This window comes from Syngnathus leptorhynchus, chromosome 4, assembly GCF_054491065.1.
Source record: "Syngnathus leptorhynchus isolate UIUO chromosome 4, UIUO_Slep, whole genome shotgun sequence".
Lineage (NCBI taxonomy): Eukaryota > Metazoa > Chordata > Actinopteri > Syngnathiformes > Syngnathidae > Syngnathus > Syngnathus leptorhynchus.
Window position 1 is genome coordinate 1,290,792 of NC_141198.1, and position 144,179 is coordinate 1,434,970.

Sequence of the window (144,179 nt, forward strand, 5' to 3'; positions counted from 1 at the left end):
TTTCTGAACCGCTTTGTCCCCACGGGGGTTGCGGGCGTGCTGGAGCCTATCCCACCCGTCATCGGGCAGCAGGCGGGGGACAACCTGAACTGGTTGCCAGCCAATCGCAGGGCACACAGAGATAAACAACCATCCGCAGTCGCGCTCACACCTAGGGACAATTTGGAGTGCTCAATCGGCCTACCAAGCATGTTTTTGGGATGTGGGAGGAAACCGGAGTGCCCGGAGAAAACCCACGGGGGTTCGGGGAGAACATGCAAACTCCACACAGGGAGGGCCGGAGGTGGAATCGAACCCGCACCCTCCTAACTGTTAGGCGGACGTGCTACCCAGTGCGCCACTGAGCCGCCTCAACTAAAATTAATTGCGAACAAAAAAGAAAGTCAGTAAAAAAATCACCCCTAGATCACTGACGGACATGAATGTGACGTGACAATGGCGACCGCATGGTTTTCAGCAGCTGCAGGGGGGCTGTGCACAAACGGTGAGCCCCCCCACCCACGAGGCTTACTCTGAGGGGGTCCTCGGTGGCACTTGAGACTATCCAGGCAAGGAACCCCTGTGTCCAACGCCCGGACAGGGTTTCAGGTGTTTGGCTTGACTATTTTCTCCTCTCCCGGTGGATCGCCGCTGGGGAAATGTCGCTCTCTGGCCGACGCCCAAAGTATCGTATCGGCACAAATATAAGACGGTGTTTTTAGCATTAAAATAAGACTGAAAAAGTGGGGGTCGTCTTACATTCGGGGTCTAGACATTATACCCATTCACAACGCTAGATGACGCCAGATATCTTCAAACTGAATGCTGAACTTAACTCCCTAGGCCAAAGCGAACCCCTGTCACGAAGAAGAAAAATAAAAATAGCAGTAGCAGTTTGCATTATTTTATTGCAATGTTTTTCCTTATTCAGATTTGTTTCAAGACTACAGTTACAGTTAGACTTCACTTTGATGGTTAATGCAGTCATTGCAATTTTGTTGTTTTATCACAGTAGATTGGTTTATTTACATTTCAAAAACCAGAAGCCATTCATTTACAAATGTGATTGCATTTTAGTTTACATATTTAAATGTTCAGATATTAAGATGTGATAGACAGTTTTTGCATGATTTGAATGTGGCAAAATAACATGCTTTTTCTCTCGAATATATTGTTACAATCGTTTGTTTCAGATGTACTGTGATTATTTTCTGTCTAAAAATTACATTTGCTGTTCAAAAAGTCTTTTTTCAAACTTTAGTCTTGAAAAAAAGCGGGTCGTTTTATAATCTGAGTCGTTTTATATTCAGGCCAATACTGTAAATGAATGGGCCTTCGGACTTGAGTAAAATTGAACGGAGTGGCAATTTTATTGACAATGTACTGTACATGTATTATGTTTGAGGCAGTCCAACAAAATCCCGGACGATTTTTGAAATTCCCTCCAGACATTTTGTTAGGGCTCAAAAGTAGGACAAGAGGAGGTCTGGTCACCCTAACGTATGGCATTCGGAAACTGCAAGCCTAGTTTGAACTCTGATATAACCTGAGTATGCAACAGCGGGGACATTACGCTTTTCTTTGGGAAATCTTTATTTTATAATACATACAGTAGTTTTTAAATAATATGTGTATGCATTTATACACATAAATATTGTTATCCAATCTATCTACTGCAATTTCACATTAGATTAGTGGTTTGAAATGTACTTTTATTATTATTTTCATAAACTCTTATTTTAAAACTTGTCTGGTGTTTGTATGTTTTATTCCTTGTTTTTATTTTTGCATATAAAAACAGAAAAATCTGACATTTGGTTAACAGCTTTATATGACAATATGTATATGTGTTATACGTTAGGTGTTATGTGTTGGTGTCCCCCAAAATTAAAAAAAGTAGGTATATTGTGTAATGAGGTCACCTAATGGCCCAATGTCTTTGTTTCATTATCTTTTTATTTATTTTTGTATTTTATTATTGTTTATATTTGTGTGCATTGTTCAATAAACCTATATAAACAGCAAATAGTCAAATATACATTCTTGACAAGCGATTATACAAAAAATGCATAATCTTTTCTGAGGTAATTTTAGCTCACAAACGTGCTACCTCAGTAGAAGCATTTAAGACACGTTTAAAGACATATTTCTATGATATGGCCTTTAATTAAACTGTAGTGGCCGATTCGGCTGGAGTTTGTTTTTGCCCCGTCTCCCCGACCCCACTCCCCCCACCCCTCCCCGGCTGGGAAGGTGGTTAGGTTGTTAGGTGACACCCAAGCTGACAGCGGCTGTCTAGATTCTCGTGGACCAATTCAGAATGAGGGAACTGCAGTGGATTACCCTCCTTGAAGACACTGCCAGGACGATCGAGGGCTCCTCCGACAGCTCTTCGCTTTGGCCTGGACATTCACTTTTTGATTTCCATATTATGTATTTTATGTGCCCTCTTTGCATCCATTGCAGCCTGGTGATCCTGAAAGGGGGAATCCTTCCATCTGTGGTCCCTTCTCAAGGTTTCTCATTTTTCCCCCGACAGGTTTTTTTTTAGTTTTCCCTTGCCCTTTTGGGAGTTCAAGATCAGGGGATGCTTTGAGAATAATTGTCAATTGTTTGTCTATGTGAAGCCCTTTGAAACTGCTTGTGATTTAGGGCTATACAAATAAACTTGACTTGACACTGACTGACGGCTGGGATAACAGCAAAGCTGTCTGTCACTCACTTGTAAATCTTCACGAACGACCAATCAGCAGCGAGCGTTAGATAGAGGAGGGACTTTACCGAATATACTTGCCATTTAAGTCGGATTCAGTGTAGTGATGGGAATTCTAGTTCTTTTAGGTAAACTGAATCTTTAGAATCAGTTCACTCAAAAGATTCATTCAAACGAATCATTCAATGAATCGTCTTCACCCGGGGACTGATCCAATTTCTCTTTTTTTTATACATTGAAACAATCCTTACACATCAAACAAAACAAAGACTTTTACCAAATGTCAGATTTTTATGTTTTGATTGGCGAATATAAAAACAAGGAATAAAACACCAGACAAGTTATAATATAAATGTTTAATAATAATAATAATAATAATAAAAGTACATCTCGAACCAGCAATCTAATGTGAAACTGCGGTCGATATATTGAATAACAATATTTAGGCATATATATATACAAGTTATACATACAAGTTATTTGAAGCCTATTCTTTGTAAATCGTAAATCTACACTCTGAGTGTTGCCAACGGATCAGTGTGTAGGTGTTGTATTATAGAAAGATAGAAATAAATGTATTAATTACCCGAGCCAATTATTATTATATATAATAAATATGGTCGTGTAGTTGTATTGTTTGATGAGTATGGCTTGTTTCCACGGGATGTTTTAAAAATAAATAAAGGATTCGTTGAAAGATTCGTTGAATGAATCTTTTGAGTGAACTGATTCTAAAGATTCAGTTCACCTAAAAGAACTGGAATTCCCATCAATAGAGCGACCCGACCGCACGTTGTTACTAAATTCTCGGAAGACAGTTGGCAGGCCGGGTCTTATCAGAGGTTCCACCTCACGTCGCTTCCGCGAACCACATAAACTATGGCGAATTTGGACCGTCTAATCCGAATTTAGACCCGCGTGCGGACATGTCGCAACGGAAGTGACGTTTTGCGGCGTTTAGAGGACACCAGCCCGGGAATTTGGATACAGCCAATCAGAAGTGAATCGGGTGCAAAGTCAGCTGACAACACACTCCCAACCAGGAAGAATTGTCAGAAGTTACATCTAAAAACTGATTAATTGTTACAGCACGTCTTATAAAACGTATGTATTAACTATTGAAATGTTCGGTGGAGACGACGAAGATGGAGATTTCTTGTCACCGGCAGGCGGGTAAGTTATGCTTCTTGACGATGATTACTATGTTAGCATACGGTAAATAGCATAACATCAGCGAGTGTCAGTCATCGGTAGGTCCATAATTTAATGTCACTGATAGTTGCTTGCTGCGAAGTCAAGTAAGGTTAATCTAGTTTTACGAATATTTTTTAAAATATGACCCCCCCCCTAAAAAAAGGGAGAAGGGACATGAAAGGACCGTTTACCAAGTAACAAGACAGAACATGTTCATTTATATATCATCAATACGATTTGCTTTGGCCTCGCAACTTGGTTCCCGAAATAAGATTACAAGCAATGTGTAAAACGTGCGTGGTGTGCAACACGTACATGTACAGTCTCAATGGGTTTGAAGTACCACTGGGGTTTGTGATGAATACATTATTGACAACTTAACACATTATTTTGCTGAACACATGAATTTGTTATTCCCATTATTATTATTATCTTTACATGTTTTTGTTGCCAACAATAAAACAACAACAACAAAAGACAATTAATCAAAGTGTACATTAACCCTCATGGAGTATAAAATAAGTAATACTTAAACGCAAACTTTATCCCAATTTAGGCAGTGCTTTTGAGGTATGATAACTTTGTCATTGTGTGAAGGCGAAGGCCTTCACACTAATGTTATTCTACTCCATTCTCGATTCTTCTTCTTCTTCAATTTTATTCTCCTCACTTTTCTGTCCTTCTTCTTCCACACAATTCAACCCATTCACTCCATTCCACTTTTCACCTATTCCAAATATTCACGAGATGAGCGCTTCCATTTTTCTGATACTGAAAATTCTCAGATTCCGCAAAATTCTCAAATTTCCGCAAGATTTTTCCCCATTCATTCTTAATGGCACATTAAACATTTCACATTTACGTCATTCCAGTTTGAAATTCACATCATTCAGCACATTCACATCACATTGGGAAAGATTCTCAACATTCCCCAACTTCCCACTTCCCATAATTTCCACATTTTCAAATTTGAAATTCCACCAAATTCTCAGAAATTCCATTTTTCACCTCTAATTTCCACATTTTCAACCAATTTAACCCATTCCAACTTTCAACTCTTCATCTTCTTCCTCCCTATTTCCCAAATTCCGACTTACCATAAATTCCACCAAATTATCAAAAATTCCGAAATTTGACCAAATTATCAAAAAGTCCGTTTTTCACTTCTAATTTCTACATTTCTCAAGTAATTCAACTCGTTTCAACATCGGCAGCATTCCCCAAAAGGTTATTCAACCATTTCCCCTTCACACGCAATTTCTCCAGAAATTTCAAATTCCAGTTCTTCTATTTTATTCTCCTTACTTTTCTGTCTTTCTTCCACACAATTCAACCCATTCACTCCATTCCACCTTTCACGTATTACAAATATTCACGAGATGAGCGCTTCCATTTTTCTGATACGGAAAATTCTCAGATTCCGCAAAATTTCCCAAATTTCCGCAAAATGTTTCCCCATTCATTCTTAATGGCACATGCAACATTTCACATTTACGTTGTTCCAGTTTGAAATTCACATCATTCAACACATTCACATTACATTGGGAAAGATTCTCAACATTTCCCAACTTCCCACTTGCCATAAATTACACATTTTCAAATGTGAAATTCCACCAAATTCTCCAAAATTCCGTTTTTCACTTCTCATTTCCACATTTTTCAACCGATTGATCCCATTCCAACTTTCAACTCTTCATCTTTTTCCTCCCTATTCCCCAACTTCCCACTTTGCATAAATTCCACATTTTCAAATTTGAAATTCCACCAAATTCTCCCAAATTCCATTTTTTGCCTCTAATTTCCACATTCTACAACCGATTCAACCCATTCCAACTTTCAACTCTTCATCTCTTTCCTCCCTATTCCCCAATTCCCTCTTACCATCAATTCCACATTTCTAAATTTGAAATTCGACCAAATTCTCCAAAATTCAAGTTTTCACCTCTAATTTCTACATTTTTCAACCGATTTAATTTTCGCCTTCACACGCAATTTCTCCAGAAATTGAAAATTCTAGTTTCTAAATATTATTTTACTTTCAACCACTCAAAATGTTCAGTGGCATCAGTCCTATCCATAGATGTATAATTTTTCAATTATGTTTATATTTTTGATGCCATCTATGGACAATATTAGCATTTTATGCTTGTGTCAAAAATAACAAAGGTGTGTGTGTGTGTGTGTGTGTGTGTGTGTGTGTGTGTGTGTGTGTGTGTGTGTGTGTGTGTGTGTGTGTGTGTGTGTGTGTGTGTGTGTGTGTGTGTGTGTGTGTGTGTGTGTGTGTGTGTGTGTGTGTGTGTGTGTGTGTGTGTGTGTGTGTGTGTGTGTGTGTGTGTGTGTGTGTGTGTGTGTGTGTGTGTGTGTGTGTGTGTGTGTGTGTGTGTGTGTGTGTGTGTGTGTGTGTGTGTGTGTGTGTGTGTGTGTGTGTGTGTGTGTGTGTGTGTGTGTGTGTGTGTGTGTAGTGGAGATTTTAGTAAAACAAAAGCATTGATTAAGTCAATATGTCATGGCAATAGAATTTTTTAGAATTCCCTTTGAGGAAGAAAAAACCTATACGCAAAAATTGTCCCAAGTTTGGCAGTGGTTTTTAGGTGTATTGAGAATAATGGTTTACAGCAAATCTGAGTACTGGATAATATACTACAGAGAAAAAAAAAAGTTTTTAAAAAGAATCTTTGGGGCATGTTAGAGTCGTTACTGAGAATGGCGTATTATTCACAGGTGCGGATTATACATAGAATTTTACGATATTTATGTTGTGATAATCTTTTCTTTCATATTGCCCAGCCCTACTTGTAGGAATAATGAAACAACCTTAAACCAATACAGTGGAGGCTCGGTTTTCGACCACAACCCGTTCCAGAAGACTGTTTGAGAAGTGAATCTTTCGAATTCCAAATCATGTTTTCTCATTACAAATAATAGAAATCCGTTCCAAGGCAAAAAAACAGCCATTTTTAAGCATTTTTTCATTTGCGCATTTATGTCCGATCGCGCAACTGCAGCGCACTGCCAAACACGCAACCGTAGCGTGACGCCGACCGCGCAACTGCACCGTGCTGGTCGGATTATTGTCAAAGTCAAAGTCCGCTTTATTGTCAATTTCTTCACATGTCAAGGCACACAAAGAGATCGAAATTACGTTTCCCACCGTCCCACGATGACTAGACACAGTACACAACACTCACATCAAATAGCACCAAAAGTAAAAACGAACAGACAAGAGCAACGAATAAGCAATAAGCAAATAACCCAAATAAATAAACAATAAATAAATAAATAGACAAATAAGAGCAGCGAAATGGAGCAAGCGCGCTAATAGCAGGCAGCCAGATCATAGCGCAAAAGAACAGGACGTCATGTAGCAGAGGGTGGAGGGGGTAGGGAATTCAGGATCCGGACAACTTGGAGCACGAAGCTGTCTCTGAGTCTGGTGGTGCGGGAGCGCAGGCATCTGTATCTCTTCCTAGAGGGCAGAAGTACAAACAAAGAGTGAGCGGGGTGACTCTCATCACACACAATCGGAGCCGCTTTGCGGGTGAGACGGGAGGCGTAAACTTCCTTCAGGGAGGGGAGTGGAGCCCCGATGATTTTACTCGCAGTGGTCACTATGCGCTGCAGGGCCTTCATGTTGTACTCAGAGCAGCCACCACCCCACACAGCGATGCAGCTGGAGAGGACGCTCTCAATGGTGCCACGGTAGAATGTGGTCATGACGGCGGGAGGAGCACTTGCTCGCCTGAGTTTCCGCAGAAAGTACAGGCGGCGCTGAGCCTTCTTCGCCAGCGACGCAGTGTTGGTGGTCCAGGAGAGGTCCTCACTGATGTGCACCCCCAGGAATCTGGTGCTACCCACTCTCTCCACCACAGCACCGTCGACGGTCAGCGGCAGGTGGTGGACGTGACCCTTCCGGAAGTCAATGATAATCTCCTTGGTCTTGTTGACGTTCAGCAGAAGGTTGTTGTCCCTGCACCAAGCGGCCAAAAGGTCGACCTCCGATCTGTAGTGAGTCTCGTCGCCACCGGTGATCAGACCCACCACAGTCGTGTCGTCGGCATATTTCAGCATGCGGTTGCTGCTGTAGGTCGCAGTGCAGTCATGCGTCAGCAGGGTGAAGAGCAGCGGACTGAGCACGCAGCCTTGAGGGGCCCCCGTGCTCAGCGTGATGCTGCCGGAGACATTGTCGCCCACACGCACTACTTGAGGCCTCTGACAGAGGAAGTCCAGTTGCAAAGGGAGGTACTGAGGCCCAGCTTATCAAGTTTGCAAATGAGACGCTGTGGAACAATGGTGTTGAATGCAGAACTGAAGTCCACAAACAGCAATCTCACATACGAGTCCCTGTTCTCCAGGTGGGTGAGGGCAGAGTGGAGGGCAGAGCAGATAGAATCCTCAGAGGACCGATTGGGTCGGAAGGCAAACTGGAAGGGGTCCACGGTGGGGGGAAGAACAGATCTGACGTGCGCCAAGACAAGCCTCTCAAAGCACTTCATGACGATGGGGGTCAGTGCCGCAGGGCGGTAGTCATTGAAGCAGGAGGGAGCAGGATTTTTCGGCACAGGTATGATGGTGGCAGCCTTGAAGCAAGACGGGACGACGGCCTGCCGCAGGGAAATGTTAAAGATGTCCGTGAAGACATCCATCAGCTCCTCAGCGCAGTCCTTCAGCGCCCGTCCCGGGATGTTGTCCGGGCCTGCCGCCTTACGGGTGTTGATAGCAGCAAGCGTCCTCCTCACGCTAACGGCAGAGAGGCACAGGGGCTGCTCGTCCTGATGGGGAGGGGTCTTCAGCGGGCAAGTGTCGTTCTGTGCGTCGACGCGAGCAAAGAAGCGGTTCAGTTCGTTGAGCAGAGGGACGTCGCCCTCACATCTCTGCGGCGCGGGCTTGTAGTCCGTGATGGTCTGAAAGGCTCGCCACAGGCCCCGAGCATCCCCGCTGTCTTTGAAGTGAGCATTAATCTTGGAAAAGAACGCCTTTTTCGCATCTTTGATGCCCCGGGACAGATTCGCCCTAGCTGATCTCACGCCCGCTTCATCCCCAGCCCTGTAGGCTTTGTCCCTGGCCCTCAGCAACCTGAGGACAGCCCCTGTCAGCCATGGCTTCCAGTTAGCCTGAGTGACGACGTACTTTGTGAGGGTCACATCATCAATGCACTTAGCGTTGTAAGAGGTCACAGAGTCAGCATACTCCTCAATGTCCGTCCGATTGTCGCAAGTGGCTGCCTGCTCAAACATTTCCCAGTCTGTAGTGCCAAAGCAGTACCGAAGAGCATCAGAGGCCCCCTCAGGCCACACCCTAACACGTTTGCGAACCGGCCTGGAAGTTCTCACTCTCTGTCTGTACGCGGGGGTAAGCAGTACGGTGACGTGGTCAGAAAGTCCGATGTTGGGGAGGGGGGTGGCCTTGAAAGCTCCTATATGTGCAGTGTAGACCAAGTCCAGGAAGCTGCCACCACGCGTTGGAAAAGTAACATGCTGGTGAAGCTTTGGAAAGACAGACTTCAGGTCAGCATGATTAAAATCACCAGCGAAGATGATGAGACCGTCAGGGTGCGCCGTCTGCTGATCACTGACAGCCCGATACAGTTCATTAAGGGCCGTGATCCTGTCACTTCCAACGTTGGAAGGCGGGATGTAGACCGCGACAAGCAGAATCGCAGCAAACTCCCTTGGTAGGTAAAAAGGACGGCACTTAACGATCACAAACTCCGCCAGTGGCGAGCAGTGCCTGCATACCACTACAGAGTCCCGGCACCATTCGTCGCGGATGTAGACACATATACCTCCTCCACGCGATTTCCCTCCTTCTTCAATTGCCCGGTTCGCTCGAAAGCACGCCAGCCGCTCCAGTTGCACAGCAGAGTCCGGAATGTTGACATTCAGCCAAGTTTCAGTGAACACGAACACGCAGCAGTTGCTCACTGCCCGGTTCGTGGATCTCAGCAGACGAATGTAATCCATCTTGTTGTCCAGCGACCGGACATTCGCCAGAAGAATGGAAGGCACGGCCGGGCGAGTTGGGTTCGCCACTAGCCTGGCCCGGACGCCTCCGCGCTTTCCCCTCTTCTGCCTCCTCGCACACCGCTTCCGACGCTGCTTGTCCGGGGAAGCAGTAGCAGATGAGTCCGGCGATGATTCAGGCCGGAGTAGTCCCAGTGACTTTAATGTCCCCGCATCAAAGTCCGAAACGCCGCAAAACTCGCTTTCGCCGATGTCGAGCAGAATCTGCCAGCTGTACTTGTAGCGCAACGTGGTACGATCAGACAAACACATAAAACTGTCTGACAAACACTTATTAAATGAACAAAACACCGATCGGTTGGGACGGAGAGAGGCCGCTGCGTGTGCACGCGCCGCCATCTTGTGACAAAGCGGTCGCTAAAATTTTGAGAATATTTTTAAAGTCCTGATGTACTTTCCAAAATTTAAGTGGACCTCAGTGCGCAGGGAGTTTAATTTCGTCCGATCATGCAACCGCAACGCGCCGGGCGCTCACTGTCTCATTGCTTTAGGAGCGTCTTTGTGTTTTAGGATGGCTTTACTGCTCCCACTTGCTTACTTTGGAGGCATGATTAGAGTTGATGCAATCCTCAGTGTAACGAGAATGTAATCACGAATGGAGTCAGGTGGCATGTGGGTCCTCTCGGCTCAGTGGCCTAGTAGTAGAGTGTCCGCCCTGAGACTGGAAGGTTGTGGGTTCAAACCCCGGCCGGGTCATACCAAAGACTATAAAAATGGAACCCATTGCCTCCCTGCTTGGTACTCAGCATTAAGGGTTGGAATTGGGGGGTTAGATCAAGTCAAGTCAAGTCAAGTCAAGTTTATTTGTATAGCCCTAAATCACAAGCAGTCTCAAAGGGCTTCACATAGACAATCAATTGACAATAATTCTCAAAGCATCCCCTGATCTTAGGCTCCCAAAAGGGCAAGGAACAACTCAAAACACCCCTACAAGGGGAAAAATGAGAAACCTTGAGAAGGGACCACAGATGGAAGGATCCCCCTTTCAGGATCACCAGGCTGCAATGGATGCAAAGAGGGCACATAAAATACATCATATGGAAACCAAAAAGTGGATGCCCAGGCCAAAGCCAAGAGCTGTCGGAGGTGCCTTCGATTGTCCTGGCAGTGTCCTCCAGGAGGGTATTCCACTGCAGTTCCCTCATGGTGAATTGGTCCACGAGAATCTAGATAGCCATCGTCAGCATGGGTGTCACCTAACCACCTCCCCAGCCGGGGAGCGGTGGGGGAGTGGGGTCGGGGAGAGGTTAAAGGCCACATCATAGAAATACGTCTTTAAACGTGTCTTAAATGTTTCTACTGAGGTAGCAGTTCTAATATCCATTGGCAGGGCATTCCAGAGCTCTGGAGCCCGAATGGAAAATGCTCTAGCCCCTGCAGACATTTTCTTGGCCCTCTGTGTCACTAAAAAACTAGCGTTTTGCGAACGAAGGTTACGAGACGGAACATAAGGAACAACTAAGTCGACGAGATATGAAGATCATCAAATGATTCCCGAGCGCGGCACCGCTGCTGCTCACTGCTCCCCTCTCCCCTAGGGATGGACCAAAATCACATGGGGATGGGTTAAATGCAGAGGTTAAATTTCACCACACCCAGATGTGTGTGTGACGATGATCATTGGGACTTTAACTCATCTCGCGAGGTTCGACAACCGAATTTTGTCCGACATCCGAAACAAAAAAATCTTGAATTTTTTTGTTCGACTACAGATTTGTTCGAGAACTGGGACGTTCGAAAACAGAGGCTCCACTGTATTCCAAAAAAATATCTGTTTTAAGTGAAACATACATTTTTCCTCAACATTTGCTCTGCATGTAGAGCCAAGTTGGCTTCTCTGTTTGGGCCGGACGAAGAAACCAGTCGAAGGAACGAGTCCTTTCATTATACAGCCCCTAAACAGCCAAGGAAAAGTTCAAATCCAGGTCAGAACTTTGAATGATTATTGAATCCAATTTTATGTGACTGCTTAATGTTTTGGATCATGTTTTGCAGTAGCAGTCATCCAGACAGCAGCACTGTCGCCTGGTACCCTGGAAGTGTTGTTTGCTGCTGCAGTTCATGCCTTTCAATAGTAAATATCAGATTTCATTTCACTTGTATCGTACACACTGTTCTACCATATGTTCTTTGTCTAAACGCTCATATAATGTCTGCGTTGATTATCATAAGAAAACATTTTAAAATAATTGCATGCCCCTTACAGTGTAAATGGACAATACGTGAAGCAGGGAAAGCTGGGGGCAGCCATTCTGGGAAACCACACAAGTAAAGAGGTAGGGACTGCACATTGTATTATTATAGTACGTACAGTATTAGAATTATTGTATTATTGGATAGGCATTGATGTAGATGATGTAACATTTTTCTTAATCATGTCTCTCTTTCTGTGTAGTACAAGCTGCTTCTGTACGTTAGCCAGCAGAAACAAATTACTTCTGGAAAGATCCATGTTGACTTCATTTTCACGGTGAGCTTTGGAAACTGTTTACAAACTTAATTTGGAGTTGAATAGGCCTTTCATGATATCGACTTCTCGCCCAATGAGGAAAAAATGGACATTATAGTCCCCCCCCCCTCCCCATTTGATAAATGGTCACGGGGGTCGCGGGCGTGCTGGAGCCTAACAATCATCTGCACCCGTACTCACACATCGGGGCAATTTGGAGTACTCAATCGGCCTACCATGCATATGTTTGGGATGTGGGAGGAAACCGGAGTGCCTGGAAAAAACCCACGCGGGCACGGGGAGAACATGCAAATTCCACTCAGGGAGGGCCAGAGGTGGAATCTAACCCGCATCCTCCTAACTGTGAGGCGGACGTGCTAACCAGTGCCCTACCGAGGTGGCCCCATTTACAGGAATGGGTTGTTTTATTTATTTTTTATTTTATTTTTCCATAAGTCATCAACATTAAGTTGCACTGTTCAAGCTCTCCTGTCAGTCATCTTGATGATGATGATGATGATGATGATAGAACTTTATTTATCCCACAGCGGGGAACTTTACTTGTCACAGCAGCGTACAGGAGTGCAAGAATAGAGACAAGTGCCAAATTGCTCACCAATGTGAGAGTGTGGGCACTCACACGCCTACGTTCACATTAGGGGTTGAGGTTGGAATGGCATTTGAAAAAACGATTTAAACAGTTTGGTTTGCTTCCATTTATTTATGAGACAAAGCAATCAGTAGCACTAAGAGTCAAGTAGTGCAAATGCTAGCCGATTTGTTCAGCTAACAGCTATCTTCTATGGCAATAGTCCCCAACCACTGGGTTTTGAGCCACGGTGGACAAAAAAAACCCCCTATCACTACTTCATGTTTATTTATTATTCGTGGATGAAAAATATTTTGTTTGAAAATATGACCACATTCTCGCCGTTACACCCTACTATGACTGCTTCTTGACGCTTGTCAACTTTTCTCAGTCACGTAATGCAAATATTAAATGCACAAGGTAGCAAAATGTGTAAAATGACCAGTTGTATTTGGAAGGTTTCTATGCAATGAGGAAAAAGCCCAGTAAGGATTCAACACACGAGCCTATGTCCAACAGGAAAACGAAAGATGAATTAATTTCACAAACAATACGAGTCGACTTGCGGTATTTAAACATAGCTCTCCGGTGACAGGTGATTCGGTTTTTCAGTTTCTGTTTATGCAGTGGTCCATCCAGCCGACTTGATGGGTCGGTTTTGGGCGCCCTATGCTGTTGAACCTTTCCCTCTTACTCCCTGTGAGCTTTTATGATTTAGGTGTCTTTTGCTGCCACATTGGGTGTTAGACTTTGAACAGAATATGGACGTTGAACATGCATACCTGCAGCCACAAACCGTTTTGGCATCTCTGCATCAAGGGGTAGTTTGCAGTGTTTTGGTCAAGTTTGTCCACCCCAATCGTGCGCGTTGTACACAATCACGGATTCAAGCCTGAGCACACAGACAATATTTCTCTCTCGTTTTTCCCTGAACATCAACTTGATGCATTGTCATGTAAGGAGACAATTACAGCGAGTCAAAAGTTTTTTATTTTTTTTATTTTTGTGTATTTCGGCAAGTACAACACACTTATTACAACTTCATTTCACATTTTGTTTTACATGACTTGTCGTCAAAGGAAGAGGGTTGAAGCAATTCTGCTTATCTACTCCTGTCCCGATTACAGCCAAAGGTTTCACTGCCAGACACATGATCGACATTACTACAGTACTACCTATAATACTATCATAATCATGACAAGAGAGAATCAAAAGAAAACAGAAATTTGATCAGGATAACATAATTTGAATACAGCAATAACAAATAAAGGTGGAAGTTTGAATATGATCTGAATACAGCAATAACAAGTAAACTGGAAGTTTGGATATGATTTGAATACAGCAATAACAAGTAAACTGGAAGTTTGAAGATGATTTGAATACAGCAACAACAAATAAACTGGAAGTTTGCATAACAGTTGATATCAATTTGTTTTGAATACAGCAGTATTATAAACAGTTCAGAGATACAGATACAGAGATACTCGATCTTAGTGCTGCCTTCGACACTGTAGACTTTGATATTTTATTAGAGCGTCTTAAAGGTTGTGTTGGTATTTCAGGGTCAGCACTATGCTGGTATCACTCATATCTATCAGACAGGACACACCAAGTGGTCCATGGCAATACGTCCTCTAGGCTCTATAAGGTTACGTGTGGTGTCCCACAGGGATCTGTACTAGGACCAATTCTATTTAATATTTATATGATTCCGCTTGAGGACATAATACGTAAATATAATATTAGTTTTCTATGTTACGCGGATGACATCCAATTATATATGCCGTTATCAATGACAGATCCGCGGGACTGTTGTAATCCTGAGGCGTGCCTCGCGGAGATCAAGCTATGGATGTCTCAACTTCCTTTGTCTTAACCCAGATAAAACTGATGTTTATAATTGGTCCAGCTCGTTATCAACATTTATTTAAGGAAACCACTATAACTATAGATAACCGTACTATCACTCAGAGTGATACTGTAACTAATCTCGAGGTAATATTTGACTCCTTTCAAAAGCACATTAAGAATATAACCAGAATTGCGTTTTTTCACCTTCGTAATATTGCTAAGATTCGCCCAATCCTCTTGACTGGTGATGCGGAAATTATTATGCATGCGTTTATCATGTTGCGCCTGGAGTAACTACTGTAATGCATTATTCTCTGGTCTTCCCAAGTCCAGCATCAAAAGTCTACAGTTAGTACAAAATGCTGCTGCAAGGCTGCTCTCACGGACAAGAAAATTTGATCACATGACCCCAATATTAGCCAACTTACACTGGCTCCCGGTCCATTTAAGATGTGACTTCAAGGTTCTTCTATTAACCTATAAATCATTGCATGGCTTAGCGCCTTCATATCTTGTCGACCTAGTTGTTCCTTGTGTTCCGTCTCGTAACCTTCATTCGCAAAACGCTAGTCTTTTCGTGACACAGAGGGCCAAGAAAAAGTCTGCAGGGTCTAGAGCATTTTCTATTCGGGCTCCAAAGCTCTGGAATGCCCTACCAATGGATATTAGAACTGCTACCTCAGTAGAAACATTTAAGACACGTTTAAAGACATTTCTATGATATGGCCTTTAATTAACCTATAGTGGCCGTTTCGACTGGAGTTTGTTTTTGCTGACAGCGGCTTTCTAGATTCTCGTGGACCAATTCAGCTCTTCGCTTTGGCCTGGACATCCACTTTTTGATTTCCATATTATGTATTTGATGTGCCCTCTTTGCATCCATTGCAGCCTGGTGATCCTGAAAGGGGGATCCTTCCATCTGTGGTCCCCTCTCAAGGTTTCTCATTTTTCCCTTGGTAGGGTTTTTTTGAGTTTTTCCTTGCCCTTTTGGAAGCTCAAGATCAGGGGATGCTTTGAGAATAATTGTCAATTGTTTGTCTATGTGAAGCCCTTTGAGACTGCTTGTGATTTAGGGCTATACAATAAACTTGACTCTCTCTCTCTCTCTCTCTCTCTCTCTCTATATATATATATATATATATATATATCCATTTTCTGAACCGCTTAGTCCCCACGGGGGTCGCGGGCGTGCTCGATGTGTATATGTGTATGTAAACACACACACATATATATATGTATATATATATATATATATATATATATATGTATATGTGTGTGTGTGTGTGAACCCCCCACATTAGCAGAGGTCCAAGTTGCCATCAGGAGCCTGAAGAACAACAAGGCGTCTGGGCCAGATAAGATCCCAGCCGAGGTCCTAAAGGAAGGTGGACCAGAGCTCCAGCGCCACCTCCATTCCCTCTTTCTGAAGGTCTGGGGAAAAGAAGTACTCCCCTCGGAGCACAGGGACGCTCTGATAGTGCCCATTTTCAAGAAAGGGGACAAAGCGGATTGTGGGAACTATAGGGGCATCTCGCTCCTTTCAACAAAGTAAGTAAGTTGGCAAAGTACTTGCTCGTGTTCTTGCCAATCGCCTACTGCCACTGTCTGAGGAAGTTCTCCCAGAATCGCAGTGCAGTTTTCGCCCATCTAGAGGCACTGCAGACATGATTTTTACAGCACGCCAACTCCAGGAGAAATGCCGTGAGCATAAACAGCCTTTGTTCATGGCTTTTATAGACCTGACAAAGGCCTTTGACACGGTGGATCGCCAGGCCCTCTGGAGCATCCTTCTGAGGTATGGTTGCCCAGATAAATACGTCAGAATACTGCGATTATTACATGACGGAATGACAGCCACAGTGCTCAACAACAGCTCCTTGACTGAGCCTTTCACTGTAGAGACAGGGGTCAAACAGGGATGCATCATTGCACCCACCCTGTTCTTTATCTTCATTGCCACCATACTCCATCTCATTGACGAAGAACTACCACACGGAATCCCAATTTGGTACAGAACTGATGGCAGGCTCTTCAACCTTAACAGGTTCAAAGCCAAAACCAAGATCAGAACCACCACGGTTGTGGAGCTCCAGTATGCAGACGATAATGCCATTGCAGCACACTCTGCAGGAGACTTCCAGGGCATCCTGAACTCCTTTGCTAAGGCATACAGAGCCCTGGGTCTGACCGTGCACATCAAGAAGACCCAGTTGCTACATCAACCCCCACCCAACCAGCCATCTACTCCGCCCATCATAAATGTGGACAACACTGCACTTGAATATGTCCCCTACCTCGGCAGCCTTCTCTCCTCCAAAGCGTACATTGACTCTGAGGTCAACCATCGCCTGAGCTATGCCAGTGGAGCGTATGCCAGACTCCGGAAAAGAGTCTTTGAAGACAGAGACCTCTGGGTTGACACCAAGCTCTTGGTTTACAAAGATGTGGTTCTCCCCACCTTACTTTATGGGGCAGAATCATGGACAACCTACAGCAGGCACCTAAGAGCTCTTGAACAACACCACCAGAGAACCTTGAGGAAAATACTCAGGATCAAATGGGAGGACAGACGCAGAAACATCAGCATTCTGGAGGAAGCCAGGATACCGAGCATCACCACAATAATGCAGCACCAACTCCGATGGACAGGACATCTCATTTGCATGGCTGACACCCGCCTCCCCAAACAGATGTTATACACCCAGCTGGAGAGAGGTCCGCGAGCCCCGGTGGGCAAAAGAAACGTTTCAAGGACAACCTGAAGACCAATCTCAAGAAATTCCAAATAACATCTCAGGACTGGGAGCGCATCGCCTTGAACAGGAACCTCTGGAGGGCAGCGGTGCAAGAAGGTACAGCACATCACGAAAAGAAACTCCGCCGTGTCGCAGAAACCAAACGACAACTCCGTAAGGAAAGACAAAAACAGGCTCCAGCACACCCACAACCCATCACCACTTTCCCCTGCCCATACTGCTCAAAAATATGTGGATCCCGGATCAGCCTCTACGCTCACCTGCGGACCCACAAGTAGACAACCCTGAGAAGAAGACAGTCATACTCGTCCCGAGTGACCGCCGATGATGATGATATATGTATATATGTATATATATATATGTATATATGTGTATATATATTTATTTATATATGTATATCTATGTGTGTGTATATATATGTATATATATTTATATGTGTATATTTTGATGCCCTAATATCTTTGCTTTTCACTCTAAAATAAAGCACCTCACATCACAACATTATGCATTGTATGAAAACTTACTGCACACAAAACTTAACAAATATTTCACCTTTTTGGTATTTTTTCTCCAGGTACAGCCCAACAATTATTGCACATTTTATGATGACCAAAGACAAAATTGGTCCCTAATGTTTGAATCTGCAAAATCATCATCCGACTTCTGTAAAGAGGTAAGTAGCATAAAAATGGATGGATGGGCGGATTGATGGGCGGATTGATGGGCAGATGGATGGGCAGATGGATGGGCAGATGGGCGACCGGCCGGATGGATACTTTATTGATCACGGGGGAAATTCAGTGTCCAGCAGTAGCCATACCCAAAAGCAGGTACATAAAAGAGAAGATAACAGATATGAAGCAGATTCTTATGAAGTGTCAGGCATCAGTAGTATATAATAATTTAGAAAGTGCAATTTCTGGAGAAATTCCGTGTGAAGGCGAAGAAACTGAATAACTTCTGGGTGAATGCTGCAGAATGATGTTGGAATGAGTTGAATTACTTGAGAAATGTAGAAATGAGAAGTGTAAAACGAAATTTTGGAGAATTTTAGGTCCATCCATCCATCCATCTTCTTCCGCTTATCCAGCATCGGGTTGCGGGGGCAGCAGCTTCAGGAGGGACTCCCAGACTTCCCTCTCTCCAGCCACTTCTTTCAGCTCATCCCGGGGGATCCCAAGGCGTTCCCAGGCCAGCCGAGAGACATAGTCTCTCCAGCGCGTCCTGGGTCGTTCCCGGGGTCTCCTACCCGTGGAACATGCCCGGATACCTCCCCAGGGAGGCGTCCAGGAGGCATCCTGATGAGATGCCCGAGCCACCTCATCTGGCTCCTCTCAATGTGGAGGAGCAGCGGCTCTACTCAGAGTCTCTCCCTGATGACCGAGCTTCTCACCCTATCTCTAAGGGAGAGCTCGGACACCCTGCAGAGGAAACTCATTTCGGTCGCTTGTATCCTGGATCTCATTCTTTCGGTCACGATCCATACCTCGTGACCATAGGTGAAGGTAGGAGCGTAGATCGACCGGTAAATCGAGAGCTTTGCCATTTGGCTCAGCTCTCTCTTCACCACGACGGACCGGTACAGAGTCCGCATTACTGCCGACGCTGCACCGATCCGCTTGTCAATCTCGCGCTCCATCCTGCCCTCACTCATTAACAAGACCCCAAGATACTTGAACTCCTCCACTTGGGGCAGGATCTCATCCCCGATCCGGAGAGGGCATTCCACCCTTTTCCGACCGAGGACCATAGACTCGGATTTGGAGGTGCTGACCCTCATCCCGACCGCTTCACACTCTGCTGCGAACCGCTCCAGTGAGAGCTGGAGGTCACGGTCTGAAGAAGCCAACAGCACCACGTCATCTGCTAAAAGCAGAGACGCGATGCTGAGGTCCCCAAACCGGACCCCCTCAATGCCTCGGCTGCGCCTAGAAATTCTGTCCATAAGAATTATGAACAGAATCGGTGACAAAGGGCAGCCTTGGCGGAGTCCAACCCTCACTGGGAATGAATCCGACTTACTGCCGGAAATGCGGACCAAACTCTGGCATCGGTGATACAGGGACCAAACCGCCCTTATCAGTTGGCTCGGCACCCCGTGCTCCCAAAGCACTCTTCACAGAACCTTCCGAGGGACACGGTCGAACGCCTTCGCCAAGTCCACAAAACACGTGGACTGGTTGGGCGAACTCCCATGCACCCTTGAGGATCCTGTAAAGGGTGTAGAGCTGGTCCACTGTTCCACGGCCAGGACGAAAGCCACACTGCTCCTCCTGAATCTGAGGCTCGACCTCCCGACGGATCCTCCTCTCCAGCACCCCTGAATAGACCTTACCAGGAAGGCTGAGTAGTGTGATTCTCCTGTAATTGGAACACACCCTCCGAGCCCCCTTCTTAAAGAGGGGAACCACCACCCCAGTTTGCCTATCCAGAGGCACCGTCCCCAATGTCCACGCAATGCTGTAGAGGCGTGTCAGCCATGACAGCCCCACAACATCCTGAGAACTTTAAGAACTCCGGGCGGATCTCATCCAGCCCTGGGGCCTTGCCACCTAGGAGTTTTTTAACTACCTCAGTGACTTCGACCCCAGAGATTGGAGAGTCCACCTCAGAGTCTCCTGGTCCTGCTTCCACAATGGAAGGCGTGTCTGTGGAATTGAGGAGGTCTTCGAAGTATTCTCCCCACCGACTCACGACGTCCCGAGTCGAAGTCAGTGTTGACTGTGCACTGCTTCCTCCTCCTGAGACGCTGGATGGTGGACCAGAATTTCCTCGAAGCCGACTAGAAGTCATTCTCCATGGCCTCGCCAAACTCCTCCCACGCCCGGGTTTTTGCCTCAGCAACCGCCGTGGCCTTGTTCTGCTTGGCCATCCGGTACCGGTCAGCTGCCTCCGGAGTCCCGCAGGCCAAAATGGCCAGATAGGACTCCTTCTTCAGCTTGACAGCATCCCTTACCGCCGGTGTCCACCAGCGGGTCCAGAGACTGCCGCCACGACAGGCACCAACCACCTTACGGCCACAGTTCCGGTCGACTGCCTCATCAATGGGAACGGAACATGGTCCACTCGGACTCAATGTCCCCCGCCTCCCCCTGGACGTTGGCAAAGCTCTGCCGGAGGTGGGAGTTGAAGCTCTTCCTGACAGGGGATTCTGCCAGACGTTCCCAGCAGACCCTCACAGAGCGTTTGGGTCTGCCAGGTCAGACCGGCATCTTCCCCCACCATCGGAGCAAACCCACCACCAGGTGGTAATCAGTTGACAGCTCCGCCCGTTTCTTCACCCGAGTGTCCAAAACATGCGGCTGCAAATCCGATGACACGACTACAAAGTCGATCATCAAACCACGGCCTAGGGTGTCCTGGTGCCAAGTGCACACATGGACACCCTTATGTTTGAACATGGTGTTCATCATAGAAAATCCGTGTCTAGCACATAAGTCCAATGTGCAGGCTCCCAGCCGGGGGACAATAAGTATGCCCACACCTGCTCGACGCCTCTCACCGTTGGCAACTCCAGAGTGGAAGAGAGTCCAGCCCCTCTTGAGAGGGCTTGTACCAGAGCAAAAACTATGTGTGGAGGCAAGTCCGACTATGTCTCGTCGGAACTTTTCTGCCTCACACACCAGCTCGGGCTCCTTTCCAGCCAGACATTCCATGTCCCTAGAGCCAGCCTCTGCAGCCGGGGATCGGACCGCCAAGGTCCCCGCCTTTGGCCGCCGCCCAGCTCACTTTGCACCCGACCCTTTTGGCCCCTCCTACAGGTGGTGAGCCCATGGGAAGGGGGACCCACGTTTTCTTTTCGGGCTATGCCCGGACGGAATGTTTTAAATTAATTGAATTCTAAATTTAGGTGTGTTTGATGTACCGTAATTTTCGGACTATTAGTCGCTCCGGAGTATAAGTCGCACCACCCATAAAAAGCACAATAACGTGAAAAAAAACATATATAAGTCGCTCCGGAGTATAAGTCGCACTTTTGGGGCAAATGTATTTGTCAAAATCCAACACCAAAAACAGACACGAACCAGCAACAACAGGCTAAACAATACGGTATGCTAACGTGACATACACAAACGAGAGGCTGAGAATGGGCCTAACGTAACATTCAGAGTTATTCAAATGATTATTACTTAACACGTTTATCAAACCATCTGTGTCACTCCAAATCATAAAATACATCGATCATTGATCGTGTAAACAATCTCGCGTACGCGCGCCATCGGACTCGTGATTTTCATGTCTAATTATTCCACAGACCCATATAACGATATATAAAGTATATTTCAAATAACTATCATATAGCAACAATATTACCAAACCACCTGTCACTCCAAATCATAAAATTCATTGATCGTGTAAACAATGCCGCGTATGCGTGCCGTCGGACACGTGATTTGCATGTCTAATTATTCCACAGACCCATATAACGATATACAAAGTATATTTCAAATAACTATCATATAGCAACAATATTACCAAACCATCTGTCACTCCAAATCATAAAATCCATCGATCATTGATCGTGTAAACAATGCCGCGTACGCGCGCCGTCGGACTCGTGATTTGCATGTCTAATTATTCCACAGACCCATATAACGATATATAAAGTATATTTCAAATAACTATCATATACCAACAATATTACCAAACCATCTGTCACTCAAAATCATTAAATACATCGATCATTGATCGTGTAAACAATGCCGCGTACGCGCGCCGTCGGACTCGTGATTTGCATGTCTGGCGTGATGTGTGCTCGCATGCTGTCCATCACAAGCAGAGCTTGCATCCTAAATTGCATTGCTGCCCCTACTGTTTTTTTATTTTTTTTTTATTTACATCACCACACTAAATTCTCTTCACCAGACCTGTGCTTTTTAAAAACTCAAAAAAACAGCTCTTTCCCCTCCCAGTTGTTGCGTCACGGCCAATGGTGAAATTTAAATCACCCTCCTTCAGTTTAGTTTGAAAATAACTAATTTCTTTTTCAGTTGTTTTTTTTTTGTTTTGTTTATTTGTTTCATGAACTTGAATATTTTGCTTTAAAGTGTGAATTGTTTTATTCGTTTTTTCAGTGTATTAAAAATAATATGAGGTGATCAACTGTACTAGTAAGTAATGTGTTAATGATCAAGTAAATCTTTTTGAAACAAAAACACATATAAGTCGCTCCTGAGTATAAGTCGCCCCCCCACCCAAACTATGAAAAAAAACGCGACTTATAGTTCGAAAATTACGGTATTTTAACATGCAGGGCAGTGTTTTTAAGTTCCACAAAAGTATTCTATCAAATGAGACAATATATTTTTCACAAAACACAAAATTTGTAGAAAATTGTCAAGATAAACAATTACATCATTTTTAGGATGAAACTTAAGGTAAAAGTTCCTGGCTATTTTTGTCTTTGTGTTTTTTATTTTGCTAATTTTATGTACTTTTTTCCCATTAGATATGTTTGGCAAAGGTAAACAGCTGCAATGTTTTAGATATGGTACTGACTCAAGACCTCAGTCTCGGGGAAGGCCATGCAGTTCAATATGGAGACTCCTTGGAGGTGGCCTACAGAGGCTGGCTCTTGCAAAACCATACTATTGGACAGGTAATGTATTAAAGTGAAACAGACATTTCTCTTCATTACTGGTGGGGTTGCATGAGCAAATATAAGCAAATACTCCAGTTTAATTTTTTTTTTCAGATGTTTGACTCCAATCAAAATAAAGACAAGTTGTTACGGCTGAAAATTGGAGCAGGAAAAGTAATTCAAGTAAGATGAAAAGATGTTTTGCATCTGTGATTGACTGATAGTCTATTTTAGAGTTGATACATTTGAATTTGTTTCTTTTAGCAATGCCATAATGATCATACAGGGTCCGACATTATAGTGGCCCGATGGCCCGGGGCCACCGTGTGACTGTTGAGCCATCCAAAATATACTGATGCTGGCTCGACTGGGCTACCAGTACGAATAAATGCAATGAAATATGTATATATTTTTTATGTCTAATGTTATTTATATTGAGTTTTATCAATTTAAAGGAAAGGTTTTGCAAAAGAATGAAAGATTGGAGATGGAACGGTAGCTGGAGAGATTGACTGGGTCCAGGGTGGGCTTTTTGAGGATAAGGGTGATAGCAGCAAGCTTAAAAACAGTGGGAAAGTGATCAAGGGATAGAGACTGATTAAAAAGAGTGGTGAGGTGAGGGAGGAGGACAGGGAGGCAGGCCTTAATTAGGGTCGCTGGAAGGGGATCAAGAGAGCAGGTGGTTGTCTGAGATGTGGTGATGATGTCCAGGATGTGGGAGGAGTCGACAGGTGAGAAGACACTGAGAAAGGAAGGGAGGTCGGGAAGGAGGAGGCATAAGAGCAGGGGAGGAGGAGTTATTGATGGTGGCAGTCAGAGAACTGTTGATTTGGGCGATTTTGTTGTTAAAGCTGAAAAGGAAAAAGTTACAGAGGGCGGGTGAGGAGGGGGGGTTGATGGCCGGTGGCTGGAGCAATTTGTTGACTGTGGATAACAGGATGCGGGGGTTCCGGTTGGTGCTGTGAATGAGGGATGAGAAGTAAGCGGATTTGGCAGCAAGATGAGCTTCACGATAGGAGGAGATGTGTTGTTTGATGGCTTCAGCGTGGACAGTGAGGTGGGTTCTTTTGTAGAGGCGTTCAAGTTGACGGCCAGTTTGTTTCACGGAGCGGAGTTCCAGGGTGTACCAGGGGGCAGAGTTGGTGAATGAGACAAGAAGTTTTCCAGGAGGCTAGGGAGCCTAGGGAGTCAGAGAGGATGTTGTTGAGCATGATGGCGAGGTCATCAGGGGAAGAGGCGGTGCGGTCAGAGGGAAGGGCAGAAAATAAGAGCTGACAAAGTGTGAGTGGGTTTACTGTCTTTATGTTGCGGTAGGAAATGGTGCGTTTTGTGGGATTATGAGGCGAGGGAAGCGGGGCAGAGAAAAGGATGTAGAGATGATCTGACAGTGGAAAGGCGAGAGGACAGGGTTTGGATACTAGTGGAAAGAAGGAGCAGACTATATCCAGGTTGTGGGCTTTGATGTGATTAGGGAAGTTGATATGCTGGGTAAGATGGAAGCAGTCCAAAAGAGAGACTAAGTCGGACGCCAGTGGGGCAGTTGGCTGGTCGATGTGGATGTTGAAGTCACCGGTAAGTAGGAGGCGAGAGGAGACAGAGGATACAATGGTGAGGAGTTCAGAGACTTCAGAAAGAAAAGATGGGTGTGACTTTGGGGGACGGTAGATGAGAACAGCAGTAGTAGAATTGGCGAGGGAGAAAGCGAGATATTCAAAGGATGAAATAGATGGCAGGTTGAGGTTCAGTTCAGTGATGGGTAGGGACTGTTTATGGAGGACACCAATACCACCCCCTCGCCGGTTTGGCGATGTAGCTGTAGTTGGACGCAGGGCCTTGATTGAGAGGAAAGAAATCCAAGGGCTGTTGCCATCTTTCACAGAGAGATCTAAGTCATTGTCCAGTAACAATTAAAAAATAACTGGTGATTTGTTGGAGAGGGAGCGACAGTTCAGCAGTGCGAAGGAGATAGATGGAGGAGCAGAGTGGGGGGAGCGGAGGTTGTTGAAGTTGGCAGTATGGTAGGTGGGGGTGTAGTTCAGAAAGAGGGGATGGTTGAGCCGTCGGGGAAGTGTCGGTTCCAAGAGCCACGGTGGATGTAGCGGCGACGGCGAAGGATCCCAGCTTTGCTGGCAGCAGAAGCAGCAGCAGGTAGAAGGTGGTAGTTGTTGAGACGGTGAAGGTCAGCAGCAATGTAGATGAGTGAGCGAGAAGTTGGTGGAGTAGACCACGGAAGAGATGAGACGTGACAGTAGCTGAGAGTAGTCCAGATAATGTTAGCAGTGGCTAGTAGCTGGGTAGCCAAAAGCTGGTGGGCAGTGAGATGTGTGGAAGCAGCAATGGATCGGGTGGTGATGTTGGTCCAGTGAGTGGTGTTGGTCGATCCCAACCGTACCCGCAGGGATGGCAGGACCCAGTGTGCCATGGTGGCCCACAGCTGCCGAGCTCGGTGGGAGTGGAGGCTCTCCCCGAGGACGCCGGCCGGATTGCCAGAGAGCTAGGTCAAAGCCGCTGCTGTGCGGAGGGATATAAGCCGCACCGGACTATAAGACGCACCAGGGCACGAGTTATTTACAAAGAAAAACCGTACACAGAAAGCCTTTTTAAAGTTTTAATCACATTAACATTTTGTTGTGAACACGGAAGTAACAGCACTAGCTGGGATAAAGTTTTAATAGCATTAACATTTCATTGTAAACACGGAAGTAACAGCACTAGCTGGGCTAAAGTTTTAAGAACATTAACATTTTGTTGTAAACATGGAAGTAACAGCACTGACTAGGCGGGTAAAAAAAACAACTTACCAGTCAACAAAGTCACTGAGAGCTGTCTTCCTCCTGTCCACTGAAAACAGCTAAATCTTCCTCCTCAGTGTCCGATTGGAATATGCATGTAAAGTCGCCGCATGATCGCATAAGGTTTTTAATGTTTAATTCGCATATGTAAGAGAATATACACAAAGGTGATTGTCAGGAAAGAGATGATTATTTAGGGACGGATAACTTTTATTAACATAACAGCACAATAGTGGTCCACAGCCTTTTTATGAGTGTATAAGTGTATTAGTCATGTGAAAAATCACGGAAGAAAAACTATATAAGCCGCACCGGACTATAAGCCGCAGGGTTCAAAATTTGAGAATCTAGTAGCGTCTTATAGTTCCGAATTTATGGTAGTTTATATATCGTTATATGGGCCTGTGGAATAATTTGAACTGCAACGGATGACGAGTCACTCCCTGCCTTCTGCTGACGAGTGAGCAACAGTCGTGCTTCAATTCCTCAATTTAAAAGTTTTATTTTGAATTTGAATTTTTTGAATTTGTGAAAAAAAAATCCGCTATGTAGTGAAACCGCAATAAATGGACAGCGATGTAGCAAGGGATTACTGTAATTTGAACTGCAACTGACAACTAGTCCGATGTCAGGGGCGCGGCGCACAGGCGGCGTTGTTTACATAAAGGACGAAGAATTCGATCGATGGATTTAATGACTTGGAGTGACAGAGATAGTTAGATAAAATTGTTGTTTATAATTATATGAGTCTGTGGAATAATTTGAACTCCAACTGATGACGAGTCCGACGTCAGTGGCGCAGCGCACACGTTGCGTCGTTTAATTAAGGACGAAGAATTTGATTGACAGATTTAATGATTTGGAGTGACACAGATGGTTTGATAATATTGTTGTTTATATAATAGTTATTTGATATATACTTTACATATCATTTATATGGGCCTGTGAAATAATTTGAACTGCAACTGATGACGAGTCCGACGTCAGCGGTGCGGCGCACACGCGGCGTTGTGTACAGAAAGGACAAAGAATACGGTCGATGGATTTAACGATTTGGAGTGATACAAATGGTTTGATAAACGTGTTATTCATGTTATAGTTATTTGAATAACTGTTCATTTACGTCAGCTCCTCGTTTGTGTTTGTCACGTTGGCATACCGTATCGTTTAGCCTGTTGTTGCTGTTTCATGTCTGTTCTTGGTGTTTGATTTTGTCAAATAAATTCCCCCCAAAATGCGACTTAAACTCCGGTGCGACTTATATATGTTTTTGTCCCCTTTATGGTGCATTTTAAGGCTGATGCAACTTTTAGTCCGAAAAATACGGTACTCGTATTCAGGCGGTCCTTACAATGTATGCTGTATTTTCTCGACTGTAAATCAGTTTTTTTCATAGTTCGTCGGGTGTGCGACTTATACTCTGGAACGACTTATGTGAGAAATAATTAAGACATTATGATATCATTTCACATTATTTTCACACTGAACCGCAAGAGGGCGCTCTAGGCCTGTGTTGATGGTGTTGATGAGTCTGACGTAATCGATGTAGAAGAGGAAGCGCCGCATCTTCTTCCTCTGGTGTTAGCAAAGTTGTTTAAAAGTGACACTGAGGATGAAGATTTCATGGATTTAGTGATTTAGAGTGACATGGGTGGTTTGGTAAACTTGTTAGCATGTTATTTATGCTATAGGTATCTGAATAATAATGATAATAATAATAATACATTTTATTTATAAGGCACCTTTCAAGGCACTCAAGGTTGCCGCACAAACGTAAAATAGCATACACAGTTAAAAGAAAAAAGAGAATAAAAGCCAAGAAACATCTGCAGAAAATCAAAGCAAAAACATAAAAAAATGACCGGAGAGCGGCGGCAGCAAGTTGCGCCAGCATTCAGTCACATCCGGTAGACAAGTGAAAGCAATTAGCCCAATAACCAGCTGGTTCTGCTTTTCCTCATATTGTTAACAGACCAAAAAACATAGCATTTTAGCAAAAACTTTTGAATACTAAATTGCAATTGCAGTACAGTCCCAAAGGTCCTCCAGTCCAATGATAAGACAGGTCCGATGTTGCTGGGGTGGGGCCTGATGGCGACCTCAAGTCTAATGGCACTGGGATGAGCTCCGACGGCAGCCACGGGTCCGACGTCGCTGGGACGAGGTCCGGCGACGGCTGCGGGTCCGGCGGCGCTGCGACGAGGTCCGGTGACGCAGCAGGTCTGGTGACTCAGCAGGTCCGGCGACACGGCAGGTGCGCCGGACCGGTCCGATGCCGCTGCAGGTCCGGCGACGCCGCAGGTCCGGCGACGCCGCAGGATCGGCGACGCCGCAGGTCCGGCGACGCTGGTGTGGATCCCGATGGCGCACATGGGTCCGCCATCCCGGATACGGAAGCTCCTTTTCTCTACTCGTGTTGCAAAAATCGCCATGACTTCCTCCTACTTCCTTCCTTGCCTTCCGTCAAGGCCAGACAGGAGCTTGGCCACAGTATTTTTGTAAGGGCTGTTAAATGTTCAAACCCAAAATACATTGGGTTGAACTGCCCACTCATGTCTGACAAGGTAATCAAACCACTCAAAATAGTTGCGAGAACAAACTGGTCAAAAACCTTCCTAGCCCATCACAACCGGGGGCGGAAATCCTCTTAGGGACTCATAATCACACTTGCAAAAAAAAAAAAAAGTCAACTTGATAGTGTTTGTATTACCGCCGAGATTTGGCTGCCGAGCATTTCCAGATGACAAATCCCGGTAGCGCTCGTTTGACTGGCGGCGTGTACAGAGACAGAGACGTTGAATAACTCTTATGTTAACATACCAGGCATGTTCTCAGTTTGTTGTTTGTGTCATGTAACATTAGCATACCGCAATTATTCAGCCTGTTGTTGCATCTATTTTTTTTTTTAAATTGCCATTCAAGATGCCATGTCTGTTCTTGGGGTTTATCAAATATTTTTCACTCCAAAATGCGACTTGTACTCCAGTGCGACATACATATATATACACAGTAATCCCTCGCTACATCGCGGTTCGTTTATCACAGTTTCACTACATCATGAATTTTTCCCCCCAAATTATTATTATTTTTTTAAGTCAAAAAAAATCTTCTAAATTGAGGAATTCTGGGACAAAACTTGCCCACACGCCAGCAGAAGGCAAGGAGTGCCCACACAATTGCAGTGCGTACACTTTTACCTTTTTATAAAAAAAGTTGTTATAATAATGAGTTCTAAAAACATATTTACAGTGTTGTACCTTGTTATAGAAAAGTTGTTATAATAAAGTTCTAAAAACATTTACAGTATGTACACTTGTACCTTATTAAAATTTTTATAAAAGCTGTTCTAAAAACGTATTTACAGTATGTGTTAAGAATTCTCCATGTTATTTATGTTATTCAGCCGTGCTTAGATTTGAGGTAGGGTAGGGTGATTTATTTTGAAGGCCGTTTTCAGGTGATACCACTTCCTGTTTTACGTTCGTGTACATATGTTGGTTACAGTGGTACAGGAGTCATTGACGATGTAAGTGGGTCTCCTAAGAGAAATGAACGATCACATGTGTCTAACCTTTAGGACAATGTAGTATTGCTCCAAATGTTTGTTTACATTACTTTAGAGGTCCGTTTTCGCGTGTTAGTACGATCGCAAAATAGCATCTTTCCGCTAACTCGTTATCCTGCCCAGTACTTCTTGTTAACATGTTACACGCTCACACGTAAACTATTTGTATTTTCAATATTTATATAAAATTATCTATGTTATTTATACTATTAATGTATTATTTACATGTTTGAAAAAATTATTTAATGTTCTAATAATAAAATATGCACTTACCTTAATTTTCGGACTATAAGTCGCTCGGAGTATAAGTCGCACCAGCCATAAAATGCACAATAAAGTGGAAAAAAATACATATTTAAGTCACACCGGAGTATAAGTTGCACTTTTGGGGCAAATTTATTTGTCAAAATCCAACATCAAGTACAGACATAAACCAGCAACAACAGGCTAAATGAAACGGTGTGGTAACGTGACATATACACAAACAAGGAGCTGAGAACGGGCCTGACGTAACATTCAAAGTTATTCAAATAACTATTACATAAATAACACGTTTATCAAACCATCTGGGTCACTCGAATTCACTAAATCCATCGATCGTCCTTTATGTAAACAATGCCGCATATGCGCCGCGCCGCTGAGGTCAGACTCGTTGTAGGTTGCATTTCTAATTATTCCACAGACCCATATAACGACATATAAAGTATATTTCAAATACCGTATTTTCTGGACTATAAGGCGCACCTAAAAACCCAAAATTTTCTCAAAAGCCGACAGTGCGCCTTATAGTCCGGTGCGCCTTATATATTGATCATTTTATGAATTTGTTGATCCATACTGGTTGTACACAGTGCTCTGCCAAAATTTTCAGTACGTTTTAGTACAACTAGTAAATTACAAGGTCACATCGTTTACCAGCATTACAACAACCGTGGTCCGGGGGCGTCACTGAATAGCTGTTGTACCCGTGAGGCTATTTTATGTCAAAATAGGCTGCTCTGTTAATGTTTCGAGTAAATTTACGGATTGCTATGGAAGGGAAACATAGATAAGCAGTACCAAGGTGTTAGATCGAACTTTAGTCAGTTCTGATCATTTTATAGGATAGTTTGAGAAACGCTATTGTTTACAGAGGGCCCATTGGTTATTGGCTAGTGGATGCATATCGCAACCCTAGTCAACCGCAGTTTGTTGCAGTATAACTTCTATTTTATGCGCCCATAATCCGGTTTTAAAATTGGGCCATTCATTGAAGGTGCGATATTGCTGTAGTGATGAGACGATTAAACAGAGCACGCAGACATGGAATACAACAACATTCACACAAGGTGAGTATAGCAGCAAATACTGCAATTAACACTATAATTGAGGACACAAGGGATTTATACTTCCCAAAGGCATCCATCCAGTTGTCCCACATTGATGTGTCCACACCAGAGTGCTCTTTCATCCTCATGTTGAGGGACCGCAGGCCTGCAATGGCCTTCGTCAGGCTCCCATCAGGGGCAGTGTTGTTGGGGATGAAGGTACAGCATTGTTCTCCGAACATGGCGCAGAACCCCCCTTTCTCAGACAACAACACATCAAGAGCAATGCGATTCTGGAAGGCCATTAGGGAAGGCTAGCTGTTCATGCCCTGCCTCAAGTCCCGCTTGTGTCCGTTTGCCCAATTTCAGCTTGTTGCAATGGATGTAATTTATCCTGTCAACGTTCTTGTTCATCGTTCACCAGCAGCAAATGGAGGACTCCCATCCTGCTGCAATTTGATCAATTAATTCTTATTAATCAGGAACTCCTCTTGGGACTCCAATTGCGTCAATTTCAGTCAGATCATCGTCGTCACTCAAATTTAAAGGCATTTTAGTTTTTACCAGCTTTTCCCCAGATCTTGACATGTCGATACATATACAGTAATCCCTCCTACTCCGCGGGGGTTACGTTCCAGACCCACCCGCGAAATGGGAATTTCCGCGAAATAGAAACTAGATTTTTTTGAGCTATTCTTGGAAGATATTCTATTTTTATCGCTGACATCAACCAGCTCGCTGCTAGGGGACTTTCATATCAATGGACTGTGCGCTCCGCATTCATGCCTTAGCGACGAGACTAACAGTGTATTGCTATGTCCAGATGAAGGCCACCGCCGGTGGAGAGTGTAATATCTTTACTATTTTCCAGGTTCTGATGTAGCAAGCATGGTTCGGACAACGACGTGATGGATACTGCTTTATTCCTTTCATCACAGTCAGTTCACTGGCCGTACATCACAACACTGAACGTCCCCGAAGCTCCCCCTCCCACATCCGGGGGTTTTCCCACTACGGAACATGAGTTAGTCCAAAATATACAACATCTAAATATACAACAGAGAGAACGCCCTGAAGTCACATGTGACGATAAAGTATACTGTACTGACTCTTTAATTTATTCATTTCAAAACAAGAAAACGACTTTTAAACATAAGCTATCATTATTAAAGGAAAATGAAGAAACTCAAGTGGCCGCGAAACCTCGTGAAATGATGAAATTTGTGCGATAAAATCACTATTTTATTTTTGAAAACCCGCGATACAGCGAAGCCGCGATAGTTGAAGCCGCGAAGTAGGAGGGATGACTGTACAATTTCGCTTGACTACATTCTCTGAAAGCAATGTTTTTGTGTTTTTTTTCCTCAACAGATATTATATCTCTGTCGCACATTTCACAATCAGTAGACGTGACAGATTTCACACAATCTTTGGTCAATGGCAACGGTACAACATAAAGTATCGGTCGCAAACCCATACATGACATTTTTTCTGTATATTTATATATATATATATATTTTTTTTTTTTCTCTGGTTTGGAGCTTATTTTGCCATTGTCAACCAATTGTTTCTTTTACCAGTTACTCTTATAGTTACCTGAAACCAATTATCCACATTCATTTTAGAGATATTAATTTCATTCTTTAACATCTACATCGGTTGTTGACAAAGTACACGGATCACACTGCAAAGGCCAAATTGATCTTCTTTAAATCAACACAATGCAGCATAATTTTGGGAGTGTTCTTTATAAGTTGCCAACACATCTCTCCCCTATTCATTATGATTCTTAGTTCCCACAAATACCATATTGTTAAAGTTAACAAAACGGCAACCAAGATGGCCACCCAACATGCAATAACGTCATTGTTTCTTTACATAACGTTTTTGCCCTTGTTAAGGCATTCAGTGTTCATTTTGAAGTCAATTCAATCCATTTTGAGAATGCATCTATTATGGTCAGGCATTATAACCCTATGGATTGTCTTTAGCACATGTCAAACAATCTCTACAAATTTCTATTTATTTTTTTTGTTTGGTTTTTATAAATGTTTTGAATATGAATCAAATCCATATGTTGTATAAAGCTGACTGACCTGCCCCACTATCCCTCCTCTTGAGCCATGTGACACACACCATGGCTCAATATTACTGCCCATTTTATCATGTTTTTTTTATTTTGGTAGGATAGGTCAGTCTTCTGGTCATCTATAGATGCCATTCTCTACTCTTGCCCCTCTTTTCGTCCATAATTGAATTTCAGTCTATGAACTTTGTCGCTGCACATCTTTAAAAATGTTTCAGTAATTTAATCTGCTTCCTGTGTGTATAAAAGTTTGGAGTGACTTTTGCGTTGCAGCTATGCGGTTCTGTCAGCAAGCCTTGACACCTTATCAGTCTCGTACGTGTGCCCTGCACACGTGCATATAGCTACTTTTTGAGGCAATTGGATTGCTTTCACAACTAGCTTAGCAAATAAATGGATGGCTTCCCCGCATGGGGAGCGATCCATCTATCAAATGATGAGACATTTTCACTTTCTTGTACCTTCTTTAGTTACTTTACAATCATCTTTTCATCCTTTATCACAAGAATCTTAGAAATTTGAATAAAAATCAAAATGTATGTTTTTATAACTTAGAGAACCCATATGTTGTAAGGTGTTGTATTACTACATACAATTCCATTATCATTTAATTTGACACATCTTTCAAAATTGTTTTTGTTTTGTGGTGCAAATCAGATAGACTACAGTCTAACAAATAAATTTGTGCACCTATTTTAGCCAATTTCATCCTTTTAACACATAACACTGACAGCACACAAACAACACAAAAAACTGCAGAGACACAGCTAACAAACAATACCAACAAACAACGCTGCGCAAACGTCATAGAGGATGACGTTTTGGTTATACTTTTTTTCTCATCAGTGCCTTTTATCCTTCATGCAGATGTTGTCACCACTTCCTTAAGCATCACTCTTCTTCAAACATTCTCTGAAAAACTCACACTTTCTCTGCCTCACCCGCAGCCATAGCACCCCCCGTGCGAGGGGGGACGCGGCATCAATGTCGATTGCTCACAGGCTGGCCATTTCCTGCAACAATCATGATGCCGGCCCACCACCCACACGAGCATAGCACAGGCCCACGTGCACAGCCCAGACCCGCGACTACGCGCAAGCGCAGGCACGCTCCTTAATCTCACCCTCTCAAAGGGCAGGCCTACTTTACTGTTCCCCCTTCATCATGTTCACATTCAACATCTTTCACTGTCTTCTACACAACATTTGTTGTCTCTTATTCTCATCCTATCAAGCCACCTTTCTAGTCACTTTCTGTCACACACTTTATATTCTCTACTGCCACACACCTTATTTTCTCTACTGCCACACCTCGATCATCTTAGTTTCTCCAACCAACTTAAACATACCATCGTCTACTTCTCAACTTCCCTATTATCGCTCAACAGGCTCCTGAACATTCTCCATGACTAATTTCTTCCATAGGACACACATCTCACTCACACATACATCCAATCACGCACTCATTCATGAGAATCCTCTGCGCGCACACGCACGCACACACACACACGCTAGCACACACGTTTGGCGCACAACATAAAAGACCACAAAGAGCACACTAAAAATACCTTTTTGCTCATCTTACTTGTCTGATTTATTCTCTTTTTTACTTTTAGAAGCTATTTGTAATTCTTTTCCTTTTATTTTGCAAAATGTAACTTCAGTGTTTCTCTTACTTTTCCTTTTAACGCGAATATCTCCTGTACATTTAAGCTAATTTCCGTTTCTTTTTTGGCAGCCAGGTTCCCACTTTGTTACATGGGTTTGATCCGTTTATCTAGATTTTTAATTCGATCAGGATCCTGCCTTTCAATTATTTTCCAATCTTTACATTTTAGACTATCTCGGATATTAATTTTGCTCTTTCCGTTCCCCATTTTAATCAATTTGGTCCCAACTGTGAAACCATAGGGGTTTCTAAAGTCGGGTGTTTCCAGTGGGATAACGAAAAGATCCTGTGGTGATTCTCACTTCTACCAGCGTACTGGTGGAGAATCCTTGCCTATTGCGTCCACAGAACCACGTTATGTGTTCCCCACTGCTTTAATATGGAATACTATATCTAGTGATACGTATTCCCATTCACACTCTCAATCATTCAGTATTACGGTTCCCCGGGCACTCCGCCAACCCTTTTTGACGGACTTCTCCGTCGGACACGTCTGCCCTTCTATTTAAACGGACCTTTCCGTTTTGTTACATCTCCGTTGTGTAAGTTTTCTTGGACCTCTCTGTCCTTTCTGGTACCTTTAGACGGACCTCTCCATTCTAACCTAGGACTTTTATAGAGCATGACAAACCCTCGGCCGCACCATTCTTTAAAAAAAAACAAAAAAAAAACTCACCCCCTGGTTCTCCTCACCTCTGCACCTCGGACTGCCTTCAACCTTCAGATCCCAGCTGACGAGCAGACAGCCAGCCTTTGAAAAGGATTCTAGGATCTCACCTATGGAGTTCCTCCCGCGCGCGGTCTTCCTGGATCTCTGTTGTCGTCAGCTGGAATATATTTTAGTATATTGGCATCCGGCTCGAAGGACCAAATAAATGTTGGGTCTAAATATGATCAGACATTAAATCACATGCTGGAACGAAGAGGAGAAGACAACCAGGATGAGTTTACTCGCGAGGAGAACGATAGAGAAAGGAAGCTCAGTTACAATCTCCACCAGTTCTGAGTTCCTCCTCCACGTGCTCCTCTTTTTAATGTCTTGGTTGCCCTGGTTACAGAGGCGTTGCCACACTAAAGGGAGGGGAGATAGTGGTTGTAGCAACGCTGATTAGCTAAGGAATGTAGTGTAGTGTGACCTAGCACTTGTCGGTCCTCGACCCCCGCATTGGGACTGCAGAGTCTGCTCTCTTCCCTCAACCAGTTGTCTTCTCCATGGGTGGCCGACTCCTCCTCGACTGTGATCAGATAACTTGAAGCCAGTTGAATGCCCGCTTACCTGTGGAACAATGCAACTAAACCCTTGCTAAGTTTATCTTCTTAGTAAACTAACACAACACATAATAATAATAATAATATCTAGTCCTACCTAAACATTTCAACACATATTAAGTAAATGTCAGGTAACTGGTATACAGTTCCTTAAACGAACATTGAGTAAATATGGGATAACTTATATGTGACTACTCCAAACTGTATATAACATTTAACAAAGAAAAACAGTTCCGATTAACTACAATCTATGAATCAAGGCTACAGTTAACTAAAAGGAATGAAGTCCCTTTAAACTAAACAAAGAACATTTCGCCTATGCAAAGAAGCTCTGCTCATTGTTAGTGAAGGCCTCTTACAAAACAAACACAAAAGTAACATACGGACAGGAAGGAAACATAAGGCTGACGGGGATCAAAAGACATTCCTTGAACTAAAGACAAAGCATTTAGTTTAAAGGAGAGTCGTAAACTCGTAAAAGATAAGGCCTCCTGGTCTGGCAGGCCAAGGCTTCCCCCCAGATTATTCCAACAGAGGGTGACCGTACTTCGCGGATTTCACTTATCACTTTTCGACCCAATTATCCGTGATAAACGAGGGACTACTGTATACTTCTTTTCCTTTTTTATTTTGCATCGTATGGCTGGTGTGACTTCTACTCTGGAGCGATTTATAATCCAGAAAATACGGTAGTTTTGCCTACTCTTAGTACAATTGTAAGAAGGCGGGTGCTGTTGGTCTTCTTTTGCTGCTTATCTTCTGGACAGCTTTGATTCCTGCAACCATCCCTCGACCCACCTCTTTCAGCTTTGGTGATTACAATAATTATTTTTGTCAGTCCCTGGACGGTTAATGCTTTCTCCTCTCCTGATTATGAACTCGATGCTGATGCCTAATAAGGTTCGCTCCCAAAATGATCAGCGCTACGGTTGCTTGCTGCCCATTCACCACTCTTCTTATGCAAATTGTCCTATGTCTAACAATGTTTAAGAATCTCCATCCATCCATCTTCTTCCGCTTGTCCAGGGTCAGGTCAAGGGGACAACAGCTTTAGGAGGGACTCCCAGACTTCCCCAGCCACTTCATTCAGCTCATCCAAGGGGATCCCAAGGCTTTCCCAGGCCAGCTGAGAGACATATTCTCTCCAGCGCGTCCTAGGTCGTCCACGGTGGAACATGCCCGGAACACCTCCCCAAGCGAAATCTTACAAATGCTAAATAGAATTGGTGCGAGTACTGATCCCTGCGGGACAACACACATAACGTTACAGAGGTCAGATGTCGCAATGCCATGGACCACTTGGTGAGTCCTTCTTCAAGTCCACAAAACACATATGGACTGCTTGAGCAAACTCCCATGCCCACTCGAGGATCCTGCCAAGGGTATAGAGCTGATCCACTGTTCCTTGGCCAGGACGGAAGCAACACTGCTAATCCTCAATCCAAGGTTCGACCTCCCGACGGACCCTCCTCTCCAGCACCCGTGACTAGACCTTACCAGGGAGGCTGAGGAATGTGATTCCTCTGTAGTTGGAACACACCTTCTGGTCCCCTTTCGTAAAGAGGGGAACCGCCGCCCCAGTCTGCCAATCCAGGGGCACCGTTCCCAATGTCCACACAATGTTGCAGAGGCATGTCAGCCAGGACAGCCCCACCACATTCAGAGTCTTTAAGAACTCCGGACAGATCTCATCCACCCCTGGGGCCTTGTCCCCGAGGAGTTTTTCAACTGCCTCAGTGACTTCGACCCCAGAGATTGGAGAGTCCACCTCAGAGTCTCCAGTCCCTGCTTCCACATTGGAAGGCGTGTCGGTGGAAGTGAGGAGGTCTTTGAATTATTCTCCCCACCAACTCACGACATCCTGAGTCGAGTTCAGCAGCACGCCATCTCCACTGTAAACAGTGATGACGGTGCACTGGATGGATGGATTTTTAAAGTCCTGATTTACTTTCCAAAATTTAAGTGGACCTCAGTGCGCAGGGAGCTAAATTCTGTCCGATCGCGCAACTGCAGCGCATCGCCGAACGTGCAACCGTAGCGCGCCGCCGACTGCGCAACTGCACCGCGCTGGTCGCATTATTGTGACTGAGCGGTCGCTAAAATTTAGAAAATATTTTTAAAGTCCTGATGTGCTTTCCTAAATTCAAGTGGACCTCAGTGCGCAGGGAGCTGAATTTGGTCCGATCGCGCAACCACAGCGCGCCAGGCGGTCACCGTCGCATTGCTTTAGGAGCGTCTTTGTGTTTTAGGATGGCTTTTCTGCTCCCACTTGGTTCCTTTGGAGGCATGATTAGAGTTGATGCAATCCTCAGAGTAATGAGAATGTAATAACGAACGGAGTCAGTTCGCATTCGGGTCCTCTCGGCTCATCTCGCGAGGTTCAACATCCGAATTTCGTCCGACATCCGAAGCAAAACAATCTCGAACCTTTGAACCAGGACGTTTGAAAACTGAGGCTCCACTATATATGTGTGTGTGTTTTTATGTATACATATATATGTGTATATACCGTAATTTTCGGACTATAAGTCGCGGTTTTTGTCATAGTTTGGGGGGGGGCGACTTATACTCAGGAGCGACTTATATGTGAATTTTTTTTCACAAATTTTCAAAATTCAAAAATCTGCGATGTAATGAAACCGCGATAAACGAACCGCGATGTAGCAAGGGATTACTGTCATTTGAACTGCAAGTGACGTCACCCGTGCCGCGCAGCGGTTGTTTACAAAGGATTCGATCATGGGATGACAAAGATGACGAAAGGCCCTACGTACTACCGGCATCATTAGCGGCTTTGTTTGTAAGTGATACGGAGGACGAAGAGTTTGAAAGATTTAATGATTTGGAGTAACACAGAAGGTTTGAAAAACTATTATGGTTTTTACGCACGCCCGGTCCTTCTCGATGGGAGCTCTCTTTCACCTCCGTGGATGAAAGTCGGGGGCCGACGCTCGGCCGGGTGGCTGTCCGGGGACGGTGGATGGGGCTCGGACATGGCTTTTACGCACGCCCGCTCATACTCTACGGAGCTCTCTTCCACCTCCGTGGCTGGATGTTCTGTAGTTGTTGGCTCGTTGAACTCTTGTTTTGTTAAATAAAGAGCCGTTTACCAAACCCACGTCTTTGCTTGTACTTTGTTAACGCTACAATATAGTTATGTACTAGATCTGTAGAATAACGACGAGGCTGACGTCAGGGCGCACGCGCGGCTTTGTTGACAAAGGACGAGGAATTTGATCGATGGATTTAATGATTTGGAGTGACACAGATGGTTTGATAATATTGTTGTAATAGGATAGTTATTTGAAATATACTTCATATATCGTTATATGGGTCTGTGGAATAATTAGAAATGCAACTTACAACAGGTCCGACGTCAGCATAGGCGGCGCATACGCGGCATTGTTTACATAAAGGACGATTGATGGATTTAATGAATTGGAGTGACACAGATGGTTTTATAAACGTGTTATTTATGTAATACTTATTTGAATATCTCTGAATGTTACGTCAGGCCCGTTCTCAGCTCTTCGTTTGTGTATGTCATGTTAGCATACCGTCTCGTTTAGCCTGTTGTTGCTGGTTCATGTCTGTTCTTGGTGTTGGATTTTGACAAATGAATTTGCCCCAGACTTTATTGTGCATTTTATGCCTGGTGCGACTTATACTCCGGAGCGACTTATAGTCCGAAAAATACGGTACTTGGTGTTAAGAAATGGCCAATAAGTGCAGCATGCACATAGAATTTCTGTTGTCTTACTTGAAACCATTTGTTTGTGTTGTTGTGTGAGTAGGGATGGGAGAAGGGGGTGCTTGGGATGAAGATGGCTGGCTGTCGTCTAATTGTTGTTCCTCCGAGCCTTGCTTATGGTTCACAAGGTGTCCCTGATTGTGTCCCATCCAACAGCACTCTAATTTTTGAAGCAGCAATAAGACGGGTGAGCACCTACGCATTTTGCTGCTAATCCATATATATTTGCTCTTACGGTATTCTGCCATAAAATACTTTTTTTTTTCTACAAAGCAGTAACTCTGTTTAGAAATACATATTTTACCCTGATTATTTTAAGCACACCAGTAGCACTGATCTGTTGTTAGTTTTTCTTGTCATCAGGGCATTTGTATTCATGTATTTTTTATGTGCCCTAGGTGAAAGTCTCCAAGGACTGTGGCTCAGATCAGACCAGTGCAAATTTAAGAGATTCTAGTACTCTCTCACCTATCCCTAGTGTTGATCATCTGATATCAGAGCCACCAGTACAAACAGCTGCATTGGACTCCGGCAAACGAGGGTGAGCCTCTTTAAAATATAGGTGATACGATTATCTATCAGTGTTTTTTTCATTGGGAATTTTCCCCTAGGGAGACACCTTTGTGTGCAAAGTCAGATTCCCTGAGTGAACAGCTCACTGTAAGTAATGACTGAATGATATTTTCTGAAGCAACACGACATTATACCTGTCAACACATCAGCTTTGTTTTTGTAGTCATTTCAAGATGTGAATTTTTTTTCCAAATTCAGACTACAGATGCCATGAAGGCCAAGCTGATCTCACGAATGGCAAAGATGGGCCAGCCCATGTTACCCTTTCTAACATGTCAGCCTGAATCGAGCGACTCTGAATTGGAGGTGAGCGTCAATATATATGTTGTGCACATTGTTTTGTAACTAGAGCCACATACAGTGGGGTGCGAAGGTTTGTGCAGCCTTATTTTTTATAATTGTCCTTTATAAATCATTGATACTTTCAATTGAAAAAACAGTTAAATATATCATATAGGTGACAAACACAGTGATGTTTGAGAAGTGAAATGAAGTTTGTGTGATTCACACAAGTTGTGCAATAATGGGTTGAACAGAATTAGGCATGTGCATAAACTTGTGTACCAAAAAGAAAGAAGCACAACTCAATATTTTGTAGAGCCTTCTTTGGCAGAAATAACAACCTCTAAAGGCTTCCTATAGGCTCTAACTAGATTCTGGATTGTGGCTGAATGTATTTTAGACCATTCTTCTTTACGAAACATCTCCAGTTCATTAAGGTTTGATGGTTTTCAAGCAAGGACAGGTCTCTTTAAGTTACACCAAGTTTCAATAATATTCAAGTCTGGGGACTGAGATGGCAATTCCAGAACATTGTACTTGTTCTTCTACCTTAGTAGATTTTGAGCAGTGTTTAGGGTCATTGTCTTGTTGAAAGATCCAGCCCCGATGTCACTGATTCCTGGACATTGATCTCCAGAATCTGCTGATATTAGTTGTACTATGTGCATCTTGTTTTCAATTGTCCATTATTTTACTGGTTCTTTTATCGCAAACACACTGATGAAGGCGGAAGTGATAGCCGAAACATGTCAGGTAATGAAACCTAAATAATTTGTTTGTGATAAAAGAACCAGTAAAATAATCTGCTGATATTGGTTGGAATCCATACATCCCTCAACTTTTAAAGATTCTCAGTCCCTGTACTGGCCCCACACTGGAACCACTACCAAACTTTACTGTAAATTGCAGGTGTTTTTCTTAGAGTGCTGTGTTCTTTTTCCTTTTATTAAAGCCCCTTGTTATGCCCAAATAACTCATTTTGGTTTCACCAGTCCACAGCACCTTATTCCAAAATGAAGCTGCTTTGTCCAAATTTGCTTTAGCATACCTCAAGTGGCTCTGTTTGTCAAGTCAAGTCAAGTCAAGTTTATTTGTATAGCCCTAAATCACAAGCAGTCTCAAAGGGCTTCACATAGACAATCAATTGACAATAATTCTCAAAGCATCCCCTGATCTTAGGCTCCCAAAAGGGCAAGGAAAAACTCAAAAAACCCCTACAAGGGGAAAAATGAGAAACCTTGAGAAGGGACCACAGATGGAAGGATCCCCCTTTCAGGATCACCAGGCTGCAATGGATGCAAAGAGGGCACATAAAATACATCATATGGAAACCAAAAAGTGGATGCCCAGGCCAAAGCCAAGAGCTGTCGGAGGTGCCTTCGATTGTCCTGGCAGTGTCCTCCAGGAGGGTATTCCACTGCAGTTCCCTCATGGTTTGTGATTGTAGGGGGAGAAAAGGCTTCCTCTGCATCACTCTCCCTTACAGCCTCTCCTTGTGCGCTAAACAGTTGAACGATGCACAATGACTCAGCAGTAAGATGATGTTGTCGGTCTTTGGTGCTGGTCTGTGGGTTTACTCTGACTTTTCTCAACATCCTTTGCTTCTGTTTATTTGAGGTTTTTGTCTGCCACTTGGAGCCATGACTTGAACTGTGCCTGTGGTCTTCGATCTGCTCACACTGTTTCTCACAGTGGAGAATGAAAGCTGAAATCTATGAGATAGCTTTCTTTATCCCTATCCTAAACCAGTGGTTCTTAACCTTGTTGGAGGTACCGAACCCCAGCAGTTTCATAGGTGGATTCCCTCTTTAACCCCTCTTTAATGAATAATGAAATTGTTTTTTTCAAATTCAAGACAGATGTTTTTTACTGGTGCACAAAATGAGCCGTGCATGCACAATGCATGAACTCACAACAAATTACATCCCTTCAAATCAGTGTGACTTCTACTGTTGCATTTACAAGACTAGTTCAGAAGAATTTATAAATCAGGTGTGTTCGAACCTCTGCGGTGGAGACTGCAAACCTCAAGATTACAACAGTCCCGCGCATCTGTCATTGATAATGGCATATATAATTGGGTGTCATCCGCGTAACATTGAAAACTAATATTATATTTACGTTCCCAAGCGGAGTCATATAAATATTAAATAGAATTGGTCCTACTACCGATCCCTGTGGGACACCACACGTAACTTTATAGAGCTCAGAGTGTCACGGTTGGAATGGCGCAGGGCGACCAAGTGCAGCTTGGACCAGGGTTTAATGGAGGAACAAAAGACAGACTCTGCAAACTGACATGACTTAACAAAACGATAACATGACTGACTAACCGAAAACAGACTTGAAAACGACAGGGACCAAAAAAGACATGAAGACGACACGACAACAAAACAACAGCAACCGCAACAAAAAGACAATGATCCGACCGGGCATGAGGGGCAGACAGGACTTATATACATGACAGGTAACAAGAGGCAGGTGAGAATAATCAAACTAATCAGGGGCACACAGGAGGGGAGGGGCGAGCACACAGACCGAAACCATGACAACAGACACATGGTGGAACGGCTGGGTACGAGACGTGACACAGAGGACGCATTGCCATGGACCACTCGGTGCGTCCTGTCTGATAGATACGAATGAAACCAGCCTAGTGCTGACCCCGAAATACCAACACAACTTTTAAGACGCTCTAATAAAATATTGAAGTCAACAGTGTCGAAGGCAGCACTAAGATCGAGTATCTCTGTATCTGTATCTCTGAACTGTTTATAATACTGCTGTATTCAAAACAAATTGATATCAACTGTTATGCAAACTTCCAGTTTATTTGTTGTTGCTGTATTCAAATCATCTTCAAACTTCCAGTTTACTTGTTATTGCTGTATTCAAATCAGTAACAATACCGATGAAGTATTTGAATCCATAGCTAAGAGGAGATCATTAGTCACTTTAGCAAGTGCTGTCTCAGTGGAATGATTAGCTCTAAAACCAGACTGAAAAGATTCATATCGATTATTAGCGACCATGTAATCAATAAGATGCTGTGCTACTACCTTTTCAAGCAGTTTTGCTATGAATGGGAGATTTGAAACTGGCCTATAGTTGCTGAGACAGTCCGGGTCAAGATTTGGTCGCGTAAAAGTAGGGGTTTCCACTATCCCAGAGGAGACAGACAGATTAATTATATTTAAAACGGACGGTCCTAAGATTTGAAATAATTCTTTAAATAGTTTGGCTGGAAGCGGGTCAAGTAAACATGTTGTTTGTTTAGCCGCACTAACTAATTGTGTAAGCCTTTCGAGGGACACGCTTTTAAAATTTGAAAGGGTATTGCATGATCGTCAGCGCCGGTAATCGGCGGTCCTGACTAAGCGATCGGAATGGTCATCTTGATCTCATCCCTAATGGATTAAATCTTTCGAGCAAAGAATTTCATGAACTCGTCAGCCGAGTGAAAGGAGCTATCGGGGGTCGGCTAGCTTTGCCACGGTATCAAATAGGTATTTAGGATTGCTCTTATTGAGATTAATGACCTGTGAAAAATAACGAGTTTTTGCTAAGATAAGCGCATCTTTATATTTCAGGAGGCTGTCGCGCCATGCCTGATGGAAAACCTCAAGTTTGGTTAAACGCCATTTGCGCTCATGCTTTCTACTTAATTGTTTAAGCGAACGTGTTTCATCTGTGAACCACGGAGTAGGCAATCTACGGCGAGTTTTCAGACGTGGCGGCGCCACAGAGTCAATGGCATTTAACAATGTCGCATTGAATTCATTTGTAAGATTATCAATAGAGCCGGTATATGAGGGAAATACAGCAGTAGCCCAGATAGCGCAGTCGCAGTCATGGAGTTAATATTACGGCTGCTATAATTCTGATTGCTCTCTTGTCTTTGACTAAGAACTAAAATTTCAAATTTTATTAAGTAGTGATCAGACAAAACAGTAGTGTATGGCAGTACTGTTATATTAGAGGTTGCCAGTCCTCGTGATAATACCAAATCTAAGGTATTACCATTCTTATGCGTTGCTACCTGTACGGCTTGCGGAAAACCAAACGTATCAATTAGAGTCTGAAACGCCGAAGTAAGTGGCTTTGACGGTAAATTCATGTGGACGTTAAAATCGCCCATGATTATTATATTATCCGCATTTGTCACTAGATCAGCCATGAATTCTGAAAATTCATCCAGGAAGCCAGAGTAAACCCCAGGTGGACGGTAAATAACAGCAAGATAAAATGACGGTAAAGCGGTGGATCGGACAGTGAGAACTTCAAATGTTTTAAATATGTTAATCGAACGAGGCGTAAATCTAAGATCGGAATTTGAGATGAGGGCAACACCCCCACCCTTTTTTCGAGGACGCGCCACATGCAAGCTCACAAAATTTGGAGGCGAGGCCTCATTAAGCGGTAGCAGTTCATTAGGTTTTAACCAGGTCTCGCAAAGACCAAATATATTTAGATTATGTTCCGTGATGAGGTCATTAACGAGAACTGCTTTCGTATGAAGCGATCTAATATTCATAAAACCAAGTGTAAGTGTAATCGGTTGAACAGGGTTTGTATTTATCAAAGGATTTTTAAACGAAATGAAAGTAAGATTGTGTTCTCTAGGCCTGACATCACCTCTCAATTGTTTATTAGCGCAGTGGGACGATACGACCGTAGGAATTTGATAGTAAATATTTGGTACACACGTAATATTATCTGAAACAGGCACCATATCATCAGCTATACCGGTCGGGGTGGAGCGATTGGATTTGTCTGCCACCTCAGTAGAAAGTGTGTTCATGTGTACTGTAGCACTATTCAAACTGTGACGCTCTAGTCTACACAAGGAGCTATGTGCATGCTGGAAGTCTAGCCTAGCGCTAGTTAACTTTAACTTAACTGACTCCAAACCCATCCTGACAGGTGGTCTAGTCACCTGTGCTCCGGCCTGCTCTAAGGTGACCTGTCATGAGTGGCTCAAACAGTAATCTAAATTCCTAGAAAGAGTGAAGGCGCCTTCACGGTTAGGATGAAGGCCGTCCTTCCTCAGCAGGTCTTGGCGGAAGGAGAACCAGTTATCTATGAAATACAGTCCCTGCTTTTTACAGATCCCAGCCATCCATCGATTAAGGGAGACTAATCTACTAAACCTCTCATCAGAGCCTCTCCCAGGCATTCCAACTTTATTATCCTTATGCTTGCCATATTCACCCATTTCACCCCCACTTCCACTATGCTTACACAACTCAACCCTTGACCCACACTTCCAGTGTGGTGGCCATCTTAGATTGACCCAATGAACCCTGAATGAACTGGAAGTGCTTCGAATCAAACCGGAAGTTACCCCAAATAACTGAAAGCAACCTCAGGTAAACAAGAAGTGACCCCAAATAAACCGGAAGTGACCTCAGGTAAACCGGAAGTGAGCTCAGCTAAACCGAAAGTGGCTTAAATTGAACCGGAAGTGACCCAAGTAAACCAGAAGTAACCTCAGCTAAACCGGAAGTGGCCTAAATTGAACCGGAAGTGACCCAAATTAACCGGAATTGACCTCAGCTAAACCGGAAGTGGAACTAAATTGAACCGGAAGTGACCCAAATAAACCGGAATTGACCTCAGCTAAACCGGAAGTGGCCTAAATTGAACCAGAAGTGACCCTCATAAACCAGAAGTGACCTCAGCTAGACCGTAAGTGGCCTAAAATGAACCGGAAGTTACCCAAATAAACCGGAAGTTACCTCAGCTAGACCGGAAGTGGCCTAAATTGAACCGGAAGTGACCCAAATAAACCGGAAGTGACCTTTTTAAATTGGAAGTGACCCCAAATAAACCGGAAGTGACCCAAATCAAACCGGGATATTTATTTGAAATTCTCCAAAATTCAGTTTTTCACATCTAATTTCCACATTTTTCAACCGATTCAACCTATTTCAACTTTCAACTGTTCATCTTTTTCTTATCTATTCCCCAACTTCCCACTTACCATAAATTCCGCATTTTCAAATTTGAAATTTAACCAAATTCTCCAAAATTTCGTTTTTCTACTCTAATTTCTACATTTTTCAACCGATACAACTAGTTTCAACATCATACGGCAGCATTCCCCAAGAAGTTATTCAAAGTCTTCACCTTCACACGCAATTTCTCCAGAAATTGCATTTTCTAGTTACAATATCTGTTGAGAATTCTCCATGTTATCTATGTTATTCAGCCGTGTTTTGATTTGAGTTAAAGTGCTTTATTTTTGAGGCCGTTTTCAGATAACATTTCAAATCCTAACTCTCCTGATTCTGGAAGTCAATGAATGGAACTCATTGTCAGTGAGGCTCGAATTCTTCCACAGCCATCGTGCGGTTTAAAGTAAAAATAACGTGAAGTGATCAACAATACTAACAAGTAATGTGTTAATGATCAAGGAAACATTTGTGAATAATTTCACGTATAAGTCACTCCTGATCATAAAATAAATCCCCCACACCCAAACTAAAAAGAAAAAACGCGATTTATACGCTGAAAAATACAGTGTGTGTGACACACACACACACACACACATCAGCCCCCAGACCCCCGGTTGGCCCTCCAGACCTCTGGCTACTTTTCAGTGTTTTTTCACATTTGCCGTTCTCATCCCTGAGAATCACTTTTGGTAGGAGTAAATTTATCAAAATTTAGAGCAGTGTCCTTTAATAGGTGCCGATGATGACCAAGGCCAATTATCAAACTATCGGTTTAATCCAGGTTGAGAAATAAGAGTGACTGAGTGAATTGACTGTTTAATCTCAGCAAAACACGCCTCAAGATGACAGCAATTACGCGGCTATGTGATTTCATTGATGTGGAATTTTCTCAAGGCTGCTCTATTACCATGAGCCACCGTGTAACTGATGGCCCATACCTTGAATTGTTCCACGTAATCGTATTTCTTCGTCAATTTTAGTTCTGGGGGTCTTTGGGCAAACTGATGCTGTTTGTTTTGCTCAAACGAGTAGTATTTATATTTGCTGGAGGTGAGTACGTACTCCATTCACTAATGCTCTCTGGATGATTTACCGCTCCAGCGTACATATTTTACCTATTTGATGGTCTCTGATTGGTTCATCGCTGTCATTTTATGTATTTGGCGTATTACGTAGTGTTCTATGATTGCTGTCATCTTGCATATTATGCACGTGTCTGTAGCCGCACGACAACACGAATTCGTCACATACAAAAGGTGCACCGGCGATTTTTGATCAAATCAAAGGCTTTTAAGTAAGTACTATGGATCCTGGAAAATACGTTCTATTTTTGTTGAAGGTCCTAATGGGTTCAACCTCTCTTTCACCCAATCTTTATCGCAAATGTGTACACACGCATGTACCCTTTGAGTGCACGTGTGCGAATGTGTCATCTTATTGAGTAAGTCTTAGTGAGGCAACATCTTTGCCACCCCACAGAAAAATTCCAAGCTCCGCCTCTGAACTCGACTGACCTATGACCCAATTAACTATGCAATGGAGCCACGCCAAATCGCAGTCTGGCATCTATTTTTTAAACGTCTTTGGGTGGGTTAGAAGGTTTATCATTATTTTTTGAATAATTTTGGGGGGTTAAAATAAAGTTTTACCAAATTCAAATTCCTATCAATAAGCTTCAATTTATGCATTGTAGTTGGTTCAGGTCCCGTCCCCCTTGAATGGTGAGGCTATATTGTGTAGCCTTTTGGGTTTACAACATTATCTGAAAATGAACCTCACAGAGGCAAGAGCTGTTTTCAATGGCAAACGACCCCTGCAGAAGGGAGTAAACCAGACACACAGCAAGTGTGGCTGAAATTCGCGCCCTTCCTCCAGTTTGGTCATGCCTTTTAATGAGGAAAAACAATGGGTGGAGTTGACACAAATGCATAGCTTCTCAAACAGCAAGTGCATCTCATGGTTACATCTCATGACTTCAGAAAAACAGGGATGTTATTGTTGAAAAGAGCAGTATGGCCGTCTCATGACTTACGTTTAACAAAGACGTAGTCTTGGTGCGCATGGGATGCATACGCCTCGGGGCGCACTCATGACTTTACCTAAATAAGATGTTTGTCTGCTTCAGTCATCTCATGATATACTCATGATCTGCCCATAACGAGCTAACCAAGGAGTTTATTGTTTGACACGACTCATGACTCCAGTCATGTGCTCCTTAGCCAGCCACATGCTCCCAAGTAATGAGCACAAGCTCGAACTGTCACATACTGTGGAAGGTCTTAATCTTACAGATTAGACACACAGATACATAAAATCTAATGATAATATTTGACATATTTCCTAACATAGCCCTTGTTAATATACAGTAATATTTTCAGTCAATGACACTATCTCATTTTGTGCAGGATACCACCACTGTTAGAGTCAAGAATCTGCCTGTTGCGTCATCTCCTGTGCAGATCTCTTCTGCTGCCCCGGTTCAAGCACATGGTAAATTTTTTTTTTTTTCTTTGCTCAATCAAATTCATTCACCGTGCTTTGGGGCCATCTTAAAAATGCAATTATATTCCTATTTCAAAATTGTATTCATCAGAAAAATCATACCAACTGTTTTAAAGATGTGACCCAAAGAGTGATAAAATCAAACTGATATCACATATTCTTTGTCAGTGACTTGCCAGGTTCAGTTTTCAATTCTATGCCTATAGCGGTTGAGTGATTTCAGAGAAAGCCCAAATGAGAAATTACTTGTATCTTTAATAATATGACCACCGTAGCTCAAGTCAGTAATTTCTCATTGAGAACTTTATACTACTGCAAGAAAATTCACATTGGGATCTGGTTTTGAAAGCCCCAGACCAGGCCAGTATCAAGGATCTGGTGCAGTCCAGTCTTTCAATTGTTCTAATTAGTAAAGTTGTTACATTAATCAATGTTTCATTTGTCTGGCAAGCAACACCCACTTATAGAGTGGGTCTCAAGAGTACGCCTTTGACCGCGGCTGGGCCTTGGTTCCAAACTAGTCATACAGTTAAGATTTGTTTATTTGCTGTGACATATCTTTCTCGCGCATTCAAAATGGTGCGGGAGAGATGATAGTTTAAAATTATTTAGCATTCTTTGGTGAATGTTCACACTGTCTTCACTTGATAAAATATTTTTCAAGATACTTTCTTACGTTCTTTAAGTAAGACAGGCATGTTGCCTTCTAAGGAAGGCTACAGGAAGTTGCTGAAACATGTTAAGCAGGTAAATAACTCACCTCTGTCTTACTAAAAGAAAGTATCTTTACATAATCATTGAGCATTAATTAAGATTCAAGATTCAAGAAGTTTATTGGCCATGTTTGGGAATGCCAAACAAGGAATTTTACTCCAGTTCATCTCAGCCTCTGTTCCACATTTAAGTGACTAACAACATTCAGGACATGTGCAAAAATTGACAATTATTCTCAAACATCCCCTGATCTTAAACTCCCAGGAGGGCAAGGAAAAACTCAAAACTCCTACTAGGGAAAATGAGAAACCTTGATTGTCCGTTGCAGTCTATGCTTGTCTTGTTTGGTGGCCGATCCAAACCAGACAGTAATGGAGGTGCAGAGGATAGACTGGATGATGGGAAGGTCTTCAGCAGCTCCCGTGGCAAGTTGAACCTCCTGAGCTGTCTCAGAAAGTATAGCCTCTGCTGGGCCTTCTTCCGGGCAGAGTCTATGTGGCCGGTCCATTTCAGGTCCTGAGAGATTGTGGATCCCAGGCACTTGAAGGTGTCTGCGGAGGGAATAGCATTAGTGAGGATAGTGAGAGGTGGAAGTGGTGAAGGGTCTCTCCTGAGGTCCACTGTCATCTCCACGGTCTTGAGTGGGTTCAGCTCCAGGTGGTTTTGGCTGCACCAGTGGACCAGCCGCTCCACCTCTTGTCTGTACGCAGTCTCGTTACCGTCCCGGATCAGTCCGATGAGAGTGGTGTCGTCCGCATACTTCAGCTTCACAGAAGAGTCCCCTGAGGAGCAATCATTGGTATAGAGCACAGGTGTCAAACTCAAGGCCCGGGGGCCAGATATGGCCCACCACATCATTTTATGTGGCCCGTGAAGACAAATTGTGCATCAAATTCATGTCATTACAAGAATTGCAAATTGTCTTCACATTTAATTGTATCTTTTTTCTTTTATATTTGACCAGTTTTTACTTGTCTGACCTAAAAATGAGTTATTTGTCAGTTTGTTTTGTAGCTTTTACTGTATATAATATGAGGTGCTCATACATTTATTTGGGTTGACAGTCATAATGCCCCTCCGAAAGAAGCTATGACTACAATGCGGCCCGTGAAAAAAATGAGTTTGACTCCCCTGGTATAGAGAGAGAAGAGCAGTGGGGAGAGGACGCACCTCTGGGGGGCGCCATTGTTGGTGATCCGGGTGTCTGATGTGATGGTCCCCAGCCTCACATGCTGTCTCCTGTTGGTCAGGAAGCTGGTGATCCACTGACAGGTGGAGGCAGGCACCGGGAGCTGGATGAGCTTCTGGTGGAGGATGTCAGGAGCGATGGTGTTGAATGCCGAGCTGATGTCCACAAACAGGATCCTGGCATACGTCCCTGGGGTGTCTAGGTGTTGCAGAATGTAGTGCATTCCCACGTTGACCGCATCATCCACCGACCTGTTTGCCCAGTAGGCAAACTGCAGGGGGTCGAACAGGGGGCCCGTAATGTCCTTTAGGTGGTTCAACACCAACCTCTCAAAGAATCTCATGACCACAGATGTCAGGGCGACAGGTCTGTAATCATTCAAACCTGTGATGGCGGGCTTCTTGGCCACCGGTACAATGGTGGAGCTCTTGAAGCATGAGGGAACCACACACAGCTCCAGGGAACGGTTGAAGATCCGTGCAAAGGTCGGTGCCAGTTGTTCAGCACAGACTTTCAGGCAGGAGGGGGACACGTTTCTTGAAGCCCATGATGCTCTGCAGGCCTTTCCACACTGTTGAGGGATCAGGATTGGCAGAGAGGTGTCTCCCCAGGCTCTCCCCATAACACCTCTTGGCTTTCCTGATCGCTCAGTTCAGTGTGTTCCCGGTCTGCCTGAACAGGTCCCGGTCCCCACTCCTGTAGGTCTCCTCCTTGGCTTTGCGCAGTATCCTGAGGTTTGGTGTCAACCAAGGTTTGTTGTTGTTGTACGCGCAGAAGGTCATAGTCTGCACACACAAGTCCTCACAAAAGCTCATGTATGATATCGCAGTATTGGTGAGTTCATGCAGGTTTGAAGCTGCAGCTTAAAAAAACAAAACAATCAGTGCAGTCAAAGCAGTACTCCAGGCCTGCTTTGACTCCACTGTCTATTTCCTCACAGTCCTCACCGCAGGCTTAGAAGTTTTTAATTTCTGCATGTAGGTTGGGATCAGATGAACTAGACAGTGGTCCTACAGTCCTATAGCTGCACCGGGCACAGAGCAGTACGCATCCTCTATTACGGTGAAGCAGTGGTCTAGTGTTAAGCGTTAAGTTTTAAATAACTAGAAATGCATAGTCTCATTGAAACCCCAGCAGCTCATGGCACTGTAAGCATTTAGAACAGGGGTGTCAAACTCAAATTCACAGTGGGCCAAAATTTTTAATTGAACAAAGCCGCGGGGCAAGGTTGAACAAATGAACTTTTTAATATGGAATCAAACAAGTTTTGATTTCACAATGAATATTGAACAAGCAAGGCTTATATAACTTAAAAGTGCAGGCGTGCAAAATTAAGTTGATAACACTAATAATAGTAATAATAATAATAATAATAATAATAATAAAACATATCAATGGCATATTAAATAAAATTTAAATAAAAATTGAATGCCTCCTTTCTGTTTGCAGCCTTCTGAGGTAAATGTCAAAATTAGCTTCTTACACAGGCTAATAAATTTGAAAATAAAATAACATAACTATGAATAAAAGCAAGAAAAAGTGCATAGAAAATTCCAGAAAAGACTTAAACTGGCGGTGATTGAGACCTTTGTGTTACTGTGGACATAACATCCTCCATCTTCAGCGCTTTACCACACAGGGATTCTTGATGTAAGATGCAGTGATAAACAGATAATTCACCTGCACAGTTCTCTTCGCACATCTTTTCACAGATCCTGCCCACCAGTCCATTCCTTTTACCACTCATGGTTGGCGCACCATCAGTGGTTAATCCCACAAGTTTATTCCACGGAAGGTTTATTTCAGTTACACATTTTCAAACCTCCTCAAAGATTTCTTTCCCTGTGGTTGTGCCATGCATTGGTTTAAATCCCAAAAGCTCCTCCGTAACATACAGATTTGTGTCCACGCCGCGGACGAAGACAGTCAGCTGCGCAGTATCAGACGCGTCAGTGCTCTCATCCACAACAAGGGAAAAAGACTGGACAACTGGACATGCAGATTGGTGGCAAGCTCACATGTGCGGTCAGCTATTGTGTTTCTGCTCAGGCTTACGTTTGCAAAGGCTTGGTTTTTTTCGGGGCACATTTGGTCACAAACCTTCATCATGCACTTTTTTACAAACTCTCCCTCATTAAAGGGTCGGGCTGATTTGGCGATTTCTTGTGCCACTTTGTGTTGTGGCTTTTGTGAACATTTTCTGTTGTGAAATCAAACCTCTTTTCATCTCCTTAACTTTCTGGCTCCTTTGAACCGTGTCCAGGTCCTTATATTTGTCCTGGTGTTTGGTTTCATAGTGTCGTCTAATATTGTGCTCCTTAGTTACTGACACGTTGGCTCCACAAACAAGGTCTGTCTTGTATACATATAAACAGATATTCTGTCTCCCACCTGTCCAGAAAGGTTCTAATTTCTGACTTTGTTTTCGCCATTTGTTGGTAGGGTAACACAGTGACAGCTGTCGTTTGAGGTCACAGTGTGGGGGAGAGGCACGGAGATGCGGGGTGTGCACATAGACTGTATATAAGAAATGGACGTAACATCCGTGACGTCAAGCATTAGTTTGTGGACGGCTGCTCGGAAGCCAATCGTATCAAATCTAGGCAGCGCCATTGTGAACGTTTCAGGTGCATTTTGGGAAAAAATGAACACGGATTCTACTTGATGAGGCGGAGTCATGAACGGACGTATGGGTGCCAAAGCAACAGCAGACCATTATGGGATTTGTAGTACAAGCGATGAATGCGGTGTTACAGCGCTGCCGCCGTATAATACCGGCGGGCCAGCTCTAATGGTAATTTGAAATTGCCTCGCGGGCCAAATATAATTACACTGCGGGCCAAATTTGGCCCGCGGGCCAGAGTTTGATACCTATGATTTAGAAGATGTGTTTGGATGTTGTAGTTTTATTCCCAAATTCTGAACGAGCTTCGTGATGGAGAGGCCGAATTTTCGTCATTCGGATCCGACCAGGGAACCAGCGCATCTCAGACTGTTTGTGTGAAAGCCCTTGGTGACACTTAGAAAATATTCGATACATTCGACCAGACTTCCAGGATAGCATTTTCGCCGTTAATGTCCGACCGGAGAACCATCGTGTGTCAGACAGTTTGTGTGACAGCTCCCCCTGACACAATTTTCAAAACTAAAAAAAACAAACATCTTTTCATATACGTGCCGATTATATTTTGCGTTTCAGGGGTAAAGGGAATGAGTACACTGACGAGGAGGACCAACTCGGTGTATCATGTACCCCTGGTACCTAAACGCTTCCCCCTGGTACCTAAACACATCCTCCTGGTACTTAAACGCATCCCCCTGGTACCTAAACGCATCCCCCCTGGTACCTAAACGCTTTCCCCTGGTACCTAAACGTTTACCCCTGGTACCTAAACTCCCCAGCTGCCGCGAGCGATGCCCAAGCGCAGCTGGGGAGTTTCCAGGAGCTCGGCTAGACATTTTCAAGGGCCAGTGGAGCTTCCAGCAGACCTCCAGCTGGAGCTCACAAGATTCAAGAATTTTTATTCTATTTTATTTTATTGAGTGTGCCAAACAAGGAATTTGACTTCGGTACATCACAAGCGGCAGCCATCGCATTATCACGCCGGGTGAGAGTTCCAGGAGCTCCCTTTCTGGTCGGACATATTTGTAGTTTGTCAGCAAAAATACAGTTCACTTGTGGCGCACACTTTTTGATTGATTAAAAGATATCAACAGCACTTGTCCATCCAACCATACATAACACATAAGAAAATAAATCCCCTCACAATACAGTGATCCCTCGTTTATCGCGGGAGATGCGTTCCAGAACCACCCGCGAAAAATGAAAATCCGCGAAGTAGAAACAGTCTTTATATTACAAAATTTTAACACATTGTATTGACATTTTCAACACGTAGTGTTTCTAGTTGGCCCTTAGGGGCATAGGTGTAATGCAAGTCAATTAGAGGAGTGATTTTCCTTTCCAAGCAATGGAAAGTGTCCATCTTCAGAAATACCACATTATGCTAACCCGGGGGACATCATGCATAGCAAAAATAAAGTGAGTCAACACATTTGTCGTTTTTCATGTGGCAGGGTTCTTGCCACCCTCCTCCTCGTTCTTTTGTGGCAGTAAAAGCGATAGACGCCATCAGGCCATCACAACAGTACCATTCAACAAGTTGTCAGTCGATGTTTCATCAGAAGAGTTATGAAAACCTTTTATAATGATCTAGATGTCATTATTTCCTTTAATTCATCACACTAATAAGTCAGAATTAATCTAACGCATTAAATTGTATTAAACTATACTCTATTTTCTTCTTTTCAGCACTTCCACATCCCTACCCTGTTTTTCCGACGAATGTGCTTCCCAACCTTTCCAATGTTGCTACAGAGCCTGGTTTGCTAGGTAGCTCACACACTTTTCAGGTGAGCTTTCCTCCTATTTTGTCCAGATTTATTGGGATTTCTTAAGGCTGTAAAAGGAATTAAAAGTGGTTCTTGTTCATTATTATTATTATTATTATTATGTTGTTGCTGCTGTTTTAAAGTTTTACTCCAACACGCAGACTTCTGTTCCTACAAATCAGCTCCAGTCTTTGAGCCAAATTTATCCTTCACGTGTCCCTTACATTGGTAAGGTAAGAAAACTAGAAAAATATAAGAACATATATCAATGTTTATTTGTACATTTCAAACTATGTCCTCCAGGCTCCAGTGACGTGACTTCCTTCTTGATGATTGAGACTCGACAACAAAATACAGAGATCCGGTTAGCTGTTGGAAAAGTAGCAGAAAAAATTGATCAACTTGTATCAAAGGTACAAAATCCAAGGAAATGCAGAACATGGCTTCAACACAATCTGACCCTGCTCTCCACTTCCATATTTTTATTTATTAGATAGATGACCTTCAAAGGCAGGGAACTGTCTCTTTGGGCCTGTCTGGTATATCGATGGAATCCTCGATCATCATACAAAATGTCCAAAGAATCATACAGGTATATAAAATATTTTTTTTCTAGTGTGACTGTGGCACCCATTATAGTTCCTGTGACTGAAACATTTGGGATGTTTGCTGCGTTAATAATGTCTTTGGTCTTGATCAGGGCTGTCAAAATAATTTCAATTGTAAGCCGCATCTACATCCACCCATCCATCCATCTTCTACCGCTAATGTGGTGTTGGTTCGCGGGGGCAGCAGCTTTAGGAGGGACATCTAGACTTCCCTCTCCCCAGCCACTTCGCCCAGCTCATCCCGGGGGATCCCAAAGCGTTCCAGGCCAGCCGAGAGACATTGTCTCTCCTGTGCGTTCTGGGTCGTCCCCCTGGGTCTCCTGCTGGTGGGACATGCCCGGAACACCTCCCCGAGGAGGCATTCCGGGCATGTCGCATCCTAATGAGATGCCCGAGCCACCTCATCTGGCTCCTCTCCAATGTGGAGGAGCAGCGGCTCGACTCACAGTCCCTCATGGATGACCGAACTTCCCACCCTATCTCTAAGGGAGAAGCCGGATACCCTGGAGAGTAAACTCATTTCGGCCGCTTCTATCCGGGATCTTTTTCTTTCGATCACGACCCAAAGCTCGTGACCATAGGTGAGGGTAGGAGTGTAGATCGACCGGTAAATCGAGAGCTTCGCCTTTCGGCTCACCTCCCTCTTCACCACAACGGACTGGTGCAGAGTCCGCATCACAGCAGACCAATCCGCCTGCCGATCTCACGCTCCATCTTGCCCTCGCTCATGACTAAGAACCCAAGATACTTGAACTCCTCCACTTGGGGCAGGTTCTCATCCTTAACCTGAAGAAGGCACTCCACCCTTTTCCAAATGAGGACCATGGTCTCAGATTTGGAGGTGCTGGCTTTTATCCCGATTGCTTCACACTCAGCTGCAAACCACTCCAGTGAGAGCTGAATATCACGGCTTGAAAGTCCCCCCAAAGATCATCGTCACACACATCTGGGTGTGGGGAAATTTGACATCTGCATTTAACCCATCCCCATGTGATTTTGATCCATCCCCTGAGGGAGAGGAGAGCAGTAAGCAGCAGCGATGCCGCGCTCGGGAACCATTTTGGTGATCTAACCCCCCAATTCCAACCCTTAATGCTGAGTGCCAAGCAGTCCCATTTTTATAGTCTTTGGTATGACCCGGCCGGGGTTTGAACCGCAACCTTCCAGTCTCAGGGCGGACACTCTACTACTAGGCCACTGAGCTGAAAGAAGCCAACAGCACCCCATCTTCTGCAAAACGCAGAGATGCAATGCTGAGGTCACCAATCCGGACACCCTCAACGCCTCGGCTGCGCCTATAAATTCTGTCCATAAAATGTATGAACAGAATCAGTGACAAAGGGCAGCTTTGGTAGAATCCAACCCTCACTGGAAACAAATCCAACTTACTGCCGGAAATGCAGACCAAACTCTGGCATCGGTAATACAGGGACCGAGCCGCACTTATGAGTGGGTTCGGCACCCTGTGCTCCCGCGGCACCCCCCACAGAATTTCCCGAGGGACACAGTCGAACGCCTTCTCCAAGTCCACAAAACACATGTGGACTGGTTGAGCGAACTCCCATGCACCCTCGAGGATCCTGCCAAGGGTATAGAGTTGGTCCACTGTTCCACGGCCAGGACAAAAACCACAATGCTCCTCCTAAATCCGAGATTTGACCTCTAGCAGTTCTGGAGATCTGAATCAACCTTACCAGGGAGTCCACCCCAGACTGCCAATCCAGAGGCACCGTCCCCCGATGTCCACTCAATGTTGTAGAGGCGTGTCAGCCAGGACAGCCCCACAACATCCAGAGCCTATAAAGAACTCCGGGCGGATCTCAGAGTTTTTTAACTACCTCTGTGACTTCGTCCCCAGAGATCGGAGAGTCCACCTCAGAGTTTCCAAACCCTGCTTCCATAATGGAAGGCCTATCGATGAAATTGGTGAGGTTTTCGAAGTATTCTTCTAATCTGAATTGAGGTCAGCACACTGTCTCCACTGTACACAGCGTAAACGTTGCACTGCTTCACCCTCCTGAGACGCCAGATGGTGAACCAGAATTTCCTCGAAGAAGTCATTCTCCATTGCCAACCGCCAAAGTCGCGTTCCGCTTGCCCATCTGGTACCTGTCAGCTTCCTCCTGAGTCACTCAAGCCAATACTGCCCGATAGGACTCCTTCTTCAGCTTGTCGGCATCCCTTACCGCCAGTGTCAACCAGCGGGTTCGGGGGTTGCCACCACAATAGTCACCTTACGGCCACAGCTCCGGTCGGCCGCCTCAACAATGGAGGCACAAAACACGGTCCACTCAAACTCAATGTCCCCATCCTCCCTCGGGATGTGGGAGAAACTCTTCCGGAGGTGGGAGTTGAAGCTCTTTCTGACAGGGGATTCTGCCAGACGTTCTCAGCAGACCCTCACAGTACGTTTGGGTCTGCCAGGTCAGACCGGCATCTACCCCCACCATCAGAGCCAACCTACCATTAGGTGATGATCAGTTGATAGCTCTGCCCCTCTCTTCACCCGAGTGTCCAAAACATGTAGCCAGAAATCTGATGACACAACTACAAAGTCAATCATTGAACTGCATCCAACGGTGTCCTGGTGCCAAGTGCACACATGGACACCCTTATACTTGAACATGGTGTTCATTATGAATAATTCATTTTAAGCACAGAACTCCAGTAATAGAGCACTACTCGGGTTCTGATCGGGGGGACGTTGCTCCCAATCCTCCAGGTCTCACTGTCATTGCCCCTGCGAGCATTGAAGTCACCCAGCAGAACGATGGAGTTCTCAGAAGGAGCGCTTTCCAGCACTTCTTCTAAGGACTCCAAAAAGGGTGGGTACTCTGAGCTACCATTTGGTGCATAGACACAAACAACAGTCAGGACCCGTCCCCACACTCGAAGGTGGAGGGAGGCTCCCCTTTCGTTCACCAGTGGTGAACCCCATTTTGCAGGCGCCCAGCCGGGGGGTAATACGTATGCCCATACCTGCTCGCGTCTCTCACCGTTGGCAACTCCAGAGTGAAAGAGACTCCAGCCCCTCTCAAGAGGACTTGTACCAGAACCCAAACTGTGTGTGGAGGCAAGTCCAACTATGTCTAGTATGAACGTTTCTGCCTCGCACACAAGCTCGGGCTCCTTTCCTGTCAGAAAGGTGACATAGCCACATACATCTACAGTAAATGATAATTGTCATTGAGGGCCAGTTATAGCACCATAACCATTGACTTAAACAATGTAATCCTGCAAAATTGGACAGGCAAATATCTAGAACAGTGCTAATTCTCGTATCAGGAATATGGGGTTGTTGACATTTTCTGCAACAGAGCAGCTCAGTGAGTGGTATACGGGAGCCGGGTAACCACTTTTTACGACTCCCCCGAAAATGTGCATTTACTCACACGTGCAATATAAAGCCTTATAAAAAAGGTGAGTAGTGTACGTACACGCACACACACACACACACGCACTTACATGTACACATGAGCACGGATACAAAGAGTTTCACTGATAATGGCCATCCAGTTATTTAGCTAGTCAGTAGCACTTTGGCTTTAATATCAAAACGCAGATGATTAAAGCTTCTGTAATTCAAATTAAAAAGGGCAGTAGTACTGTCTGACCATCTGTAAGGTTCTGGTGAGAAAAAAACATACACTATGTCCTTGGTTTGAACTTATTGAATATAAAATTATTGAATGTTGAGTTATAGAAAAATATTACCGTATTTTCCGGACTAAAAGTCGCTCCGGAATACAAGTCGCATCAGCCCTAAAATGCACAATAAAGAGGAAAAAAACATATATAAATCGCACCGGAATTTAAGTCGCATTTTGGGGAAATTATTCGACAAAATCCAACACCAAGATCAGACATGAACCAGCAACAACAGGCTAAACGATATGGTATGCTAACGTAACAAACACAAACAAGGAGCTGAGAACGGGCCTGATGTAACATTAACAGTTATTCAAATAACTATAAGATAAATAACATGTTTATCAAACCATCTGTGTCACTCCAAATCATTAAATCCATTGATCGAATTCGTCGACCTTTCTGTAAACAACGTCGCGTGTGCGGCGCGCTGCTGACGTCGGACTCGTCGTCAGTTGCAGTTCAAATTACACAGGCCCATATAACAACATATAAACTATATATCAAATAACAATAATATAAACAACAATTTTATCGAACCATCCGTGTCACTCCGAATCATTAAATTGATCGAAATCTGTTGGGTCTAAATATCATCAGACACCACATCACATGCTGGAACGAAGAGGAGAAGACAACCAGGATGAGTTTACTCGCAAGGAGAACGATAGAGAAAGGAAGCTCAGTTACAATCTCCACCAGTTCTGAATTCCTCCTCCACGTGCTCCTCTTTTTAATGTCTTGGTTGCCCTGGTTACAGAGGCGTTGCTGCACTAAAGGGAGGGGAGATCGTGGCTGTAGCAACGCTGATTAGCTAAGGAATATAGTGTAGTGTGACCTAGCACTTGTCGGCCCTCGACCCCCGCATTGGGACTGCAGAGTCTGCTCTCTTCCCTCAACCAGTTGTCCTCTCCATGGGTGGCCGACTCCTCCTCGACTGTGATCAGATAACTTGAAGCACGTTGAATGCCGCTTACCTGTGGAACAATGCAACTAAACCCTTGCTAAGTTTATCTTCTTAGTAAACTAACACAACACATAATAATAATATCTAGCCCTACCTAAACATTTCAACACATATTAAGTAAATGTAAGGTAACTGGGATACAGTTCCTTAAACGAACATTGAGTAAATATGGGATAACTTTAATGTGACTACTTCAAAGTGTATATAACCAGTTTCGATCATCTACAATCTATGAATCAAAGCTACAGTTAACTAAAAGGAATGAAGTCCCTTTGAACTGAACAAAGAACATTTCGCCTATGCAAAGACGCTCTGCTCTTTGTTAGTGAAGGCCTCTTACAAAACAAACACAAAAGTAACATAAGGACAGGAAGGAACCATAAGGCTGACGGAGATCAAAAGACATTCCTTAAACTAAATACAAAGCATTTAGTTTGAAGGAGAGTCGTAAACTCGTAAAAGATAAGGCCTCCTGGTCTGGCAGGCAAAGGCTTCTCCCGAGATTATTCCAACAAAATCTTTCTTGTGTCACTTTAAAAAGAAAAAAAAAACAGCTTTGACTCCGAAACAAGGTGCGCCGCTGACATCAGACTAGATATATCAAATAAATGTAATATAAACAATTTTATCGAACCATCTGTGTCACTCCAAATCATTAAATTCATCTGAATATTTGTCGTGTCAATTAAAGAAACAAAACAAAACACAGCTGTTGACGCCGGAACTACGTGCGCCGCTGACGTCAGACTAGCTATATCAAATAAATGTAATATAAACAACAATTTTAACGAACCATCCGTGTCACTCCAAATCAATAAATCCATCGGAATATTCATCCTCTTTTTCAATTAAAAAAGAAAAACAAAACCAGCTGTTGACTCCGGACCTACGTGTGCCACTGACATAAGCCTCGTCGTCAGTTGCGGCTCCAATTTCGCCACAGATCTATGTATATAACTATATTGTAGCATTACCAAAATACCAGGCAAGATGTGGGTTTTGTAACCGGCTCTTTATTTCACAAAACAAGAGCTCAACATGTGTGTGCTCCATGCAAGCGCCCTGGATCGCTCTTCCTGTTACCCCTCTCCCCCCGCCTCCCCCCTGCTGCCTTCACGGCCTCGCTAGACAATCTGAAACAACTGAAGTCTAACAACATACACGTTGCTACTCTTAATAAACTATATGTCAAAAACTATAACATAAATAACAAGTTTATCAAACCATTTGTGTCACTCCAAATCATTAAATCTCCTGACTCCGGAGGTCAGTGAATGGAACTCATTGTCAGTGAGGTTCCATTTAATCCACAGCCGTAGTGCGCCCTCATGCGGTTTAAAGTGAAGATAACGTATGAAGTAATCAACTGTACTAGTAAGTATGTAATGTGTTAATGATCAAATAAATTTTTTTGAATAATTTCACAAATAAGTCGCTCCTGAGTATGTCACCCCCCCCCCCCCCAAACTATGAAAATAAAAAATACGGTACATTGGAAGATTTCTGACAGAAATTGCATTATTTTGATTCTAGAGATTTCGATTCACAATATTTTTTTCCAAAAACAAGCTTCGGGTTTAGGGCAATTTTAAGGCTTCCATCCATTATCTACCACTCATCCGGTCGAGTGGAAAAGGCAGAAGCTTCAGCAGAGAATCCCAAATTTTCTTCTTCTGAGTCACTTCATCCAGCTCTTCCGGAGGAATCTCAAGATGTTCCCAGGCCAACTTGGAGACGTTTTTCCAGCATGTCCTGGGTCATCTCCGTGGTCTCCTGCCGGTGGGACATGCCCGCAACACCTCCAGGAGCCATCCTAATCAGATGCCACCTCATCTGGCTCCTCTTAATGCGGAGGAGCAGTGGCTCAACTGAGAGTCCCTTCCGGATGACTGAGTTTCTCATCGTCCACCCCAACACCAGGTCAATAAGCAAACTGCAGGGGGTCCAGCTGCGCTCCCACCAGTGAACGCAGGTGACCAGGGATGATTCTCTCCATAGTCTTCATCAGGTGGGAAGTCAAGGCAATAGGCCTGAAGTGGTTAGGCTCCTTGGGGCATGGCACCTTCGGTACGGGGATCACGCAGGAGGTCTTCCACAGGGCTGGAACTTTACTCAGGCTCAGGTTGAACAGGTACATGACCACGCCACTTAGCTGATCCGCACAGTCCCTGAGCAGTCTCGGACAAATGCCGTCTGGGCCCGGGGCCTTCCCTGCCTTGATCTTGCTGAGTTGACTCCTCACCTGAAGATCTATAAAGGAGAGGGGTGTGTGGGAAGACTGGGGTGGGGAGCAGGGCGGGAAAGGTGAGTGGGAGCTGGGTGGGTAAAGAAGTGGGGGGAGGCAGAATCAAATATGTTGAAGAACAGATTGAGTTCATCCGCTCACTCCATGTCCCCACAAGTTGGTTTTCTATCAACCCCTTTACCATGGCCTGAGATGGATTGCAGACCCCTCCAGATGTTTCCGGCATTGTTAAGCTCCATTTGCTTCTCCAGCCTCCTCCCGTAGTTCTCCTTGCCCTTCCTGATCTTCAGCTGGAGTTCCTTCAGGACTCTCCTCAGCTCCTCCAGGTCCCCCGAACTAAAGACTCATCTTCTCATTAAGCAGAGCCTTTATCTCGGAGGACACCCAGGGTTGTTGGAAAAACAGTGGACCAACTTAGAGGGCACAGTGTTCTCCACACAGAAATTAATGTAGTCTGTAATGCAGTGGGTCATGCTGTCAATGTCACTGCCGTGGGGGCTACAGAGTGCTTCCCAGTTTGTATTCTCAAAGCAGTCTCTGAGCCTGGCAGTAGTCTCTTCAGACCACAACATCACAGACCTCTTCTCAGGTGGTCGTTGTTTCACCACCGGGGTCTAGTCTGTGAGCAGATGGACGAGGTTGTGATCTGAGCGACCAAGTGGGGGGAGGGGGGATGAGGTGTATGCATCCTTGACATTAGCATACGACAGGTCCAAAGTTTTATTGTCTCTGATGTGGCAATTTACATATTGCGTAAAGGTGGGGAGAAAAGAGGACCGGGAAGCATGATTGAAGTCCCGGGAGATGAAGAGGAGGGATTGGGGATGCTGAGTTTGAAGCTGAGAAACGATCGATAACCAAATTCTGTACCCCAAAGTCTGCATAAAATTGAGTTTTAGCTGTATAAGTATTACCGTTTTTTTCTGCACTATAAGGCACACTTAAAAACTTTAAATTTACTCAAAAAACCACAGTGCACCTTATAATGCAGAGCGCTTTATTCAAGATTCAAGAGTTTTATTTTGCCATGTTTGAGCGTGCCAAACACGGAATTTGATTTCAGTACATCATAGACTCTGTTCAACATTTAGGTGACTGACAACACTCAGGACATGTGAAAAATGACATGATTCTCAAACATCCCCTGATCTTAAACTCCCAGAAGGGCAAGGAAAAACTCCGACTAGGGGAAATGAGTAACCTTGAGAAGAGACCACAGATGGGAGGGTCCCTCTTAGAGGATGACCAGGCTGCAATGGATGCAGATAGGACACATAGTACATAAAGTGTAGACAATTCACAAAAGGTGTGGAGAGCAGGGTGTTATTGCACAGCAATGACTCTGAGACTCTAAGAGTGGTGTGAGTTCATCAGAGCAACAGCCTGGGGGAAGAAGCTGTCTCTGTGTCTGCTGGTTTTGGCGTACAGAGCTCTATAACGCCGTCCGGAGGGGAGTAGTTCAAACAGACTGCAACCCGGGTGAGAAGGGTCTGTAGAGATGTTACTTCCACATTTCCTGGTCCTGGACAGATACAAGTCTTGGATAGATGAGAGGTTGATTTCAATTATCTTTTTCGCAGTCCTGATTGTCTGTTGCAGTCTGTGCTTGTCTTGTTTGAAGGCCGATCCAAACCAGACAGTGATGGAGGTGCAGAGGACTGACTGGATGATGGCAGTGTAGAAGGTCTTCAGCAGCTCCCGCAGCAGGTTGAAATTCTTGAGCTGTCTCGGGAAGTACAGCCTCTGCTGGGCCTTCTTCCGGACAGAGTCTCTGTGGCCGGTCCATTTCAGGTCCCGAGAGATTGTGGTTCCCAGGAAGGTGTCTGTGGAGAGAATAGCATTACTGCGGATAATGAGGGGTGAAAGTGGTGAAGGGTCTCACCTGAAGTCCACTGTCATCTCCACGGTCTTGAGCAGGTTCAGATCCAGGTGGTTTTGGCTGCACCAGTGGACCAGCCGCTCCACCTCCTGTCTGTACGCTGTCATCTGCATACTTCAGGAGCTTCACAGGAGAGTCACCTGAGGAGAAATCTTTGGTGGAGAGAGAGAAGAGCAGTGGGGAGAGGACACACCCCTGAGGGGTGCCAGTATTGGTGGTCCGTGTGTCAGATGTGATGCTCCCCAGCCTCACACGCTGTCTCCTTTTGGTCAGGAAGCTGGTGATCCACTGACAGGTGGAGGCAGGCACTGCGAGCTGGATGAGCTTCTGTTGGAGGATTATATATGGATCAATTGATGAATTTGTTGATCCATACTGATTGTACACAGCGCTCTGCCAAAATGTTACAGTCTGTTTCAGTACGATTAGTAAATTATAAGGTCACATCGCTTTCAGCATTTCGCCAACCGTGGTCAGGGGCGTCACTGAAGTAAGCGACACACATGACGTAAAAAAATAAATAATAATAATAAAAAAATAAAGTTCTATAGGCTAGAATCCATTCCGTGGCATGATTGACATACAGGTAAGCCTGTCAGGAGGCAATCACAGTGAACCCCCCCCCCTTACCGCAGCACGTTTGGCTGCGCATAGACAAGCCCGGCACCAAAGCTAACAAGCTAATTAATGCTTACGCATAACAATAAACTCAACTCCAGCGTATGGTTTAAGCAGCCTTTCTCATCGGCATGGCATGGGAGTTTGACCTAGTGCCAATGAACAAGTCAGTTAGTGCTGAATGACTTAGATTTTCACATTGTAGATATGTCTCTAAGATTATTAAAATACAACATACTGTACAGTGTGTAAAATAAAATTAACAAAATACTTATTTAACAGAAGATAGTTTTCTTCACTTTTTTGATTGTTACTAGAACTGCTGAAACTTATTTTGTAAATCAGAGATGCTTCAAATAGTGGCAGTTGTGTTATGACTTCCATTTAAGATGAGTTTGAATGTGATTGTTAATAATGTTTCAGCGACCTGGATGTGGGATATGTATAGAACAATCCGTGGGATTTGTATCACCACCTGGCTACTTGCCCGGTCATGTTACGCTGTTAGAAAAAACTGAGTTCCTGGAAATATAAATACTGCCCAACATTTTAGAATGCAGTCTTATCTCCAAACTCAGCATGCACTGAAAGGTGCAAAGGAATTATTCAGGGTTAACTCTGAATGCAACACCGATAAGAGTGTGTGCCCAATTGTGCAACATTATCTAAGTTGCTTATGTCTGTTTCTTTCTCAAAAACATTTGTTTTCATTTGAGTACAAGTTATATGTCACATGAAAGCTGTACAAAAAAAACTAACAAAATTGTTGCTGGTTTTTTTTTTCCCCTCATTTTTCACCAACTGGGATTTGAATAGTGGTGTCTGTATGTTTTATGTCCACTGTAGAATGTTAAATTTTTGTTTCTAGGAAAATGAATGCTTAAAGCAAGGAATATTCGAGAAAGGCTCTCGCATTGAGGAGCAAAACCGCAAGATAAGTGAAGTATTCAACCAAAGCCAAAGGTGAGTTAGAATATATATAATTATCTCGTCTTTTCCTGTCTGTAGACCAAGTGTTACGCCTAGTCATATCTCATGTAGGTATATGGACCACAGCAACACGCATTTGGAAAAGAGAAATGACTCCCTCAAGTCTTCAGGTGAACACAATCAAGCTAAACTACTGCAGGCTGAAAGAGACAAGGTCAGTGTTGCTAATCGCTACCAAAGTGTAATGGACCCCAGAGTTTCACCAAGAAAACGGAAGTAGAGAAGTTTACCTGGCTTCTTAAAAGATATTTAGGGTGCGTTAGGAAATTCACTCTGAGGCCCGTGTACTTCTCTCAGAGTGGATGTGTTATCCATACACAGCCAGCGTTGGTGCATTGTGTCCCTTGTCAGAGCGTCTAGTGTGCATACTGGCACTCCACTCTGTCGTTGGTCCGCGCTTCTTCTCTTTCGTGTAACATCAGAGCTCCAACTTAGTGTCGTGGAGCCACGCCAGCATCTCTTGTCCCAGGTCAAAGAGGCCGGCCTCCGACGGTGGTCTATATAGGGGGCAGGTGTTGATGATGTGATCGGCCGTCTGCTCGGGGTCTCCGCACTTGCAAGCTGCACTATCCGCCAGTCCCCACTGTCGCATGGATGCGTTGAAGCGCCCAACACCCGATCTTAAACGGTTAAGTGTGGTCCACTGCTGGCGAGGTAGTTCGTCTCCTCCCATGGCGCCGTCTCCTGGATCCCAGATGTAACGGTGCATGAGGGAAGGACCAGCTGCCTCCCACTCCTGCTTCCAAGCTGCTGCCAGCCAGGCATCTCTGGAGATGTCGTCGGGGATGGATTTGAGCATCTCTTGTGCTACAATGTTGTAGGCGTGGCGCCTCTTGAGTCTGCTTGGTGGAGCTGGAGTTGTTGTGGTGCTATGCAGGATGTGCCAGTTGTTATTTTTTGCCTTTCTGGCGAGAACGAGGGTGGCAGCCTCGCGGCAAAGGTTTGCTGGCGCTAGTCCCGCAAGGACAGGCAAGAGAGACACGGGGGTGGGCTTCAGGCATCCTGTTATTATTCGGAGGGCGTTGTTGATTGCCGCATCCACCTTTTTGGCGTGGGGGCTTCTGTTCCAAACTGGGGCACAGTACTCGGCTGCAGAGAAGACCAGCGCTTGAGTAGAAATCCGCAAGGTCTTAGCAGAGGCTCCCCACGTTGTTCCAACAAGGCGGCGGATCAGTGCAACCCTGGATGTCACCTTTGCCTTCAGATCGTCAAGGTGTTGTTTGAAGGATAGGGTCCGATCCAGACGCACGCCGAGGTACTTTGGGGCTCGTTGAACCTCCAGGCGTTTGCCCTCAATGCTCACTGCAAGTTCTCTCCTTGCTTCCCTGGTGCAAAGATGGTATGACGCAGCAACAGTCTTTTCAAGGCTGAGCTGGAGACGCCACTTTCGAAGGTATGCTACCATGGTGCGCATATCTTCATTCAGGCCGTCTTCCGTCGCCTTCCATGTTGGTCGGCTCAGCATGATGGCAAGGTCGTCTGCATAGCCATACTTTCTGGACGCTGTGTCCGGTAGATCGTATATATAGATGTTAAATAGGATTGGTGAGAGAACTGACCCTTGCGGTACCCCGCTCCTCAGTCTTCGGAGCCTACTGCACTGCCCACTGCTGGTTTGGAGAGTAAAGCTACGGTTGGAAAGCGTCTCCATGATGAACTGCACCATGTGCCGGTCCGGTACGGTCCTCAGCAGTTTCAGATGGAGTCCCCGGTGCCAAACTGTGTCGTATGCGGCAGTTAGGTCCAGGTATACCACTCCAGCTTTCTCCTTATCCTGGAAGCTGTTCTCTATGTCCTGAGAGAGTAGGGTAACCTGGTCTGCTGTTGACCTTCCTCGTCGGAAACCAGCTTGTTCCGGTGGGAGCTGTGGGTCCACCACTGGCTCTATACGCCTTTCTATCAATATTTCCAGGATCTTAAATGGGGCGCACAGCAGTGAGATGGGCCTGTATGACTTGGGGTCCTTCGCATCTTTATTTGGCTTCAACAGAGCTATCACAGAGGCCCTACGCCAGATCTTTGGGAGCTTTAGTCTCCGGTAGCATGATGTGAAGAAGGCTCTAAGCCAACTAGATGTTGTTGGGCCCTGGTGGATGACAAACTCCGGGTGGATATTGTCACGGCCCGGGGATTTGCCCGGCTTTAGCTTACTCATGGCCTCACTGAATTCCTCTGCTGTAAAGGGTCCCGAGAGATTGGAATCGACGCTGGCCGCTCTTAAGGTACAAGACACCTCACGCGATATCAGTCGTGCAAGGTCTTTGTCTGCTTCCGGGAAGCGGCCATTCTTCAGGAGCTGGGAGGCGATTGCATTTGCAGTGACTGGGCATCTGTGGGCTGATGTATTTCTGCCTGTGAGCTGGTTGATGGTCTGCCACGCCTTCCGGCTGGAATGGGTGAAGTTAATTGATTCAACGACTTCTGTCCATCTCGCCTTGCGGGAGAAGTCCAGCTTTTCGAGCAGTGCTGCTGCCGTTGCGTCCTCCTCTTCTCTAGAGCTAGCTCTCTGATGTTCCCTCAGGAGACGGCTACACTCCTCATCCCAGCCTGGGATGTAGTTCCTGTTATATCCACGTGGGATACTCTTCTTTGCCGCATGCAGGAGGATATGGCAGTAGGTTGCATAGGCTGCATCCACATCTGTGGACTCAGGGTCTGGCAAGCCGGCTGACCTACTTTCCGTCTCCTCAGCATACGTCTCCCAGTTGGCTTTTCGGAAGTTCCATCTCTTCACTGGCTTCCCTGGAACCGGTTCCACCAGTGATGGAACTTTGATGATGGAGGGTCGGTGGTGTGAGCGGGGGAACCTGTCAAGGACACGCCTCTCCGGTCTAGGGTCGTTGCTGCGGCAAATGACGAAGGCCAGGTCCGGGTTGGTGGCGGTGTTCCAGCGTGCAGAGAAGAAGGTTGGCGGTTCCTTGGGGTCGTACAGCAGCTGGGCATCAGTGTTGGAAGCCCATTCGCACAGCGCCACTCCGCTAGGTGTTGAGTTGTTGTACCCCCAGTCTGTGTGCTGACAGTTGAAGTCACCTGCGTAGATTGCGGGTGCAGTTGCAGGTGGGATTGACGTTGTGGTTAGCTCCGATGTTGGGGGCTTGTAAACGTTGATGACTAAGGTTTCCTGGATTTTGGTCCACTCGATGTTGGAGCCTGGTGGGATTGGCTACAGGCTGCCCAGCTTATTCCATTGCGTACAAAGGTTGCCACTCCGTGCTGCTTGGTGTTGATGGACCCAGCGAGATGAAACCCAGGGATCTTGAGGATGTTGTTGGTTGTGCAGTGCGTCTCCTGTATGAGCAGGACCGTGGCCCCGTTGGAGTCGGCCAGGTGCCGTAGGACTTCGAGTTTGGCGATGGTAAGTCCCTCGACATTAAGTTGAAGCACCGACAGACCTCGGTATTCGACGGTCGGGATGGCTGCCCGTCCGCCATTCCTCAGTCTGCCGGCTCTGCGTGCTCTGCGTTTGTTTGTCGACATTAGTTTCACAAGCGGGTTTTGCTCCCTGACCTTGCTACTCACAGGGAAGACCGCGTGAAGGTTGTCGCATGTTTTCAAACGCGACCTTCATTTTAGTCGTAGTTATTTGGAGAATTAATTGGTCTTCTCCGTCAATCACCATACCATTGTGGACGGCTTAGCATGTCCCAGTGATCCTAGGAGCTCAATCAATCAATCAATCAATCAATCAATCAATCAATCAAGTCAAGTTTATATAGCCCTAAATCACAAGCAGTCTCAAAGGGCTCTGTCCTCTGCATTAACCCATCCCCATGTGATTTTGATCCATCCCCTGGGGGAGAGGGGAGCAGTGAGCAGCAGCGGCGCCGCGCTCGGGAATCATTTTTGGTGATCTAACCCCCCAATTCCAACCCTTAAATGCTGAGTGCCAAGCAGGGAGGCAATGGGTTCCATTTTTATAGTCTTTGGTATGACCCGGCCGGGGTTTGAACCCACAACCTTCCAGTCTCAGGGCGGACACTCTACTACTAGGCCACTGAGCTGGTAAAGGAGCTAAATTGTCTGGCTTTATGCCCTGGCAAGGTCACCTGGCAAGGTCACCCATGGGAAACAGGTCTTAGCTGAGAGACCAGACAAAGCACGGCTCATAGAATCCCTTAAAATATCTATACATTTTCCCAAGAGTTCGCTCGCCCCCCCTTGAGCCAGGCCTGGAGGTGAGGCTCGAAGGTGAGCGTCTGGTGGCCTTTACTCATGGGGCCTGGCCTGGTACAGCCCGAAAAGTTAACATGGTTCCCCTTTCTCATAAACTCACCCCCTGTGAGAGGGGCCAAAGGGGTCAGGTGCGTAGTGAGTTGTGCACCGCTCAAAGGCCATCATGGTGGTCCAATCCGCAGCTACAGAAATAGTTCTAGGGATATGGAATGTCACCTTTCTGACAGAGGTAAGTTTGAACTTCCTGCTGAAGTTGCTGCCCCCGCGACCCTATAAGCCGTGGATAATAGGGGATATGCACATGACGTCACAGACCGGCTGACGATTTGTTTGGGTGGCAAAAAGCGGCGGACGCTAATAGGGCCAAGGCTGAATTGAGCTTTAGAGATACGTGTACTGGGCCATTGTTTTAGCATTTTATCGGTGGCAGATCGTGGCAGAGTTGTCACGGTGCAACTTTGACCATGGTGAAGAGTTGTTGTTCCATAAGCTGTGCCTATCGCTTCCAAAAAGGCGATACCAAGAAGCTGTATCGGTTCCCTGCGGGCCAGACCAGAAAGGATAGCTGGGTGGTGGCGCTTCGTAGGGGCGGAACATTGCCACAACAGCTCCAAGCTTTGCAAGCCAACTATCCATTCTTACATCTGCTCAGATCACTTTGTGGGAAGTACGTAATTGTGTGTTATTGACGTCAACATTCATCTGTGAGGTATACTGGATGTAGTGCTCTAAGGTACACATCCACAATCAGAGGATGCTGGCATGAGTGCCTCTAATTTAAAATTTACTTTTTATTTATTTTAATACATGTGATGTTTGTTTTTTACCCTGTGGGCCAAGAGCCTGTAATAAAGTTTATTATTATTGCTTGGATATTCCCTTTCTCTTGTTGCTACTCGGCCATGACCTAAGGAATGCATAATTACACCGCTTCATTCTCCGGTCTATAAGGCGCACCTTCAATGAATGGCCCATTTTTAAACGTTGTCCTTATATAAGGCGCACCGGACTATAAGGCATACTATTAATGCATCATGTCAGATCAGATTTTTAATCCAAATGAAATCATTCTCCATTTTATCTTTATTATTTCGACTTCAGACGCAACAAATTACTTTATAATCACAAAATAATGATCCAGTCTTTTTGATTCGTGATTCATAGTCTTCAGCGGGCCACTTATGATTGATTTCATGACACAATGCTTTGGGCCAGTTTAAATTTAGGAATTTGGTCCATATATAAGGCGCACTGGACTATAAGGCGCACTGTCGGTTTTTGAGAAAATTTTTGGTTTTTAGATGCGGCTTATAGTCCGGAAAATAGGGTAATTAGATTGTTCACATATTTACAATTATAATATTTTATTATTATATTATGTTATGTACTGCCATGGCTAGCATCTTCTCCGTTTGGCTCCACTGACTGTGACTCAACAGAGTGGACATAACCAGCAGTCAGGTGGCGATATCGTTGCAAACTCTTGTAGGCTCTGAGGTCTTCCTTGGTACATGGACTTGAACAATCTATCAAATAGTTGTAAATGTCTGGATATATTACTGGCGGAAAAGTCGCCTTATCAGAGGACCAAACGCTTGCTGTCCCAGCTCCTGCTACGCTTGAGCTGGTGGCGTTCTTACTTGGTTTCCACAGCAGATCAACACGAATGTTATAATTTTTCACCCAGGCCGCCATCCTCACGAGTCTAGTGGCAGCGGACAAGGCTTTTTGCCACCCAAACAATAATGGCCGCCCCGATCTGTGACATCAGTGCATATCCTCTATAGTTAGATGGATGGTTTGAATTCCCAGTTGTCATTTGTACTTTTATAAATGGTTCAGTCATTATTGTGAAGTTTCATTTTGAGTTGAGGTCTCTATCTCGCATACTGTCACTGCATCTTCTTGATTGCCCTCCAGATTAAATTAAAGGAAGAACTGGCATCAACCACAGCTCATCTTTCTCAAGTGCAACTAGAGGGTTTGACACATCAGCAGAAGGTTTTAGAGCTGCAAACTAAACTGAGCACAAGTCTGCTTGAATGTGAACGCCACTCTAAACGCATCAGTGATCTGGAATCACAACTCGAAGGTTAGTGTTAATACCTATATATACATATTGCTGCCAGAATTACGTATTGACTGTACAGTTCTGTGATTTTAGACTGTATCTCACTGTTATGATGTATTAATTTAATTGCTGACCCAGCCAATGGTATCTCAACTACCTAAATTCAAGTGGAAATACAAGCTTGATTAAAACATTTCAGATCCAAACCGTCCTATGGAAAATGTATTTTACTTTGTCCAGCTTCTCCTGGTGGATTCTGAGCCATTCACATGCCAGCTGGGAGACAGGCTTCCAGTTTCAATGACATGCCTAAAATACTTCACCAGGGAAGCGTCCAGGTGGCATCCTGACAACATACCTGGCTACCTCATCTGGTTCCTCTCTCTGTGTAAAAGCAGCAGCTTGACTCTCAGCCTCTCACATGCACAAGTGTCTCATCTTATCTGAAAGGGAGAGCCTGGACACCCTGCAGAGGAACCTCCTGTTGGCCGCTTGTGTCCGGGATCCTGTTTTGATCATGACCCATAACTTGTGAGCATAGGTGGAGGTTAGGAACATAGGTGACCTGTAAATCAAGATCGTCGCCTTCCGGCTCAGCCCTTCTTCACCACTACGGACCATTACATAGTCTGTATCACTGCAAACACTGCACCGATCCACCTGTCAATCTCTCTCTCCATCCTCCCTTTACTTGTGATCAAGATCCCAAGATACTTAAACTCATCCTCTTGGAGCAGTATCTCAACCCCCACCTGGAGAGGGCACTGCACCCTATTACGACTTAGAATCGTCATCTTATTTTTGAAGTCGCTGATTTTCATCCCATCTGCTTCACACTTGGCTGTGAATCGCTCCAGTGAGAGTTGAAGATTGCCACTTGAAGAGGCTAACAGTACCACACCATCTAAAATAGTTGAGAAACTGAGACCAACTGAGCTGTGCCTTGAAACCTTTTTCATAAAAGTTATTACCAGAATCTGTGACACACTGATAACAAATCCGACTTATTGCCGTAAATGCGGACATCTCTAACATCTGTTGTGCAAGGCTCAAACAGTCCCTTCTACGGCATATCATCCACCACAAGATCCTTCGAGCACATGGTGGAAGGCCTTCTCCAAGTCCACAAAGACTATGTAGACTTGTTAGTGAACTCCCATGGACCCTCACACACTTGGTGGTTCCACCAACACGTTTCGGGTTTGCCCCCACGACAGGCACCAATCACCTTACGGCCAGCTCCGATCAGCCACCTCAACAATGGAGGCACAAAACAAGGTCCACTCAGACTCGATGTCCGCCATGTTGTGGGCGAAGTTCTGCCGAAGGTGGAAGTCGAAAGTCTTTCTGACAAGGGATTCGGCCAGTTGTTCCCAGCAAACGTTTGGGTTTGTCAGGGCAGAGCAACAGCTTATCCCACCATCGAAGCCAACACACCATTCGGTGGTAATAAATTGTCAGCTGTGTCCCTCTCTTCACCGAGCGTTGAAACCATGTGGCTACAAAGTTGATCATTGAATTGGAGCCTAGGGTGGTGTCCTTATGCCATGAGCACATACAGACACCCTATGTTTGTACATATTGTTGGTTCTGGACACTGTGACAAGCGCAGAAATTGAGTTACAGAACACTGCTCGGTTTCTGATCCAGGGGTGCAGGCATTCCTCTCAATCACGCCTCTCCAGGTCTTGCTGTCATTGTCCATGTGAGCATTGAAGTTGCCCAACAAAACGATGAAGTCTCCAGAAGGAGCGCTCTTCAGCACTCCTTCCAAAATCTTCATCTTTTATGAAATTATTTTATTCTTGTTTTATTGAGTCCATTTTAACCTTCTCTGCTTCACACCCAAAAATAAAAATGGATTAGGTAGCAGAGTGAGGATGTGTGGCAGGGTTGCTGGGATGAGTTTCATGGAGCTTTCTGGGCTGTATAGAGCCAGGGCCACTAGTAAAGCTAGGGGCATTCACCCACTGGCCTGCCACCTCAGGCTCCTGCCGTCTGGCCGCCGGTACTTTTTACCTAGGCTCAGAAAGAACAGGTAGAGGAATACTTTTGTGCCAACCACTATAGGCTTCTTGAACCAGGTATTGAGCCTGCCCCTGCATGATGTAATAATTATGAATGCAGCCCCTGCCCATATTGTGTGATGTTTTTAAATGAATGGTGACTTTATGTGTTGTTCTGCTATTGCAAAACAAATTGCCTCCTAGGGGGATAATAAAGTTTCTGAACTCTGAAAAAGGGTGGGTAATCTAAACTGCTGTTTGGTTCATATCCACAAATGCATCACAGTCAGGCGCTAGGCCAAGGAGAAATAAGTACACCCAGACCTGCTCTGTGTCTCACACTGTGGGCAACTCCAGTGTAAGAGAGTTCAACCACTTTCGTTTCTGTAGCTGGGTTTTGGACTGGCAATGTCCCTAACTTTTGGCTGCCTCCAAGCTCTTTCTGCGCCCGACCTTTTTGGCCTTTCCACAGGAAGGCAGATCTTGGGAAGGGGGACCCACATTGTTCATTTGGTCTGAGCATGGCTTTGCGCCCTGGGTGCAGGTCCGGCCACCAGACACTTGCCTTCAAGCCCCACCTTCAGGCTTGACTCCAAAGGGAGGCCCTGGTAGCCGGCATTCGGTAACAGGGAAACCGAAGCCATTTTTTGTATTTGTTTTACAATGGGGGGGGCATACTTGGTCTGGTCCCTCACCTGTGACCTCTTCACCAAGGGTAACCCTGTCTTATACATCCTCTATAAGTGCTAAATGTGAATTCAAACAGCCTGGAATGTTCCTTTGATGGTGAAGTAATTTCAGAAAATGCCAAATGGAAGTTATGCTTTTTAAATAAGGTTCAACCTTCAGCCCCAGACTTTGCTCCTAGGATTATTGAGACACTCAATTGCCTCCACAATGACAAGGGGACAGCTCATGGAGGGGAGAGTTAACTGTATTGGAAACATGGCCTTCTTCATCCATCCATCCATCCATCCATCATCTTCCGCTTATCCGGGGTCGGGTCGCGGGGGCAGCAGCTTAAAGGGGGACTCCCAGACCTCCCTCTCCCCAGCCACTTCATCCCGGGTGATCCCAAGGCGTTCCCAGGCCAGCCGAGAGACATAGTCTCTCCAGCGCGTCCTGGGTCGTCCCCGGGGTCTCCTACCGGTGGGACATGCCCGGAACACCTCCCCAGGGAGGCGTCCAGGAGGCATCCTGATGAGATGCCCGAGCCACCTCATCTGGCTCCTCTCAACGTGGAGGAGCAGCGGCTCTACTCCGAGTCTCTCCCGGATGACAGAGCTTCTCACCCTATCTCTAAGGGAGAGCCCGGACACCCTGCGGAGGAAACTCATTTCGGCCGCTTGTATCCTGGATCTCGTTCTTTCGGTCACGACCCATAGCTCGTGACCATAGGTGAGGGTAGGAGCGTAGATCGACCGGTAAATCGAGAGCTTTGCCATTTGGCTCAGCTCTCTCTTCACCACGACGGACCAGTACAGAGTCCGAATTACTGCCGACGCTGCACCGATCCACCTGTCGATCTCGCGCTCCATCCTGCCCTCACTCGTGAACAAGACCCCAAGATACTTGAACTCCTCCACTTGGGGCAGGATCTCATCCCCGATCCGGAGAGGGCATTCCACCCTTTTCCGACCGACGACCATGGACTCGGATTTGGAGGTGCTGACCCTCATCCCAACCTCTTCCCACTCGGCTGCGAACCGCTCCAGTGAGAGCTGGGGATCACGGACTGAAGAAGCCAACAGCACCACGTCATCTGCAAAAAGCAGTGACGCGATGCTGTGGTCCCCAAACCGGACCCCCTCAACGCCTCGGCTGCGCCTAGAAATTCTGTCCATAAAAATTATCAACAGAATCAGTGACAAAGGGCAGCCTTGGCGGAGTCCAACCCTCACTGGGAACGAATCTGACTTACTGCCGGAAATGCGGACCAAACTCTGGCATCCCTCCAGAGAACCTCCCGAGAGACACGGTCGAACGCCTTCTCCAAGTCCACAAAACACATGTGGACTGGTTGGGCAAACTCCCATGCACCCTCGAGGATCTTGCCGAGGGTGTAGAGCTGGTCCACTGTTCCACGGACATGGCCTTCTAAATCTAAAAATCAGAGATCACCAGAGGAACTGGCTACTGGACTTCCTCTGTCAGAGACCTCAGGTGGTACGTGTTGGCGACAATATCACCAGCAGCATCACGCTGAGCACGGGGCCCCCCCAAGACATGCATGCGTGCTAAGTCCGCTGCTCTTCACCCTGCTGACGCATGACTGCACTGCAACCTACAGCAACAACCACATGCTGAAATTTGCTGACGACACGACTCTGGTGGGTCTCATCACCAAGAGCGACGAGACTCAATACAGGTGGGTGGTCGACCTTCTGGCCACTTGGTGCAGGAACAATAACCTCCAGCTGAATATCAGCAAGACCAAGGAGATTGTTGTTGACTTCCGGAAGGGTCATACCCAACACCTGCCACTGACCATCGACAGTGCTGTGGTGGAGAGAATGAGCAGCACCAGATTCCTGGGGGTGCAGATCAGTGAAGACCTCTCTTGGACCACCAACACTGCATCACTGGCGAAGAAAGCTCAGCGCCGCCTGTACTTCTTGCGGAAACTCAGGCGAGCAGGTGCTCCACCAGCCATCATGATCACATTCTACCGTGGCACCATTGAGAACGTCCTCTCCAGTTGTGTCGCTGTGTGGGGTGGTAGCTACACTGAATACAACATGAAGGCCCTGCAGCGTATAACGAACAGAGGTGGTAGGATTATTCGCGCTTCACTCCCCTCCCTGAAGGACATTTACACCTCCCATCTCACCCGCTAGGCAACCACGATTGTGTGATGTGAGTCACCCCGCTCACACTTTGTTTGATCTGCTGCCCTCTGGTAAGAGGTACAGCAGCCTGCACTCCCGCACCACCAGACTCACCAACAGCTTCATACTCCAGGCTGTTAGGATCCTGAACTCTCTCCCCCCTCCACCCTCGACTGCATAACGTCCTGACCTTTTGAGCCACGTTGGCTGCCTTTATTCATTTATTATTTATTCCTCGCTCTTGTTTATTCATTGTATGTGCCTTATTGTTTTTACTTTTTGTGTTGTTTTCTTGGATGTTTTGTAATATGTCTTGTCACCGCGGGATAGTGGGTAACGCAATTTCGATCTCTTTGTGTGTTTTGGCATGTGAAGAAATTGACAAGAAAGCAGACTTTGACTTTGATTGTGATTATGTGCTTGTTTGTGTCAGAGCTGAAGGAAATATCAGAAAGATCCCAGTCTCAGTACCGTGACGAGATGCTAAGACGCAAGGAGGTAGAGCTAAAGCTCAAAAACATGGAGGGGAAAGTTAATGACCTGAAGACAAATCAAGATGGCCAAAAACAAGTGAGTGCCCTTCGAAATGTCTATTCCTACTGAGTGGATCAGTACTGTGCCGTTTGTGTTAATGATATTTGGTTTATATGCACTGGGTGAGAATCTCAGAGTGGTGCTGGCTTTAAAAGACTGTCAAGGAGACAGTCTGGTGAGCAAGCGTTCTCCAGTGAAATTAATACAAAAACAATTAACTCATTCATCAGTCTCCAAATAGTTACTTGCTCATTAGGACAACAAAATGTACGCCTATATTGACGTGAGGAGCTGTTCTCCATCAAGTGAGCCCTCATGTTTAGCTCCGTCAAGCAAGGCCTCCGCTTCCTAAGAGGTTAGGCCTCAATGCTAATGTTCTATACAGGGATAAGAATTTTCCGCAGATCCACAGATTTCCGTGTTTTTTTTTTCCCATCAAAAGTATCATTTTCGTAAATTGTGTATATCAGTTGAGAATTTTTTTATATATATCCATGGGGTGGGGGTATGGAAGCAGCCGGCCAGCCGGGCAACGTTAGCCTCGGCGAATCGCCAGCATTCACCCGACGGCATCTTTTGGCGCTGTGAGGACGGAAATCTGCTTGCCTCCGTAAACCTGACTCACTGCCAGCAGTGATGCGACAAAATTTTTGGCAGTATTTTGGTGCTACTTTCGTAACATCATTTCCACTAGTTAACTTACGCAGAGAACTAGTGTTTTTGCACCGCCACAATGTAAATTTGCGATTGGGTTTTCATCACTTGTAGATGAGTTATTTAGCTAGATCTAGGGCCTACTCAGCAAAAGTGTTCGCCAGCATGAGGATCGTGCCAGGGAAATAGACAAGCCGAACGGGATCAAGAACTGCTTCAGATGGGCATGGCTCAAGAGCAGCGTCATTGTACAACACGGAACACAATCCATAAACCACGTGCCTGACGGAACATATCCGGAAAGTAGATATCCCGGGGAAGGTTTTCTGTATTTTCTGTCAAGATATGATCAGCTATAGAGGTCGCGGTGCTAGGAACATGAAGGAGCACATCGAAACAAAAAAACGCAAAGGTACTTTTTTACTTTTACAAGAATGTGGGTTTAGAAAGTAACATGATTTTACATGTAACCTAATGTTACGCTATTGTCATGATGTTGTCATGATATCGTTAAAGAATAAATCTTCAATGATATATGTACACCGCTTAAAAAAGTTAAAAGAAAGGAACAAAATGATACCACATCTTTTGAAGTTTTTAGCCTACAGAGGGATCAGTATATAGAGACCCCAAAAATGTAAGTGGAAAGAATTATGTGGCAGGCTCGTCCATTTTGCTTAAATTCAATTTCTGCAATTCAAAACTCTTTTCAATATCTTGTGTAGACCCCACATGCTTGTATGCATGCTTTACAACGTCGCGGCATGCTCCTAATGAGACGATGGATGGTGTCTTGTGGGATGTCCTCCCAGATCTGTCTAAGGGCATCAGTGAGCTCCTGCAAAGTCTAACGAGCAACCTGGCGGCGTCTGATGGACCGAAACATTATGTGCCAAAAGTGTTCTATCGGGTTTAGATCAGGTGATCGTGAGGGCCATTCAATGGTGTCAATTCCTTCATCCTCCAGATACTGTCTGCATACTCTTGCCACATGAGGATGAATGTCGTGGCCCAGGAGGAACCCAGGACCTACTGCTCCAGCGTAGGGTCTGACCATGGTTGCAAGGATTTCATCCCGATACCTAATGGCAGTCAGACTGCCGTTCTCTAGCCTGTAGAGGTCTGTTCGTCCCCCCATGGAAATGCTTCCCCAGACCATCACTGACCCACCACCGAACCGGTCATGCTGAATGATGTTGCATGCAGCATAGCGCTCTCCTTGGCTTTTCCAGACCCTTTCACGTCTATCACAGGTGCTCAGAGTAAAACTGCTCTCATCTGTTAAAAGCACCAGGGGCCACCCTCGTGAAGTCTGTATCTGACTGTTTGGGCAAAAACATTCACACCAGTAGCCTGCTGAAGGTCATTCTGCTTGCACAAAGCAGCGGATATCGGTCCTGCTGATGGGATGAGGACTGTCTACGGCCCTGTGCAGCTCTCCTAGAGTAACTTCCTGTCATCCTGGTTGAGGTTTAAAAAAGTCCTGTTTTGGGGACCATCTCGTTGTTGCCCCTCTAGTGTACCTGTTGTTAATTCCATCAACACCAATGCAGCTGAAAGTGATAAACAACCCCCTCTGCCATGTGCCTGACCAAAACCTCATCAAAAAAGTTTAATTGAATTTATGCCATTCCCTGATAAAAAACTCTTCCTTTAATTTTTCTGAGCAGTGTGTATATAGATAGATAGATAGATAGATAGATAGATAGATAGATAGATAGATAGATAGATAGATAGATAGATAGATAGATAGATAGGGTGTGTGTGTGTGTGTGTGTGTGTGTGTGTGTGTGTGTGTGTGTGTGTGTGTGTGTATATACACACACACACGCACACCGCATTTATTCTAATTATCGCCCAGGGCGGTCGATATTTAAGGGCACTGAAATGGGCGATAATATATATATTTTATAGTAAATATATTTTGTAGATTTACTAGAACAGCGGCTTTTTTTATCTACCTCTAACACCGAGGTGCGTCAATTGACGCTCCATCGATGCGACACGTTACCGTCACACATCACATGTTGCGTACATAATGTTATCGCAATCGTCTTGTTCGAGCGCACGCCTCGATAACGTAATTGTGTGAGGATATTGTAGCGGAGTGACGAGTGTAATTGTACAAACCGGATTCGGTTGAAGTTGGGAAACTGTGTAAAATGTAAATAAAAACACAATACAACGATTTGAAAATCCTTCTCACCCTATATTCAATTGAATACACTACAAAGACAACATATTTAATGTTCAAACTGATCAACTTATTTTTTATTTTTTTTGACAAATAATATTTAACTTAGAATTTCTTGGCTTCAACACGTCCAGTAGAAGTTGGGAAAGGTGGCAAAAAATAATGAGAAAGCTGAGAAAAGCTAATGAAACACCTATTTGGAACATCCCACATGTGATCAGGCTAATTGAGAACAGGTGGGTACCATGATTGGGTATAAAAGGAGCCTCCCCAAACAAGGTCCCGATTGGCCGAATGGTTCTAGCTTTTCCCTTGGGTTCGGGAGAGGTGGGTTCGAATCTTGACCAGTGGCCTAGTAGTAGAGTGTCCGCCCTGAGCCTGGAAGGTTGTGGGTTCAAACCGCGGCCGGGTCATACCATAGACTATAAAAACCCATTGCCTCCCTGCTTGGCACTCAGCATTAAGGGTTGGAATTGGGGGGTGAGATCACCAAATGATTCCCGAGCGCGGCACCGCTGCTTCTCACTGCTCCCCTCTCCCCCAGGGGATGGATCAAAATCACATGGGGATGGGTTAAATGCAGAGGACAAATTTGACCACACCCAGAAGTGTGTGTGACGATGATCATTGGGACTTGGGGACTCAGTCATTCACAAGCAAGGATGGGGTGAGTTTCATCACCACAACTACATGAGAAAATAGTTGAACAGTTTAAGAACAAAATTTCTCAAAAATTGCAAGGAATTTAGGGATTTCAACATCTACGGTCCTGAATATCATCAAAAAGTTCAGAGAATCTGGTGAAATCCCTGCACGTAAGTGCCACGGCCGGAAACCAAGACTGAATGACCGTGACCTTCGATCCCTCAGACGCCACTGCCTTAAAAACCGACATGAGTGTGTAAAGGATATCACCAAATAGGCTCAGAAAAACTTCAGAAAACCACTGTCGGTAAATACAGTTCATCACTACATCAGTAAGTGCAGGTGAAAACTCAACCATGCAAAGCAAAAGTCGTTTATGAACAACATCCAGAAATGCCGCCGGGTTCTTTGGGCCTGAGCTCATGTAAAATGGACTGATGCACATTGGACAAGTGTTTTGTGGTCTGATGAGTCTACTTTTCAAATTGTTATTGGAAACACTGGACGTCGTGTCCTCTGGACCAAAGAGGAAGCGGACCATCCAGACTGTTATCAACGCAAAGTTCAAAAGCCAGCATCTGTGATGGTATGGGGGTGCATTAGTTCCCATGGCATGGGTGACTTACATTTCTGTGAAGGCAACATAAATGCTGAAAAGTACATACAGATTTTGGACCAACATATGCTGCCATCCAAGAGATGTCCTTTTCATGGACGTCGGCGCTTATTTCAGCAAGCCACATTCTGCACATGTTACAACAGCGTGGCTTTGAAGCAAAAGAGTCCAGGTTCTCACCTGGCCCACTTGCAGTCCAGACCTGTCTCCCATTGAAAATGTGTGGCACATTATGAAGCATAAAATACGACAGGGCAGACCCCGGACTGTTGAACAACTGAAGCGGTTCATCGAGCAAGAATGGGAAAGAATTCCACGAGAAGCTAAGAGAATTAGTCTCCTCTCTTCCAAAACGTTTAAGTGTTATTAAAAGGAAAGGTGATGTAATGAAGTGGCAAACATGCCCTTTCCCAACTTCTACTGCACGTGTTGCAGCCGTGAAATTCTAAGTTAATTATTATTTGAAGAATTAAATAAAGGTTATGGGTTTGAGCATTAAATATGTTGTCTTTGTAGTGTATTTAATTGAATATAGGTTGAAAAGGATTTTCAAATCATTGTATTTTGTTTTTATTTACACTTTACACAATTTCCCGACTTCAACCGAATCCGGTTTGTATCATAGTTTATGTAGAAAACCAATTTAAAAGGGACATTGGACGTGCTGTCAAATCAGTCATATTTAAACTTGCGCAATGAAGTCGGCATGCGGTCACGGAGGCAAACGTAAGTTTTGGGGGGAATTTTTAGCAGCATGGGCAATAATTAGAGGTATCAATGTTTTTTATTTATGTCATCGCTAACACACACTGGACGATTATTAGAATATGGGCGATAATTAGAATAAATACGGTATATACACATACACACCTTATTATTATTAAAACTTCAAACTGAAAATTTCAGAGGAAAATGAAAGTTTACATTAGACTTCATCGGTGACATCTAACGAGGCTCGTGTTATATGCCGACGTCATGGTGTTGGAGTCTTTGATTTATTCCCTGCTGTTTGTTCACATTGCCATGGTTTTGCTGCTTTTTCTTCTGAGACTAATCATCCCCACAATTGTTGCATATGTCTGGAATGTAACCTGTACATGTTTTTGGTTATGGGAAAGTAATAGTAGAGTGACCAAAATGGCAATCATGTCGTTGCTAGGAAGAGGGTTCATAAGGTTACGGTTTCAGACCCTTGTGGTCGTCAATATCCATTAAACAACCAAAAAATGTGGATGAGAAGGTTCAGCCCAGTCCTAACACAAATTAAAAAATCCAGTGAGCCTTTCACAAATGTTATTCGAGTTGTAGAAGGAATTTTGTATGATAGAGATTTTTTTTGCTGTGGGGGATCTTTTCACTGGTGAACTTGTACTGTCCTTATTTGATTGTACGTTGCTCTGAGTATAGTATGTCACGCCAGTAAAAGGTGCATCATAAGAATGGCAAAAAACCCACGTCGCTCCAGAGAATAAGTTGCGTCTTGGGAGGGAAATTTCCATCTATCATCTGAACGGTTTATCTTCAAAATTAAGAGACAAAGAACATCAGAGCTCAAACTTGTCCCCCAAATCCTAGTACCTTTATGGTGCACTTCTTCAAATAAAAAAAACATTTTGTTCAAATGTGCCGTTCATTTATTCTGAGTGCCGAAGCGCATCAGCCAATACAAAGAAAGGAAACAGTTCAAGCACAAGCAGCCAATTACTTAATATTGGCTTTGTTTATTACAGTAACTAACATGCTGTATTATTATCCGATTGATAATTTATTTCCTTGAGATTTTTATACAGAGCAATTTGAAACCATTTCACGTATGTTAATACCAGTTTTTGAGCTTTCAACACATCTGTCAAGAAAAAATCTGCTGCCATGTCTGCATAAGACAATGGACGCTTAAGTAATTAAAGTGTACTACGTTGAGGTCTTGCTGGGGAAAGGGACCAATATTATAAAATTTGGTCAATATCGTGTAACCAGAATTGCGTTTTTTCACCTTCGTAATATTGCTAAGATTCGCCCAGTCCCCTCGACCGGTTATACATGCGTTTATCACGTCGCGCCTGGACTACTGTAATGCATTATTCTCTGGTCTTCCCAAGTCCAGCATCAAAAGTCTACAGTTAGTACAAAATGCTGCTGCAAGGCTGCTCTCACGGACAAGAAAATTTGATCACATTACCCCAATATTAGCCAACTTACACTGGCTCCCGGTCCATTTAAGATGTGACTTCAAGGTTCTTCTATTAACCTATAAATCATTGCATGGCTTAGCGCCTTCATATCTCGTCGACCTAGTTATTCCTTGTGTTCCGTCTCGTAACCTTCGTTCGCAAAACGCTAGTCTTTTAGTGACACTGAGGGCCAAGAAAATGTCTGCAGGGTCTAGAGCATTTTTTATTCAGGCTCCAGAGCTCTGGAATGCCCTACCAATGGATATTAGAACTGCTACCTCAGTAGAAACATTTAAGACACGTTTAAAGACGTATTTCTATGATATGGCCTTTAATTAACCTGTAGTAGCCGATTCGGCTGGAGTTTGTTTTTGCTCCCTCTCCCCGACCCCACTCCCCCCACCCCTCCCCGGCTGGGGAGGTGGTTAGGTGACACCCAAGCTGACGACGGCTATCTAGATTCTCGTGGACCAATTCAGCATGAGGGAACTGCAGCAGAATACCCTCCTAGAGGACACTGCCAGGACAATCGAAGGCTCCTCCGACAGCTCTTCGCTTTGGCCTGGACATCCACTTTTTGATTTCCATATTATCTATTTTATGTGCCCTCTTTGCATCCATTGCAGCCTGGTGATCCTGAAAGGGGGATCCTTCCATCTGTGGTCCCTTCTCAAGGTTTCTCATTTTTCCCCTGGTAGGGGTTTTTGGAGTTTTTCCTTGCCCTTTTGGGGATCAGGGGATGCTTTGAGAATAATTGTCAATTGTTTGTCTATGTGAAGCCTTTTGAGACTGCTTGTGATTTAGGGCTATACAAATAAACCTGACTTGAATTGACGTCCCCATTTTTATGTCTAGTCTTCTATTTGCCAAAATAATCCCCCCTCTACCTTTAATGCACGGCGCCATGAGGACACCAGATATTGACCAAACGTCGCATTATTACTCCCTTTCCCCAGCAGGACGTCAATGGGTACACTTCAAAGCATGCCCATAACTGAAGTGGGAGAGGCGCGACTCAGTGGTTAGGGTGGCCGTCTCCCACCTCAGAGTTTTGGAGTTAGATCCCCAGCCATTGTGACCATGTCATAGTGCCCTTGAGCAAGACACTGAACTCCCAGTTGCTCCTGAAGGTGTGTTATCAGTGGGTTGATGAACAAGCATTGTGAAGCGCTTTCAGAATCAGCTTTATTGACCAGCTTTATTGAGTAACAAAGAGAAAAACGTGCTATATCCATACTAGTGTTAGCTCATAACTGAAGAGCCTAGGGTCCTTTTGTTTTACAACTGGAAATGCTGCTACCAAATAATGGACTAGACTCTGAACATTTTCATACATACCAGTACTTTGAATTAAATATGACTTCCTTTTCCTTTCTTTCTCTTACTTATGCACTTTTTTCTGTATTAACTACAAATACCAGGGGTCACACAATGCCACTGTTAAGGAGTTACTCGAGAGAAGAGTGGCTGAACTTGAGATGAAATTGACTGAGCAAGAAAGTTTAGCAGATACAGCAAAAGAGGTAAAAAGTATTTTTTTATTTGTTTTTGCTCCTAATGCACACAGTGTCATGCAGTGGAACCGCAAAAGATGAATGCCACTGAGGTGGTACTGTGTAATTCAAAATTTGACCAACGGCTGAGCAGTTGCAGAACATTTTGTTTGAGATTGCCTTGATTGCCTTGAGATTTCTTTGCACCCAACAAAAGTTCAAGACACACTGGGCCAGATTTCTTCTTCTTCACAAGTTTATTGAGCAACCCAATCTAACAAATTTAACCAATTTTAAATGGTTATTGTCAAAGGGGAAAAGCTTTTGGGAGGAGAGAAGTGGTAACTGGAAATAAAGCATAAAGAACACTATCTGAGAAATTTGATGGTGCCTCAATAAGGTGTTGTCTGTTTTGCTGCACTGCACGGAATGTCTTGAATTTGTGCAGGGTATAATTAATTTGAAGACTATCAAGGCCAATTTGCTTGCAAAGAGGAATTTGACCCAAAACACTGATAAAAGTGTGGGTAAAAACAAAACCATGGCCCATTCTGAACTAGCCTTGTTTTAACGCTGATCTAAATCTGATTGAACATCTGTTGAAGAAGCTGAAACATACAGACTGGTGAACGCACCCTTCAAACCTGAGAAGTTTGCTTGGGAGGAGAGGGCTGGTTGACACACACAGAAGTCTCCTAGTTACAGAAATAGTTTGATTGCTGTGATTTATGGCGTGTTAAAGCTCTGCCAGAGGTGGAGGTTGAAGCTCTTTTTGACAGGGTATTCTGCTAGACGTTCCCAGCAGACCCTCACAGTACGTTTGGGTCTGCCAGGTCGGACCGGCATCTTCCCCCATCATTGGAGCCAACCCATCACTAGGTGGTGATCAGTTGACAGCTCAGCCCCTCTCTTCACCCAAGTGTCCAAAACATGCGGCCGCATATCCGAGGACACGACTACAAAATCAATCATCAAACTGCAGCCTAGGGTGTCCTGGTGCCAAGTGCACACATGGACACCCTTATACTTGAACTTACTTGATGTTCATTATGGACAATCCATGTCGAGCACAGAAGTCCAATAATAGAACACCGCTCGGGTTCTGATCAAGGGGGGGCGTTCCTCCCTCACGCCCTTCCACGTCTCACTGTCATTGCCCACGTTGGCATTGAAGTCACCCAGCAGAACGATGGAGTCCCCAGAAGAAGCGCTCTCCAGCACTTCCTTCAAGGACTCCAAAAATGGTGGGTATTCTTCTGACCTGCCGTTTGGTGCATAGATACAAACAACAGTCGGGACCCGTCCTCACACCCGAAGGCAGAGGGAGGCTACCCTGACGTTCACCAGTGGTGAACCCCAATGTGCAGGTGCCCAGCCGGGGGGCAATAGGCATGCCCACACCTGCTCGACCCCTCTCACCGTGGGCAACTCCAGAATGGAAGAGAGTCCAGCCCCTCTCAAGAGGACTTGTACCAGAACCCAAACTGTGTGTGGAGGCAAGTCCAACTATGTCTAGTCGGAACTTTTCTGCTTCACACTAGCTTCACACTCATGCTCCTTTCCTGCCAGAGAGGTGACATTCCTTGTTCCAAGAGCCAGCTTCTGCAGCCGGGGATCAGACTGACAAGGTCCCTGCCCTTGGCCGCCGCCCAGCTCACTTACCACCTGACCCCTTTGGCCCCTCCCACAGGTGGTGAGCCCATGGGAAGGGAGACCCACGTTTGCTTTTCGGGCTGTGGCTGGCCAGGCCCCATGGGCAAAGGCCCGGCCACCAGACGCTCGCCTTCGAGCCCCAACTCCAGGCCTGGCTCCAGAGGGCTACCTCAGTGACCTGCATCTGGGCGAGGGAAAATGAAATCCATTTATAGTATTCCTCATAAGGGCTTTTTGTGACCCGTGCTTTGTCTGGCCCCTCACTTAGGACCCTTTTGCCATGGGTGACCCTGCCAGGGGCATAAAGCCCCAGACAACTTGGCTCTTAGGATCATTAGGACACGCAAACCATGATAAGGTGACGACTCACGGAGGGGTTTCTTGTTGTCTATAATGCTAATCAGTTATTAGCAGTCAGGAAAAGCGAAAAACGGGAGCTAGGGAACAGCAGCCTAAAAACATGTCAATGACCTTAGACCCCAGCCTTCCAAATTATCTTGGATAGAAAGGAAGATGGCTGTACATTGAAAAGGAAAGAAAACTAAATAACTGTTATTTTTGTTATGAATATATTGACCAACCGAATATATTGACATCCCGCTAGGATCAAAGATCACATCACTACCTGTTAGTGTCACATTTCATTCATTCTTCAAGGTTCTATTATTTCTTCAGTGTGTCTTTGTTCATAGTTGAGTCTTGCTTACTTTTGACACTGACTCAAGAACTTGTGATACTTTAGGTGAAACGTGTGATGAATGGTGTATTTCATTCTCTACGAGGAGAGTTTGACCTCAGTGAATCATACAGTGGACATACTGTACTTGCTGTGCTTATAAAAACCATCAAGGTAAGTGTAAACAAATATTTTTGGGAGATTTTGTACATTCAGTACAAATAAAACACATGCAGTATACAAGGGCTATACAAATAAACCTGTGTTCCTTTGATTGAAAGACAAATGTAAAATGTGTAATGTTAAATGTTTAAGGTGGGTGTATTTTGCAAATTTACAGATTACTTTCAAAGGCATGTAATATCAAGCACTCACACACATACACACATACACAAAGAAACACACAAAACAAAATCTAATTAGAGCATCTGCCAGAAATTTGATCATGTAATAGTTTTATAATTCAATGTATAAAACAATCAGATGTTTTATACTGTACAAACATAATAAACAATGGTCTCAGACTGATGCCTATAATTTGGCATTTTATCGATGAGTCGGTGGCGCTCTCTGTTCCCATGCATAGAGAGGATTTTACTGATGTTGCCTGCTTTAAAAACATTTTTTATGCCTGTGGCATGCACTTAACATACGTGATCCTACAATAAAATTATATTTACAGTTTGTTTATTAAAAGATGGTTTTCAGTAAGTCAACAACAATAACTTCAATAACCATTGATAATTTTATTCAAAATATGATTATTAAAAATGCTTCACAAATCCTGTAAAGAATGAATAGCACATTCTTCTGGCGAAGAAAGCTCAGCGCCGCCTGTACTTTCTGCGGAAACTCAGGCGAGCAAGTGCTCCTCCTGCCATCATGATTCCTTGGTAGAATGAATCCTCTCAACGTGGAGGAGCAGCGGCTCTACTCAGAGTCTCTCCCGGATGACCGAACTTCTCACCCTATCTCTAAGGGAGAGCCCGGACACCCTGCGGAGGAAACTCATTTCAGCCGCTTGTATCCTGGATCTCGTTCTTTCGGTCACGACCCATAGCTCGTGACCATAGGTGAGGGTAGGAGCGTAGATCGACCGGTAAATCGAGAGCTTTGCCATTTGGCTCAGCTCTCTCTTCACCACGACAAACCGGTACAGAGTCCGCATTACTGCCGACGCTGCACCGATCCGCCTGTCGATCTCGCGCTCCATCCTGCCCTCACTCGTGAACAAGACCCCAAGATACTTGAACTCCTCCACTTGGGGCAGGATCTCATCCCCGATCCGGAGAGGGCATTCCACCCTTTTCCGACCGAGGACCATGGACTCGGATTTGGAGGTGCTGACCCTCATCCCGACCGCTTCACACTCTGCTGCGAACCGCTCCAGTGAGAGCTGGAGATCACGGACTGAAGAAGCCAACAGCACCACGTCATCTGCAAAAAGCAGTGACGCGATGCTGAGGTCCCCAAACCGGACCCCCTCAACGTCTCGGCTACGCCTAGAAATTCTGTCCATAAAAATTATGAACAGAATCGGTGACAAAGGGCAGCCTTGGCGGAGTCCAACCCTCACTGGGAACGAATCCGACTTACTGCCGGAAATGCGGACCAAACTCTGGCATCGGTGATACAGGGACCGAACCGCCCTTATCAGTTGGCTCGGCACCCCGAAGCACCCTCCAGAGAACCTCCCGAGGGACACGGTCGAATGCCTTCTCCAAGTCCACAAAACACATGTGGACTGGTTGGGCAAACTCCCATGCACCCTCGAGGATCCTGCCGAGGGTGTAGAGCTGGTCCACTGTTCCACGGCCAGGACGAAAGCCACACTGCTCCTCCTGAATCCGAGGTTCGACCTCCCGACGGATCCTCCTCTCCAGCACCCCTGAATAGACCTTACCAGGGAGGCTGAGGAGTGTGATTCCCCTGTAATTGGAACACACCCTCCGGTCCCCCTTCTTAAAGAGGGGAACCACCACCCCAGTCTGCCAATCCAGAGGCACCGTCCCCGATGTCCACACAATGCTGTAGAGGCGTGTCAGCCATGACAGCCCCACAACATCCAGAGCCTTTAAGAACTCCGGGCGGATCTCATCCACCCCCGGGGCCTTGCCACCGAGGAGTTTTTTTAACTAAGTCAGTGACTTCGACCTCCAAGATTGGAGAGTCCGCCTCAGAGTCCTCAGGCCCTGCTTCCACAATGGAAGGCGTGTCGGTGGAATTCAGGAGGTCTTCGAAGTATTCCCCCCACCGACTCACGACATCCCGAGTCGAGGTCAGGAGCACACCATCTCCACTGTAAACAGTGTTGACCGTGCACTGCTTCCCCCTCCTGAGACGCCGTATGGTGGACCAGAATTTCCTCGAAGCCGTCCGGAAGTCATTCTCCACCCAAACTCCTCCCACGCCCGAGTTTTTGCCTCAGCAACCACCGAAGCCGCGTTCCGCTTGGCCATCCGGTACCTGTCAGCTGCCTCCGGAGTCCCGCAGGCCAAAATGGCCCTCTAGGACTCCTTCTTCAGCTTGACGGCATCCCTTACCGCCGGTGTCCACCAGCGAGTTCGGGGATTGCCGCCACGACAGGCACCAACAACCTTACGGCCACATCTCCGGTCGACTGCCTCAACAATGGAGGCGCGGAACAAGGTCCACTTGGACTCAATGTCCCCCGCCTCCCCCGGGACGTGGGAAAAGCTCTGCCGGAGGTGGGAGTTGAAGCTCTTCCTGACAGGGGATTCTGCCAGACATTCCCAGCAGACCCTCACAGAGCGTTTGGGTCTGCCAGGTCGGACCGGCATCTTCCCCACCATCGGAGCCAACCCACCACCAGGTGGTGATCAGTTGACAGCTCCGCCCCTCTCTTCACCCGAGTGTCCAAAACATGCGGCCGCAAATCCGATGACACGACTACAAGGTCGATCAACGAACTGCGGCCTAGGGTGTCCTGGTGCCAAGTGCACACATGGACACCCTTATGCTTGAACATGGTGTTCATTATAGAAAATCCGTGTCGAGCACAGAAATCCAATAATAGAACACCGCTCGGGTTCAGATCGGGGGGGCCGTTCCTCCCAATCACGCCCTTCCAGGTCTCACTGTCATTGCCCACGTGAGCATTGAAGTCACCCAGTAGAACGATGGAGTCCCCAGAAGGAGCGCTCTCCAGCACTTCCTCCAGGGACTCTAAGAAAGGTGGGTACTCTGAGCTGCCGTTCGGTGCATAGACACAAACAACAGTCAGGACCCGTCCCCCCACCCGAAGGCGGAGGGAGGCTACCCTCTCGCTCACCGAGGTGAACCCCAATGTGCAGGCGCCCAGCCGGGGGGCAATAAGTATGCCAACACCTGCTCGACGGCTCTCACCGTGGGCAACTCCAGAGTGGAAGAGAGTCCAGGCCCTCTCGAGAGGGCTTGTACCAGAGCCCAAACTATGTGTGGAGGCAAGTCCGACTATGTCTAGTCGGAACCTTTCTGCCTCACACACCAGCTCGGGCTCCTTTCCAGCCAGAGAGGTGACATTCCATGTCCCTAGAGCCAGCCTCTGCAGCCGGGGATCGGACCGCCAAGGTCCCCGCCTTTGGCCGCCGCCCAGCTCACTTTGCACCCGACCCCTTTGGCCCCTCCTATAGGTGGTGAGCCCATTGGAAGGGGGACCCACGTTTTCTTTTCGGGCTATGCCCGACTGGACCCCATGAGCGAAGGGCCGGCCACCAGGCGCTCCCCTTCGAGCCCCACCTCCAGGCCTGGCTCCAGAGAGGGGCCCCGGTGACCCGCGTCCGGGCGAGGGAAAACGACATCCATATATTGTATTCCTCATAAGGGGTCTTCTGAGCCGTGCTTTGTCTGGCCCCTCACCTAGGACCCTTCTGCCATGGGTGACCCTACCAGGGGCATGAAGCCCCAGACAACATGGCTCCTAGGATCATAGGGGCACGCAAACCCCTCCACCACGATAAGGTGACGACTCACTACTTTATATTTAGCTGTCGAGCTGATCTTTCTCAGCAATTTCTTGTCGCACAAAACGTATGTGTGAAAGTCTTTGCAAGATATAGTTTTAAAATTGTATTCCACAAATAATATTCCTTTCAAATGAGATCCCCATCAGTGAAAAAAACTCAATTTTGCATTGTGAAGAGGAAGTGCAAAGACAAACTGTGCAATCATCTGCAGTTGTTAGTGGCATGCAGCTTTCTCTGGCTTTTTTCAGATTGACAACTTGGTCAAAACATTTAATATCATAAATTGGCACTCCTTTCTTTCCAAGGTACTTGATGCAGGCTCACTCATGTCCATTCACATGAATGGTGAGAACTCTTCCGTAGGTGTCATCCACTTCTCTAGATACTCCAAACATGAACTGTATATGCCGAGCACATCAGCCATGAATTTGTCACGGCCCTCTTCAAATCATTCTCTGTGATTTTCAGCAGTCCCTTATAATTTAGGGACATGAAATTGTTGTTCTTCCTTTCAATAACAATGTTGTGGATGCGGCTCAATATTTTCTTTAAGTCAGGGTAAAACGAGGATGGCTCATCACTAGCCCCATTTATTTTGTTTTTTTTATCAGGAAAGTGAAAGAAGTTAAAATTAATTATTTTATCCATTCATTTTGGAATAATAATAAAACAATTGTCTTTTAAAAACACCCACTTTTAATGAGGAATGGGCCACCCCCTGTCCTTGTCTTGGTTGATGATGTCAGAAGGCAGCGATCACAATTTCCCCGTTCAAAATCATTGTAAAGACTATCAGTTAAAATGTGCGAAAACAGCAATCAATTGGCACCACAATTTTTATGGACGTTTTTACTTATGACGACTTCAACATACCACTAGGATTAGCTTCTTTGTGGTTGATTTAAGGGAAATCATGTCTCTTTCCTTTCACCAGTCACCAACATATGCAAACACGACAATGTATGTGTTGTATGTTTTATATATAGTTTTATAGTTTAATTCATATTTTATCATACCAGTTAAAATTGAAGAAAATCTTGTTTTGTTCAGATATAAACCGCACCGGATTATAAAACGCAGGTTTTTTAATGTTTAATTACCATTTGTTGACAGAGATAAAGGAGCTCTGCAATCATAGAAATGTATAAATCTCAGCGACGACCATAAAAACATTAATGTGCAGGGAACACTAGGAACACACAAATAGTAATAAATAAAATAGGACCACTTACAGGGGTAAAGTTGGCAATGCGATAAAAGCTACACGTAAAGCTCAGGAAAAGACATGACCCGGATAAAAAATACAGAAATGCCCTCCGCCCAGCAAAGAAACAGCAGTCCACAACCTTTTTACTAAGAAATGTATAAGTGTATTAGACATCACAAAAACCACAAAAACTTCATTGCACCGGACTACAAGCCGCAGGGTTCAAAGCTTGAGCAAAAAGTAGTTTATAGTCCGGAAAATACGGTAGTACAAACCGGATTCGGTTGAAGTTGGGAGATTGTGTAAAATGTAAATAAAACCAAAATACAATGATTTGAAAATCCTTTTCAACTTATGTTCAATTGAATACTCTACAAAGACAACATATTTAATGCTCAAACTCATCAACTTTATTTTATTTTTCAAATAATAATTAACTTAGATATTAATTTCATGGCTGCAACATGTGCAATAGAAGTTGGGAAACGGCATGTTCACCTTTCCTTTTAATAACACTCAAACGTTTTGGAAGAGAGGAGACTAATTCTCTTAGCTTCTCGTGGAATTCTTTCCCATTCTTGCTCGATGAACCGCTTCAGTTGTTCAACAGTCCGGGGTCTGCCCTGTCGTATTTTATGCTTCATAATGTGCCACACATTTTCAATGGGAGACAGGTCTGGACTGCAAGTGGGCCAGGTGAGAACCTGGACTCTTTTGCTTCAAAGCCACGCTGTTGTAACATGTGCAGAATGTGGCTTGCTGAAATAAGCGCCGACGTCCATGAAAAGGACATCTCTTGGATGGCAGCATATGTTGGTCCAAAATCTGTATGTACTTTTCAGCATTTATGTTGCCTTCACAGAAATGTAAGTCACCCATGCCATGGGAACTAATGCACCCCCATACCATCACAGATGCTGGCTTTTGAACTTTGCGTTGATAACAATCCGGATGGTCCGCTTCCTCTTTGGTCCGGAGGACACGACGTCCAGTGTTTCCAAAAACAATGTGAAAAGTGGACTCATCAGACCACAAAACACTTGTCCATTGTGCATCAGTCCATTTTACTTGAGCTCGGGCCCAGAGAACCCGGCGGCGTTTCTGGATGTTCAGCTCAGTGGCCCAGTAGTAGAGTGTCCGCCCTGAGACTGGAAGGTTGTGGGTTCAAACCCTGGCCGGGTCATACCAAAGACTATAAAAATGGAACCCATTGCCTCCCTGCTTGGCACTCAGCATTAAGGGTTGGAATTGGGGGGTTAGATCACCAAAAATGATTCCCGAGCGCGGCGCCGCTGCTGCTCACTGCTCCCCTCTCCCCCAGGGGATGGATCAAAATCACATGGGGATGGGTTAAATGCAGAGGACAGAGCCCTTTGAGACTGCTTGTGATTTAGGGCTATATAAAAACTTGACTTGACTTGGATGTTGTTCATAAACGGCTTTCGCTTGGCATGGTACAGTTTTAACCCGCACTTACTGATGTAGTGACAAACTGTATTTACTGACAGTGGTTGAATTGTGTTCATTATGTCTCCATTGATGATAGCCATTGTCATCCTTTGTTCAGACAAATTGAGCAGGTCTTACCTTAACAAATATTTCTGACAGTTTCGGCAGCAACTTCCGCCTTCTTCGGAGAGTGTCACACGATGGTGTGTGTGACATGTCTTTTTCAGCTGTTGTTACTACGAGGGCGTGACCCTCCTGTCAGATTTGACAGGTGGGTCATACCCCCTGCTGTCCTCTCGCCGCTCAAAAACACTGGTCCAGGTGTGTGAGAGCATGTATGCTCCCTCATCTCTGTTCATTTTTTCTGACTTCCATTGCCTCCATAATGCAGCGGTGGTGTCGGTTTTCTTTGGTGCGCATGACTCTGGCTTTGTTCCAATTCATGATATGGTTCCCCCTTTTGCAGTGATCTGTTATGGCTGATTTGTGGGTCTCTTGCAGTGCCTTTTCCTTTGTCGCTCTTGTATGTATCTTGTCCGTCTCCTTCTCGCATTCCTTTTAGTGTTCTTTCTTCCTTGTGCTGAAGCTCCTTCCCGTTTCACCGATGTATATTTTATTGCGTCTTTGACAGGGTATTTCAAATATTGCGTTCTCCATCGATTACTCTGGTAAAATTCGGAGTCATACAGGGTTTATATTTTATTGCGTCTTTGACAGGGTATTTCATATATTGCGTTCTCCATCGATTACTCTGGTAAAATTCGGAGTCATACAGGGTTTGTTTTTTTCCAACTTATTTTTGCGTTTGACACAACTCATTGACTTTTTCCCGAGCCCTACTTTTATGGAATCTATGTAGAATGACAAGTAATTATTAGTCCTCTATCTCTCTTAGTGGGCATTTGCAGCTGTGAAGCTTAGTACCCACTATTTCATTTGTTTCTGTGAATTTTCACTTAATGTATGAATGTATTTCCAGAACGTGACTTTGCAGCTCCTCCTTGACAAAGACTCCCCAACAAAAATTAAAAAGGAAGAGTTGGCAGATCAAGAAGAGGAAAGACGCAAAGATGATTTGAAACAAGAAGACAAGAAAAGATGTAACACATTCCTTGGAAATGAAGAAAGTGGTGTCAGCAAACCTAAAAGGGAGGCAGTTTGTGAGACAAAGAATGACCATCACCACAGAGGTGAGGACCAAATGTCAGATGGAGCTGAAGTACAGGCACCATTCTCCGTTTTACAGGAACTGTCTGACTTGGAAGCATTAGAGACCACACACATGCCAACATTAGGATCTCAAAAGAAGCAGGAGCAGGCAGTAGATGACACCGGTGTGGCTGCAAATCCAGAGGCTGGATCTCATGAGACTGTCCTAACTGAGGTCAAACAGGAGCAGAATGCTGACTTGAGTGAAGTGTCTGAGACAAGGATGGAAAATATAGAAACCTCAGGAGAAATGGATGCCGACTCTCAGAAATCTTTTGAACCCCCAGTTAAGCTGCCTCCACCACCAAATGAAGTTCTGCTCAGTCAGGCTAAAGAAAAAAGGTGGGTGCTCGCTTAGGAGTTTCTAATATTTTTCCTTGATCTTGTTGGTGCTTGCATTTTTGATATGGACTCACAATTATAGGTTGCAAATAATCATTTATGAGCCAGGGAGCATCTTGAACAAACTCAGAATGTACGGCCATCTACTTTTTCAAAAGCATGTTGGACTTGGCCAATAATACAATGCCACAAAATCTCTTTTCATAGTACATCACTCTCTTTCTCTCGCTGGCCCGCTCTTGCTTGCTCGCTCTCTCCATCTATCTCCCCCCACCCCTTCGCTCTCTCTGTTACGTATGCTTTCAAAGCTCTTGACAAGAATATTTTTAAAGGTACTGCCTAGTTACTGTTATATTATTCTGATTCTCTTGTCTCAGTGTGACTGGAAAATTGCTAATGGAAAACAGAGAGACCATTTTCGAGGTCCGAGCCATTGACAAATCCACTTCGCATCCAGTTTTGGAAGAGGAAGAGGAGGTGGTAAGCAGGAGTTACATAAGTCTATTTTTTTTCTATCATATTTGTAACTATTTTTTTATCATGAATTACATGTCAAACTGAATCCAATATGTTTGAGTGACGTGTTCATATTGAATTCAATAATTTATATATATTGCTATTTGGAGATGTGGTTTTCACATATTTGATTGGTTAATTAGTGTAACTTTTTTTTATTTCAGAGCTTGAAGGGATGTCCACCACCAGCTCCACTGTTTGGTGATAATAATGACGATGATGACCCTGACTTTTAAAATGAAAGTTAAAATGCAATGAAAATTCAAGCTAAGCAGATCAGAGACCATGCCTGCGTCAGCTAATGAATTTGAAAAAAATGACCAGATCAGATTCTGAACTTAATTTCTAAAATGAAATCTGTTTAAGATAATGTAGACATAAAGCTTGGAAACCCCAGTTCAAAAGCCCAGTTTTTGTTTAAAAAAAAAAAATTGTAACTAAGTGTAGAATTTCAAAACTGTTCCACAATTAATGTGACTTAACATATGCAACCCCCCCTTTCCAATCTTTAAGGGATGGAGAAAAAATAAACATGAGATAATGTGTGAAAACCTGGGATGCGACTGTATTCTGAACTGGACAATCACATTCACAATCATGTTAGACAGAAGTAAAGAGACACATGCATTTCCTTATATTTTTTGCAGTCTAGCTGACTTTTGAAGGTTTTGTGCTAACACTGGCTTTGTTTACATGGATGCATTTATTCAGAGCCTGATTTGAAGAAAAATGCTTCATGTACACACCCCATTCGGAAATCAAGCCCATTCCGATCAAGATTGTAATCCAAATGAGAGGAGTTTCTTCCAATATTTCTCGTGTGTGTGTGTGTGTGTGTGTGTGTGTGTGTGTGTGTGTGTGTGTGTGTGTGTGTGTGTGTGTGTGTGTGTGTGTGTGTGTGTGTGTGTGTGTGTGTGTGTATATGTATATATATATATACATATACATATATACACATACATCTATATATACATATAAACACACACACATATATATATATATATATATATATATATATATATATATATATATATATATATATACATACACGTGTGTGTGTGTGTGCGCGCGTCTGTGCGCGTGTGTGTGTGTGTGTGAGTGTGTGTGCGAGCGCGCGCGAGCGAGCGAGCGCGAGAGAGCGATATACACGAAATAAAATGATACGACTGGCATAAAACCAAATATAAACCACATAAAAATAAAACTCACAATTACGTTGACTTAGTGGGAGCTCTGAGCTTGTTTCTCAGGAACAAGCTGGTCCCATCTAGGCGTAATCGGAAACCGGTCCTTTCTAAATATAACTAGAATTTGCAATTCCTGAAGAAATTGCTTGTGAAGGTAAAGAAGTTGAATAAATACTCGGGGAATGCTGCAGAATGATGTTGAAACGAGTTGAATCGGTTGAAAAATGTAGAAAATAGAAGAGAAAAAGGAAATTTTGAAAAATTTGGTTGAATTTCAAATTTGAAAATGTGGAATTTTTGTTAAGCGGGAAGTTGTGGAATAGGTAGGAAAATGATGAACAGTTGAAAGTTGGAATGGGTTGAATCGGTTGAAAAATGTAGAAATGAGAGTTGAAAAACAAAATCTAGGAGAATTTGGCGTGAATTTCAAAATTAAAAATTTGGAATTGTTGGTAACCTGAAAGTTGTGGAATAGGTTGGCAAAAGATGAACAGTTGAAATTTGGAACGGGTTGAATCGGTTAAAAAATGTACAAGTTAGAGCAAATGATAAATCCCCATTGAGAATGAATGGGAATTTTAAAAAAATTGCGCCAAAACGTTTTGAAATTTGGAACGAAACGAAATATACGGCTTCCTAAGTTTCACTTTCGGAGTTAAATGTTGAAACGGGTTGAATCAGACAAAAATTGAAAAAGTTAGCGAAAATGTAGCTATTTGGGGCACTTTGTGTTGAAATAAGGTCACTTCCGGTTTGATTGGGGTCACTTCCGGTTTTATTTAGGTCATTTCCGGTTTATTTGGGTCACTTCCGTTTTACCTGGGGTCACTTCTGGTTTGCCTGAGGTCACTTCCAGTCTATTTAGGGTCATTTCCGGTTTGCCTAGGTCACTTCCGGTTCAATTGGGGTCACTTCTGGTTTGCCTGAAGTCACTTCCGGTCTATTTAGGGTCACTTCCGGTTTGCCAGAGGTCACTTCCGGTCTATTTAGGGTCACTTCCGGTTCATTTTGGGTCACTTCCTGTTTGCCTGAGGTCACTTCCGGTTCTTTTGAGGTCACTTCCGGTTCATTCAGGGGTCATTGGGGTCACTTCAGGGTCAATCCAAGATGGCCGCCACACTGGAAGTGGGGGTCAAGGGTTGAATTGTGGAAGCATAGTGGAAGTGGGGTTTTTTAAGGGGCTGAATATGGTAAGCATAAGTTGAACAAAGTGAATAAAATTGGAATGGGTTGAATCGGTTGAAGAATGTTGAAATTAGAGTGGAAAGAGGAAATTTGGGAAAATTTGGTTGAATTTCAAATTTTAAAAATGTGGAATTTTTGCTAAGTGGGAAGGTTTGGAATAGGTAGCCAAAAGATGAACATTTGAAAGTTGGAACGAGTTGTTCCACAGTGTCTCATTTGCAAACTTGACAAGCTGGGCCTCAGTACCTCCCTTTGCAACTGGCTACTGGACTTCCTCTGTCAGAGGCCTCAAGTAGTGCGTGTGGGCGACAGTGTCTCCGGCAGCATCACGCTGAGCACGGGGGCCCCTCAAGGCTGCGTGCTCAGTCCGCTGCTCTTCACCCTGCTGACGCATGACTGCACTGCGACCTACAGCAGCAACCCCGTGCTGAAATATGCCGACGACACGACTGTGGTGGGTCTGATCACCGGTGCCGAACGAGACTCACTACAGATCGGAGGTCGACCTTTTGGCCGCTTGGTGCAGGGACAACAACCTTCTGCTGAACGTCAACAAGACCAAGGAGATTATCATTGACTTCCGGAAGGGTCACGCCCACCACCTGCCGCTGATCGTCGACGGAGCTGTGGTGGAGAGAGTGAGTAGCACCAGATTCCTGGGGGTGCACATCAGTGAGGACCTCTCCTGGACCACCAACACTGCGTCGCTGGCGAAGAAGGCTCAGCACCGCCTGTACTTTCTGCGGAAACTCAAGCGGGCAAGTGCTCCTCCCGCCGTCATGACCACATTCTACCGTGGCACCATTGAGAGCGTCCTCTCCAGCTGCATTGCTGTGTGGGGTGGTGGCTGCTCTGAGTACAACATGAAGGCCCTGCAGCGCATAGTGACCACTGCGAGTAAAATCATCGGGGCTCCACTCCCCTCCCTGAAGGAGGTTTACGCCTCCCGTCTCACCCGCAAAGCGGCTGCGATTGTGTGTGATGAGAGTCACCCCGCTCACTCTTTGTTTGTACTTCTGCCCTCTAGGAAGAGATACAGATGCCTGCGCTCCCGCACCACCAGACTCCGGGACAGCTTCGTGCTCCAAGCTGTCCGGATCCTGAATTCCCTCCCCCCTCCACCCTCTGCTACATGACGTCCTGTTCTTTTGCGCTATGATCTGGCTGTCTGCTATTAGCGCGCTAGCTCCATTTTGCTGCTCTTATTTATTTATTTATTGTTTATTATTTGGGTTATTTGCTTATTACTTATTCGTTGCTCTTGTCTATTCGTTTTTACTCTTTATGCTATTTGATGTGAGTGTTGTGTACTGTCTAATCACCGTGGGACGGTGGGAAACGTAATTTCGATCTCCTTGTGTGCCTGGCATGTGAAGAAATTGACAATAAAGCGGACTTTGACTTTGAATCGGTTGAAGAATGTAGAAATTAGAGTGGAAAAAGAGAATTTGGTTGAATTGCTAATTTGAAAAATGTGAAATTTTTTCTAAATGGGAAGGTATGGAATAAGTAGGCAAAAGATGAACAATTGAAAGTTGGAACGAGTTGAATCGGTTGAAGTATGTTCAAACGAAAGTAGAAAAACGAAATTTTGCAGAATTTGGTTGAATTTCAAATTTGAAAAATGTGAAATTTTTGTTAAGTGGCAAGGTGTGGAATAGGTAGGCAAAAGATGTTGAAAGTTGGAACGGGTTGAATCATGTAGAAATTAGAAGTGAAAAAGGAAATTTTGTGAAATTTTGTGCAAATTTTAAACGTGAAAACATGAAGTTTTTGAATTTGCCAAGTTTGGGAATGTCCCCAATGTGATTTGAATGTGTTGCATTATATGAATTTCAAACTGGAACAACGTAAATGTGAAATGTTGAATCTGCCATTAAGAATGAATGGGGCAAAAATTGCCGGAAATTTGTGAATTTTGTGAAAACTGAACATTTTTTGAATGAAAAAAATGTAAGTTCACGTGTCATGAATATTTGGAATACGTGAAAAGTGAGTGAATCGGTTGAAGTATGTTGAAGTAGTTAAGGGACAAAAAAACGGGCACAACAAAAAAGTAAAATAACAATAGTGTGAAGGTCTTCACCTTCACACTAATTAATCTGTCTGTCTCCTCTGGGATAGTGCCAACAGCCTTTAAAACCACTATTATTAAACCGCTATTAAGCGACCAAATCTCGACCCGGACTGTCTCAGTAACTATAGGCCAGTTTCAAATCTCCCATTCATATCAAAACTGCTTGAAAAGGTAGATCAAGCAATGGATCTCTCAACTTCCTTCGTCTGAACCCAGATAAAACTGAGATGTTGATAATTGGTCCAGCTCGTTATCAACATTTATTTAAGGAAACCGCTATAACTCTAGATAACCACTCACTCAGAGTGATACTGTAACTAATCTCGGGGTAATATTTGACCAAACGCTCTCCTTTCAAAAGCACATTAAGAATATAACCAGAATAGCATTTTTTCACCTTCGTAATATTGCTAAGATTCGCCCAATCCTCTCGACCGGTGATGCAGAAATTATTATACATGCATTTATCACGTCGCGCCTGGACTACTGTAATGCATTATTCTCTGGTCTTCCCAAGTCCAGCATCAAAAGTCTACCGTTAGTACAAAATGCTGCTGCAAGGCTGCTCTCACGGACAAGAAAATTTGATCACATTACCCCAATATTAGCCAATTTACACTGGCTCCCGGTCCATTTAAGATGTGACTTCAAGGTTCTTCTATTAACCTATAAATCATTGCATGGCTTAGCGCCTTCATATCTCGTCGACTTAGTTGTTCCGTCTCGTAACCTTCATTCGCAAAACGCTAGTCTTTTAGTGACACCGAGGGCCAAGAAAATGTCTGCAGGGGCTAGAGCATTTTCTATTCGGGCTCCAGAGCTCTGGAATGCCCTACCAATGGATATTAGAACTGTTACCTCAGTAGAAACATTTAAGACACGTTTAAAGACGTATTTCTATGATATGGCCTTTAATTAACCTGTAGTAGCCGATTCGGCTAGAGTTTGTTTTTGCTCCCTCTCCCCGACCCCACTCCCCCCACCCCTCCCCGGCTGGGGAGGTGGTTAGGTGACACCCAAGCTGACGACGGCTATCTAGATTCTCGTGGACCAATTCAGGATGAGGGAACTGCAGCGGAATACCCTCCTAGAGGACACTGCCAGGACAATCGAAGGCACCTCCGACAGCTCTTCGCTTCGGCCTGGACATCCACTTTTTGATTTCCATATTATGTATTTTATGTGCCCTCTTTGCATCCATTGCAGCCTGGTGATCCTGAAAGGGGGATCCTTCCATCTGTGGTCCCTTCTCAAGGTTTCTCATTTTTCCCCTGGTAGGGGTTTTTAAGTTTTTCCTTGCCCTTTTGGAGCCCAAGATGCTTTGAGAATAATTGTCAATCGATTGTCTATGTGAAGCCCTTTGAGACTGCTTGTGATTTAGGGCTATACAAATAAACTTGACTTGAAGTTTTTTCTGTGGGTCCCGGTACCAAATAACCAACGGACCGGTACCGATCCGCGGCCCGGTGGTTGGGGACCTCTGGTTTGGAGGTTACATCTCAGCTCCATTAGGAAGTGTTAACTCAACATAGCGTAAATGAGAAAAATATGTGAAATAATATTAAGCTTTAAAGTAGAAATGGACGGAGCAATGCACCTGAAATGATGCATAGGGGCCTTAGACAAATTGTAAAGCCTTTTGGAACCTCTGAAATTTATTTGGGTTAGGGTCAGTTGTGCGCTAACTCCCAATTAACGTGGGTTTGAATGTGATAGGTTAAATCTAAACACAGTCACATCCCAAGACGTGCACAATTGTTCGACATTATTTCAGTCATTTTTACTCCCCGCTCTAAAAAAAAACACTATGTAATTAAAAAAAAAAACGTTTTAGTTGTACGTTATACGTCTCATTTAATGGTGGTAAATGGTTTCAAAAGAAGTATCTTAGTCTGATTTTTAAAGTAAATAACCCAGCATTTTGACAGTTATATGTTACATCATCATAGTAGGTTTTTGAGCCAGCAGTTTTCCTCTTGTCATACATTTCAAATAATAGTATGGGTAATTTTTCACATTAACAAAACCGGGTATGATTTTACATACTTTAGCGAACATGGATAGATGACTTCAATATACAAAATAAAGATGTTACAAACATTTATGATTGTTAAGTTTTAAAAGTCTGATTAATTTACGTGGTTTACATGGGTTGCTGGTAGTTAAATTGTTATACTTAGCTGTGTTTGAATTATCAAATGGTGTGTATTGTTTATTTCCTAGTAATTTTTATATTCATTGAATATTTCACAAACATTTACATTCAGTATGACATAATGCCAAACTAAACCTTTTAGAAATTCTCATCACATAGACACAAGGTTTCTGAGTCTTTGTTAATGATTTTCTTGATCATTTTAACGAATGGTGTATCTGGAAGTGCCAGTCAAGACCGAAATTATTCATACTCAGTGTTGCTACAGTTACCTTCAAAAGATAACTACTTACTATTTACTTGATTTTTAAAGTCACTTGTTTACTTTACCGATTACCGTAATTTTTTAATTATAAGTCGCTCCGGCGTATAAGTCGCACCAGCCATGAAATGCACAATAAAGTGAAAAAAAACATGTATAAGTCACACCGGAGTATAAATTGCACTTTTGGGGCAAATTAATTCGTCAAAATCCAACACCAAGAACCGACATGAACCAGCAACAACAGGCTAAACGATACCGTATGCTAACGTGACATATACACAAACGAGGAGCTGAGAACGGGCCTGACGTAACATTCAGAGTTATTCAAGTAAGTATTACATAAATAACATTTATCAAACCATCTGTGTCACTCCAATTCATTAAATCCATCGATCGTGCTTTATGTAAACAATGCCACGTATGCGCCGCATATGCTGTCGGACCCGTTGTAAATTGCATTTCTAATTATTCCACAGAGCCATATAATGATATATAAAGTATATTTCAAATAACTATCATATTACAACAATATTATCAAACAATCTGTGTCACTCCAAATCATTAAATCCAGTGATCAAATTTATTGTTCTTTGTCAACAACGCTGCGCGTGCGCCGCACAGATCTAGTATATGACTATATTGTAGTGTTAACAAAGTACCAGGAAAGATGTGGGTTTGGTAACCGTCTCTTTATTTCACAAAACAAGAGTTCAATGAACCAACAACTACTGAACTTCCATCCACGGAGGTGAAAGAAAGCTCCGTAGCGTAAATAGGACTGGGCGTGCGTAAAAGCCATGTCCGAGCCCCATCCACCGTCCCCGGACAGCCACCCGGCCGAACGCCGGCCCCCGACGTCCATCCACAGAGGTGAAAGAGAGCTCCTGTCGAGCTTACACTTACAAACAAAGCCGCTAATGATGCCGGTAGTACATGGTGCCCTTCGTCATCCCGTGATCGAATCCTTTGCCCTTTATGTAAACAACCGCCGCGCGGCACGGGTGACGTCACTTGCAGTTCAAATGACAGTAATCCCTTGCTACATCGCAGTTCGTTTATTGCAGTTTCACTACATCGCGGATTTTTGAATTTTGAAAATTTGTGAAAAAAAATTACATTTAAGTCGCTCCTGAGTATAAGTCGCCCCCCCACCCAAATTATGACAAAAAACGCGACTTGTAGTCCGCAAATTATGGTACTTGATTTTAAGTTAGTTACTGTCAGCACCCGTGACACTTTACGTGAAAATGACGTGTTTTTTGCTAATATTTTTTGAGAAATGTGTTTATTGGTTTAAGGGTTATGTTTTTTTCTAAAGTCAGTCTTTTTACTTAACATATGTATTTTTATTTTTGCATGACTGCGACTGCGCTATCTGAGCTACTGCGACCAGCAACTGCCGTATTGCCCTCATATACCAGCTCTATTGATAATCTTACAAATGAATTCAATGCTACATTGTTAAATGCCATTGACTCGGTGGCGCCGCTACGTCTAAAAACTCGCCGTAGACTGCCTACTCCGTGGTTCACAGATGAAACACGTTTGCTTAAACAATTTAGAAAGCATGAGCGCAAATGGCGTTTAACCAAACTTGAGGTTTTCCATCAGGCATGGCGCGACAGCCTCCTGAAATATAAAGATGCGCTTATCTTGGCAAAAACTCGTTATTTTTCGCAGGTCATTAATCTCAATAAGAACAATCCTAAATACCTATTTGATACGGTGGCAAAGCTAACACTACGCCAGCCAACCCCCGATAGCTCCTTTCACTCGGCTGACGAGTTCATGAAATTTTTTGCTCGGAAGATTTAATCCATTAGGGATGAGATCAAGATGACCATTCCGATCACTCAGTCGGGACCGCGGAGTACCGGCGCCGATGATCATGCGATAACCCTTTCAAATTTTAAAAGCGTGTCCCTCGAAAGGCTTACACAATTAGTTAGTGCGGCTAAACAAACATGTTTACTTGACCCGCTTCCAACCAAACTACTTAAAGAATTATTTCAAATCTTAGGACCGTCCGTTCTAAATATAATTAATCTGTCTATCTCCTCTGGGATAGTGCCTACAGCCTTTAAAACCGCTATCATTAAACCGCTACTTAAGCGATCAAATCTTGACCCGGACTGTCTCGGTAACTATAGGCCAGTTTCAAATCTCCCATTCATAGCAAAACTGCTTGAAAAAGTAGTACGCAGCAGCTTATTGATTACATGGTCGCTAATAATCTATATGAATCTTTTCAGTCTGGGTTTAGAGCTAATCATTCCACTGAGACAGCACTTGCTAAAGTGACTAATGATCTCCTCTTAGCTATGGATTCAAATACTTCATCTGTATTGTTACTACTAGATCTTAGTGCTGCCTTTGACACTGTTGACTTCAATATTTTATTAGAGCGTCTTAAAGGTTGTGTTGGTATTTCGGGGTCAGCACTAGACTGGTTTCATTCGTATCTATCAGACAGGACGCACCGAGTGGTCCATGGCAATGCGTCCTCTGAGCTCTATAAAGTTACGTGTGGTGTCCCACAGGGATCGGTACTAGGACCAATTCTATTTAATATTTATATGACTCCGCTTGGGAACATAATACGTAAATATAATATTAGTTTTCAATGTTATGCGGATGACACCCAATTATATATGCCATTATCAATGACAGATCCGCGGGACTGTTGTAATCTTGAGGCATGCCTTGCAGAGATCAAGCAATGGATGTCTCTCAACTTCCTTCGTCTGAACCCAGATAAAACTGAGATGTTGATAATTGGTCCAGCTCGTTATCAACATTTATTTAAGGAAACCGCTATAACTCTAGATAGCCGTACTATCACTCAGAGTGATACTGTAACTAATCTCGGGGTAGTATTTGACCAAACGCTCTCCTTTCAAAAGCATATTAGAAATATAACCAGAATAGCATTTTTTCACCTTCGTAATATTGCTAAGATTTGCCCAATCCTCTCGACCAGTGATGCCGAAATTATTATACATGCATTTATCACGTCGCGCCTGGACTACTGTAATGCATTATTCTCTGGTCTTCCCAAGTCCAGCATCAAAAGTCTACAGTTAGTACAAAATGCTGCTGCAAGGCTGCTCTCACGGACAAGAAAATTTGATCACATTACCCCAATATTAGCCAATTTACATTGGCTCCCGGTCCATTTAAGATGTGACTTCAAAGTTCTTCTGTTAACCTATAAATCATTGCATGGCTTAGCGCCTTCATATCTCGTCGACTTAATTGTTCCTTATGTTCCGTCTCGTAACCTTCGTTCGCAAAACGCTAGTTTTTTAGTGACACCGAGGGCCGAGAAAATGTCTGCAGGGGCTAGAGCATTTTCCATTCGGGCTCCAGAGCTCTGGAATGCCCTGCCGATGGAAATTAGAACTGCTACCTCAGTAGAAACATTTAAGACACGTTTAAAGACGTATTTCTATGATGTGGCCTTTAATTAACCTCTCCCCGACCCCACTCCCCCCACGCCTCCCCGGCTGGGGAGGTGGTTAGGTGACACTCATGCTGACGATGGCTATCTAGATTCTCGTGGACCAATTCAGCATGAGGAAACTGCAGTGGAATACTCTCCTGGAGGACACTGCCAGGACAATCGAAGGCACCTCCAACAGCTCTTGGCTTTGGCCTGGGCATCCACTTTTTGATTTCCATATGATGTATTTTATGTGCCCTCTTTGCATCCATTGCAGCCTGGGGATCCTTCCATCTGTGGTCCCTTCTCAAGGTTTCTCGTTTTTGAGTTTTTCCTTGCCCTTTTGGGAGCCTAAGATCAGGGGATGCTTTGAGAATTATTGTCAATTGATTGTCTATGTGAAGCCCTTTGAGACTGCTTGTGAATTAGGGCTATACAAATAAACTTGACTTGACATATGTATTACTACTACTACTTTTGTACATTAAAAATATTTCTAGAGTTCACCATCCTTAAATAAATTTACTATATATATATATATATATATATATATATATATATGTGTGTGTGTGTGTGTGTGTGTGTGTGTGTGTATATATATATATATATATATATATATATATATATATATATATTATATTATATTTCTGCAATGTTTTAATTATATCTTGTCATGGGCCAACACTTAAGAAATGACACTTTGAGACAATGTTAAGTAGTCACTGTAGCGATTGGATAGCAAAGTTAATGTTACTTCAAAGTAACTCAAAATACAACAATAAATGTTTAAAATGCTGGCAACAACAGTGAGTACACCCCAACTGAAAACGTCAAAATTGGACCCAAATGGTAATATTTTGTGTGGCCATCATTATTTTCCAGCACCGCCGTAACCCTTTTAGGCATAGAGTTCACCAGAGCTTCACAGGTCATCGCTGGAATCCTTTTCCACTCTTCTATGATGACATCACGGAGCTGGGGGATGTTGGCGACTTTGCGCTCCTCCACCTTACATTTGAGGATGCCCCACAGATGTTCAATAGGGGAGATGCTTAGCCACATTCACCCTCAGCTTCTTAAGGAAGGTAGTAGTTGTCTTGGAGGTGTGTTTGGGGTCATTATCGTGTTGGAATACTGCTCCGCGGCCCAGCCCAGTTTACGGAGGGGATCATGCTCTGCTTCAGTATTCCACAGTACATGTTGGCATTCATTGTTCCCTCACTAAACTGTAGCTCCCCAGACCATGACAAAATAGAGAAAGAGAGTGCGTGAGAGAAAGAGAGCGTGTGAGAGAGAAAGAGTGCGAGAGAACGCAGAGGGCTAAACATACAGTGGTCAAAATGAAAAGTGCCGTGTGTAGTCAAATTTGTCCTCAGATATTCTTTTTTTTCAGACTGTGGCTGATAAATGAAACATTCACACAGAGAAGACATGAAAATAAAATTAAAATCCATTTGTGTGAGAAATTTGGGAGGGGAAAAAAATCTATACAGTAAGAGGCCTATACTATAAGACAGGGATGTCAAACTCATTTTTTCAGCAGGCCGCATTGTAGTCAGGGCCATTATGACTGTCAACCCGAATAATTGTATGAACACGTCATATTATATACAGTAAAAGCTACAAAACAAACTGACAAATAACTCGTTTTCAAATCAGATGGTCAAATATTAAAAAAAAAAAATTATTACAAGTGAAGACATTTTGCAATTCTAGTAATGACATGAATTTGATGCGCAATTTGTCTTCGCGGGCCACATAAAATGATGTGGTGGGCTGTATTTGGCCCCCGGGCCTTGAGTTTGACACCTGTGCTATAAGAGTGTAAGAGATAGCCACAAGCGATACTCTTCTGTCTCTTCTTCTGAGCCCTTCTGGGTATACCTTCACCTCGCACACAAACTCCTCTTCCTCTGACCCCTCTACTGCTACTCTCTCTCATCTTCCTTAGACCTACTCGATCCATGCTTGCAAAGGACAACACAGGTCTGAAGACTGGTTACAAATTGAAGTGTCAGACAGGTGCTTTTAGTGATTGCATACTGTTCAGGGGGGTTCTAAGAGCTTGGGGCATACATATAGTTGTTGTGTAAGCACAGCTAAAACAATGGAATTTGAACTTCTTGAATGATGTCTGTGTTAAGTGTTTTGCAAAAGGGTGGGAAAACTGTGTCAATACATTGAGAATATTTACATAGTGTCTTCTGCTCTGCTGAGATGGTGATGACAAAGACTGAGAGGTTCCCAGTTTCTTCAAACAGGTCAAAGCAATCAATAAAAACTGTAACGCAACTTTCAGCCACTTTTGTGCAACACTGAAACAACTATGAAAAAGTAAAAGCGGAGGGAGCTCCCTCACAAAAAAATTCTTGTCATTCTCTACCATCAAACTCAGTGGCTTGGACCTGCAACCAGTGGTGTAGCAGGGATCCCCGGGGGCCCCAAGCAAGAATGTAATGGAGGTCCTACAACAGGAGGAGAGCGGGTGTATCGGACCAAAATATCTAAATGAATAGTTTCATTATAAAATCCACATTATTTTTATGTAACATATCAATTTTGAACATGAGACAATTAAAAATCACATTTAAATGTTTTCAATTTCAAACAATTTCACTTTTAACAGTGCACAATTGCCTGGTTCGCCAAATAGGATCCTATGCCTCTTCCTGCATTAATTCACGTGCCTTCTGATGGTCGTTTTCCAAGCTCCAAATCACAAAGCAATGTCACTCGCTGGAACCCTAACCCGGATATGATGCTCTGGAACAGCAGTGTGTCATGTCAAAAGTCATGGTTCCTGGTTTATGTATGTGTGTTGTGGTCTAGTACAGGAGAATAATTGGAGAAATTCCTGTTTGAGTCCAATTGGGTTTTGTTCCATGCTCCCACTGTTGAGGTGGCAGAACAGCGCTATGGCCGTAGTGTGGTTGGTTCCTGTTGTGGTAGTATTCACTGAACACTTTGGTGGACAGAGTGGGAAAGAATCGTATCGAGCGTTTTTGGCCTGTGAGGCAATTAGACTGCAAATGAGTACCTGCAGCCCAAGCAAAATCTAGCTTGAATTGTTTGTTCGGGCAAAATGATTCACAATCTTTTGTGTTCAGTGTTGCTATTGGTCAATAATTTATCTTGCTACTCATTTTCTGTCATTGTGTTTTACCTCAACTGCAGTTTGATCTTTGGTCACAATGGAGAAGAGAAGTTGAATGCAAGGGATGATCACTTGCTCATAAAAGTTTTTATATTGAACAATAACTATGTCCTCATAACTTCTGAAATGATGGATATGACCCTGGTCCAGGGTGTAGCCTGCCTCCCAATGGGATAGGCTCCATCTTACCTACAGCTTTAACTAGCAGCACAGGAAATGAATGGATGGTGGATGGGAACCAAATTATCAAACTCGTCTGATAATCAAGTTCAGTGATCTGAACAGACATGGAAAAACAACATGCAAAAAGTTCCTTCGTTCATTTAACTTAAATCCTATTTGCATGGTAATTTGGAACATAGTGTATATTAACTGATCAAACATTTGTCAAAAGTTTCATTGAAGGCCTATTGATCAAATGTTCCCTACTGAACAGTGGTAGAACAATCAAATTTACATTTGTACTGATTGCCATGCAGCTGTAGATTTCAGCAGCGTTTTACAACAGTTCAAAAATGGGGCAAGTAGTCTATTTTGCAGATCCTCCCATTCCTCTTGCGACATTTTCATTGGTTTCAGCAGCCTCCTTGAGTTTCTGCATTAGGAGAGCGTTTCGTGTCTTTGTCTCTTCCATTCTCACAGGGTTTGACTCAGGCAGATTCTGGGATTCAATAGACACAGACAAATATGCAATCAGTGATGGGGTTAGTGGTATAACAGCACTGACATTTTTTTCTAGATCGTGGTCCCAATAGTATTAATTAAGCCTTTTGTCACTATGAAACATGTTGTGGTGGCCTACCAAAACAGGCACTGCCATGTATATTTGTGATAAAATAAAATAGGTTTTAATGATTTTGTCATATTTAGCATCTTAACACTGTATTAGTTAAACATTTTTTGTTTGTTTGATTTGTCTTTTTTGGGGAGGGGAAACAGGGTAGTTTAAAATGTAACTCAATAATTAACATTTGATATTGGCTGTATCTTATTCAAGTCATTCCTTATGGCCGTATTTCCCAACCTTTATTGAGCAAGCAAATATTTCACAGCAGAAAAACTTCATAGCACACCACTGATTTCAAGAATTTGAAAAGGTAAGGAAGGCTGAAACCCAACCACCACTGAACAAGAAACACAAGTTGAAACATGAAGACTGGGCCGAGAAATATCAGAAGACAGATTTTTCAAAGGTCTTTTTACTGATGAGATGAGTGACTCTTGACAGACCAGATGGATGCCCATGGCTGGATCAGTAACGGGCATAGAGCTCCACTTAGAATCAGATGCCAGCAAGGAGGCGTGGCTATATTGGTCACTGATTTTTATTCAACGTTAATTTGTACATTTTGAGTTGTTTAATATTTTCATTTTAACAAATGAAAATAAACATGAGATGTGAACATTTCCCTTTTTACTTCAGTTGCATAATTCTGTACACTGTTGTACATTCTGTTGCCTAATAATTGTGCACACAGAGATTTAGAGAAAGCCAGAATCTGACTTTTACTCTCTTGAATATTCAAGTTTGAGGTACATTAACATTTTGGTTGACCGAGAGCACTGCAGTTGTTCAAAAACAAAATGAATCCTCAAAAATACAACTTGCCTAACAATTATTAATAATAATTATTATACATAAGCACACAGCGTATATATGAATATATATCTGAATAAATAAATATGAGTGTGTAAAAAATGTTGGATATCTATACTGATATGGACAGTTTAATGTCTCAGGAACAAAAGGATGCCACATTTTTTGATGGAAATAAAAGTCTTCAGCCTACAGAGGGCTCAGCATATAGACACCCCAAAAATCAAAGTGAAAAAATGATGTGGCAGGCTGGTCCATTTTGCCTAAAATCAATTTCTGCAACTCAAAATTATTTTCAATATCTTGTGAGGCCCCCATGTGCTTGTGTGCATGCTTGACAACGTCGTGGCATGCTCCTAATGAGACGACGGATGGTGTCTGGTGTCCCAGATCTGTCCTGTAAAGTCTGAGGAGCAACCTGGCGGCGTCTGATGGACCGAAACATTATGTCCCAGAGGTGTTCTATTGGGTTTAGATCAGGTGAGGGCCATTCAATTGTGTCAATTCCGTCGTCCTTCAGATACTGTCTGCATACTCTTGCCACATGATGCCGGGCATTGTCGTGGATCAGGAGAAACCCAGGACCTACTGCACCAGCGTAGGGTCAGACCATGGGTCCAAGGATTTCATCATGATACCTAATGGCAGTCAGACTGCCGTTCTCTTGCCAGAAGAGGTCTGTTCGCCCATCCTTGGAAATGCCTCCCCAGACCATCACTGACCCACCACCGAACCGGTCATGCTGAATGATGTTGCAGGCAGCATAGAGCTCTCCTTGGCTTCTCCAGACCCTTTCACGTCTATCACAGGTGCTCAGAGTAAACCTGCTCTCATCTGTGAAAAGCACAGGGCACCAGTGGCGGACTTGCCAATTCTGGTGTTCTATGGCAAATGCCAATCGAGCTCCATGGTGCTGAGCAGTGAGCACAGGGCACACCACAGGGCGTCGTGCCCTGAGGCCACCCTCGTGAAGTCTGTTTCTGACTGTTTGGGCAGAGACATACACACCAGTAGCCTGCTGGAGGTCATTCTGTAAGGCTCGGGCAGTACTCAACCTGTTCCTCCTTGCCCAAAGCAGCAGATATCGGTCCTGCTGTTGGGATGAGGACCGTTTACGACCCTGTCTAGCTCTCCTAGAGTAACTGCCTGTCTCCTGGAATCTCCCCCATGCTCTGTAGATTGTACTGGGAGACACATCAAATCTTCTTGCAACAGCAGGCATGGATGTGCCATCCTGGAAGAGTTGGACAATCAGCGCAACTTCAGGAGGGTTAAGAAATCGCCTCATGCTCCCAGTCGTGATAATGACTGTAGCGAAAGCCAACAAACAGTTAAAAAAGATCAAGAGGGATGAACTTAAAATGGCCTCCACCTGCAAAACCAGTCCTGTTTTGGGGACTATCTCGTTGTTGCCTCTCTAGTGCACCTGTTGTTAATTCCATCAACACCAATGCAGCTGAAAGTGATTAACAACCCCCTCTGCCACGTACCTGACCAAAACCTTATCAGAAAAATGTAATTGAATTCATGTCATACCCTGATAAAAAAAAAAACAGTTCCTTTAAATTTTTTGAGCAGTGTATATTCATATATATTCAAGTTTGAGGTATACTAACATTTTGGTTGACCGAGAGCACACAGAAACAAATTAATTTACCTAAAAATTATAAATGATTATACGTATACGCACACAGTGTGTGTGTCTATGTATAAGTATTTATGCATATATACATACATACATACATACATATAGTATTTTTCAAACTGCAAGTCGCGTTTTTTTTCATAGTTTGGGTGGGGTGCGACTTCAAAAATCTGCGATGTAGTGACACCGCGATAAAAGAACTGCGATGTAGCAAGGGATTACTGTAATCTGAACTGCAAGTGACGTCAGCGGCGCGGCTGTTGTTTACATAAAGGACAAAGGATTCGATCATGGGATGACGAAGGGCCCCACGTTTGAAGGATTTAATGATTTGGAGTGACACAAGGTTTAAAAAACTTGTTATTTACGTTTTATTTCGTGTAGCAACTTGTATATGTTTTTATCGTTACAGTCCAGTAGTTGTTGGCTCGTTGAACTCTTGTTTTGTGGAAAAAAGAGCCGTTTACCATACCCACATCTTTCCTGGTACTTTGTTAACACTACAATATAGTCATATACTAGATCTGTGCGGCGCACGCGCAGCGTTGTTGAGATAAAAGACAAGGAATTTGATCGATGGATTTAATGATTTGGAGTGACAGACGGTTTGATAATATTTTTGTTATATGATAGTTATTTGATATACACGGCATTGTTTACATAAAGGACGATCGATGGGATCAATGAATTGGAGTGACACAGATGGTTTGATAAGTGTTATTTATGCAATAGGTATTTGAATAACTCTGAATGATACGTCAGGCCCGTTCTCAGCTCCTCGTTTGTGTATATGTCACGTTAGCATACCGTAACGTTTAGCCTGTTGTTGCTGGTTCATGTCGGTTCTTGGCATTGGATTTTGACGAATAAATTTGCCCCAGAAGTGCGACTTATACTCCGGAGCGACTATGTTGTTTTTTTTCACTTTATTGTGCATTTTATTGCTGGTGCGACTTATACTCTGGAGCGACTTATAGTCCGAAAAATACGGTATACATGCGTGCGTGCGTACGTACGTACGTACGTACATTTTGGCGTACGTAGCACTATAGCTCCGTCCGGAAGGGAGCAGTTCAAACACTGCAACCTGGGTGAGAAGGGTCTGTAGAGATGTTACTTGCATGTTTCCTGGTCCTGGACAGGTACAAGTCTTGGATAGATGGGAGGTTGATTCCAATTATCTTTTCTGCAGTCCTTATTGTCCGTTGCAGTCTGTGCTTGTCTTGTTTGGAGGCCGATCTAAACCAGACAGTGATGGAGGTGCAGAGGACAGACTGTATGATGGCAGTGTAGAAGGTCTTCAGCAGCTCCTGTGGCAGGTTGAACTTCTTGAGCTGTCTCAGGAAGTATAGCTTCTGCTGGGCCTTCTTCCGGACAGAGTCTGTGTGGCCGGTCCATTTCAGGTCCTGAGCAGTGTTTTGGGTGGTTGTCTTGTTGCAGTATCCAGCCCCAGCGCAACCAACTTTGTCATTGATTCTTGAACATTGTTTGCAAGAGTCTGCTGAATCCATGCGACCTTCAACTTTATCAGTATCGCCAGTACCTTCATTTGCCACACAGCCCCACAGCATGATGGAACCACCACCAAATTTGACTGTGGGTAGTAAGTGTTGGTTTGTGGCATGTGCGCAGATGAGGCTTCTGCAGCATTATTCTCCCATGCAGCATCTCCTTGTACAAAGTGCACTGAATAGTTGAACGATGCACAGTGTCACCATCTGCATGAAGATCATGTTGCAGGTCTTTGGAGCTGCTCTGTGGGTTGACTTTGACTGTTCTCACCATCCTTTGCTTATCTGAGATTTTTCTTGGCCTGCCACTCCAGGCGTTAACTGGAACTGTGCCTGTGGTCTTTCATTTCCTCACTATGTTCCTTACAGTGCAAACTGACAGCTGAAATCTCTGAGCTAGCTTTTTGTATCCTTCCCCTAAATTTTGACGTTGAACAATCTTTGTTTTCAGGTCATTTGTCAGTTGTTTTGAGGCTCCCATGTTGCCACTCTTCAGAGAAGATGCAAAGAGAACAACTTGAAACTGGCCACCTTAAATACCTTGAACTAGAGAAGAATGGTCAAAATACCTTCAACTAGAATCCAGACTCTCATTGGAAGATATAGGAAGCGTTTAGAAGCTGTTATTTCTGTAAAAGGAGGATTTTTCTGTTGGGGTGCCCAAATGTATGCACCTGCCTACTTTTGTTCAAGTAATGATTGCACACATTCTGTATATCATAAAAACTTCATTTCACTTCTCAAATATCACTGTGTTTGTCTGCTATATGATATATTTAACTGAAATTGTTGATCCAAATAACTAATGATTTATAAAAGAAAATCATGAATATGATAAGGGGTGCCGAACCTTTGCATGCATACATACATACATACAGACATACACACAGCGTTAGCAAGATGGCGGCGGGTGAACACGCAGCGACCTCTCTCTGTCCCGACCGAACGGTGTTTTGTTCAATTAAGAAGTGTTTGTCCGACAGTTTTATGTGTTCATCTCGTCTTACTAAGTCATGCTTCAAGTACAGCAGACAGGTTCTACTCAACATCGGCAAAAGCGAGTTTTGCAGCATTCTGAACTTTGAAACAGAGACATTAAAGGAACTCGGACTACTCCGGCCTGAAACAACGGCGGACTCGCTTACTACTCCTCCCCTGGATAGAAAGCGGTATGCGATGAGGCAGAAGAGGGGCAAGCGCGGAGGCGTCCGGGCCAGGCTAGCGGCCAACCCAACTCATCCAGCCATACCTTCCATTCTTCTGGCGAATGTTCGATCGCTGGACAACAAATTGGATTACATACGACTGCTGAGATCTACGAACCGGACAGTGAGTAACTGCTGTGTGCTAGTGTTTACTGAGACTTGGTTAAATGTCAACATTCCAGACTCTGCTGTACAACTGGGGCAGCTAGCATGCTATCGAGCGGACTGGGCCATTGTAAAGGGTGGAAAGTCACGAGGAGGGGGAATCTGTGTCTACATCCATGACGAATGGTGCCGGGACACTGTAGTTGTATGTAAACACTGCTCGCCACTGGCGGAGTTTGTGATCATAAAGTGCCTCCTGCTAAACGTCAGCAAGGCCAAGGAGATTGTTGTTGACTTCCGGAAGGGTCATACCCAACACCTGCCACTGACCATTGACAGTGCTGTGGTGGAAAGAGTGTGCAGCACCAGATTCCTGGGGGTGCACATCAGTGAAGACCTCTCCTGGACTACCAACACTGCATCACTGGCGAAGAAAGCTCAGCGCCGCCTGTACGTCTTGCGGAAACTCAGGCGAGCAAGTGCTCCACCAGCCATCATGACCACATTCTACCGAGGCACCATTGAGAGCGTCCTCTCCAGTTGTATCGCTATGTGGGGTGGTAACTGCACTGAATACAACATGAAGGCCCTGCAGCACATAGTGAACACAGGTGGTAGGATTATTGGTGCTTCACTCCCCTCCCTGAAGGACATTTACTCCTCCCATCTCACCCGCAAGGCGACCACAATTGTGTATGATGTGAGTCACCCCGCTCACACTTTGTTTGACCTACTGCCTTCTGGGAAAAGGTACAGAAGCCTGCGCTCCCGCACCACCAGATTCACCAACAGCTTCATACTCTAGGCTGTTAGGATCCTGAACTCTCTCCCCCCTCAACCCTTGGCCGCATAACGTCTGACTGTCTGCTGTATGCACACTTGCTCCAGTTTTACTCCCCTTATTTATTTATTATTTATTCATCGTATGTGCCTTCTTGTTTTTACTTTTTGGTTGTTTACTTGAATGTTTTGTTTGTCCTTGGAATATAATATAATATAATATATATTCAAGATTCAAGAAGAATTTATTCGCCATGTTTGAGCGTGCCAAACAAGGAATTTGACTTCGTTACATCACAGTCTCTGTTCAACATTTAGGTGACTAACAACACTCAGGACATGTGAAAATGACAAATGACAATATTCTCAGCCATCCCCTGATCTTAAACTCCCACGAGGGCAAGGAAAAACTCAAATCTCCGACTAGGGGAAGTGAGAAACCTTAAGAGACAACAGATGGGAGGGTTCCTCTTCCAGGATGCCCAGGCTGCAATGGATGCAGAGAAGACACATAGTTCAAACAGTGTAGACAATCCAAAAAGGTGTTATTGCACAGCAATGACTCTGAGACTCTAAGCGTGGTGTGAGTTCATCAGAGCAACAGCTTGTGGGAAGAAGCTGTGTCTGCTGGTTTTGGCGTACAGAGCTCTATAACGCGGTCCGGAGGGGAGTAGTTCAAACAGACTGTAACCTGGGTGAGAAGGGTCTGTAGAGATGTTGGTTGCACATTTCCTAGTCCTGGACAGGTACAAGTCTTGGATAGATGGGAGGTTGATTCCAATGATATTTTCTGCAGTCCTGATTGTCCGTTGCAGTCTGTGCTTGTCTTGTTTGGAGGCCGATCCAAACCAGACAGTGATGAAGGAGCAGAGGACAGACTGGATGATGGCAGCGTAGAAGGCCTTCAGCAGCTCTCGCGGCAGGTTGAACTTCTTGAGCAGTCTCAGAAAGTACAGCCTCTGCTGGGCCTTCTTCTAGACAGAGTCTATGTGGCCGGTCCATTTCAGGTCCCGTGAGATTGTGGTACCCAGGAACTTGAAGGTGTCTGAGGAGAGTACAGTATTACCACTGAATATTACCACTAGAAATCCACTGTCATCTCCATGGTCTTGAGCGGGTTCAGCTCCAGGTGATTTCGGCTGCAACAGTGGACCAGCCGCTCCACCTCCTGTCTGTACGCAGTCTCATCACCGTCTCGGATCAGTCCGATGAGTCGTGTCGTCTGCATACATGTTATAGTTCAGTAGTTTCCAATTGCCTAGGGAGGCCGTGAAGGGAGCAAGGGGGAGGAGACAGGAAGAGTGATCCGGGGCGCTTTGTTAGAGGGAGGCTACACACACTGCGTGTTGGCTCGTACGTTGAAATCTTGTTTTGTGAAATAAAGAGACGGTTACCAAACCCACGACTTGCCTGGTACTTTGGTAACGCTACAATATAGTTATATAGATCTGTGGAATAATTGGAGCCACAACTGACGACCAGTCTGACGTACCTCCGGAGTAAGCAGGTGTGTTTTTTGGGGGGTTTTTTCACGTGTTTTGTGGACTTGGAGAAGGCGTTCGACCGTGTCCCTCGGGAGGTTCTGTGGAGGATGCTTCGGGAGTACGGGGTGCCGAGCCAACTGATAAGGGCGGTTCAGTCCCTGTATCACCGATGCCAGAGTTTGGTCCGCATTTCCGGCAGTAAGTCGGATTCCTTCCCAGTGAGGGTTGGACTCCGCCAAGGCTGCCCTTTGTCACAGATTCTGTTCATAATTTTTATGAACAGAATTTTTAGGCGCAGCCGAGGCGTTGAGGGGGTCCGGTTTGGGGACCTCAGCATCGCGTCTGCTTTTTGCCGATGACGTGGTGCTGTTGGCTTCTTCAGGCCGTGATTTCCAGCTCTCACTGGAGCGGTTCACAGCTGAGTGTGAAGCGGTCGGAATGAGGGTCAGCACCTCCAAATCAAAGTCCATGGTCCTCGGTCGGAAAAGGGTGGAATGCCCTCTCCGGATCGGGGATGAGATCTGCCCCAAGTGGAGGAGTTCAAGTATCTTGGGGTCTTGTTCACAAGTGAGGGCAGGATGGAGCGCGAGATCGACAGGCGGATCGGTGCAGCGTCGGCAGTAATGTGGACTCTGTACCGGTCCGTCGTGGTGAAGAGAGCTGAGCCAAATGGCAAAGGTCTCGATTTACCGGTCGATCTACGCTCCTACCCTCACCTATGGTCACGAGCTATGGGTCTTGACCAAAAGAATGAGATCCAGGATACAAGCGGCTGAAATGAGTTTTCTCTGCAGGGTGTCCGGGCTCTCCCTTAGAGATAGGGTGAGAAGTTCAGTCATCCGGGAGAGACTCTGAGTAGAGCCGCTGCTCCTCCATGTTGAGAGGAGCCAGATGACGTGGCTTGGGCATCTCATCAGGATGCCTCCTGGACGCCTCCCTGGGGAGGTGTTCTGGGCATGTCCCACCGGTAGGAGACCCCGGGGACGACCCAGGACGGGCTGGAAAGACAGTCTTTCGGCTGGCCTGGGATCACCTTGGGAACCCCCGGGATGAGCTGGATTAAGTGGCTGGGGAGAGGGAAGTCTGGGAGTCCCTCCTAAAGCTGCTGCCCCCACGACCCGACCCCAGATAAGCGGAAGAGGATGGATGGATGGATGGACAATAATTCCACTCACCAATCTCAGAGCAAAAGAAAAGACAAAAGGTCTGAAATGCTATTTGGTTGAACAAGTCGAGTGATCAGTTCTCCTTTGTTTCAAAATCCGAAATTTTGTTTAAAAAAAAAAGGAAAGGTCTGCCGATGAGGAGATTAGCCAACGCCGTGACATTGGCGTCTTCCCCTTGCTGCCAGAAGCGGCTCTCTCCTCTGCCTGGGCCAAATTCGATACCCAATTATACACCATCTTGTACCACCATGCCACTTGACATCTTTATTATGCATTTTATGGCTGGTGCAATTGGTACTCCGGAGCAACTTATAGTCTGAAAAATCAGTACGTCATTGACTAAATAACTTTTGTTCAGAATCAGCTTATCACTGGTCACAACGTGGCTTTCCTCTCACACTGTCCTGATCTTGACAGTGCTTTAAACGGTGTAGACGCCGGGCGTCCACAAAGTTCAATTGGGAAGCAAAGTGCAGCTAAATGAGATGATAAATGCTGGGCATCGGACGCCCAGTGTCTCCTCGGGGCAGTGGGCTAGCCTTGTCCGGCCAGGCTGAATCCCTTTTTGATTGACAGCGAAATGAGCGAATCAGCAATCGTTTGGCGTAAACATCCGTGGGAGCATTTATTAATTTTCATTCTGTTCAGAGTTGAACCGGAAACTTTCCAAATCGTCTTAGCGACATTTTCTTTGTTAAAAACTAGCGACATCTGGACATTCTATTTCTGGTGAGTTCTTTTTGTAGCTGCTTGTGTTTGGAGACTGACTTTTTGCACCCTTTCTGACTTCTATCACAGTTTCTGTCCTTACCGAGCAGCAGGTAAATAAACATACACATTTTATGATGTATGTAGGCCGAAATTGAACTTCCCTTCTTGAAAGACCAGGATCCTGATACGCGTGCACGCACACACGCTCACACACATAAAACTGTGGAGAGCTTTAACAGCATGATAGGGGAGAGTGGGGTAAGTAGTGCCAAGTTATACTTAAAGTGCCCTTAAAGCAAGGGGATAACAATAATGCCTCCAACTAAGATATCTACATATAGTTTAGGATGTTGTGCATCCCTGGGAACAATTACTTTGGATCTTAAACAAACTGTTTGAGAAATACAACTTTACAAAAAAAAGTGGTTTTGTGGAACAACTTGCCCCAGGTATGGGGTAAGTTGTGCCATTAGAGAAAATACACTGGGGTAAATTGTGCCATTGATAATTGAAGTAACACAGATCATTTGAATCTCACAAATGATAATGCTATATAAAAGAAAGACAAATTCAGTACAAATGATTTGTTTAACTTGTTTTTAAAGTTTTAGCAACATCAATGGCCACTTTTCTATAACAAGGCCTATACAGTCACATGAACACCTAATTGAGTCTTGGAAATATGAACTTCTGCTCCCTTCTGACTGTACCACCAAGTTTTGTGGTGTGAACACATAGGCTACTCAGCATGTCAAAACCAGATGATGATTGCGTTGGCTGTCCATCACTTTAGAGAGGTTATCAAAGAACTCCCCCACATTGTGCATATTAAAGGCAGTAGCTCTTCCAAGCGAGGTTGCTTCAGGAATATGGTATGCCAAATTGTATCGTGCTTTAAAGGCACTGAACCAATCAGGTCCTAGAGAAGGTTAAAGGTTTATCAGCACATTGCAGTTTACATTCAGATTTAGGCTTAGTTGAAACTATCCACTCCAAATAACTATCACATAACCTATACTTCATCTAACCTGCTTGTTTGTCTCTGGTCCAGCTGGCAGGCATGTCAATGTGATTCCTTTGTGCAAAATCAAAAGCAATTTCATGGCATTTCTATGCCATGAAACATTGTTGCAAGGGTTTTGATATGGTCAACAAGCTCTTTCTTCATGGTTTCAGTAAAGACAGATTTGGCAGCTGCTGTTCTTTCATATCCGGGCTTTGTTACTGCGCCTACTTTTTTTCTTATCCATACGGTCATCCTGCAGATCTTCATCTCCTTTCCAACCTGACGTATGGTCTTTCCCTCTTGCACCTCTTTCACTGCTCTTTCCAACTCCTCAAGAGGAGTTGAAACCCTGTCGGTCTTGCATTTGTAGTTGCGTGGCATGATGGTCGAAAATTTAGAATACCACATAGTTTTAGTGATCAAATGTAAGAATACATAGTACAATAACAATAAAATACCAGAAAGTAATATATACCGTAATTTTCGGACTATAAGTCGCTTCGGAGTATAAGTCGCACCAGCAATAAAATGCACAATAAAGTGAAAAAAAACACACAAGTCGCACCGCAGTATAAGTCGCACTTTCCGAGCCCCCATCCACCGTCCCCCGACTTCCATCCACAGAGGTGAAGGAGAGCTCCCGTCGAGAAGGACCGGGTGTGGGTAAAAGCTAGTAAGTAGTAAAAAAAAAAAAAAAGAAAAAAAAAAAAAAAGAAGTTGGGCTAAGTTGCACAGTGGCACAAATTACCCCAGACCCACCATTTTGAAAAAAATGCATCGCCCTGCTGTTTTGAGCAAGCATCATGCTAACTGTATGTACTCTGTATGTACTCATGCTGTAGCTTACTAAAGCACTAAAACATGTGTGAACTGTTTTCAAAGTTGTTTATAATTGTACAAACACAGCAATCAAAAAACCTTAATCATAGAAATGTTCCCAAAACTTTAAAAAACGTTGTTGGGTTTATTTTTAAACTAAACTTTAAATTTTGAGGGCAAAAAATGATTTTTGAACTTAAATGCGCTTACCTCTCAAGCCATGGGTCTCCCTCCTCTGCAGGATGAGTGAAATCTATGCCCCTTCAAAAATAGGTGGTCACATGACCAACGTCTATGGTTTTCTGGAAAACAGGGGTGGCACTACTTGCCCCTTGGCACAAATTACCCCACTCTCCCTACAACTCCTTTAATTTGGACAGATTCTGTTCATGGAGCTAGCTGCCACCAATATTAAATGTCAATTTTGAACACATTTTAGTTCGTTGTCAAATCGTAAGCAGGTTATTCCGGTGGAATGTAACTGACGTTTCTTGGAACACATAACAGTAGTCGTGACATTGTGTAAGTCACCTTGATTATTTCTTTTCGCCTCTCTTCTCCAGGTGCAATGAGGGCCCACGTCCCATAGCCGAGCCCCAACAATGCAACCATCCCGGTCATGCTGAGGATGGTTCGCATGGCACTCATTGTAGTCAACGCTAAAGGGCCCACCGAGATTGAAATTAGTGTCAAAATTACTGAAAATCTAACCAACATTTTATTTGAATGCACGACCGTAGCGTCTGTTATCAACGCCGTTCGGAAACAATTGGTTACGTGGATTCAGTTCCTACCCAATTTGCAGCATCAGCGGTACGCTCACTCGACTTCTTCAAATACTGTCCTTCCCAGTTTAGGAACCAGTGTTTAGACACCTGGCAACCAGATCTACCCGGGTGGTCAGATCGACTCGGAAGCTTGCGCTTTTTGATGACGCTGCATTATATGATTGGCTGGGACACCGTACATTGAGGTCTTCTTCTTCGTTGGGGTTTAACGGCAGCTTGCATCCTATTAGTTGCATTGCCGCCCCTACTTTTTTTTTTCTTTTTCTTTTTTCACATCACAACACTAAATTCTCCTCACCAGACCAGTGCTTTTTAAAAACTCAAAAAAACTGCGCTTTCCCCTCCCACTTGACCCTACTTCCAGAATGGTTTCCACCGATATTCCCTCAAGCCCTTCTGTCCGCAGCTTCTCCACCAACTCAACCCTTTGCCCATAATATTTCCTACAGGAAAGCAGCGCATGTTGCACCGTCTCCTCCTCCTGACACTCAGAGCACAGCCCATCCCGGTGTTTCCCCAGAAGGTGGAGAGTGCTGTTAAGAAAAGTATGTCCTATCCTCAGTCTGGCAATAATGACTTCATCCTTCCTTTTCCACCCTCCTCTCCCACACTCATGAACTGACTCAGCCACTCTACTACACACTGAGAACAGGTGCCTCCCTTTGCTCTCCTGCTCCCACCGCTGTTGCCACTGCAGCATCACTTTTCTCCACACAATACTTTTACCCTCAGACTTAGACAGCGCTATGTTGGTCTCCACACGCTCTTTTTTCACTGCCTCTTTTGCCAGTTTGTCAGCCCTCTCATTCGCCAGGATACCCACATGTGCTGGAACCCACATCAGTGCTACCTTAACCCCCCTGGCTGCGACATCCCTAACAGCCAAAATAATTTCCTGAATAAGGTCGTCGGCTCAGAGAACTGCCCCTCCCAATACTTTTAACTGCAGACACAGAGTCACTACACACCAAGAAATTACAATTTACAAGTTGCTCCGCCCATTGGACTGCCATCAGGATAGCAGCCAATTCCACAGTGAACACACTTAGATTGTCCGATGTTCTCTTACATGACTGTACATTTAATTTATTTATGTAAAATGCTGCCCCTGTAGCCCCAGTTTCCTGGTCCTTTGAACCATCCGTAAAGGCTAGTATATGGTCAGTGTAGTTCTCCACCACCCGGCATTGAAACTCACGCACCAGATTTGCCTCTTTGTCCCTTAACTTGACTTCAAGCAGCTTTAGATCAACCTCTGGGGCCCTCAGCTGCCACAGAGGAGTCACTGGCCACAATACCACTGGGCAAAAATTCATACCGTAAACAGCCACCTCTTGCGCCACTGTCTCCCCAGTCCACCCAAAGCTTTCCCCTCTCCCTGCCCCTCTCTCCCAGCTCGCCTGAAATGCCGACTTAACTGGATGGTCATCCCCTTGGCACCTCAGGCTAACCCAGTAATTAGCCTGGAGCTGCTTCCTTCTAAAACTGAGTGGCATTTCTCCTACCTCCACTTGCAATGAGCACACTGGAGAAGACCTCACAGCCCCTGTGCACACCCTCAATGCTGCCGCTTGAACTACATCCAGCCTAGCTAACTGGGACTTTGACGCAGACCCATAAACCACTCTCCCATACTCTATTCTGGATCTTATCAAGGATACATATATCTGCCTCAAAGATGACTTACTTGCTCCCCACTCTGTTCCAGCCAGACATCTCATTACATTAAAAACTTTCTTAGATTTATCAATCACGTATGTAATGTGGTCCCTCCACGTGATCCTTACATCAAAAAATACTCCCAGAAACTTAAAACACTTTACCTTCTCCAGGCTCTTTCCATACAGCTGCACCTGCATACTCTCCTCAACCTTCCTTCTAGTAAAAAACATACTTATCCTCCTGACCATTGTCTTATCTACAGAGAATCTAAAACCCCATTTCCTTCCCCAATTCTCTACCTGCGTTACAGCTTCCTGCACTTTCTTCACAATAAGTTTCATATTTTTTCCCCTCTTCCACAAACCCACATCGTCTGCAAACAATGACTTGCCTACTCCTGGGTGCAGGTCTGTAAAAACATCATTAATCATTACATTGAACAATAATGGGCTTATCACACTTCCCTGCGGGATCCCATTTTTAACAAAGCACCTCCTGGAGATTTCTAGGCCTATCTTAACCTGAATACTTCTGTTACTTAAAAACTCTAATACCCAATTAAACATACTTCCACCCACCCCCAGTAAGTGCAACTTTATCAAAAGACCGTCCACCCACAGCATATCATACGCTTTCTCTACATCTAAAAACACTGCCGCAACCGTCTCTTTCCTTACCTGAGCTGTCCTGATTTCATGCTCCAAGCATACCAGTGAATCAGTAGTATTTCTCCCTTTTCTAAATCCACTCTGACAGCTGGCCATCAGTCCTCTTTCCTCCATAAAATGCATCAGTCTCTCATTCACCAGTCTCTCCATTAATTTACTATCTTCCTGTGACCCAGCCATGGCCAGAGAAGAGAATAAAAGCAGGCGTAATGTGTTATGGCGCAATTTTTTTTTTTTTACCCCCTCAGCCCAGCGCCGCCATAACTGGCTCGCTACCTTCGAAATATTTAAAGCCTAGGTTCTTTTTGAAGAATTTCCATACAGGTTTTGTGCAGTTCCAAGCAAACACTCCTCGAATACGTGTCAGTGCGAGTGCTCTTCCGCCTTCCTCTCCAAATCGAATGGGCAGTTTGCTGGGAAGTTCATCCCATTTTGGGTCCATTTGGAGAAAAAGGGGGGGGCTGGGTGACGTCATTGCGATATAAATAAATGTCTAATATCTACGAAACCAGAGCTGCTTGCAACTGGACCGTCTAGAGCGTACACGGTAAATACAACTCATTGTTTTTAAAAAGAAGTACTTTTGTAGCCCTGAAAAGCGAGCGAGTGAGTGCGCCAGTGTGTGTGTGTGTGTGTGGGGGGGGGGGTGATGTCGAATTCGGCGTCTGCTGCCTGCCACTAATGCCCGAATTTTGACGATTTTTCCTGGACAACGGCTGTAAATGATTGCGTTGATTAAAAAAGAACTTTATTTAACTCTAATTTACCCTTTTAGATAATATTACGTCGCAGTCATGTGCCGCGGATATGACGTCATGAGGCGGAACTCCCGCCAAGATTCAAATCCGTGGATACAAACACGACGATTATCATACAACAGAAATATCTTTATTTTCTGCTTATAACTGGAACGTCTAGAGCGTACACGGTAAATACGACTCATTGTGTTTAAAGATATTTACTTTTGTGTAGTTTGACTAAAGTTGTCGATGTAGCTAGCGTTCACATAGCAATAGCAATGTGTAGCTGTGTAGCTAACCCTAGCTGAAACGTAGTTGTATCTGTGAATGTTGGTTGAGGCTAAATGCTAATCCTCTATTTTATTCCTTTACATTCCACGGTGTTTGTTGGCTGTGTTTTCCACTGTAAGAAGAATAAAAATACAAATCAGTTGGAGGCTCGCATCATTCACCAGGAGCCACAATGGTTGGACGTTGGCGAAGACGTCTCAAGTAAGTACCCCTTTCTTCCTCTATTTATGTTAAACACCTCCTATTAAAACTTCCACTGGCTGCAGACAGCCGTGTTTGATCCACCAACAGTATTGCAACTTGCAATTAACTCCTAGTGTCCTTCTCATTAATATGGAATGGTAGCAAATCCAAATTTGCCTGAGAACAAAAATACATGAAATAAATTAAATAAGTCTTACTTGTTCCCATTAAATAAATTAGGTAGGTCGTCTTCCCATTCCTTTTCAAACAAGTAAAGACTGCCCATTTTGTGTAGTAGTTTTTGCGTCTATACCTAGTATTTATACAAAATCTGAATTTAAATGACTTTACTCATTCATTTATTTATTCAAAAGATCCAAAGTTGTGTTGTGTAATTCACAACAAGTCTCATGTCAAAATAAATTAAATAAGTATTTTTCCCACTCCTTTTCAAACAAGTAAACTCTGTCTATTTTGTGTAGTAGATTTTCTGTTTATACCTAGTATTTATACGTCATAATTTAAATTATCATTATCAAATATTCATCCATTCAAAAGATCCAAAGTTGTGTGTACCTATGTGTAATTCAGAACATATCTCGTGTTACTCTACTCGCTCTTATCAACTTCTATCAATTTAACTAAGCGTTTAATACGTCCTCAGGTCTCATTCAAAAGATCCAAAGTTGTGTGCGCTAGGTGTAATTCAGAATAGATCTCGTTACTCCACTCGCTCATATGACCAACTTCTATCAATTTAACTAAGCGTTTAGTACGTCCTATCAGATCTATAGTCAAGATTTGGCACCATCATTTGGTGAAATTTTGAATTGCAGCACATCCAATTTTGCCTGGGAATAAAAATAGATTAAATAAGCTAAATAAGTCTTACTTTTTCCCATTAAATAAATTAAATAGGTCTTCTTCCCACTCCTTTTCAAACAAGGTCTCATGTTACTCCACTCGCTCTTATTAACAACTTCTATCAATTTAACTAAGTGTTTAATACGTTCTATTAAGACGTATGTGAAAATTTGGCACCATCCTTTGGTTAAATCAGGATTTAGAGCAAATCCAAATTTTCCTGGGAATTAAAATAGATTAAATAAATTCAATAAATCCTCTTCCCACTCCTTTTCACATAAGTAAACTCTGCCCATTTTGTGCTGTAGGATTTCTGCATATACCTAGTATTTAACCAAAATCATTATTTAAACGACTTCATTCATTTATTCATTCAATAGATCTAAAGTTGTGTTACGTGTAATTCAGAATAGGTCTCTAAGTGCCACCGGCCCTGCCGAGCTTCCGCGTCCGACCAGCGCCGGTTCTGCAGCCGGCCTCGAATGACGAAAAATAACGGTCTCCGCCTGGAGATTCCCGCCAACTCGGCGAATATTTTCTAAGTGCCACCAGTCACAGGGGTGCAGTACCAACTTTGGTCTTTAGGTGCACCAGAGTACAATGTGTTGGTCCCCCTAGTTAGTGTACTCATTAACTTTACCCCTGTTTTCCAAAACACAATTGGAACGAGTATGGGGGCGGCCCCTTCACAGCCATGCCAGCGCAACAAAAGTCCTTTCCGCGCTGGTTCCCCTGTCGGCCACGCATGACGAAACACGTCGGTCTGCCCCTGGAGCTCACGACACTCATAATATTTTCTAAGTGCCACCGGCTCTTCCGAGCAAATGTGTCCGCTCCGCGCTGGTTCCCCGGTCGGCCCCGAATGACGAAAACTGCCGGTCTCCGTCTGGAGGTCATGACAAACTTTTGGCGAATATTTTCTAAGTGCCACCGGCTCTGCGTGTCTCTGGCGTCCGCCCAACGCCGGTTCTGCAGCCGGCCTCGAATGACGAAAAATAACGGTCTCCGCCTGGAGGTCAACGCCAACTTGGCAAATATTTTCTAAGTGCCACCGGCCCGTCCGAGCTTTGGCGTCCGCCCAGCGCTGGTTCCGCAGCCGGCCTCGAATGACGAAAACTAACGATCTCCGCCTGGAGGTCAACGCCAACTTGGCGAATATTTTCTAAGTGCCACCGGCCCGTCCGAGCTTTGGCGTCCGCCCAGCGCCGGTTCCCCAAACGGCCTCGAATGACGAAAAATAACGATCTCCGCCTGGAGGTCAACGCCAACTTGGCGAATATTTTCTAAGTGCCACCGGCTCTGCCGAGCTTCGGCGTCCGACCAGCGCCGGTTCTGCAGCCGGCCTCGAATGACGAAAAATAACGGTCTCCGCCTGGAGGTCAATGCCAACTTGGCGAATATTTTCTAAGTGCCACCGGCCCTGCCGAGCTTCGGCGTCCGACCAGCGCCGGTTCCGCAGCCGGCCTCGAATGACGAAAAATAACGGTCTCCGCCTGGAGATCAATGCCAACTTGGCGAATATTTTCTAAGTGCCACCGGCCCTGCAAAGCTCTGACGTCCGCCCAGCGCCGGTTCTGCAGCCGGCCTCGAATGACGAAAAATAACGGTCTCCGCCTGGAGGTCCCCGCCAACTCGGCGAATATTTTCTAAGTGCCACCAGTCACAGGGGTGCAGTACCAACTTTGGTCTTTAGGTGCGCCAGAGTACAATGTGTTGGTCCCCCTAGTTAGTGTACTCATTAACTTTACCCCTGTTTTCAAAAACACAATCGGAACGAGTATGGGGGCGGACCCCTCACAGCCATGCCAGCGCAACAAAAGTCCTTTCCGCGCTGGTTCCCCTGTCTGCCACGCATGACGAAACACGTCGGTCTGCCCCTGGAGCTCACGAGACACATAATATTTTCTAAGTGCCACCGGCTCTGCGTGGCTATGGCGTCCGCCCAACGCCGGTTCCCGGGTCGAACCCGGATGACGAAAAATGTCGGTCTCCGCCCGGAGCTCCCAGCCAACTCGGCGAATATTTTCTAAGTGCCACCGGCCCGTCCGAGCTTTGGCGTCCGCCCAGCGCCGGTTCCCCAGATGGCCTCGAATGACGAAAAATAACGGTCTCCGCCTGGAGGTCAACGCCAACTTGGCGAATATTTTCTAAGTGCCACCGGCCCTGCCGAGCTTCGGCGTCCGACCAGCGCCGGTTCCGCAGCCGGCCTCGATTGATGAAAAATAACGGTCTCCGCCTGGAGATCAATGTTTCTAAGTGCCACCAGTCACAGGAGTGCAGTACCAACTTTGGTCTTTAAGTGCGCCAGAGTACAATGTGTTGGTCCCCCTAGTTAGTGTACTCATTAACTTTACCCTTCACCTCCATCTTCTTCCGCTTATCTGGGGTCGGGTCGCGGAGGCAGCAGCTTTAGGAGGGACTCCCAGACTTCCCTCTCCCCAGCCACTTCCTCCAGCTCATCCCAAGGCGTTCCCAGGCCAGCCGAGAGACTGTCTTTCCAGCCCGTCCTGGGTCGTCCCCGGGGTCTCCTACCGGTGGGACATGCCCAGAACACCTCCCCAGGGAGGCGTCCAGGAGGCATCCTGATGAGATGCCCGAGCCACCTCATCTGGCTCCTCTCAACGTGGAGGAGCAGTGGCTCTACTCAGAGTCTCTCCCGGATGACCGAGCTTCTCACCCTATCTCTAAGAGAGAGCCCGGACACCCTGCGGAGGAAACTCATTTCAGCCGCTTGTATCCTGGATCTCGTTCTTTCGGTCATGACCCATAGCTCGTGACCATAGGTGAGGGCAGGAGCGTAGATCGACCGGTAAATCGAGAGCTTTGCCATTTGGCTCAGCTCTCTCTTCACCACGACGGACCGGTACAGAGTCCGCATTACTGCCGACGCTGCACCGATCCGCCTGTCGATCTCGCGCTCCATCCTGCCCTCACTCGTGAACAAGACCCCAAGATACTTGAACTCCTCCACTTGGGGCAGGATCTCATCCCCGATCCGGAGAGGGCATGTCACCCTTTTCCGACCGAGGACCATGGACTCGGATTTGGAGGTGCTGACCCTCATCCCGACCGCTTCACACTCGGCTGCGAACCGCTCCAGTGAGAGCTGGAGATCACGGACTGAAGAAGCCAACAGCACCACGTCATCTGCAAAAAGCAGTGACGCGATGCTGAGGTCCCCAAACCGGACCCCCTCAACGCCTCGGCTGCGCGTAGAAATTCTGTCCATAAAAATTATGAACAGAATCGATGACAAAGGGTAGCCTTGGCGGAGTCCAACCCTCACTGGGAACGAATCCGACTTACTGCCGGAAATGCGGACCAAACTCTGGCATCGGTGATACAGGGACCGAACCGCCCTTATCAGTTGGCTCGGCACCCCGTACTCCTGAAGCACCCTCCAGAGAACCTCCCGAGGGACACGGTCGAACGCCTTCTCCAAGTCCACAAAACACATGTGGACTGGTTGGGCGAACTCACATGCACCCTCGAGGATCCTGCCGAGGGTGTAGAGCTGGTCCACTGTTCCACGGCCAGGACGAAAGCCACACTGCTCCTCCTCAATCCGAGGTTCGACCTCCCGACGGATCCTCCTCTCCAGCACCCCTGAATAGACCTAACCAGGGAGGCTGAGGAGTGTGATTCCCCTGTAATTGGAACACACCCTCCGGTCCCCCTTCTTAAAGAGGGGAACCACCACCCCAGTCTGCCAATCCAGAGGCACCGTCCCCGATGTCCACGCAATGCTGTAGAGGCGTGTCAGCCATGACAGCCCCACAACATCCAGAGCCTTTAAGAACTCCGGGCGGATCTCATCCACCCTCGTGGCCTTGCCTCCGAGGAGTTTTTTAACTACCTCAGTGACTTCGACCTCCGAGATTGGAGAGTCCGCCTCAGAGTCCCCAGGCCCTGCTTCCACAATGGAAGGCGTGTCGGTGGAATTGAGGAGGTCTTCGAAGTATTCCCCCCACCGACTGACGACATCCCGAGTTGAGGTCAGCTCTCCAGCACTTCCTCCAGGGACTCTAAGAAGGGTGGGTACTCTGAGCTGCCGTTTGGTGCATAGACACAAACAACAGTCAGGACCCGTCCCCCCACCCGAAGGCGGAGGGAGGCTACCCTCTCGCTCACCGGGGTGAACCCCAATGTGCAGGCGCCCAGCCGGGGGGGCAATAAATATGCCAACACCTGCTCGACGCCTCTCACCATGGGCAACTCCAGAGTGGAAGAGAGTCCAGCCCCTCTCGAGAGGACTTGTACCAGAGCCCAAACTATGTGTGGAGGCAAGTCCGACTATGTCTAGTCGGAACCTTTCTGCCTCACACACCAGCTCGGGCTCCTTTCCAGCCAGAGAGGTGACATTCCATGTCCCTAGAGCCAGCCTCTGCAGCCGGGGATCGGACCGCCAAGGTCCCCGCCTTTGGCCGCCGCCCAGCTCACTATGCACCCGACCCCTTTGGCCCCTCCTATAGGTGGTGAGCCCATTGGAAGGGGGACCCACGTTTTCTTTTCGGGCTATGCCCGATCGGACCCCATGAGCGAAGGCCCGGCCACCAGGCGCTCGCTTTCGAGCCCCACCTCCAGGCCTGGCTCCAGAGAGGGGCACCGGTGACCCGCGTCCGGGTGAGGGAAAACGACATCCATTTATTGTATTCATCATAAGGGGTCTTCTGAGCCGTGCTTTGTCTGGCCCCTCACCTAGGACCCTTCTGCCATGGGTGACCCTACCAGGGGCATGAAGCCCCTGACAACATGGCTCCTAGGATCATAGGGGCACGCAAACCCCTCCACCACGATAAGGTGACGACTCACGGAGGGGATAACTTTACCCCTGTTTTCCAAAACACAATCGGAACGAGTATGGGGGCGGACCCCTCACAGCCATGCCAGCGCAACAAAAGTCCGCTCCGCGCTGGTTCCCCTGTCGGCCATGCATGACGAAACACGTCGGTCTGCCCCTGGAGCTCACGAGACACATAATATTTTCTAAGTGCCACCGGCTCTTCCGAGCAAATGAGTCCGCTCCGCGCTGGTTCCCCTGTCGGCCCCGAATGACGAAAACTGCCGGTCTCCGTCTGGAGGTCATAACAAACTTTTGGCGAATATTTTCTAAGTGCCACCGGCTCTGCGTGGCTATGGCGTCCGCCCAACGCCGGTTCCCGGGTCGAACCCGGATGAGGAAAAATGTCGGTCTCCGCCCGGAGCTCCCAGCCAACTCGGCGAATATTTTCTAAGTGCCACCGGCCCTGCCGGGCTTGTGCGTCCGACCAGCGCCGGTTCTGCAGCCGGCCTCGAATGACGAAAAATAACGGTCTCCACCTGGAGGTCAACGCCGACTTGGCAAATATTTTCTAAGTGCCACCGGCCCGTCCGAGCTTTGGCGTCCGCCCAGCGCCGGTTCCGCAGCCGGCCTCGAATGACGAAAAATAACGGTCTCCGCCTGGAGGTCAACGCCAACTTGGCGAATATTTTCTAAGTGCCACCGGCCCTGCCGAGCTTCGGCATCCGACCAGCGCCGGTTCTGCAGCCGGCCTCGAATGACGAAAAATAACGGTCTCCGCCTGGAGGTCAACGCCAACTTGGCGAATATTTTCTAAGTGCCACCGGCCCTGCCGAGCTTCGGCGTCCGACCAGCGCTGGTTCTGCAGCCGGCCTCGAATGACAAAAAATAACGGTCTCCGCCTGGAGATCAACGCCAACTTGGCGAATATTTTCTAAGTGCCACCGGCCCTGCCGAGCTTCGGCGTCCGACCAGCGCCGGTTCTGCAGCTGGCCTCGAATGCCTCAAACCTTCAAGCCCCTATTACACCTCCCTATTCCAAAAATCAATTTAATATGTGGTCTCCAGAGAGGGGACGTATCAGATATTAAACTGATAAGAACAGACACTACACTTGATCTTAGCCAAAAGGCTGAGAAGCGATAAGCAGAAATGGGTCTGAGGCAACGACTTCAATCAAGAGACTACCAATTCAAGTTAACGGCCGACCTCGGATGCGTCATCGCGAAGCTACTAAGTTAAAACAGTCGAAGTAAAGTACCCAGTTTTTCACTGGCAGGCCAAAGTATGTTTTACTTTTACTTTTGTATTTGTTGTGTATGTTTTGTAATTCTACGTAGAGTGGAGCCTCGGTTTTCGGACACAATCCGTTCCAGAAGGCTGTTCGAGAAGTGAATCATTTGATTTCCGAATCATGTTTTCCCATTACAAATGATGGAAAATATTTTGAATCCGTTCCAAGCAAAAAAAATAAAATAAATAAACGTCATTTTTGCATTTGCGCATTCTTGTTCGAACGCGCAACTGTAGCGCGTCGCCGACCGCGCAACTGCACCGCGCTGGTCGCATTATTGCTGAAATTTATAAAATATTTTTAAAGACCTGGTGTACTTTCCAAAATTTAAGTGGACCTCAGTGCGCAGGAAGTTTAATTTTGTCCGATCGCGCAACTGCAGCGCACCGCCGAACGCGCAACCCTAGCGCGTCCCCGACCGCGCAACTGCACCGCGCTGGTCGCATTATTGTGACAGAGCGGTCGCTAAAATTTAGAAAATGTTTTTTAAAGTCCTAATGGACTTTCCAAAATTTAAGGTGACCTTTGTGCGCAGAGAGCTTAATTTGGTCCGATCGCGCCACCACAGCGCACCGAGCGCTAACTGTCGCATTGCTTTTGGAGCGTCTTTGTGTTTTAGCATGGCTTTACTGCTCCCACTTGCTTCATTTGGAGGCATGATTAGAGTTCATGCAATCCTCAGAGTAGTGAGAATGTAATAACGAACGGAGTCAGTTGGCATGCGGGTCCTCTTGGCTCATCTTGCGAGGTTCAACAACCAAATTTCGCCCGACATCCGAAGCAAAAAATCTTGAGTTTTTTGTTTGAATACGGAATTGTTCGAGAACCGGGACGTTCGAAAAAAAATAAAAAATAATTATATATATATATATATATATATATATATATATATATATATATATATATATATATATATATATATACTTTTTTTTTCTGAACATCCCGGTTCTCGAACAATTTGGTATTCGAACTGTGGTGAATTGTCTTCGTGGCTCCGCTGGTCTTCGCAAAGAAGGAAATGATTTGGGGACACACGGCTGGTTGGAAAAAGATTTTATTCAGCCGATGTCAGAAGATGTTTTCTCACGCCCCACAGACACGATGTTCAAAAGTTCCCCGTCTGCCAGGCAACGCCTCTCTTATACCTGGCGAGACTCATGATCTCATCGCTCTCAATAATAGCGACGCTTTGAGACCCCGTACATGTGTTGGCTGTCTGCCCTTACAAGGCCGTCGACTTGGTTGTTTTCCTGGTCCTGAACAACTGGCCTTCCTATATCTGTCGTGCCCATACATTACTGAAACTAAACCACCCTGTCCACACAAATAGGCCTGTGCTTGACCTGAGGCATGACCCCGGCCCTGTGAGTGCAACATATAGAGAGACATGCAGGCAAAAAATACACCACATAACCCCCCTTTTGGGACCTTCCAAGCGTCCCGAAAAACGGTCTGACAAGAGATAACATCGGCGATCACCCAAAAACCTTTCCCCAACCAAATTAATGCTCATGTCTACAATTTGGCCTATATATGCTTAGCCTAAATCACGCTCGAGGCATGGTACATAAGGTTATTTTAACTAGCCGATCAGTCAAAACTCTTTCTGTCCACTCATCGCCAAACAAGCATTAGGTCCCAACATTTGCAACTGGATTCTGGTTGTCTTTGAAGTCGTTTCGCCTGTTGTCTATTTAATATTTATATGACTTGGGGACATAATACGTAAATATAATATTCGTTTTCAATGTTACGCGGATGACACCCAATTATATATGCCATTATCAATGACAGATCCGCGGGACTGTTGGAATCTTGAGGCATGCCTTGCGGAGATCAAGCAATGGATGTCTCTCAACTTCCTTCGTCTGAACCCAGATAAAACTGAGATGTTGATAATTGGTCCAGCTCGTTATCAACATTTATTTAAGAAAACCGCTATAACTCTAGATAACCGTACTATCATTCAGAGTGATACTGTAACTAATCTCGGGGTAATATTTGACCAAACGCTCTCCTTTCAAAAGCACATTAAGAATATAACCAGAATAGCATTTTTTCACCTCCGTAATATTGCTAAGATTCGCCCAATCCTCTCGACAAGTGATGCGGAAATTATTATACATGCATTTATCACGTCGCGCCTGGACTACTGTAATGCATTATTCTCTGGTCTTCCCAAGTCCAGCATCAAAAGTCTACAGTTAGTACAAAATGCTGCTGCAAGGCTGCTCTCACGGACAAGAAAATTTGATCACATTATCCAATATTAGCCAATTTACACTGGCTCCCGGTCCATTTAAGAATTGACTTCAAGGTTCTTCTATTAACCTATAAATCATTGCATGGCTTAGCGCCTTCATATCTCGTCGACTTAGTTGTTCCTTATGTTCAGTCTCGTAACCTTCATTCGCAAAACGCTAGTCTTTTAGTGACACCGAGGGCCAAGAAAATGTCTGCAGGGGCTAGAGCATTTTCTATTCGGGCTCCAGAGCTCTGGAATGCCCTACCAATGGATATTAGAACTGCTACCTCAGTAGAAACATTTAAGACACGTTTAAAGACGTATTTCTATGATATGGCCTTTAATTAACCTGTAGTAGCCGATTCGGCTGGAGTTTGTTTTTGCTCCCTCTCCCCGACCCCACTCCCCCCACCCCTCCCCGGCTGGGGAGGTGGTTAGGTGACACCCAAGCTGACGACGGCTATCTAGATTCTCGTGGACCAATTCAGCATGAGGGAACTGCAGCAGAATACCCTCCTAGAGGACACTGCCAGGACAATCGAAGGCACCTCCGACAGCTCTTCGCTTTGGCCTGGACATCCACTTTTTGATTTCCATATTATGTATTTTATGTGCCCTCTTTGCATCCATTGCAGCCTGGTGATCCTGAAAGGCGGATCCTTCCATCTGTGGTCCCTTCTCAAGGTTTCTCATTTTTCCCCTGGTAGGGGTTTTTGAGTTTTTCCTTGCCCTTTTGGGAGCCAAGATCAGGGGATGCTTTGAGAATAATTGTCAATTGATTGTCTATGTGAAGCCCTTTGAGACTGCTTGTGATTTAGGGCTATACAAATAAACTTGACTTGACTTGTTGTGATTGATTCGGTACAATCAAGGTATGGTGTTGTTTCTGCCGGGCACATGTGCCTGTCGCGCCTCCTACGGCGCCTTGGGTGAGCTGCTGGGTCATCAGCCAGGGACCACCGCTCATTGGAGTTTCGCTCTATTTAACCCTGGAACGCGTCCTGGTGGAGACGTCCCTGCCCCCCCTGCAGCTGGGCCATTTTACTGCCTTGACACCCAATTTTTATCTCTCCTCCTCAGCCACAGCCAGAAGCTTCCCTTCTCTGCTTCCTCAGCCAGGGCTTTCGTTACCCTTCCCTTCGGAGCTTAGCCCCAGTTCTTCACACATCACGAAGCAGCCTTGTCGAAGTCGATGTGCTGACGTAGCCCCGACAGCCCTCTTCAACAGGGTAGGTGGTCGTGGACCAACCTACTTCTTCTGCGTATTTGGCTGCTTTCTGCTTGTAGGCAGCTTGGATTCCCTCCTCCCAGGAGATGGTGAGCTCTATGAGTATGGCAGACTTGGTAGCAGCAGACCAAAGCACAACACCTGGCCGGAGTGAAGTGGTGGTGATTTCACGGGGGAACTTCAGCTGTCGTAAAACTGCCTCGTCGGCTGGTGTCTTGGCTGCTCTCCCTTGCCCTCACAAACCAGACAAGGAGCTGTTTGGCTGCAGACTTGTTGTTGGCCTCTTTTCTGCTGGTCTCGAGAACTTCGGCCAGCTTCGTCACGACTGGGTCATGGCGCTAACTGTAGCGTGCCTGTGTCAGTGCAGCCTGACAGTAGGTGCTGTAGGCTGGCGTTAGGTGCTCTGAGCAGGGGACAGCTCCCTCCCTTGCCAAATCACTGGCGGAGGTTTCTGTGGCTAAGTTGCCCTGAGCACAAAGCCGAGTCTGGCTTGCGGCATCTTCCAGAGCTCAGCCCAGCTGAAAGGTTTCCTGATGGTACCCTCCCAAGTGGTCCATCTCCCTTGGCGACCCTGTAACACGGCCTTGATGGTGGACTGCTCCTGCTTTGATCTTGACACCTCTTCCACAACCATGACTCTTCATTCCCTCTTTGTGGCCTTGGACCAGAGCCGTGGAGGCTCTCCCTAGCCAAGCGGGGCTCCTTTCTTTTACGTTGCCAATTGTTTCCTGATGTTGATAGCGCCACAAGTGAATTTCTCACAGTAGGATCCAAGGATTCTCTTAGCTCAAGAATGAACCTGGCCGTTTCCTGCTCATAGCCCAAGGTATGGACTGGATTGGCAGTTGCAGCGAGGTTGCCCCGAACAAGCCTGTGTCAGAGAAACCTTTCGGTAGACCTAGCCATTTCTGAATGTAGGTGTTTGCTTCATCTGTCCAGGCCGTTCGCTGTTGATATTACTCATCTTCGGAGGCCACATGGTCCTTTGGTACAAAGTGAAGTTGTAGCACCACAATTTTTGCTTTCTGGGTAGTTGGCTCTTGTGGATGATCGCCAGGCCTTCTGCGAGTTATTTCTTCTTTGTTACATTATAAACAAGGCGCTGTAGGACAGCACTAACCTGGTTGCTGGTGGGGAAACCAGCTATGTATTCTCCGATTCCAAAGTTTTAATATAATTGTCAAGAAAATTCTATACAGTAGCCCAGCAATCAGGTATTGTGGCCGAGCGGTCTAAGGTGCTGAATCTAAAGCTCCAGTCTCTAATGAGGTGTGGGTTTCAAATCCCACCACAGCCACTTCTGCATCAATTCAGGTCTGGTCTCCTTGCCCAACTCCTGTCAGTGCACCTGTAAAGTATCAAGACCCTTCAAAGGTCTTTGCAAAATATAAATCTTTGCCTTTTATTCTAACCTGGAGTACCCATTTGATATGTAACTACACTGTGTATTTGGGCTGAAAATGATGAAAGAAGGGACAACATATATGCCTCATAAAGTGTATGCATTGAGGATGGGTCGACTTCCATGCAGCACAACCAACGTGTGGAAAATACAAGTGCGACATTTCTTCTCAATAGAACGACTTGAAAGAAGGTCAAAAGCTTTCCAAAGGACACAAGTTACAAATAGCAGAGGATGGTTTCGATCCATCGATCTCTGGGTTATGGGCCCAGCACGCTCCCGCTGCGCCACTCTACTGCTCGCTAATAGTCCATGATGTCCTCTAATCGGCAAACAAGCATTCGGTTCCAACTTGCAACTGGATTTTGATTGTCACTCATATTGTTTGGCCTCTGCTGTGTACAGGCTTCATTACATTATGAAAAAAGCTCAGTCGGGCAGCACTAACCTGGATGCTGGTGGAGAAACCAGCTTTTCCGCCTTCACGTTTTAATAGAATTGTCAACAAAATTCAATGTCAAAATGACAGGTAGTAGGTAGTGTGGCTGAGCGGTCTAAGGTGCTGGATATAGGCTCCAGTCTCTCCTGAGGTGTGGGTTCAAATCCCGCCACTTCTGCATTGGTTTCACTCTTTACTTCTGGCCCAACTCTTTTCGGCGCAGCCATTGAGTACATATGATGACCCTGGAAAGTTCTTTGCGATTTATCAATCTTTGCCTTTCATGTTCATCGGGACTACTGTTTTAATAGGTACCTACACTGTGTATTTGAATAGAGACTGCTGAAAGGAGACACATATATGCCTCGTGAACAAACAAGTCGGCAGAAAGGTTTGCCGATTTATTAGTGCGCAGAAGAGCAGCACTCTGTTCCGTACTGTAACCGTCGGTGAGAATGGGTAGACAGGGAAGCCTGTAAGCGAGTCCGTCACTCATATATTCCATCGCTTCTCAGTCCTTATGCTAAGATCAATTGTAGTATCTGTTCTTAGCTAGCTCGGAAGGCAATCACCTCGACTGATTTGCAAGTTCTCATCCATGGCAGTGAACTTGACTCACTTTGTGGAGGAAATAGTGACAGAGCATTGTGTTACAAATAACCTTATACTTTTGTTACAGAATCTACTATGGTAAATTACTTTAATTGACTTTGCATTATTTTGTAGTTGTTTGGTATTATTTGTGTGTTTCTTTCCTTTAATCTAAATCTCTTTATGTGGTGCTTCCGCTATGGTAGCTCCCCATGCTGCCATGCGGAGGAACCACAGTGTACGCTTTACATTTAAGGAAATGAATGGTGAGCCGCTGGTAATGTCAAGGTTAAACTTTTCCAGAAAGCTAATCCAACAAACCCTGAAATTTAAAGCAGATGATTTGAACTGCATTATAACGTTGCCTTTTAGCAAAGGCTTTGATGTGAGCTTTTGCTCTGCGGCAAACCTCCGTGAGTTTTGGAATGGGTATAAAAATGTTAAATCCCTGTTCTCTTTGTTTAATGTAGAAAAGCTGACCGACAATGCTGCGAAAACGGTTATTGTCAGAATGTTTAATGAGACAGTGAATGCAGAGGACATTTGTTATTTTCTGGGAAGATATTGCACGGTTAAAGGCCAGGCTATGACGGTGAGTAGTGATGGGTCCTGTAACATCGATGCGTCGGCGCATGTGTCGAGCTCATAGACTCTATGACATAGAGCGAAGCCCTATGTCGGTGCGCGTATCGCTTTAAACAAGTCACGTGACCGAACGAGCAGCAGTATAGTCTGTCAAGGAAGCGTGCCAAAGCTCTGTTAAAGGAAGCGCATTGTCAACGGGATGGATCTGCTAAAACAATATCTGATCTTTTGCGGTTCATCCTCGAAGATATCAAGAATTCTGGAGCAGCCCCAAGTCAGATACTGGGGCAATAAAAAGACATTGCACTCCAGCCTCATCTGTGCCGTGTGAGTGGGTGTTTTCAAAGGCGGGAAATTGTGTCCAAAAAGCGCAACACGCTCAATTTCAAAACATTTGAAAAACGTATTGTTTTAAATAAAATTTGTAAAAAAAAAAATCCCAGTGCACAAGCATCCTCTTTCACAACACGTTCACTTAGATTTTCACGTTATGATCCATGTTCACATTATTGATTGAATGTAACTCATAAATAAAATATATTTTCAATTTAAATGAATATGTGAAAGAATACAAGATAAAGTATAATTACTTAAATTAATGAATGTATGTACTAGGTCATCAAATCAGTGTCAGTCGAGTCTGCCAACTAGGTTACCTGTATGTAGTATGTTTAAGTTCTACCGGGTGTCAGCAGTGAGCGACACAGTATCGTCACAGTGTCAATACAGTTTGGTAATGTGTTTAAACGATAAACGAGGCCTCATGGACCCTTACGGTGAGAGATGAAGATGGAATCTGGAATTGTTCCTGGCGGGCCCCCATTCAACAATGGGAGGTCCCTCAGGAGTTCCAGGGCCTCAAAAATCTCCCATCAATGATAGTTTTGGGAGAAAACCAAGGCTATATCAGGGCCAACCCAAGCTCTGCCACAAGTGTGGACAGCATGGGCACTTTACAGAAGCGTGTGAGTAAATAATATCCCGGAAATGTAGAGTAATTGGTCACACTTTTGAAGAGTGTACCAATGACAGAAGGTGCAATCTCTGTCAAGAACCTGATCATCTCTACAGAAAGTGCCCAAAGTCTTTTGCCAACTGAAGGCCGCGAGAGAATTGATAGGTGAAGGAAAATGAAGCTAACAAGCATTGTGGATATTCAAATTTCCCTCCAAGGCCTGTAATTGGTGAGGAGGGAACAGGTGATGAGGGAACAGGAGATGAGAGACCAGGTAATGAGGGAACAGATGAGGAGAGGGAAGGGACGTGTGTCACCCCCACCAACAGAGAACGCAAAGGAAATCGATAGAGTAGAAGAAATGCCTACAAGTAGTGGAGAGGAAACAATTGAGGAAAGGGGCATGTGGGAAGCAGACAAATGGAAAGTGACATGTCACAAGAAATAGCCACAGATGAGTTGAGTGCGTCTGCACCCAGATTCTTTGTGTGCAAAAAGCTAAACGACTCTCATCTGAACGGTCCTCTGAATCGCCGTCGACATCAGAAAAGAGAGGAAAGCCTGGGAGCCCAGATTGTGAGCTGGAAAAGTCCAGAGTATTCAATTCCTACTCAGCAAATGAAATCTCATTTTCAAATATGGCTACATTTGACACCCAAAAGCCGCAATACCATACATTTAAAGTTGAGAGAGATGGACCGTAGTCAACAACATTAACAAGAGAACTCCCACTAAATGTAGGGGTCAGCACAGCTGGAGTGCAATGGTTGAGGCTTGCCCTGGGTGAACCACCTTTTTGATCATGGTGTCTTCCCTGACAGGTAAGTATGAGTTGTACAAGTTGCCGGGCCGTCGTTTTCATCCCATCTTCAGTCACGGGATTAATTGCTACTAGCGTGTGGCACACACATACTCAGTGGATGAAGCAGAATTTGTAGAACTGTTTAAATAGTACTTTTAGTTATTACAAAACCAAAGCATTATAAATTAGGTAAAAAAATAGATTCAAAAACACTACCATCATGCTTTGCTTCTTTTTCTACCCATTGCCCTGACCTCAGCACCTTTGTTCACCTCCTTTTTCTTAGAGTCGCCATCTCGTGGTGATGGCAGCAACCATAATAAACCATAGAAAATGACACAAACGCCCCTGCCGGTCAAAATGAGTCATTTATTCCATTAATGAGAATTACAATAACTTTTATATTTTGCTTCATGTTACCTGATCAAAATAAATAAAACTCTCTGTATGTGCATTCACGTGTAACAGTGAAGGAGGTGAAATATAGTGTTTCAATATGTAAATAAATACCATCACTGGAGGTTGATGGAACACATTATGTTTTGAAGGGCTGCTCTGTTTTAACAAGAAAAGACTGATGTGCTTATGGATGAAGATGACTTGTGATTGTGTTTGTGAACAGCAAAGAGGAGTGCTTGTGCAATTGAGGGTAATGGTTATTGGTTTTTATTCAAAAACAATATTTTTTGCCAAATTACAATAGACTGACATGTGCCCATTCAAATGGGTACCACCAGAAACAAAACTGCATTGATAAACGAGGGCTTAAGCGTGATTGTCTGTCTGCACTTGGCATAATTTCTCTGTTTATGTGAACCTGTTTACATATGTGTCAGTATGAATTATGTGACAGTATGACTGCTGCACGGAATATGATATTGGCAGTTATCCATTGCGATATTGGTATTTTAACAGAGAGGTCAGCTAATTCCAAAATCTCTATAAAAATCTAAGAAAAAATCTCCTCGGAGAAGAGCCGTCCTAATTTGGCATTGTTTTTCTCTATGCTTGTCCTTTTCTCTTCTCCTTTCTAAAGCTCAAATTTTGTCAACCAAAGTTGTGTGTCCCTGTTTCATCCAGAATATGTCCTTCTGATTAATTAACAATTGTGACTACTGATCTATTATCAGGTCAATTTAACATTAACACTATCTGCTGGTGAAATTGTTATTATTATGAATTATTAATTTGGAAAAACTAACTATTAACCTATTATAACTCGGCCCCCTTCCTCAGGTCTCTCATGTCAAGCTTTTGTCACCATCTTCTGGCGAAATTTAGATTTTCATTCAAGCCAATTGTCTAGGCCAGTGTTCAGCAACCCAAAATGTTCAAAGAGCCATATTGGCCCCCCCCCCCCAAAAAAAAACCCATACCTGTCTGGAGCCGCACAAATCTAAAAGGCTTTTATAATGCAACATAGACTGTCAATACATAAGTTGTATGCCTACCATTAAAATAATGTAAAGAAAAGTAGTGGTATCAATTTGATAATTTCTTCTTACGGCCCATTAGAGTTCTCGTACCTGCATAGCAGAGCTGTCTGTTCGATATCGGTCATGTCACACAACTCATCCATCACAAGCAATTGAGAAAGCTGGAGCTGAATTGATGTCCTTGATCTGCTGATCGGTGATATTGTTTGTGCGGAGAGGCATGTCTTGAATTTTCTGAATGATCTCGGTTTTGTTTTTGAAGTCCGAAAATAGACACTCTGATATTTTAACGCATTTTTGCAAAACTCCAGGGAGCCGCCAGGGGCGTGCTAAAGAGCCGCATGCGGCTCCGGAGCCGCGGGTTGCCGACCCCTGGTCTAGGCCAAATCCAACACTTTTTCACGCACCATCTTAACCTCTATGTCACTCGTCAAGTGAAATGAAGTGTGTAGGAGTTACAGATTTGTCAAGAAGAATGGTCAAATATACCTTCAAACAGAATCCAGACTATCATTGGAACCTATAGGAAGTGTTCAGAGCAATCCCTTCAGTTTTATATGCGCAATCACAGAACACCTCTTTAGTGGAAATCTTTTTTTGTTTTTTTTTCAAATTCAAAACATAGATGTTTTTTACTGGCGCACAAAATGAACCGTGCATGAACATCCCCTTGTTCAAAGAATAAAACCAACACAATGCATGAATTCACAAAAAAATAATATACAGTCATCCCTCCTACTTCGCGGCTTCAACTATCGCGGCTTCGCTGTATCGCGGGTTTTCAAAAATAAATTAATGATTTTATCGCACAAATTTCATCATTTCACGAGGTTTCGCGGCCACTTGAGTTTCTTCATTTTCCTTTAATAATGATAGCTTATGTTTAAAAGTCGTTTTCTTGTTTTGAAATGACTAAATTAAAGAGTCAGTACAGTATACTTTATCGTCACATGTGACTTCAGGGCGTTCTCTCTGTTGTATATTTAGATGTTGTATATTTTGGACTAACTCATGTTCCGTAGTGGGAAAACCCCGGATGTGGGAGGGGGAGCTTCGGGGACGTTCAGTGTTGTGATGTACGGCCAGTGAACTGACTGTGATGAAAGGAATAAAGCAGTATCCATCACGTCGTTGTCCGAACCATGCTTGCTACATCAGAACCTGGAAAATAGTAAAGATATAACACTCTCCACCGG

At 44.8% G+C, this 144,179-nt stretch overlaps 2 protein-coding genes, 1 non-coding gene and 1 pseudogene across 8 annotated transcripts; 1 reads left to right on the forward strand and 3 right to left on the reverse strand.

Annotated features, from left to right (window-relative positions):
- Positions 1-3,462: 3,462 nt before the first annotated feature.
- On the forward strand, positions 3,463-97,312 carry fkbp15b (FKBP prolyl isomerase family member 15b). Of its 6 annotated transcripts, none has more exons than XM_085910769.1 (26): positions 3,467-3,865; positions 11,728-11,831; positions 11,902-11,980; positions 12,113-12,182; positions 12,302-12,376; positions 18,126-18,224; positions 23,001-23,150; positions 23,247-23,315; positions 39,614-39,757; positions 39,969-40,111; positions 40,182-40,230; positions 40,342-40,449; positions 48,788-48,872; positions 55,100-55,200; positions 55,362-55,407; positions 55,483-55,592; positions 55,673-55,771; positions 66,013-66,107; positions 66,186-66,288; positions 72,228-72,399; positions 77,646-77,782; positions 85,448-85,549; positions 87,915-88,022; positions 95,449-96,020; positions 96,398-96,500; positions 96,701-97,310. In XM_085910769.1, the coding sequence occupies exons 1-26, from the start codon at positions 3,816-3,818 to the stop codon at positions 96,770-96,772; spliced, it is 3,045 nt and encodes a 1,014-aa protein (XP_085766895.1). In that variant the 5' UTR covers positions 3,467-3,815; the 3' UTR covers positions 96,773-97,310. The 6 variants fall into 6 exon arrangements, with proteins under 6 accessions (XP_085766896.1, XP_085766892.1, XP_085766893.1 ...); XM_085910768.1 differs by having other exon boundaries at positions 3,468-3,865; positions 55,341-55,407; positions 96,701-97,309; XM_085910766.1 differs by having other exon boundaries at positions 3,466-3,865; positions 55,341-55,592.
- A 10,180-nt stretch (positions 97,313-107,492) lies between these two features.
- uqcc3 (ubiquinol-cytochrome c reductase complex assembly factor 3) lies at positions 107,493-122,985 on the reverse strand. Its single transcript, XM_085910548.1, has 3 exons — positions 122,825-122,985; positions 122,562-122,689; positions 107,493-110,662 (listed from the first exon to the last, which is right to left on the reverse strand). Exons 2-3 carry the CDS (start codon positions 122,676-122,678, stop codon positions 110,531-110,533), a joined length of 249 nt encoding a protein of 82 aa, XP_085766674.1. The 5' UTR covers positions 122,679-122,689; positions 122,825-122,985; the 3' UTR covers positions 107,493-110,530.
- Positions 122,986-132,968: 9,983 nt separating this feature from the next.
- Positions 132,969-133,150, reverse strand: LOC147057619 (U2 spliceosomal RNA). Its single transcript, XR_015065970.1, has one exon. It is a non-coding gene; the product is annotated as a U2 spliceosomal RNA (small nuclear RNA).
- A 4,080-nt stretch (positions 133,151-137,230) lies between these two features.
- LOC147057620 (uncharacterized) lies at positions 137,231-140,853 on the reverse strand (annotated as a pseudogene).
- Between the last annotated feature and the right edge of the window lie 3,326 nt (positions 140,854-144,179).

Coding starts and splice junctions, on each gene's coding strand:
- uqcc3 (XM_085910548.1), bottom strand. CDS start 122,678: ATGAGTGCCATGCGAACCATCCTCAGCATGACCGGGATGGTTGCATTG. Junction 110,663..122,561: donor GGCGAAAAGAAATAATCAAG/GTGACTTACACA, acceptor ATTGAATCCCAG/AATCTGCCTGAGTCAAACCC.
- fkbp15b (XM_085910766.1), top strand. CDS start 3,816: ATGTTCGGTGGAGACGACGAAGATGGAGATTTCTTGTCACCGGCAGGC. Junction 18,225..23,000: donor CATCCGACTTCTGTAAAGAG/GTAAGTAGCATA, acceptor TTTTCCCATTAG/ATATGTTTGGCAAAGGTAAA. Junction 77,783..85,447: donor ATCAAGATGGCCAAAAACAA/GTGAGTGCCCTT, acceptor TACAAATACCAG/GGGTCACACAATGCCACTGT.